This window comes from Rosa chinensis, chromosome 4 (assembly GCF_002994745.2).
Source record: "Rosa chinensis cultivar Old Blush chromosome 4, RchiOBHm-V2, whole genome shotgun sequence".
Lineage (NCBI taxonomy): Eukaryota > Viridiplantae > Streptophyta > Magnoliopsida > Rosales > Rosaceae > Rosa > Rosa chinensis.
Genome location: NC_037091.1, coordinates 35,542,358 through 35,669,561, shown reverse-complemented (window position 1 = coordinate 35,669,561; position 127,204 = coordinate 35,542,358). Strand labels below are relative to the sequence as shown.

At 37.5% G+C, this 127,204-nt stretch overlaps 9 protein-coding genes, 2 long non-coding RNA genes and 3 pseudogenes across 24 annotated transcripts; 5 read left to right on the top strand and 9 right to left on the bottom strand.

The window, feature by feature from the left end:
• The first annotated feature begins 5,148 nt into the window (after window positions 1-5,148).
• Window positions 5,149-7,365, top strand: LOC112199191. The gene has a single exon (XM_024340241.1). It carries the CDS (start codon window positions 5,149-5,151, stop codon window positions 7,363-7,365), a length of 2,217 nt encoding a protein of 738 aa, XP_024196009.1.
• Window positions 7,366-17,017: 9,652 nt separating this feature from the next.
• LOC112196878 (G-type lectin S-receptor-like serine/threonine-protein kinase RKS1) lies at window positions 17,018-20,574 on the top strand. Of its 4 annotated transcripts, none has more exons than XM_024337341.2 (8): window positions 17,018-17,194; window positions 17,338-18,492; window positions 18,580-18,708; window positions 18,861-19,045; window positions 19,240-19,450; window positions 19,540-19,777; window positions 19,908-20,061; window positions 20,145-20,574. In XM_024337341.2, the coding sequence occupies exons 1-8, from the start codon at window positions 17,104-17,106 to the stop codon at window positions 20,454-20,456; spliced, it is 2,475 nt and encodes an 824-aa protein (XP_024193109.1). In that variant the 5' UTR covers window positions 17,018-17,103; the 3' UTR covers window positions 20,457-20,574. The 4 variants fall into 4 exon arrangements, with proteins under 4 accessions (XP_024193109.1, XP_024193111.1, XP_040375249.1 ...); XM_024337343.2 differs by having other exon boundaries at window positions 17,018-17,198; window positions 17,480-18,492; XM_040519316.1 differs by having other exon boundaries at window positions 17,056-17,194; window positions 17,480-18,492.
• Window positions 20,575-24,954: 4,380 nt separating this feature from the next.
• On the bottom strand, window positions 24,955-26,888 carry LOC112196883. The gene is made up of 3 exons (XM_024337351.2): window positions 26,256-26,888; window positions 25,326-26,180; window positions 24,955-25,242 (listed from the first exon to the last, which is right to left on the bottom strand). Exons 1-2 carry the CDS (start codon window positions 26,825-26,827, stop codon window positions 25,430-25,432), a joined length of 1,323 nt encoding a protein of 440 aa, XP_024193119.1. The 5' UTR covers window positions 26,828-26,888; the 3' UTR covers window positions 24,955-25,242; window positions 25,326-25,429.
• Window positions 26,889-33,250: 6,362 nt separating this feature from the next.
• LOC112196887 lies at window positions 33,251-52,670 on the bottom strand (annotated as a pseudogene).
• A 216-nt stretch (window positions 52,671-52,886) lies between these two features.
• On the bottom strand, window positions 52,887-54,763 carry LOC112199189 (disease resistance protein RPV1). The gene is made up of 4 exons (XM_024340239.2): window positions 54,755-54,763; window positions 53,561-53,954; window positions 53,115-53,407; window positions 52,887-53,018 (listed from the first exon to the last, which is right to left on the bottom strand). Exons 1-4 carry the CDS (start codon window positions 54,761-54,763, stop codon window positions 52,971-52,973), a joined length of 744 nt encoding a protein of 247 aa, XP_024196007.1. The 3' UTR covers window positions 52,887-52,970.
• A 270-nt stretch (window positions 54,764-55,033) lies between these two features.
• On the bottom strand, window positions 55,034-59,252 carry LOC112196877 (annotated as a pseudogene).
• Window positions 59,253-60,866: 1,614 nt separating this feature from the next.
• Window positions 60,867-66,530, bottom strand: LOC112196888 (annotated as a pseudogene).
• Window positions 66,531-68,643: 2,113 nt separating this feature from the next.
• Window positions 68,644-69,906, bottom strand: LOC112199188 (protein ALP1-like). The gene has a single exon (XM_024340238.2). It carries the CDS (start codon window positions 69,904-69,906, stop codon window positions 68,644-68,646), a length of 1,263 nt encoding a protein of 420 aa, XP_024196006.2.
• A 2,381-nt stretch (window positions 69,907-72,287) lies between these two features.
• On the top strand, window positions 72,288-73,965 carry LOC112196884 (G-type lectin S-receptor-like serine/threonine-protein kinase RKS1). Its single transcript, XM_024340237.1, has 3 exons — window positions 72,288-72,292; window positions 72,760-73,773; window positions 73,941-73,965. Exons 1-3 carry the CDS (start codon window positions 72,288-72,290, stop codon window positions 73,963-73,965), a joined length of 1,044 nt encoding a protein of 347 aa, XP_024196005.1.
• LOC121048793 (G-type lectin S-receptor-like serine/threonine-protein kinase At1g11410) lies at window positions 73,714-75,936 on the top strand. The gene is made up of 7 exons (XM_024337352.2): window positions 73,714-73,853; window positions 73,941-74,070; window positions 74,223-74,407; window positions 74,602-74,812; window positions 74,902-75,139; window positions 75,270-75,423; window positions 75,507-75,936. Exons 2-7 carry the CDS (start codon window positions 74,058-74,060, stop codon window positions 75,816-75,818), a joined length of 1,113 nt encoding a protein of 370 aa, XP_024193120.1. The 5' UTR covers window positions 73,714-73,853; window positions 73,941-74,057; the 3' UTR covers window positions 75,819-75,936.
• Window positions 75,937-80,109: 4,173 nt separating this feature from the next.
• On the bottom strand, window positions 80,110-86,038 carry LOC112196875 (disease resistance protein RPV1). 3 transcript variants are annotated; one of them, XM_024337336.2, is made up of 6 exons: window positions 85,125-86,029; window positions 83,465-84,560; window positions 83,056-83,334; window positions 81,353-82,957; window positions 80,389-81,251; window positions 80,110-80,305 (listed from the first exon to the last, which is right to left on the bottom strand). In XM_024337336.2, exons 1-5 carry the CDS (start codon window positions 85,604-85,606, stop codon window positions 80,493-80,495), a joined length of 4,221 nt encoding a protein of 1,406 aa, XP_024193104.1. In that variant the 5' UTR covers window positions 85,607-86,029; the 3' UTR covers window positions 80,110-80,305; window positions 80,389-80,492. The 3 variants fall into 3 exon arrangements, with proteins under 3 accessions (XP_024193104.1, XP_040375245.1, XP_040375246.1); XM_040519311.1 differs by having other exon boundaries at window positions 80,110-80,302; XM_040519312.1 differs by lacking the exon at window positions 80,110-80,305 and having other exon boundaries at window positions 81,074-81,277; window positions 85,125-86,038.
• Window positions 86,039-87,127: 1,089 nt separating this feature from the next.
• Window positions 87,128-93,178, bottom strand: LOC112196881 (tRNA nucleotidyltransferase cca2). 8 transcript variants are annotated; one of them, XM_024337347.2, is made up of 18 exons: window positions 93,067-93,126; window positions 92,917-92,962; window positions 92,791-92,836; window positions 92,321-92,584; window positions 92,093-92,223; window positions 91,892-92,009; window positions 91,235-91,290; window positions 91,006-91,055; window positions 90,770-90,868; window positions 90,418-90,527; window positions 90,177-90,298; window positions 89,859-89,925; window positions 89,613-89,696; window positions 89,048-89,110; window positions 88,761-88,914; window positions 87,856-88,005; window positions 87,491-87,588; window positions 87,128-87,405 (listed from the first exon to the last, which is right to left on the bottom strand). In XM_024337347.2, exons 4-18 carry the CDS (start codon window positions 92,468-92,470, stop codon window positions 87,238-87,240), a joined length of 1,620 nt encoding a protein of 539 aa, XP_024193115.1. In that variant the 5' UTR covers window positions 92,471-92,584; window positions 92,791-92,836; window positions 92,917-92,962; window positions 93,067-93,126; the 3' UTR covers window positions 87,128-87,237. The 8 variants fall into 8 exon arrangements, with proteins under 8 accessions (XP_024193115.1, XP_024193117.1, XP_040375252.1 ...); XM_024337349.2 differs by having other exon boundaries at window positions 92,937-92,962; window positions 93,067-93,110; XM_040519318.1 differs by having other exon boundaries at window positions 92,791-92,820; window positions 93,067-93,092.
• A 24,415-nt stretch (window positions 93,179-117,593) lies between these two features.
• Window positions 117,594-120,239, top strand: LOC112195871. The gene is made up of 3 exons (XR_005810493.1): window positions 117,594-117,653; window positions 119,116-119,224; window positions 119,966-120,239. It is a non-coding gene; the product is annotated as an uncharacterized LOC112195871 (long non-coding RNA).
• A 416-nt stretch (window positions 120,240-120,655) lies between these two features.
• LOC112201116 lies at window positions 120,656-122,565 on the bottom strand. 2 transcript variants are annotated; one of them, XR_002936591.2, is made up of 4 exons: window positions 122,062-122,565; window positions 121,887-121,963; window positions 121,269-121,394; window positions 120,656-120,908 (listed from the first exon to the last, which is right to left on the bottom strand). It is a non-coding gene; the product is annotated as an uncharacterized LOC112201116 (long non-coding RNA). The 2 variants fall into 2 exon arrangements; XR_002936590.2 differs by having other exon boundaries at window positions 121,887-122,565.
• Between the last annotated feature and the right edge of the window lie 4,639 nt (window positions 122,566-127,204).

The following is a 127,204-nucleotide window of genomic DNA, read 5'->3' as shown; positions in this document are numbered from 1 at the left end:
CCATATTCAAAATGCCTTGATAAACTCCTGTAGAAAATGTGTTTTCTGTATTCTCAATCTGATTACAATGTACAATTATATAGCTAAGCTAATTGACTGTTATGCTACTGTTACAATCAGCTATATTGATTGTTATGCTACTGTTACAATCAGCTATAAACACTATTCAATTTTATAAATACAAAGATTCAAAACTGATGATCAGTTTTGATTGCAGAAATCTTCAGTTACACAAATCTCTCTAACACCCTCCCTCAAACTGGACGGGCCTGCACGAACAAGTTTGCTAGTAAGATAAGCATGACGACGCTTATGTAGAGGTTTGGTCAGAAGATCGGCTGGTTGATCAACGGATGGGATAAAGCAAACACGATGGCTGCCAAGGGCTACTTTCTCACGAACAAAGTGATAATCAAGTTCGATGTGCTTAGTGCGGGCATGAAAAACAGGATTAGAGGCCATGTATGTAGCACTAAGGTTATCACAATGCAGGAGAATGGGGAATTGAATGCGAGCACCAAGTTCATAGAGTAAGAAAGCTAACCACGTGGACTCAGCACTGGCATGGGAAAGGGAACGATACTCAGACTCGGCGCTGGAACGAGCAATAGTGGGTTGCTTTTTAGAACACCAAGAGACCAAGTTGGTGCCAAGAGTCTGTTACTTTTCCATTTCACATTATTCATAGTGATGTTTGGGCTTCATCTACTCTTTCTGTTAGTGGCTTCAGATATTATGTTCTTTTCACAGATGAATTCTCCCGTTACACTTGGATTTATCCCATGCGTCGTAAAAATGAAGTATTCACTCATTTTCAAACCTTGGGCAACTGATTTTTGGGGAAAATGGCGCTGAAGACAATCCCAAATGTCCTTGGAGGTTTCGAAACCAATTGTCAGTTGAGCAATATTTTCAGTGAGGGTGGTGGTGAGAGTGCTGACGATGATTTGGTCTTCTTTGAACCATTTGGTGTAGGCTGGGTTGGGGATAGGAACAGCAGGTTGGCCCTCAGAGGGGGTGGACATGATGGTAGATGGGGGAGCAGGTTTAGACCGTCAACATAGCACCAGAGATCATTGCCATTGAGGTAAGGTTTGATTTGCCGAAGCCAAACTAGATAGTTGGTGTCAGTGAGTTTGATAAAGCTGGAAGTGTTTGGAGAAGAGGAAGAAGCAGTGGGGTTGGCCATGAGGGAGGGAGGGGAGGCGCAGAGTAGGAAGAACGACTAAGGAAGAGATATTGGATCGAAAGGAGGTAAGCAACCTAAACTATGATACCATGTAGAAAATGTGTTTTCTGTATTCTCAATCTGATTACAATGTACAATTATATAGCTAAGCTAATTGACTGTTATGCTACTGTTACAATCAGCTATATTGATTGTTATGCTACTGTTACAATCAGCTATAAACACTATTCAATTTTATAAATACAAAGATTCAAAACTGATGATCAGTTTTGATTGCACAAATCTTCAGTTACACAAATCTCTCTAACAACTCCAACTATTGTTAATCTGTTTGAATGAAGTCCCAATTCCATGTAAAGAACAATGAAGAACATGCTTGTACAATTAAGTGCACATATTTGAAGAGAGATATGACAGAGTCAAGAAGGACTTACACCACTGGGAAACTTGTCCAAGGAAAAGCCAGCCATTCCAATTATGGCTTGCACTGGGGCACTGTAGTTGCTGTGATCATATGTGTCGATCCCAGCCTCATCTTTGCAAGGCAATTTCATGTATTGGCTCTTATAAATGGAGCAGGTTCGCTCGTAGTTATGGACATGACCAAACATCGCTAGATCAACCTAGTTCAAATTTCAAATAGCATGTACATGTCAGCAAAAAAAATTTAAAATCCCATGTTTAAACCTAGAGAATCCAATAGAAAACTAGATTAGAAAAGAAAATGGAATCCATTGAGAAATGAAAGAGAAAACATTAACTAGCTAGGGGAAGGTCTGGGATGTTACTTTGCTTGCCAGAAGTAATGGTTCAACTTTGTCAACGAATTTCTCATCAACACTCAGGAATCCAGGGGCAGATGTATACATTGGTCTATGCCTGCAATTTGAAAATATTAAAATATGCGTGAAAATCTGGTGACACTTTCAAGCAGTTATAAACTATTGATATTGATGAAATTATGCACAGTAGACAATTTCTGTGGTTCAAACTGTATGTCATGCACACGAACAGATCCGATGTGAATCAGAAACCAACGGTTGAAAGAACTGATTTATATTGTATGGTGTTCCTATAGAAAAATTACATAAACTTGAATAGTTTTGAAGCATTTAAGTACTTACCCCATAAATATCAACCAAGGAGTTTTAGATCGATCAACTGAAGCCATGTCCTTTTTCATCCATTGATACTGCAAGAGCATATAAAAAAACATCAAATGCAAATAGAAGTGCGGTGCACAGCTGTAGAATACTATAGACCAGTGCTTAATCATCTTTACCTGCTCAGAATTTTTGGTCCAGTCATGCTCTTTGAAATCATCATGATGTGGACGCTTCCTTGTTCTATGGAATACCATGGTTTATCCTTTGCTGGGGTTGGCATTGGAAAGTAAGTCTCATAGGGAACTCCAACTTCCCCACCTGAATCTGCAAGAATGTACACTGATCCAGAGTCTATATAGTCCCTGAAAAGTGTAGAAGCAAGCATATATAGAATTAAGTAAACAAGAAAATATGACATTATACTTGAAGTCGTCTGTTTGTACGTGTTAAACAACCACTAGATCCCAAAAATGAGCTGTTAGATAATGTACCAACAATGTACACCAAGATAGCTAGATATACTATAAAATGGTATCGAAGCCTCTCAGAGAACTTCAAATTAAGTTCCTAGAGCATGTCTTCTGAGCACACGTACCTCTCATGGTTCCCGATAGCTGTCATGTATGAAACTCGAGAAGCAATAGGGTTGATTTGGTGAAGGAAAAAATCCCATTCAACTAAAAACCCAGTGGCATAGCTTATATCTCCAATGTGGAAGACAGAGTCTACATTCCTGGAATTTATTTCATCCGTCATGGCCTCAATCACTGAGAGGGATCCTAGCTATTCATGCCGCAAGATTAAAATCAGCATATTCTTTTCCTTCGAGGTACGTAGAAGAAAAACAATGTACTGTATAGTTAGTTTCTTTTTCCCCCCCCTCATTTTACTAATTTTATCCATGTTGATTTACTAAATTAAACAAGACATGTTGTGCTGTGAGTTAGAACAATGCTCAATTACTATTGTTTGAGTCTAAATTTCTGCAGTACTAAAAAAGCATCACAATTCATATACCTGAATATAATGCTCGACAGAAGAATCACGAGGAGCCTTTCCCATGTCGCCAAATGCAAGAAATTTGAGTTCATCAGATCCTCCCACAGGGGAGTGTGGAATTGGATTCGATCACTCCAACCAACTGAATCACTGCATTTTTTTTTTTCAACCCCCAAATAAGAATCAATGTGTCTTCTTTTTCCAGTTATCAAACAAGCCTAATTCAATGTAAACTCACCACTCAAAACAATATCTCTGAGAACAGTGTTTCACATACATCAAAAGGGTGGTTCAAAATATTGAAACAAAAACTAAAAATGAATGAAGCTAAGTATATACGATTCAATCACCGAAACCTCATCCACATCTTAAACTGAAACACACCATACATACAGAAATAAGAAAAGATACCAAATAAAAATTGGTACTTCTAATCCACTTCACTAAAGAACCCTAGAAACCAACTTTCTGCCCAAAAATTTCAAAATCACGAATCAAAAACAAGCTCTAATCAACCAAAATGAAAGCTTTCCCAGTGAACTTCTATATATACATCAAATTCCAACTAATCCGAACACAACTGTACATTCAAAACCCAGATCCAAATCAAAATAAGCTTCAGAAAATATAGGCACTCACTGGAGTTGGAGTAACAGTCTTGCAAATGGGCATCGTGGCCTCCATTTCTCCAAAGCAAAGAGACCTAAGTAAACCCAGTCAATTCAAATCAAACAAAGAACAATATTAAAATCACTAACCATCACAAATAAGTGAATTCTTAGATCTTGAACAAAATCTTTCAGAGACTCTGAAAAGAAATAAAAATCAGAAGAGACGGAGAGAGAGCAGGAAGAACCGGGAATCTGCAAACCCAGAAACAAAGAACAAAGTGTGTATGAGTGAGTACCTGATGCTGGTTGCACCGTCGTAATTGCGGTTGTGTTCGATTCCTTCGTCGCTGGCATTTGGTGCTCGAAGTCGCACCAATTGAGAAGGATAAACTCCTTGGAGGCAGGTTGGACCAGTTGGGGTTCGGATCTCTGAGCAACGACGTGGTGGCGTTGGAAGAGAAGCACCGGCAGAGGCGATGGCGCCGGTGAGGGGACAGAGGCAGTAGTTCAATGAGGGAGAGACAGTAGCCGTGGAAAGAGAGCAGGAGAGGGAGGAGAGCGCTAGGGTTTCAGAGAAGAGCGAGAGAGAAAGAGTTGAACGCAGAGAACGAGCTCAGGTTGGAGAAGGAGCTGAGGTCGGGGACACGAAGGAGGCAGTCAGAGACTCCGAGTGAGAGTCTATCGATTAAGGTTCGAAAGTTTTTAGATAAAGTGACTAAGTGTGGGGGGAATGAAATTTTAAGTCCCGCGTTTCTCAAATTTTTCAACTTAGTACCTCCGCGTTTTTGTAAATTTTTCATACGAAACTTTTCTCATCGGTTTCTTTGGTGACTGATGTCCATAATAATAATAGAAATGTTTCTTCACAAACTGATGTTAACATAATTTTTAACATCAGGTGCAATCCTGACCGATTTAATAGTGGTGATGTCTAATAACATTATTCTAGTAGTGATAGATAGATGGGGAAGTACTAGATCAATAAATAAAAATATAATGGGTCGCGCTGGGCAGAAAAGTCTAGAACACTTTGACAATGACTGAATGAGGTAATTAATGCCCCCCTAACAAGACTCTTGGTCATTCTTTGAATGTGTAAAAGCTTATCTTGAAGTTGATGCTATTACGGCAAGAACAGAAAGTCAAATGAGAGAGGATAAGTCGCCTATGAGCAAAAAGAGGAGGAAAACTTCATCGAGTGGAGATGAAGAGGAAGTAGGAAGGTTCTGGATTCAGCCAACCAATGTGGGAGCCTGATCCATTTACCATGACCTACTCGGGCCCTTATAACGTCACTATGCATTCATTCCCTTCCACCACTGTTACACCAACCTTGCCATTTGCAGTTCCACATTTCACCCAAGCTAAGAGTTCGGCTCAGGATCACACTATATATCCTACATATGCCACTACCACTACAACCAACATCTCTTCACACAGCAACCAATTCCCAGTTATCACACCACATTTGTCATTTCCACACATGACTGGTCCGTACTCTCACAACTCATCAATCCCACTTGTGTTCCAGCAGCCTGGTCCCGTGCCTTATATTGACCCTACTTTGCCTACAATGAAACAAATGCGGCTGGAATTCAGTACCTTCGGTGGGGGAGATCCTGTTGAGTGGCTCAACAAGGCAGAACAATATTTTGAGTTTTATCAGATTCCCGAAGAAAGAAAACTCTCAATAGCAACCATGCATTTGACGGATAAGGCTTCCGACAGATGGTATATGTTTCGGCATGAATTTCCCCACACCTGGCAAGGGCTAGCTGATCTACTGATGAGAGAATTCAGTAGCTATAACAGGTCGGAATACCAAGCTGCATTGGCTAGGATGTCTCAAACGGGCAGTGTGGAGCACTACAAGGAACAATTCACAAAGTTATCTCGAAGAGCCCCGGGGTTTCCTCCTGAGGTGTTATTATCATGCTTCATTGGGGGATTGAAGGAAGACATCAGGGTTGATGTACAAGCACAGAAACCTAGAACTCTCTATGAGGCATGTGAACTAGCTAGAGTTTATGAAACTAGGAATGAAAGTCACAGAAGCTATGCAAGAAGTTCTAATCAACCTAGGCCACTTCTTGGCACTCATTCCACTTCTGCTCACAGGTTCACTCCTTCAAGTAATAACCCCAAACTGCAAGGCTCTTCAATGGCCAGAAATGCTCAGCTATCAAGTGGAAATACACCTCACACTGGAAATAGAAGGTTATCTCAAGCTGAGTATCAAGAACGGAGAGCAAAAAATCAATGTTTTTTTTGCGACGAGACATTTAAGCCAGGTCATAATTGTAGAAAGGGACAACTAATGGTGATGGAAATATCACAGGATGAAAGAGATCTTTTGAGTTCAACAGATTTGGTGGAGGAGGAGGTTCCACCAATCACTGACCTTGAGGAGCCACTCATCAGATTGCAGGTCATGAGTGATAACAAGTCCAGTCCAGCCACTATGCAACTAAAGGGCAATTTTAACAAGAAAGTAGTTCATGTGCTTATTGATTCAGGTGCTACTCATAATTTTATTCATCCACAGCTTCTCAGAGGCACCAAGGTACAGGTACACAACTTTTCTCCTTTACATGTTGTTTTAGCTAGTGGTGCAAAAATGAAGACTAGTGGGGAAGCTAAGATTGAGCTCCAACTCCAGCAATTCAGTTTCTCAGATGATTTTTACATACTTCCTGTAACTGGCTATGAAATAGTTTTAGGAGCTAGTTGGTTGAGGCCCCTCGGTGACATTCTGTGGAATTTTGACACCATGCGTATGAAATTTTGTGTGCACGGTTTTGAGTACCAATTGCAGGGGGACACTACTGCCACAGCGACTGTTATTGGTTGTAAAGCCATGACCAGGCTGCTTAAAAAAGAAAAAGAGGCCATGCTAGTCCAAGTGCAACCGGTTTTGGCGAATGAAAAGTTAGATACACCAAATGCACGAATTCAAGCCTTAATCAACAAGTATGAGGAGCTGTTCACAACGCCAACAACACTGCCACCAAGCAGGAAGCAAGATCACAAGATTGAGTTATTCCCTAATACACCACCAGTAAGTGTGAGACCTTATCGGTATCCTCATTTTCAAAAGGCTGAAATAGAAAAAATTGTGCAAGAATTATTGGCTAATGGGGTGATTAGACCTAGTGTTAGCCCTTTCTCTTCTCCTGTACTTTTGGTTAAGAAGAAAGATGGCACATGGAGAATGTGTGTGGACTACAGATCCTTGAATACAGCCACTGTCAAAGATAAGTATCCTATTCTTGTGGTTGATGAATTATTAGATGAGGTGCATGGTTCCACAATTTTTACAAAGCTTGACTTACGATCTGGTTATCATCAGATTAGGATGGATACTGCTGATATAAATAAGACTGCCTTCAGAACACATAATGGCCATTATGAATTCTTAGTCATGCCGTTTGGTCTAACAAATGCTCCATCTACATTTTAGTCAGTGATGAATGATGTGTTGAGGGAATATTTGAGGAAGTTCGCTTTGGTCTTCTTTGATGACATTTTGATCTACAGTTCATCACTTGAAGATCATTTGGACCATCTAGAAAAGGTTTTTTTGAAGCTGCAGATCCATTCCCTGAAAGTTAAAAAGAGCAAGTGTAGCTTTGGGGTTCCATCCGTTGAATACTTAGGGCATGTGATCAGTGCAGAGGGTGTGTCAGTTGACCCAGCTAAAATTGAATGCATTCGGAATTGGACTAAGCCTAATACTATTAAAGGTTTGAGAGGTTTTCTGGGGTTAGCGGGTTACTATAGAAAATATGTGAGGAACTTTGGTTTGATTGCTAAACCCTTGACTGATACGTTAAAGATTGGTGGATTTCACTGGACTTCGGAATCGGAAACAGCCTTTGAAACTCTTAAGCAGGCTCTTATGAACACTCCGGTGTTGGCACTTCCAAATTTTTCAAAGGAGTTTGTGGTGGAATGTGATGCCTCTGGGGTCGGCATTGGAGCGGTGTTATCACAAGAGGGCCACCCCATTGCATTTCTCAGCAAGGCATTAGCCCCTCACCATGCTGCATTGTCCGTCTATGACAAAGAAATGCTTGCTGTGGTGTTTGCTGTACAACATTGGAGGCCATACCTGCTCGGAAATCACTTCACCATTTACACCGATCACATAACCATTCAGTATTTCTTGGACCAGAGGATTACCACACCAACTCAACAAAAATGGTTGCTTAAACTAGCCGGTTATAACTATTCAATCCTTTACAAGGCTGGCAAGAATAACTCAGCACCTGATGCTCTTTCTAGAATGGCAGAATGGAAGAATCTTGAAACTCAAGTTGTTACAAAGTATGGAACTCTAAACACTAGCACTGGAATCTCCTCACCTGTTCATGGTTTCATACAAGATATTCAAGCAGCTTGTTTAGTTGACCCTGAAGCTAGTGTCATCTTGCAGCAGGTCCAACTCAACCCTTCTACTTATCCTCAGTACTCGGTGCTTAATTCGCAATTACTATACCGAAACAAGATATTTGTTCCAAAGCAAGATAGTTGGAGGGATAAAATCATGACTAAATTTCATAATGGCTTAAGTGGAGGTCATGCGGGTCGACACAGAACATTGAAGAGAATCACAAGGTCATTTGCATGGCCTGGAATGTAAAACCAAAATTACATGCTCACAATATATGCACACAATCATAAAAGGGATTAAGGCTTACCTTCAGCAATCACTGACATGGATTCCATCTTATGTTGCAAACGCGAACACTGAATATAGTCTTCTGTTACTTACCAACTTGCTTCTCAATGGACAGAACAATATGCAAAACGTCGGCAGTAATCAGGGACCAATTCATCTGTATATATAGGTGACTTAAACCTCAAGAAGCTTCCCATTAAAGCTATCCATATCGGTTTAGGTTTCCTAGTTAGATTCTTAATGTATCACAACTTGTAGCCTTCCTTGTAGACTAAGCAATAGATTACTATCCTTAATGAATTGATACACTATTCATTAAGTCACTAGTATTGATTTACTGTTTGTATCCATGTTAAACTAGGATTGATATTAAGCTAATCATCAATTACTTTATGATGATATGTGTTATGTCCATATTTGATCTTACAATCTCCCCCTTGGACTCACACATATCATGCTCGATGATTTGCACCAGAGAACATCAAAACCTACTTAACTTACTGAAGTGCGCGCCAGATAACAAACTTAAATCGAAAATCCATTCCAACATGGTCAGATCACAGTTACTTATGCAGAGCAAGAAACAGTATACATTTTAACAAAAATGCAGAGTTTCAAAACCACAAACACAAGCTCCTGCAATCCACATATGTCAAACCAGAAGTGATACAATATATGTTAATGTGTATCAACAAGTAAACATATATTAGGTCCTACTTTATGTTTCTAAAACCAAAAACTCAAGCAAATTTACTGAACACTGATGGCTTAAAGATATTGCTTGAACCTTAACATCATGCTTCACATGATTTAAGCCATCTGATAGCAAGTATAACTTTAAACACAAAATCGATAATTTTCAGAACATTCAACAAAAACTGCAGTAATAACCAAAATCTGAAAATACCTCAAAATTTATTAATAATAAAATCTGTCATTACAAACAAGTTGTGATAAACAAAATAAAAGATCACAACTAAAACACACAAGAACTCAAAAAACCTTAGAATTTTAAATGCTCCAACTGGACTAACTCTTTACTGAACCTAAGCATCTAAATTAGCTAAAATTCCAATGCTTGCTGTATGTTTCTGGAATGCTGCTACTGACAATGCCTTGGTGAAAGGATCTGCTAGCTGTGAATTTGTGTCAATACTCAAAACAGCTATTTCGCCATGCTTTACTCTTTCTCTAACACTGTAATACTTTAGATCAATATGCTTGGAATTATTTGACCTTTTACTGTTCTTGCTAAAGAAAACTGCAGCCTCATTGTCACAATAAATTACAAGTGTTCCAGCCACAATGTGACTCAAAACTTTGGTCTGCATGAGAAAATTCCTAATCCAAAGTCCTTCACACACAGTTTCATATACTGCAATAAATTCAGCTTGCATAGTAGAAGTTGAAACAAGTGTTTGTTTCATGGTTTTCCAAGCAATAGCACCTCCTGCAAGCAAGAACACATATCCACAAGTGGACTTCTTGGAGTCTGGATAATTCCCTGCAAAATCCGAGTCTGAGAATCCAATGAGTTTCAGATCCTCCACTTGCCTATAAACTAGCATGTGGTTTTTAGTTCTCTGCAGGTATCTCAACACTTTCTTCCCAGCTACCCAATGTTCATGGCCTGGATTAGATTGGAATCTTGACAAAATTCCTACTGCAAAAGACAAATCCGGCCTAGTGCAGACTTGTGCATACATGAGACTTCCTACAAGTCTGGCATAAGGCTTTGACTCCATATTTTCTTTCTCAACATCACTATTGGGACTTTGCTTCTTGGTTAACTTATCTCCTTTGGACATGGGAACTTCTCCAGCTGCACACTTCTCCATACCAAATCTCTTTAATATTTTGGTAACATAATTCTGTTGAGACAAACCAAGTAGTCTCTGTGCCCTATCTCTTTTAATCTCAATACCTAGTACATAGGATGCTTCTCCTAAGTCTTTCATGTCAAAATTCCTTGACAGAAAACTCTTGGTATCTTTAAGCAATTTAATGTTACTGCTAGCCAAAAGTATATCATCCACATAGAGTACCAGAAAAATAAAATTGTTCCCAACAGTCTTCAAATAAACACACTCATCAACAAGATTTTCTGTAAATCCAAAAGTAGAAATCACAGAATCAAATTTCTTGTACCACTGTCTAGAAGCTTGTTTTAGGCCATAAATTGATTTTCTTAATTTGCACACTAAGTTTTCACTTCCAGCTCGCACAAAACCTTCTGGTTGCCTCATATAAATCACTTCATCTAGTTCACCATTCAAGAAAGCTGTTTTAACATCCATCTGGTGCAGCTCCATATCAAAATGAGCCACTAAAGCCATGATTATCCTAAACGAGTCTTTTGTAGAAACTGGAGAAAAAGTCTCAGTAAAATCAATGCCCTCCTTCTGTGTAAAACCTTTGGCAACTAACCTTGCTTTATGTCTCTCTACGTTGCCATTTGCATCTCTTTTGGTTTTGAAAACCCATTTACAACCTATAGGCTTCTGGTTGGGGTCAGGTTCAACTAATTCCCAAACTGCATTTTGACTCATGGAATTAATTTCTGCTTCCATTGCTAGCTGCCATTGATGAGATTCACTACTTTCAATGGCCTGATTAAATGTAGTTGGATCATTGTCCTCTGCACAGTCCATTTCAATTTCTGCTTCTTGCAGATAAACAATGTAGTCACTCTCTTCCCCCCCATAAGTTGGTTTTCTTGCTCTCTGTGATCTTCTAGGCAGAGCCACTGGAGGATTTTGAGGTTCAGTTACATGGCCAATTACTTGACCGGATACAGTTACATGGTCAGTGACATGGGCAGTGACTTGACCAGGCACAGTGACTTGGTCAGTTACATGGGCAGTGACTTGGTCAGTGACTTGGTCAGTGACATGGTCAGTGACTTGGTCAGTGACTCGGTCAGTGACATGGTCAGTTACTTGGCCAGTTACTCGACCAGGGACAGTTACTTGGTCAGTGACATGGTCAGTGACATGACCAGTGACATGAACAGTTACATCTTGTTCTAAAGGCAATGCTACACTTATATTCTCATCTGACACAATTTCCTCAAAATCTGAGGTTAAATCCTCAAGGTTTGTATTGTGAACTTTTTCACTTAGAAACTTTACTTGATGTGTTTCAAAAATTCTAGGTGAATGATGAGCAGAATATAATTTATAGCCTTTAGATTTATCTGGATAACCTATAAAATAGCAACTAACAGTTTTGGGGTCAAGTTTATTCAAGCTTGGATTATAAATCCTAGCTTCTGCATGACATCCCCAAACATGACAGTGATGAAGACTAGGTTTCCTGCCACACCAAAGCTCAAAAGCAGTATTTTCTATGGCTTTGCTAGGTGTCCTATTGCAAATATAATTTGCAGTTTTTAAAGCCTCACCCCACAGAAATTTAGGCAAACCAGTTGTACACATCATACATCTAACCATGTTCAAAAGAGTCCTATTCTTTCTCTCTGCAACACCATTCTGTTGTGGATTATAGGGTGTTGTGTATTGAGCTTTAATTCCATTGTCTTGCAAAAACAAGGCAAATGGACCCTTTTGTTGGCCGGATTCAGTGTACTTTCCATAGAACTCTCCCCCTCTATCTGACCTCACTGTTTTGATTTTCTTTTCTAGTTGATTTTCTACCTCAGACTTAAAGATTTGAAAGGCTTTCAATGCTTGTGCCTTTTCTGAAAGTAGATAAATATAACTGTATCTAGAAAAGTCATCAATGAATGTGATAAAATACACATTCCCACAGATAGTTTGATGCCTAAATGGTCCACATATATCAGTGTGTATGAGTTCTAATAAATTTTGGCTTCTATATGCAGTCTTCTTTCTAGTATTAGTTATTTTTCCCTTAAAGCATTCAACACAGTCTGTTAGATCAGAAAAATCAAGTTCATTTAGGATGTTGTTTTGCACCAAAATTTTCAGTCTCTCTTTTGAAACATGGCCGAGTCTTCTATGCCATAAAAATGCAGACTTTTCATTTATTTTGGTTCTCTTAACACCTGTTAAAGTGCTAGTACTGTTTGTGTTATCTTCAACAAGTAAAATTTCTTGTTGAGCCATTGAACAACTTAACTTTAAATAATCATTCGAGATAACACCAGAACCAATTTGAACAGAATTTTTAGAAATAAGAATTCCATTACTATCAATAACAAGTCTACAACCAGATTTTACTAAAAGAGAAACCGAAACCAAATTCCTTCTCATGGAAGGTACATAAAAAACATTGTCCAAAACTAACAATTTTCCTAATCCTAAATCGAGCTTTAAGGTTCCAATAGCCTTGACTGCCACTCTCATGCCATTGCCTACACACAGGTTCACTTCATCACTTTTTGGGATTCTCCTCCTTATGAATCCCTGCAAAGAATTAGTAATATGAATAGGTGAGCCTGAATCTATCCACCAAGACTGTGGTTCAACATTTATAAGATTAATTTCTAAAGAAAAAACTGTATTAGAAAAAATCTTACCCTTTTTGGCTAACCAATTTTTATAGCCAGTGCAGTCCTTTTTCATGTGTCCTACTCTTTTGCAAAAGTAGCACTTGAACCTAAATGGCCTATTTTCCTTGGCCACTGCAGCTGTTGAACTCTTAGTTATGGCTTTGATAGGCTTGAGCTTATTTTGGGGCTTTTTCCTTTTAGGCTTCTCAATGAGGTTAATGGTTGTAGCAGGTTCCTTTTCTTCCTTGATCCTAGATTCTTCATCCACACAGATGGATATAAGTTCATCTAGAGTCCAGTTTCCCTTTTGAGAGTTGTAACTGGTCCTAAGATGACTAAAACTGTTAGGCAAGGAATGTAGTGCATAATGCACTACCTGCTCATCCCTAACCCCCATCAAGAGCTCCCTGAGTCTGCCATTTATATTGATCATCTTCATAATATGCTCTCTAACTCCCCCTGAACCCATGTACTTCAAATCATGAAACTCCTTGGTTAGCCTAGCAGTTTCTGCCTTTTCACTTTCTTTAAACTTAGCACCTATGAGTTCCAAAAAATCTGATGCTAGCTCAGGTTCTTCTATACTTCCTCTGACAGTCTTGGACATAGAGGTACGAATGAGGTTCTTAGCCATTCTATTGGATCTATGCCACTTCTTGTAAAGATCAGTTTCCTTCTTAGTGCTCTTTTCAGTTAACTCTTCAGGTTTGTCCTCAGTGAAGCAATAGTCTATGTTCTCATGCATTCCCATATAGTTCTCTACAGAATCTAGCCAAGCTCTATAGTTGGTTCCAGTTAGCATCAAGACACTGTTCAAGTTCATGTAAGAGTTACCTAAGGAGCAAAACAAAAATTCGTGTGAGTTCTCAATTTGTAAAGAAAATAACTTTAAGTTTTCTGTGTTTTATTTAGCTTTAAGCAACCAAAACAAGAACATACAGAAAACCTAAACAATCCATACTTGCATTCATATCAGTCCATAACCAAAAATAATGTTAAGCAACACTTTTGAGCAGAAGCATAACATCCTGGAGTTCTTTATCAATATACCATGTTCAATGAAAACAAGTTATCCAAAGAAATTTATCCACATCTTTAGACAGAAGAAAAATTTCTAAGTATCCGTATTTATTTTCATCAAGCACGCATATTGCTGTTTTGTATTCTAAAACCATACTTGACCACTTCTTTGGAAGATAAAACTGAAGCATAGTTTTAAAACACAAAACACAATTTCAGTTTTGTTATTCAATCAGGTACTTGATTAGTTAACTGACCAGTTACATGGTCAGTGACCTGGCCAGTTACATGGTCAGTGACCTGACCAGTTACATGGTCAGTGACCTGACCAGTTACTTGGTCAGTGACCTGACCAGTTACATGGTCAGTGACCTGACTAGTTGGTTGATCAGTTACCTGATCATTGTTTTCTGCCAACATCAATGAAGAATACTTTGTGCATCATAATCACTTATGCCAACAGAAAACCACAAAACCCATGAGCTTTTAACTTTATATTCTACCCAGATTCATCCTTGTAAGAAAATTAAGCTCTCGTATCTGTCAATTTTAATAATGTGTAAAAAATTCTGGGAGATTTTTTTTGTTCTTCATGCAATTTTTACACAATCACAGATACAATACCATATCATCAATCAATTCAACATGCATATTCAAGCATAACCAAAATTGATTTGATTCCAAGAAACCACAGAACAATCAAGAAATTGTAAATTTCATCCGGTCACCATCTACTCTAACCTAACGCACGCCGGGAATGCAACTAGTGTTCTTGAGCACAATCAAAAACTCAATTATCATGCTATGAATCGAAATCAATTTCACAGAAAAACCTGTTTTTGCTTTTTCCCCAATTTGCTGCTAAAAATCACAGCGGAAGCGTGAATTTGATAATTAACCAGATGCAGCAATCGACTTAAGTAACTTACTTTGATCAGTTACATGACCAGTTACATGGTCAGTGACTTGGTCAGTTACTTGACTCGTAAAGCAAAAACCCTATTTTTTTTTTTTTTTTGTATTTGTTTTGCAAAACCCTAAAACGATTTTGATATATGTGAGCCTATGCTTTGATACCAATTGTAAAACCAAAATTACATGCTCACAATATATGCACACAATCATAAAAGGGATTAAGGCTTACCTTCAGCAATCACTGACATGGATTCCATCTTATGTTGCAAACACGAACACTGAATATAGTCTTCTGTTACTTACCAACTTGCTTCTCAATGGACAGAACAATATGCAAAACGTCGGCAGTAATCAGGGACCAATTCATCTGTATATATAGGTGACTTAAACCTCAAGAAGCTTCCCATTAAAGCTATCCATATCGGTTTAGGTTTCCTAGTTAGATTCTTAATGTATCACAACTTGTAGCCTTCCTTGTAGACTAAGCAATAGATTACTATCCTTAATGAATTGATACACTATTCATTAAGTCACTAGTATTGATTTACTGTTTGTATCCATGTTAAACTAGGATTGATATTAAGCTAATCATCAATTACTTTATGATGATATGTGTTATGTCCATATTTGATCTTACATGGAATGCATCAGGATGTCAAGAGGTTTGTAGCTACTTGCCATATTTGTCAGCAAAACCACTATGAGACAATAAATCCTCCAGGTTTATTGCAGCCAAATGTAATTCCAGTCGAGGCATGGACTTGTATTTCAATGGACTTCATTGAGGGTTTACCAAGTTCTCATGGAAAGACAGTCATCATGGTCGTAGTGGACCGACTAACAAAGTATGGTCATTTTATGCCTTTAGCTCACCCTTATACAGCTTCCATGATTGTGCAACAATTAATCAGCAACATCTTCAAGCTTGGCATGCCGGAATCAATTATTTCTGATAGAGATCCCATCTTCTTGAGCAACTTTTGGAATGCATTTTTTAAAACTCAAGGTACTGCTCTCAATATGAGTTCTGCTTATCACCCTCAAACCGATGGGCAAACTGAGAACCTTAATAGGACTTTGGAACAATACCTTAGATGTGTCGTGGGAGAAAAGCCTCATACTTGGGTTGAAGCTATCCCTTGGGCTGAATGGTGGTACAACTCAGCTCATCATTCTGCTATCGGCATGACACCATTTCAGGCTTTGTATGGTTATGAACCACCATCTGTTGCTCCCTACATTCCAGGCTCTACGGCTGTAGATGCAGTAGATCAGCAGCTTCAATCAAGGGATGAGTTGTTAGCCATTCTCAAACGCAAATTACATATTGCTCAAGCTCGGATGAAGCAGTTTTATGACAAAAGGCATACGGAGAGGACTTTTGAAGTAGGAGACTGGGTATATTTGAAGTTACAACCATATCGGCAGCACTCCGTGGAGAAAAGACTTGAACACAAGCTGGCACCAAGATACTATGGCCCTTTTCAAGTTGAGAAGAAAGTTGGACCCGTAGCCTATAAGCTCAAGCTCCCATCTTCTGCTAAGGTACATCCGGTATTCCATGTGTCCCTTTTGAAAAAGAAAATTGGTGATGCTTCTGTGATTTCTGCCCACCTACCTCCTAATGTTGACCCTCATAATCCAAGATGGTATCCGGCAAAGGTATTAGAAAGGAGGATGTTTAAACAAAACAATGCAGCTGTGACTAGATGGCTTGTTCAGTGGTTAGGGTCATCAGTGGAGGAAGCCACCTGGGAGGAGGCCGAAGACCCACTGCAGCGCTTTCCTGACTTTCAAGCTTGAAGTCAAGCTTTGTTTAGGAGGGATGGAATGTTATGAAACTGATCCATAATAGCCCGACTCTTTTAAATTATCTGTTATGTCTGTTAATTAGTTGTTAGGGTTAATCAGGTATCATTAAGTTTAATTGCTTATCTCAGTTTCATGGCTGACACGTGTTGCCTTCTGTGTGAGCAGTATGAGATATATATATCAGGATGTAAACGATCAACAGCTATCTATGAAAATTCCTATCTGTTTTTGCTTATTTCCTCTTTCAATTTCATCTTTGTTCTGCTGTACTGGGGTTATACTCCTAACAGAAGGAGATGCAATTGTCTCAGCTGCACAAGAACAGAAAGTCAAATAAGGAGAGCCAACCACTCAAGAACAGAACAGTATTCCAAATAAGAAGATCTTGTATGTACGTTTGTTCTTTTATTGGGCAATCTCATTCCTCATAACCAAGAATTTTACTACCATGTGGTTTGACAAAATATTGCTTATCTCGTTTGTTCTTCTTCCCTCTTGCTTTTGCCTTGATACCTTTACTCTAAATCAAGCCATCAAAGACGGTGATGTGTTAGTCTCCGGCAGGGAAATCTTTGCACTTGGATTTTTCAGTGCAGGCAATTCTAGCAACCGTTACGTTGGAGTATGGTATAACCAAATTTCTAACCAAACTGTTGTGTGGGTTGCAAACAGAGATAACCCTGTCCCTGATACCTCTGGAGTGCTATCCATAAATGGAGATGGAGGCCTAGTCATCTATGGAAATAACCGAAGTTTCCCTCTTTGGTCTGCTAATGTCACTCTCTCTTCTCCAAACAATTCAATTGCCAAGCTTCTGGATACAGGAAATCTTGTCTTGCTCGAGAATGAGGATAGTCAAAAGGTTATATGGCAAGGGTTTGATTATCCCACTGATACAATGCTTCCACTTATGAAAATTGGTTTGGACAGGCGGTCTGGGCTGAACAGGTTCTTAACATCTTGGAAATCGAAAGATGACCCAGGAACTGGGAGCTGTTCATATCGGCTTGACCCTAGTGGATTTCCACAGATGATTTTGTACAAGGATGGAGCACCATGGTGGCGGGATGAAGTGGCATCTTGGGTTGGCCAGTCATGTTGTACTGTAACAATTTTAGTGAACAATGCAGATGAGGTATCCATTATGTCATCAGCTAAGAACAATCAGTCAAATTTCTCAAGGACTGTGTTAGATGAATCAGGAACATTTCGACGGTTCACGTGGAATGATCGAGCACAAAAATGGACAGAATTATGGTCTGCTCCGATAGAGCGTTGCGATTTTTATGGACAATGTGGTCCAAATGGTAACTGCGATCCCTATGTTACTAATACTATAGATTGCATCTGCCTTCCGGGGTTTGAACCCAAGTCGCCAACTGATTGGTACTCGAGAGATGGGACAGATGGGTGTGTAAAGAAAAAAGGAGTATCTACATGCCGAAATGGGGAAAAATTTGTGAATCTGGAAAGTATGAAAATACCAGACTTGTCTAGGGCACTTGTTAATATGAATATGAGTATGAAAGCGTGCAAGCAAGAATGCTTGAAAAATTGTTCTTGCGTTGCATACAGTAGCAGCGACAAAACTGGATGTGTGACATGGTATGGGGAATTGATGGACACGAGGGTGCAGCCCAGTAATGGTCAAAATTTATATGTACGAGTTGATGCAACCGTCTTTGGTATGTTCCTCGTTTTATTATTTAATTCACTAATCTTTCTTATTAAGTTCATAGTGTTCTTTATTTTTATTTTTATTTTCTTTGTAGCTCAATATGCAAAGAAGTCAAATGATTCTCTTAGCAAGAAGGAAAAGCTGGCAATTTCACTAGTATCTGTTTTAGCGCTATTTCTACTAGTTTTCCTTGTCTATTGGTTACTGAGGATGAAGAGAAAAGGTAATCATGTCACTCATTTTTGAGATGCATATTTTTCATGGTCCTATCCCTTTTTGATTTCATGAAAAGTGATTCATTATTCAGTTATTTACTGTTTGTTCTATATATAGCACAATTATATTTCACCCAGCTCTAAATGAAATATTTGATAGGTAAAAGAAGACGAGATGAATATTCATTTAGCTTCTTCAACGAATCTACTGGTGGAATGGAACCTGCTGAAAGTAGCATAAGCTCAGATTTGCCATTCTTTGACCTAACAACCATAGCAGCAGCCACAGACAACTTCTCTCTTGCAAACAAGCTTGGAACAGGCGGTTTTGGCTCCGTCTATAAGGTACTACATTTTTCGCTCAGATAATTTCTCAAATCATAAATCAGAATTTTGTGTTGATATACATCTATCTATATCATGTATTGTAGTACATTTTGATGAGGATATATGATATTTTTGTGTAAGCGAACTGAATGTGTAATACATTCATAATTTACTGAAGTATTCTATAAGTCAAACATGAATTATTATTGCAGGGTGTACTTTTTAATGGAAAGGAAATAGCAGTGAAAAGATTATCGAAGACCTCGGGTCAAGGAATTGAAGAGTTTAAAAATGAGGTTTTGTTGATTGCGAAACTCCAACATCGCAACCTTGTGAGGATATTAGGTTGTTGCGTTCAAGATGAAGAGAAGATGCTTATCTATGAGTACTTACCAAACAAAGGCCTCGACTTTTTTATTTTTAGTATGTGTTCTTTTTTGCTTTTTATTTCTTAAATTCTCACTTGAAACAAAGCAACCATGAATTTAATCTGAATTGCCTAATCTTTGCAGACGAAACCAACAAAGCACTTTTAGATTGGACAAAACGCTTTGAGATTATCCATGGAATCACTAGAGGAATTATATATCTTCACCAAGATTCAAGATTAAGAATTATCCACCGAGATCTAAAGGCCAGCAATGTTCTACTAGATGCTTCTATGAACCCCAAAATTGCAGATTTTGGTATGGCTAGAATTTTTAAGGGAGATCAAAATGAAGCAAATACAAAGCGTGTGGTTGGAACATAGTAAGTGAATTTCTTCAAGTGAGATGATATAAACTTGATAATGCTTGCCAGTATACTGCACAATCCAAATGCTAATTTCCTGTTTGGTGAAAGAAGCTTGATAATCAACTATTTGTTTACGTTTGTGCAGTGGTTATATGTCACCAGAGTATGCAATGCAAGGAAGGTTTTCGGTGAAGTCAGATGTATATAGCTATGGCGTTTTACTAATAGAAATCATTACCGGAAGAAAGAATAATGGCTTTTACCATGAGGAACATCCTTACTCAAATTTAGTTGGGCATGTGAGCATACTTTTCTGATAGCAAACAGGTTTATCCCCCTAATGATCGTCACTAATTAATTACTCAACGTAAATTATTTTTAGGTTTGGAACTTGTGGAGTGAAGGTAAAGTCTTGCAAATAGTTGATTCGTCCATTGGTGAATCATACCCCGTCAATGAAGTTCTGAAATGTATTCAGATTGCCTTCTTGTGCCTGCAAGAGTATCCAGCTGACCGGCCAACCATGTCTGAAGTTCTTTTCATGCTAGGTAACGATGCGGACGCTCTTCCTTCACCACGAAAACTTGCATTCTTATTGGAGAGAAGCAGCAGTTCTATGGGTGGCAAGTTGTCAACCCATGAAGGATATCATTCTCTAAATAATTTCACATGTAGTGTGGTAGAAGCTAGGTAGGAGCGTACGATCTTTTGTGAATTTTGGCCAGGCACGGAACCAAGAATTAAATTTGAGGTGTGCTAAATTTACTTTATGATGGGAAGAAAAATTATTGTCAAAAATTTGGCAGAGTTTACTTTGTTTTGATGGAATATCTCAATTGCATAACACTTGTCAAAATATCATCCACAAGATGTATTTTGTCACCCAAATCTAACAATAGAAAATTGAAACAAGAAGGTTCAGAACACAACCGAACTTGGAATATCACCCATAACAACATCATTTTTTTAGAAAATATGAATTTACTTTCTTCTGAACTTTTTGTGGTTTAGGATTTTGAGGTTGATCTATCATTAAAAACAAAACCTAGAAAAAAGAAAACATGAAAACAACCGATCTTAAGTTGCTGGCCATGTATAAATTACAAACTTAAGTCAAACTCAAATATACAAGGACCACACCCGAGCACCCCACCAGGCCACCACATCCCTCCCCACCACACCCCTCCCCACCACAAGGGAAAACAAATTTAACTTACTCAAAAGCTAAAAAACACCCAATCAAAAGTATAATAAACTCAACTCTCAAACAATCAACACAATAAAGAAATTGCCACTATCATGAGCAATTGGGTATTTGGGTATTATTAATATAAATTCAATATCTTTTTCTAGAAATCAATAGATTTGATTGCTTACATCAAGAAATCTAGAAATACCAAATTCTAACCTAAATTACATTCTAATTTCGTCAAAAAATTTCATTATAGAAGAGAAATTAAAGTGTAATACCTGAATAAGGTTGAGAGATGAGAGCAGATTATTGAGGAGAGGAGATAGAGTGACTTGGAGAGGATATATAGGTCTATTTAAACTCATTTCAAACCCCATGCTATGTTGTTATGCAGATGGTGTGGCGTTTGATTCTGTTAAATGCTATTTTTAAAACAATTAATTAGAAGTAAATAATGGGCAGATTGGGAGGTGTTGGGGTGACATCTTGTAGGAAGCGAAGAGCCTCAACTAAAGAGAGATCAATTTCATGATCTAAACTAGCGAAGTGATCCAATTTTTTTTTTTTGATCAAATAAGAACTTCATTAATAATGAACTGCTTACAACGAGTTTTGGGCGACATCTCTAACGCAGAAATGGCCACTAGACTTCCCACTGGGAACTCTAAATACTGACTCTAAACTGGCACTACAACTGTATGACAAAGACAAAAAGCGCAGGAGCAGTAAATCCCTGACATCACACCGCTCGTCCAGCCAGTAAGAACTCTAAAGCTAGACAACTCACTTGTGTCGACACTAACTCACCAACCAGAGTCCTCCTGACCAGCTTTTGATCCAATTTATGAGCTCTAATTTTTATTATCAGACAATACTTTTTTTATACAATAGCATTAACTTGTTTTGAGAATTATTGATTTATTATGGCCATCTACATGGTTTAAAAATGTCAAAAAATTTCCCATTCAATCCGTTACTATAATAAAGATCCAACACGATTCAAGATTAGAGCAACGCGCGCTCTCTAACCCTAGCTAGCCGTCTTCGTATGATATTCTTGCCTTCATTACTCATTTCTGTCATGTTTATTTGCAGTAATTATGAATTTCTTAATAATTTTTTGTGACAACTTCCCTAATCCTACCAAATATTGGAAAAGAAAATAAGGCTAATCACAAGTTCACAACATGAATCAACAGATCTTAAATCAATTGACACACTTTTGTTAAGCTTCGCAATAGATGCCAAGCTTGTCTTGTCACAAATACACAACAACGAAAACTGACTGGTATTTAATACCAAAAAGAATTCCATATGCAGTCTTAAGCTGAAATATATATGCAGTCAGTTCCATTTAATAATTAGGAAGAGACTAATATGGATCTTCGGTGAATCCTATAGAATTAATTCGAATTCTGCAAAGGATCAGAGTACTAGAATTATATCACTGATGAATACACTATCAAAACAGTTGATTAGGCTGCCACAACATTGCAGCTTTCTCCTCTGTCTGCAGAGACTGCCAAGAATATCTCCTTTCGTTAACATTACAACTGCAATGATAGCCACACAACTAAAAATCCTCAAAATTGAAGAGAGAGGCAGAAATTAGTATGGTGATGGCAACTTTTATAATAGAGGCACAATCGCTGATGATTCAGACAATGGCAGGACCCTATAATGGCAGCTTCAAGAATAAAAGTTGGTTTCAATAATCATGGTTCATTGGTTTTAATAACCATCGTCCATCCATTACCGTCTCATGTCAACTCTGTCTTAATCCTGGTTCATAACACAGTCATCTTTTTCAAAAGACTCAACCTAGCAATTATGCTTATTCAAGTACTGTTGAGTGCGAAACTATGCTGCGCGCGTGAATGTGTGTAAAGAGGCTAATCAGTATTACTTATGCAAACAAAGCCACAGAGGTTAAATTTTCAATAATCCTCATGTGCCTTGGGAGATCCAAGGAAAGAGATCCCCTTTCTACCACTCCAATTTCCTGATCTCTAGCTTCTCATAATCAGAATGAAAGCAGGCTATGCTTAAGTGCAGCACAAGGCACTTGGAAGCAGGTTAGAAATATCACAAAATGAGCTATAGAAATTAATTCCCATCTTTCCAGTGCAGAGCACCTTGCAGATGTCTTTACTAAGGGCTTGCCCTGCTCTGAGTTCCATTCTCTTATTGCCAACCAGGTTAGAAAGGGCGGGGGAGTTAAAGTATAGGACGCTTAACTATGACTAGACTTACTGTCTATAATTAGTTGTCAGTAACTATGGTTACACTACAAGTTGTAATAACTGATAAATCTATTAGGACTGTTAGCAAGTCAATTAGTGAGTAAGACAATTGAATTTGCACTCATAAACAAGTAAGTTGCAATTCTCAATCCATTCATACTCAAAAAAATTCATTCATTTTTGGTTCTCAATCTTCATATTTCAACATCTTCAATCCTATATTACCAGAGTTTTCCCAATCTTTATCAATACAACTCAGAAATATAAGCTACACTATGAATAAATCCACTAATAAGCAAAAAAGGACAGATATATGCGAGAAAAGTAAACCAAAAAAAAAATTATAAAAATGCAATTGGAAATCATGGTGACAAATTTGCGGCTTCCGTAAGAGCTTCCCCCCATTGCATGTTTCTACTTTTTTTCAAAGTCTAATGTATGAAATGTGCACACTTCAAACTGTCCTTAAGGAAAGAATCATGTTCCAAATCTGTTACTAATGTTAGCTGGACATTATTTTTTCATACGGGTGAAGTGCACATTCAAACATTCTAAAGTGCCTTTGCTGGACATTATTTTAAAGTGGTATTTTAGGCAGTTTGCCTACTTCAGTTAGTTATATTACTGTTGAGTGCAAAACTATGCTGCACGCGTGAGTGCGTGTAAAGAGGCTAATCAGTATTACCTAAGCAAACAAAGCCGCAGAGGTTAAATTTTCAATAATCCTCATGTGCCTTGGGAGATCAAAGGAAAGGGCTCCCCTTTCTACCACTCTAATTTCCTGATCTCTAAACTTCTCATAATCAGAATGAAAGCAGGCTATGCTTAAGTGCAGCACAAGGAACTTAGAAGCAGGTTAGAAATATCACAAACTGAGCTATAGAAATTAATTCCTATCTTTCTACTGCAGAGCACCTTGTAGATGTCTTTACTAAGGGCTTGCCCTGCTCTTAGTTTCATTCTCTTGTTGCCAACCTGCAGCTAGGTCCTCTATCTAAGGGCAGGTTGGGGTTTGGTGGGGAGTTACAGTATAGTACGCTTAACTATGACTAGGCTTAGTTGTCAGTAACTATGGTTACACTGCAAGTTGTAACAACTGATAAATCTGTTAGCAAGTCAATTAGTGAGTAAGACAATTGAATTTGCACTCATAAACAAGAAAGTTGCAATTGTCAATCCATTTCCAAAAAATTCATTCATTTTTGGTTTTCAATCTTCATTGAGTCTGAAACCCTAGAATATGCCCCGTACTACATATTTCAACATCTTCAATCCTATACTACCAGAGTTTTCCAATCCTTATCAATACAACTCAGAAATATAAGTAAATTATGAATAAATCCACTAATAAACAAAAAAGGACAGATATATGCGAGAAAAGTAAAGCAAAAAAAAAAAATTATATAAATGCAATTGGAAATCACAGCGACAAATTTGCTGCTTCAGTAAGAGATGCCCTCCATTGCATGGTTCTACTTTTTTTTCAAAGTCTAATGTATGAAATGTGCACACTTCAAACTGTCCTTAATAAAAGAATCATGTTCCAAATCTGTTACGAATGTTTGCTGGACATTATTTTTTCATACGGGTGAAGTGCCCATTCACACATTCTAAAGTGCCTTAGGAATTTCTAAAGTGCCTTTGCTGGACATTCTTTTGAAGTGGTATTTTAGGTAGTTTCCCTACTTTAGTTAGTGATATCAAAATTATATGTTATACAAATCATCTGAGTTTAATAATGTCAGATATGAGTCCAGTGTTTAAAGATATATATCATTATATCACTCTCACTTGTAACAAACAGAGCGCACTAAAAGCCAGCAAACAATACCAATTAAAAGCCCAGAGATAAAAATTAAAAATAAGTAAAACGCCAGACAACAAATGAGCAAACACAAATTGAAATTGAAGAACAAACCCAGCCTTGTTCGTGTGGATTGATCGAGATTTGACCATTACATGAGTACAGATTAATTGGTGCCTCTGCCCCTCTCACCATCAATTGCCATCTTTTGGGATCAACTTTGGCAAAAGAAAATCTTCTTCTAAATAAGAGAGTGCAGAAAAAGCAGGTCAGTGAAAAATTATCACAACAGATTACAAGTTTATGTGCATGGAATATTAATACCTGAAATCCAAGTATTAATGATCAATCATAGTGTACTTCAAGGCCTCAATCGGTACTTGATGGTGATTATACTAGAGCTAGCTGAACCTTGTGCGTGACCAAAATCACAAGCAGGTAATTCCAAAGCACCTCAAAAATCGTAACATTGCTCTGCCTTGCAAGTCTTCAAATCTTTCTGTTGGTAGATGAGGTTCCTGTTCTCGTTCTTGTTCTTGTTCCCCATTGTGATGATCATCGTGTACTTCCCCGTAATTGCTGTCATCTGATACTAATGATGCTACAGCTGCCCCTTCTGCGTGCAAAGCCACCTGATCAGAAATGCTAGCATTGCTCTGCCTATATCTTTCTCGTTCCAAGTCTTCACCACTTCCATGATCCTCTTTCATATTAGCCAGGTGGACCCCAAAACTCTTTAGGAGCAATCCATCACTGCCCTTAAAACATACTCGAACCACAGGATCCACCACCTCTAGCTCCTTGAAAGCAATACATGTCAGACACACACATACATTATCATGAGATGATGACTCTGTCGCTTTTAATTCAATGTAGTTGCGACTAGAGTAATAATTCTTTTTATCAATCACAACCGTCACTACACAACGATTATCATCATATAAAAAATCTTGGGGAAGTTCAAAAACAACACAGACAACCAATCCTATTCTCTCAGCCTTCAGATTCCTGGGGATTTTTATCAAAATTTCACATATATCATACTCAGGGTCATGAACAGGAAGCACACTTGTGTCCACCTCAACCCCATCAAACCAATTTGGAACTTCAATTTCCTGGAGGTTTGGAAGAATAAGATTCCAGAACTTCACATGCTGATCTAAGCCGGCACGCACCAGCTGCAAGATGCATATATATGGTTGTGTTAACTATCAGTAGTCAAACTTGTAAAAAAGAAAAGAAAGATTATGTGTGTGATACGGTAATGCTTTTGCCATCTTCGACACCACGTCCATGCCAAGATTATCCATCAGTCTATTGCAATTAGACAAGTTCATCCTTCGAAGAAATCCCGGAGTGTCTTTCTGTTCCAGTATATTTGACAATTTTGAAAATCTTTCCAACGATACGCAATCATCCAGGGTTATTCCTCGTATATTTGGTGGAAGTTCTGAAATGTCTCGAAGCCTCTTGCAACCAGCCAAATTAAGATATTCCAATTCGCGAAATTTGCTGATGCATGCCGGAAGACTATCAAAACTGCTTCCTGATAGATTAAGAGTCCGTAAGTTGGACACACAGTCAAGATTCGTTAGGAAATCAGAGATTGATAATTGGCATCCTTCAAATCGTAGATCCCCTAGCTGGGGAAACAATAATGAACCAGGATGATGATCATGCCCATTGTTTGAATTAGATGGAAGCATCAAAGGAAGAGATTCTGCACTTGATGAAACCAAAGCGCTCGCCCCTGCCCTACTTGGAAATGTCACCAGTTTTGGACACCAAGAGATGCTGGAGCCCTCCGTAAACACCGTGCGGCACATTTGTAAGGTTTGCACATCCTTGTAGTTTTAAAGACCGAAGGCGATTGAGATTTCCAATTGACAGAGGCAATTCTTCAATCAGAGGCCTTCAAGGACGTGAGATTCCCGATTGAAGAAGGCAGTTCTCTGATGGAAGTTTTATAAACGCACAAGCTCTCCAAGGACGTGAGATCCCCAATTGATGAAGGCAATTCTTCAATGGGAGTTTCAGACGCGTCCAATATCTTCAAGGAAGTCCCTGTAAAGGTTCCTCATTTTAGAAAAAGAACGCGCCTCACGCGCCTGCTTCTTTTTCTCCCGTAACCTAGTTGTTCCCAATTTCCGATTCCGATTGGCCTCCGCTGATCCCTTCTTCTTGGCAATCGTTGGGTTGTCTAAGGGGACTGGTGGCTACGCCGGCGTTTGTCTTCTCCGCCCTTCCACCGGGAAGCGGCGGAGATTGTGTTTCAACGGTGATGCAACGAAAACGTGTGAAGAATGGTGGTGATATCACTTCTGATTTGGAAGCTCTTCAGATGGAGGATCTTGATTCTAGTGTTCAGTCTGCTCCTACCCAGCAACCCCCGTTGAGCTATGCAAGTACGCTTAAGAATTTGGTGGATCGATATCGAAAAACCATGACGGAGGAGTTTGAATTCACGGATGAGGACTGCATCTATTCTCATGGTAAGCATGGTCAAAATGTTTCATTCTCTGAAAAAGTGCATAATAAATTGGACTATGATTGGAGATGTGCTGTGATTGTTAAGCTTATGGGAAGGCCAAACTCTACCAATTCTTTTGAGTTTATGTTGAGAGGTCTGAAAAGGAAGTGGCGGGTCAAGGGGGGTTGGCATCTCATTGACCTCCCCAATGATTTTTTCATTGTCAAATTCAACTTGGAAGAAGATATGAACACTGCTCTCTGTGGTGGACCTTGGATTTTGGCCGGGCAGACCCTAATTGTTAGAAAATGGAGGCCTGATTTTGACCCCATGACTGAATTCATTGGTAAAATGGCTCTGTGGGTTCGAATATTTGGGTTGCCTGTCAAATACTTTAAGGATTATACTGTGGCCAAAATTGGTAAAATTCTCGGTGATGTTGTTAAGGTTGATCAACTTACTCTTGGCCAGTCAAGAGGGAAATTTGCTCGTGTTTGCATTGAAGTGGACCTAAACAAACCTCTACGTCCATTTGTTGAAGTTGAATCTGTTGCTTATAATGTGGTTTATGAGGGAATCTCACTAATCTGTTTTGAATGTGGTTGTTTTGGTCACTCTAAGGATAAATGTCCCACTCTTCATTCTAGTCTCAGTGATTCAGCTCAACCCCAAGCTCCTATTGCTACTGTGATTGGTGACGTCAATGACTCCACCGAAAACAATATGATTGATGCCCAACAGGTGGTGGATGCTTCCCACAAGTCACCTTTGACTCCCCAATCTCAGAATGCTATAATCAAGGAGGATATGGGACCCTGGATGTTAATGAGTTACAAAAACAAAAAGAGAGTTGGAGAAAATGGAGGATCTAAGAAGAATGCTACAAATGGCTCTAGGTTTGCTATTCTGCAAGAGGAGGGTGGTATTGACTCTGTGGAGCTTGAGCCGACCATGAATGACACTCCTACTGACAATAACCCCCCTATTGTGAAATTATGGCAGAGTTTCCAAGAGAAGAAGAAGAATTCTACATTGGCTGCTAAGACCAAGAGTACTACTACCTCTACTACCACTTTGAAGAACTCCAATTCTCCGGGTAAACAATCTTCTTTTGGGCATGGTAATCATAAATCTGTGTTGAAAGAGAATTCTTCTTCTGCATTGCATGCTAAAAGTTCTTCTCGACTTCCTATGAAAGATGTCTCTAATATTGGGAGTAGTAGTGGTTCCAAAGCTGCTATGCAGTACCAGAGGAAGGCAAAAGGGTTGATTTCATCCGTTACCAAACAGCAGCCCCATGTTTTCAAAAAGCTCTCTTTTGAAAATGTGGATGCTAATGTCCTTGGTAATGGAATCTCAGCGATCTTTGGGCATTGTCCCCCAGAGGAGACTTTGGTGGATTCCGGAAAATATTTGTCTAAGTCAGAGGCATCTGAGAACTTTGTTGAACAAACATTTGCTGATATTAGCATGTTGACTAATAATGATAGTCTGCCTTCTCAAGTTGGGGAAGGTATGACTGATGCTTAATTGGGTGTCTGCCCTTTATTTCTTTGCCTTCTCAATGTTTAAACTACTATGTTGGAATGTGAGAGGTGCTGGAGGTAAGAAATTTCGATCAGCAATTTCTGATCTTATTAATTTACATAAGATGGATATTCTTGTTATATGTGAACCTCGTGTGCCCTATGCTCGTGTTAAAAGGTTTCTTAAAAGACATGGTTTCCCTGATGCCGAGGTTGAGGAAGCAAGGGGTTTCTCTGGTGGCATTTGGGTCTTATATGATAAGAATAAAGTTTATGTTTCTTTTGTTGATAGTAATTCTCAGTCTGTCACTGTTAAGGTGGTGGTGAATAGACAAGAATGGATCCTTACTGCTTTATATGCTAGTCCTACTCATTCGGTGAGGAATTCTCTTTGGAGTTACTTATCTACTTTTTCTTCTAATATTCAATTACCCTGGTTGATTATTGGAGATTTCAATGAACTTTATAGTAGTGCAGACAAAAATGGAGGATCCTTGATTGGTAAATTTGGTGGTATGAAAACTTGGGTTGATAGCTTTGGTTTGATTGATGTTGGTTTTCAGGGGCCAGATTTCACTTGGACTGATAAAAGAGTTAAAGAAAGGTTGGATAGGGGTTTTTGTACTGATGAGTGGAGGTTTGCTTTCCCTGAAGCTTTCATTCAACACCTTCCTTGTATGAAATCAGATCACTGCCCTTTACTGTTACAGTTCTCTTCTAATGTTGATTCTCATGGTACTAATAAACCGTTTCGCTTCCAAGCTATGTGGTTCCAGCAGGAGACTTACCCTGAGCTTGTTAAGAGAAAATGGCAGAGTTATAATGGAGATATTATCAATAAAGTGAATATGCTTGCTTCGGATCTTCAAGAGTGGAATACCAATGTTGTTGGTAATATCTTTAGAAAGAAAAGAAAACTCTTAGCTAGAATTACTGGTATTCAAAAGAGCCTTTGTAAAAAGCATAATCCTTTTCTTGTCAATCTGGAGGAAGATCTCATTAGGGAATATGAGCAAATTAGAGATCAAGAAGCTGTGTACTGGCAACAAAAATCCAGAGTTACTTGGCTTCAAATTGGAGACAGAAATACAAAGTTCTTTCACCTTTCCACTATGGTGAGAAGACGAAGAAATAAAATTGAAGGGTTGCTTAATCAATCTGGTGAGCTTTGCACTGATCTTCCTACTATGAAAAACATTGCTGCTGCTTTCTTTCAAGCTCTGTTCACTCATAATCCCTCTGAAGACATCAGGTTTGTCATTCCTTACCTTTTTCCTAGTTTGGATATTGATGCTCTCAATTGGATGAGTAGATCAATTTCTGTTGGGGAAGTGCAAAGTGCCTTATTTAGTATTGGAAGTCTAAAGGCTACTGGTGTCGACGGGTTCCCTGCCCTTTTCTACCAGAAGCATTGGAATCTTTTATCTGCTGAGATTGTTAGTTTGGTGACTGATGCCTTTACTCATGGGAAAATTCCTGACGGCCTCAATCACACCCTCATTACTCTTGTTCCTAAAGTGAGAAGCCCACAAGATATGTCGTTGTTTAGACCGATTAGCCTTTGTTGTACTCTTTATAAGACTATATCCAAAGTTTTGGTGGCTAGGATTCGCCCCTACCTTTCTAATCTCATAGGCCCCAATCAAGTTAGTTTTGTTCCAGGGAGGCAAATTTCTGATAATATTATCATTGCTCAAGAAGTCCTTTATAAGTTTCAACACTCTCATGGCTCCAAAGGTTTTATGGCCTGGAAAATTGATCTGTCCAAGGCCTATGACAGATTGCATTGGAGTTTTATTGAATCAGTTTTAGTTGAAGCCCAATTTCCTGATAAGCTTACCAAATTGATCATGAATTGTGTAACTACTACCAGCTTCCAGGTTTGTGTGAATGGTGAACTTTCTTCTTGTTTTAAAGCTAGTAGAGGAATAAGACAGGGAGATCCTCTCTCCCCCTATCTCTTTGTTCTTTGTATGGAGAAGTTGTCTCACCTAATTTGCTCAGCTGTTAATGTAGGGAAATGGAAACCTGTGAAAGCCTCTAGATCGGGACCTCTCATTTCACATCTATTTTTTGCAGATGATCTGATTCTTTTCTCTGAAGCAAGTTGTTCTCAAGCCAAAGTTATGAAGAGGTGTTTGGATATCTTTTGTAACCTATCTGGGCAGGAGGTAAGCTTCAATAAATCTCTTTTGTTCTGCTCTCCTAATACCCGCAAGAAGCTTACTCGGAAAATTAGCAAAATTTGTGGTTCTGTTCTTACTACCAACTTGGGTAATTATCTTGGGATGCCCCTTATTCACTCTTATGTGACGAAGCAAACGTATCGTCCTATTGTTGAAAAAGTTCAGAGTAAACTTACAGGGTGGAAGAGTAAAGCTCTTAGTTTTGCTGGGAGACTCACCTTGGTTCAAGCTGTATCATCTACCATGCCTATTTATGCAATGCAAACGGCTAAACTCCCTATTTCTGTGTGCAATTCCCTGGATAAACTGTCTAGAGATTTTTTATGGGGTGACTGTGATGAAAAAAAGAAAGTTCATATGATAAATTGGGACCTTGTTTGCAGGCCTAAATCTAATGGTGGTTTGGGTTTGAAGAAAGCTGTTCATATGAATCAGGCTATGTTAGCAAAGATTGGTTGGAGAATGTTTCAGAAAGATAACGGGCTTTGGTGCGATGTTCTCAACAAAAAGTATGTGAAATCTCAATCTCTTTTCCAGTCTAATTACTCTTGTCCTTCTAGCTGTTCTAGTACCTGGAGGGGAATAGTTTATGGGGCTAAATTGCTTACTCAAGGCCTTTGTTGGAGGGTTGGTGATGGTTCTCTCATTAATTTCTGGTATGACAATTGGTTAGGAATAGGACCCCTAATTCAGAAAATTTCAAATGCCTCTGCTATTGATGTTCATCTTAAGGTCAATGATTGCTGGAATGATGTGGGATGGGACATGAACTTCTTAAGTTCAGTTCTTGATGAAAATACCATCAATGAAATTGTTAGAATTCCTGTTAATTTTGATGGCGGCGGGGTTGATAAAATGATTTGGGGAGCTAATTCCAATGGGAAATTTTCAGTGAAATCTGCTTATCTCTGCTTAATTCAACATGAAAACTTTGCTTTATTTCCTTGGGAGTATATTTGGCGATTATCTATTCCTCCCAAATTACGGACTTTCTTTTGGTTGGTTTGTCATGGTAAGCTGCTATCTAATGTAGAAAGGGCTAAGAGACATCTTACTGTTGATCCAAGTTGTTCTTGCTGTCCTAATTGTCCAGAAACTTTGCTACATTTGCTTAGAGATTGCCCCATGGCTCAACGTATATGGAATAAGATTATGTGCTCTGACTCAATTGCTAGGACTTGGAACCTAGATTGGAATGGCTGGTTGCATGCTAACACTCATTGCAAACTTCGTTGTTATGGTGGTCTGATGTGGGTAAATATCTTTATTTTCACATGTTGGTTTATTTGGAAATGGAGATGCAAGAGAATTTTTGATAGTGAGTTCCGGTGCCCTTTTGACCCTGTTACTGTTATTTTGGATACTGTGACTGAATGGGGTCGTGCTCATACCTGTGACACTCGTGTCACTGAAAAAGTTGCTGTGACTGTTAAATGGACTAAGCCTCCTCCTGGATGGGTGAAATTGAATGTTGATGGTGCTAGAACTCAAAATGGAAGTATTGGAGCTGGGGGGGGGGGGTTATTAGAGATTGTGATGGTAATTGGATATCTGGTTTCTCTGCTTGCTTAGGGAGTGGTTCTGTTCTTGAGGCAGAAGCTTGGGGTCTCCTGCTGGGTTTAAGGCTCACCTGCTCCCTTAAGTGTGTTTATGTTCTCATTGAATCTGATTCTGAAATTTTAGTTCAAATGCTAAATCAAGGGGTGGATGATCTTCATCCTTTGCATAGTGTGATAAGTAGGTGTAAGTTTCTGCAGAATAAGCTCTCTTCGTGTGAAGTCTCACATGTGTTTAGAGAGATCAATATGGTGGCTGATATTCTCTCCAAGTCCAGATTGGGGTCTGAGTTTGGAGTGCAGTACTTTCAGCAACCTCCTCCACAAGTTGTGAATCTTGCTCTTGATGACTTGTGTGAAACTGTTAGAACTAGGAATGTAGTTGTTACTTCCTGATTGTTTTCTTTGTGTTTGTTCTTTGGGCCTTTTGGCCCCATATATCCAAAAAAAATATCTTCAAGGAAGTGCAATACCCAATCGATGACGGCAATTCCTTTAAGGAAGTTCTAATCAGGCCCAATTCTCTATAAAAAAAAAAGGACTTTCAATCCTTAAGGGCAGTTGGTTGATTGAAGTTCCATTCAACATCAAAATTTCCAAGTGCAGTTGGTTTATGCCACTTACCATTAGATCCAATGTTTTAATGGACTCCATCTTGTGCACAATTTTAATGAAATTATCAAGCCTTCCACACAAGGGAAGCAGAAGATTCCTCATGGATTTCCAAGTAAATTCCGTGGGAAAAGTCTCAAGCCTAGAGCACCGGCATAGACTCAAATACTCAAGATTATCGAGGAATCCAACGGAAGGATGCACTTCAACTAAATTTCTACATAAATCTAGATCCAAATGTCATAATTTTGGGATTCCCGATAAGTCTGACACTTTCGTTAGGTACTGACAATTACTTAGATTTATTGATGTCAGATTTATCATCTGTAAGACAGAGTAGAAAAATGTTAGATAAAAAAGATGGAGAGGAAGGAACAGATGATAAGCTAAAGATCTCTGCATGTGTATCCAAAGGAACATACCTTGTATCCATCTCCCAATACTGTGATGCGACTCCTAGACATATTGATTAGAGCAAGTTCTCTTGGAATTAAATTGGATGGCAAAAATTGTAAGGGATATTTAAGCCAATCAACTACCCTCAAGCTATTTGGCAGATTATCAACAGCGCCAGAATAGCGTCCAGCACGGTGTATGAAAAGTCTAAGATTTCGCATGTTGGAGAAAGTGGTCCCTCTTAAACATATCACATCTGAATCTTTGGGCAGCTCCACCTTGATGCCTATAACATTGGTTGTTCCCTAGTATGAAAATGCAATAGTATTAACACACCAAACTCTTTCTCAAATAATTAAATTTCATATTCTACTTAGGTTTTAGAATTTTAACAAAAAATAATTAAAGTTGAGGTGAATTAAGATATGTACTTACAATATTCTCGGTTAGAACACGGTAAACATCTTCATGAAACCACAACCTGCTTCGGTTTCCAGGGTCATTGGGTGACAATTCATGAACTATATCTCTACCCATTTTTTCTACCAAGTCATGCATCCAAATGGAATCATGGTATGTAATTCTAATGAGGGCCTTTTCTACGAGCACATTGATAACAATCTTAGCATGTTTGCAACCACAAGCTTCTAATATTTCTATCACGTAAGCTCTACGTTCACCTTTAAAGAAACATGCAATGTCAAGAAAAGCTTCCTTCACTATGTGATCCAATCCGTTGTAACTTATTTTTAAAACATCTTGAATTTTGCTGCTTTTGAAACCATCTAATGCAGCTCCCCACAGCTCTGCAGTTTCATTGCATAGAGAAGAACCTAAAACAGTCAAAGCTAACGGAAGGCCTTGAGCATAGCGTATTGCACGTTCTGTGAGTTCTGCATAAGCATCCAAAGGTCGACTTCTTTTAAAGGCATTCATACTTAATAGCTTGAGAGCTTCATGATGATCCAATTTCTGGACCTCGTATATTAAGTTATTAACATTATGATGCCTCAGCAATTGCTTATCCCTTGTTGTTATGATGATTCTACTACCCATTCCAAACCAACTACATTGACCAGCTAAGTTATCTATCTGATCCATGCCATTCACATCATCAAGAACTAAGAGAACACTTTTGTATTGCAACCTTTCCCTAATCATAGTGATTCCTCTTGCTACATTGGTCACCTTCAATTTTGTTACCTTTAGAATCTCACAAAGAAGTTTCTTTTGTAGTTTGACAAAGCCTTTGGCACCCATTGAATTTTCCCTAACATTTTCCAAAAAACAACTCCCATCAAATTTATGAGCAATTGAGTTATAGACAGCTTTAGCAATTGTTGTCTTGCCTATTCCACCAGCCCCCCATATCCCTACCATATGAACATCTCTTCCCTCGACACCTAAAAGCTTATGGATCTCTTGCACACGAGGTTCTATTCCTACCGGGTACGCGGCCACATCCAACTTTGTACTGTTTATGACTTGCTTTGAAATCTCTTTAACAATTTCATGAATAACACTGGGTTCATTACAATGCCTGGACATGTAGAATAAACAACATTCAATCGAGAATACAAAAACACATTCACATTTACAGTCAGATAAATAAAATAAAATATAAATTACGTTGTAGAAGTTCAATTACTGTAAATATAGTAATTGTGTACTTCATTGATCTGTCATTTGTATAACTTGATAATATATCAGGATTAATTCATCTTTCGTCAAAACAATAAAGAAATTGAAAAGAACAAGACTGGAGCTGATAGGGAAGTTTAAAGCCAGTGGATAGAAAATTACTCTGAGAGATGCCACCCTGATAAATTTGCCGCTACTGTAAGAGCTGCCTTCCATTCCTGGACCTTGTCCGGGTTATCTTTGAATTTGCATTCATGATTAGCAAGTGCCTTCCCAAAGCTACCTTCGTGATTTCGTATATCCGAGGGATCGACTTTGTAGAAAACTGGTCGAACCATTTGTTGAATTGATTTCCTGCACTCGAGAATCTTGACAAGTTCATCCAAGCACCACTTGGAGGATGCATAGTTTTCAGAGAACACAATGATATTTCTTCTCCTCGTTTGAGCTGATCATCCATGAAGGTGTCGATTCCCTCCCGAAGTAATGCGCTGCATAGATGGCCTGTGAAATTGTTGCGTGTATCCTCACCTCGAAAACTCAGAAAGACATGGTATGTCCATGGATGAGAGGCTTCTTCAATGATCACCATTGAAAGCTATGCGACAACAAGAGAGACTGTGAAAGAGTTTCTGGAGTTTGGAGAAGAAAGAGGCAGAGTACATTGGATTCTCCAGTCACTGATACAGCAAAGGTGCTGAGGAGGAAGTTTCCTTGTTATGTTTCCCACGCGTTTTCACGATCATAAATGATGTCCACACATCTGTAAAGAAGAAAAGCAAATGAGCCCACACTGTCCAGTCTCCACTGTTAAATCCAGTCCCACACTCACACCAGTCTTGAGTCTTGACCAATTGGTGTAACAAAAAGATGTATGGTAATAAATAAACAAAAGCTAAAAAGGCGGTTAGATCACATCCAGACATCATGCATGCAAAAGTGAGTGATCAGAATTTCATAGTTCACGCAAAAATCCTAATTCAATAGAATTTTCAAGTTCCTAAATAACATGTTATCTCTTGATTAGCATTTGATCTAGAGGTAAGATAAGTTTCACACTAATTAAGTGTGAGTTAAGGTTTCAAATTCACCATCTCTGCCCTTTTTGACAAAAAGAAGAAAAAAGAAAAGAAACATCAAGATTTTTCACCCACATTTCAAATTGTAAAAAGTAATATTACTGGACTTTCATTCCAACAATTGTACACAAATTCTGCATTCCCACTGAACAAGAGAGAATATGAGTACCAGTTATTTTTTTTCTCATACAGTAAAGACCCCATGTGGCCAAGGAGAAAAGGAGAAAACTGAAATACATCATCTTTTAGTTTCTTAGCTTCCTTGCTTATCACCTTAAATGCCGAAAGTATCGTGTATCAAATTACCCTTCATTTGACCCAAGCTACATTCTCTTGTTCCAAAAGGATAGAACGAAACATGGTTATAAGTAGCAAGAAACAATTATCAAAAAACTATTTCAGTAGAACTAGTGCCATTCATCTAGGCTAAAGGCTTAGCTGGGATTTGGATTTGTCACATTTTTATGCAAATTTAGGCCAAAAACAAACTAAATCCATCATACTATCTTTTGAAACCATCTGCCAAGAGAAAATCATTCTGGGCCATAAATACTTGTTCATTTGAAGCACAGAAGGACGTGTGTTCTACGCATAAATAACAAAAAAAAGAAAAAACTACGAAGTAATTTTCCTTATGGCATACTAAGAGCCATAGTGAATTCTGTCGGGGAGGTTGAATTCTTTGAACAGCTAGGGCCATGCTTTTTACTACAGAAAAGTATTTTACCGAAATACTAAAAATGTCAAACAATTCAGATGGAAGCGGTATTTTTGCCAATGATTGTTCCTCTTGACTTAGATACTTGTAGAAAAACTAATACAACACAAAGGAGAGCATTAACTAAGCTAATTTATATTGAATCGGGTCAAACCCAGCAAAAAAGAGCTCCACATAAAACGAGAAATCACAGTGCCATATCAAAACACATTAATATACACTAAATAAACGTTATCTATAACTGTATAAGATATGGAAATATGGAGCCTTAGGATCATTGAAATATAAAAGCCATACAAAATTAGAAATAGGATAAGAGGATATCCTTCTTAGCTGTGTGATTTTGAATATTTCCTTCTTTAATGTGTTCAGCTATTCCATCATCACTGACATTAGACTGCTGTTGATCAGTAATATAAAACAAAAAATAGAGCATTCAAGGTAGGAAACTCAGTGACAAAAGACATTGCATGCTACTTTCTGTATTCTTTCTTATTTACCAATTTCTTATTTACCAAGAAACCAAACAATGCTATATGTTAAGCTTGTTGTGCGGAAGCGTAACAAACACAATATTGATATGGAACTAGATGAGCAACCGAACAACGAAAAAAAAGCAAACACAAGAACACAAGAATTTATAGTGGTTCACTCAATCAATGTGATTGAGCTACGTCCACTTCGGAGCCGGCGAGAAATTCCACTATAATCAATTGGAGAGAATACAATTAGAGTTTGAGAATAAACTCTACCCAACAACCCAATACACCAATAACCTAGTTAACTCTCTCTCTCTTTGCAATACTGGCGGCATATATGTATGTTATCTAATTAATCTAGACATACATATATATATATATATATATATATATATATATATATATATATATATATACAGCGCTTCTCCGGTGCGGACGTCCGCACTTTTTGCTTAGGTGCGGATTTCCGGTTTTGACCCACTTTCCGATCACATTTTCACATCTTAGCCGTTCAGTTTTTAGGTCATAATGTATAGATCACCTCTACAAAATTTCAGCCAATTTGGTGATCGTTAAGGCATCAAAAACTGCAATTTACCATTATAAATACGAACGGTTCCGGTTAGACAGATTCTGTCCGTTCGTGTAAATTGCAATTTTGGATGCCTTAACGATCATCAAATTGGCTGAAATTTTGCAGAGATGATCTATACATTAGGATCTAAAAACTGAACGGCTAAGATGTAAAAATGTGATCGGAAAGTGGGTCAAAACTGGAAATCCGCACCTTTTTCTTCGGTGCGGATATCCGCACCTGAGCAAACTTTTATATATATATATATATATATTTATATATATATATATATATATATATATATAGATTTTATTCAGAGTGAGGCCTCGCTTTGAAATTTCAGAGCAAGGTTAGGGTTTAGAGTCACTTTTTGGTCTCATATCCACATCTCAACCGTTCCGTTTTTAGGTATTAATGTATAGATCATCTATGCAAAATTTCAGCTAAATTGATGATCTTTAAGGTATCTAACTCACTTAAACCAGTGGATGAACTGAATCTGTCCAACATAAACCGTACTAGCTTTAAGGCAGTTATCAATGCCTTAACGACCACCAATTTGGTCGAAATTTTGCACAGATGATCTATACATTAGTAGCTAAAAACTGAACGATCGAGATGTGGAAATGCGACCGAAAAGTGACCATAAACCCTAACCTCGCTCTGGATAGGATCTGTATATATATATATATATATATATATATATATATATATATATATATATCCTATCCTAATTAACCTAGGGGCCTTGCCCACGTGATCACCATGGGCCATTCAATTGGATTTTGCCCACCAATTAAATAAAGCCAATATTCAATAATCTCCACCTTGGCTTTATTTTGATGTCAATTCTCCAAAGCAGAACTTAAAAAAACAATCGCCGCTCCGACATCCTTGCTCAATGGAATCGACTTTGTCAACATATCAGCAGGATTATCTGCAGTTCCAATTTTGAGGAGTTGAACATCACCGTCCTCCACCATCTGACCAATCTTGTGAAATTTGACATTGATATGTTTAGTACGAGCATGAATAACTTGGTTCTCTGCTAAATGAATAGCACTTTGACTGTCACAAAAAATATCTACATATTCTTGAATAATTCCCAAGTCCTCAAGTAAACCACGAAACCAAACTGCTTCTTTTGCACCCTCTGTTACTGCCATATATTCAGCTTTTGTAGTCGACAAAGCAATTGTAGATTGCAAATTCGACTTCCAACTCACCGGTCCACTAGCAAGAGTAAACACATAAGTTATAGTAGATTGGCGCTTATCCAAATCACCTGCGAAATCAGAGTCCACATATCCAACAACACACTGACTCATCTTTTTCTGCTGAAAAACCAATCCAACATCCACAGTACCAAGAATATACCGTAGAATCCACTTTACTGCTTGCCAATAACCTTTACCTGGGTTATGCATATATCTACTCACCACACTTAAGGCCTGTGAAATATCCGGTCTAGTACACACCATACAATACATCAAGCTACCAACAGTACTAGCATAAGGAACTTTGACCATATATTTCATATCATCATCTGTGCTAGGAGACATAGTAGATTTAAGCTTACAGTGAGAAGCAAGAGGTGTACTTACAGGTTTAGATTATCATTCATGCCAAACCGATGTAGTACCTTCTTCAAATATTGCTTCTGTGACAAACAAACTTTGCCTTTTGATTTATCTCTTTCAATTTCCATGCCCAAAATCTTTTTAGCTTCTCCCAAGTCCTTCATCTCAAATTTACCACTCAATTGTGATTTCAATTTATTTATCTCCACCTTGCTCTTAGATGCAATTAACATATCATCAACATATAAGAGCAAATAAATGAAGGTCCCATCTTGTAGCTTGCGAAAATAAACACATGGATCATAAAGACTCCGAGTGTACTTCTGACCGAACATAAATTTATCAAACCACTTGTACCACTGCCTTGGAGATTGTTTCAAACCATATAATGATTTATGCAGTTTGCAGACCCAATTTCCTTTACCAGCAATTTTAAACCCTTCTGGCTGAGTCATATATATCTCTTCTTTTAATTCACCATGTAAGAAAGCAGTTTTTACATCAAGCTGTGCTAACTCAAGATCAAACTGTGCAACCAAGGCCAATAAAATATGAATAGAAGAATGCTTAACAACAGGAGAAAATACCTCATTGTAGTCAATTCCTTCTTTTTGTGCGTAGCCTTTAGTTACCAATCTAGCCTTATACCGTGATCCTTCCTTTTTAGCAAACACCCACTTGCAACCAATTGCTCTCTTCCCATGCGGTAACTGAACCAACTCCCATGTTTTATTCTTGTGAAGAGACTTCATCTCCTCACCCATAACTTTTTCCCATTCTACACAATCTGCATGTATGACAGCTTCTTCATAAGTAGTAGGAATTTCTTCTTCAGTAACTGGAAGTGCATAAGTCACCATATCATTAAGCCAAGCTGGCTTTTGAGCATTCCTTTTTCCCTTTGTAGTTGCAATTGGGCCATCTTGCTGTGTAGGCTCTTGGGTTGGAGCCTCTACTTCAATACTCATGTCCTCAATGTTTAAATCATCTGAATCAACATTAGGACTTACTGGATCAATTGGAGTTTCAACAATTTTTTTTCTTTAACTCCACCTGCTGCAAACTCTCTACGGTCATTCTCTGCTCTTCAGAATTTTTCTGCTTGTTCTGATCAACCATAATAGCCTCATCAAAAGTCACATCTCTGCTTACAACAACTTTCTTCACATCTGAACACCAAAGCTTAAATCCCTTAACACCCTCATTAAATCCCAAGAATATAGCTTTCTTGGCCCTTGGATCAAGCTTGCTTTCCGTGACATGAAAATAAGCAGGACAACCAAAAATATGTAAATAATGATAATCAGTAGCAGGTTTACCAGACCATACCTCCATGGGAGTTTTTCCCTCAAGTGCAACAGTAGGTAACCTATTAATGAGATGACTTGCATACACAACTGCCTCAGCCCAAAATTCTTTGCCTAATCCAGCATTAGACAACATACACCGAATTTTCTCCAATAAATTCTGATTCATGCGCTCTGCCACCCCATTCTGTTGTGGTGTCTCTCTAACTGTGAAGTGTTTCACAATGCCCTCATCTTGACATAGTTTCAAGAACGGATCAGATTTGTATTCACCACTATTATCTGACCTGAGCCTCTTAATTTTTCGAACGGTCTGAGTCTCAATCATCTTCTTCCACTTGACAAATATATCTAAGACTTCATCTTTATGCTTCATGGTGTACACCCATACTCTTCTAGAGAAGTCATCAACAAAAGAGACATAATAATGCTAACCTCCCAAAGATGCAGTTTTGGTAGGTCCCCATACATCAGTGTGAACATAATCTAGAGTACCTTTAGTCTGATGAACTGCGGTGCCAAATTTAACTCTAGTCTGTTTTCCCAAGACACAATGTTCACAAAATTCTAATTTTCCTATCTTTGCACCTTTCAATAGACCTTGCTTCACTAATCCCTGCATTGCTTTCTCACCAGCATGTCCAAGACGCATATGCCATAATTTTGTATTGTCTGCATCATCATCTGTAGTCTCAGATATTGCTGTTTCACCTGTCACTGTGCTCCCTTGTAGAAAATACAAATTTCCAAAACCTTTCACCTCTCATCATCACAAGTGAACCAGAGACAACTATAGCAACTCCACTTTTCAATGTAATTGTGTGCCCTTTTGATTCTAAAGTTCCTAAAGAGATAAGATTTTTCTTCAAATTTGGAACATACCAGACATTTGTTAATTCTCTGACTACTCCATCATGCATCTTGAGACGAATTGTACCAATCCCTCTTGTTCTACAAGGACTGTTGTCTCCCATCAAAACTATTCCACCATTCAACTCCTTGAAAGTAGAGAACCACTCCCTATTAGGGCACATATGATGTGAACAACCTGAATCCATAATCCACTTGTCAGAATAACCAACTGCAGATGAACTAGCCAAAGCAAACTCAATCTCTTCTTCTTCAAAATCTTCAAAAGCTGATGAACAACTCAAAGCAAAATCAAAGTCATCATCTTCATCATCTCTTACAACATTCACTTCAGAATCCTTCTTGTCTCTATTCTTCAACTTAGGACAATCTTTCTTCCAATGACCTTTGTTGCGACAAAAAGCACACTCATCTTTTGCAGGAAATTTACTTCTTGACTTGGAACGAGATTCACCTATTTTTCCAGTAGGTTTTCTCTCATCAGATCTGCCCCTTACTACAAGTGCTTCACCTGAAACATTCTGAAGTTGCTTCTCTTTCTTTCTGCACTCATTATTTATCAATGAATTACACACATCATCAAATTTCACATCATTCTTTCCATGCAACAAAGTTGTAATCAAATGCTCATACTCGTCAGGAAGATAATTTAGCAAACACAACGCTTTATCCTCATCACTAATTTTCACATCCAAATTAGCCAAATCTGCAAGTATCTTATTGAAATCACTGATGTGTTCAGACACAGAAACACCATGTCGATAATTAAATCGAAAAAGCCGCCTCTTCAGGTGAAACCGATTTTCAGCACTCTTGATCATATATTGGTCTTCTAATTTCTTCCACAACGCTTTTGCAGAAGTTTCTTTCATGACAAAGAATTTCTGATCTTTAGCAAGACACATTCTGATAGAACCACAAGCCCACTTGTTAATTCTCGCCCACTCTACATCATCTATGTCTGCAGGTTTATCCAATTCTTGTTGACACAAGACATCCATCATCTCACACTACCACATGCCAAAATTGTTGGTGTCATTAAACTTTTCAACTTCAAATTTGGCATTACCAATTGATGGCCTGGAAGTCGACCAACGCGAAGAACCTGAAGACTCAGTCCCTTTCTTTTTCTCGTCAACCATGATTTCCAATCAATGAATCAACTCCCAATTCAGAACTACGCTCTGATGCCAGTTTGTTGTGCGGAAGCGTAACAAACACAATATTGATATGGAACTAGATGAACAACCGAACAACGAAAAAAAGCAAACACAAGAACACAAGAATTTATAGTGGTTCACTCAATCAATGTGATTGAACTACGTCCACTTCGGAGCCGGCGAGAAATTCCACTATAATCAATTGGAGAAAATACTATTAGAGTTTGAGAATAAACTCTACCCAACAACCCAATACACCAATAACCTAGTTAACTCTCTCTCTTTGCAATACTGGCAGCATATATGTATGTTATCTAATTAATCTATATATATATATATATATATATATATATATCCTATCCTAATTAACCTAGGGGCCTTGCCCACGTGATCACCATGGGCCATTCAATTGGATTTTGCCCACCAATTAAATAAAGCCAATATTCAATAAAGCTATGAATTTACCTAAGCAGAGGAAACAAATCTGAAAATTAAGTAACCGAATAGAAAACAGTCTCATGCTTTCAGTGTATCGGATTGGAAGCCATAAATTTGACCATTTACTATCACGTTGTTTCATAAAGAGAAACATATGGTTTTGAAGTTAAATTCAGACTATAATAACATCAATGGCATCACTGGAAGTTACAAAATATACTTTATCAACATTGTAATTAAATCACCAAGGGTTTCAGTAAAAATGTTTCAAGCCCCCCTCTTCTTCTTCAAGTCTCCTACCCTTCCCTGTTTTCTACAGAGGCAAAAGAAACTGATAAAAAACATATCAGAAAAGCAATAGCATAATTGCATTGTTTCATTCACAGATCAGCAACACAAACATGCTCTTATCAACTGCCATCAAAACCTAAATATCAAGGTTTCTGGGAGAGTTATTCAGTCGGCCTGATTTCAATTACAAACATGATTAGGAAACGCATGAAATATTCCACTTACAGTAGAATCATCTGAAACTCTGTGGCTAAGGTCTTTGCTCAACATATGATCCTGACATGTACAGTCAAGAAGTTCCAAGAACACTCACCTGCAACCAATACACAAAATTATATTAGTTAGTAAATATATATGCACTGATTCACAGGCCACATGTGAATGTGGCACACAGCAAACATATATATCAAATAGTAGAAGAGATAAAAAAAACAAACTTTTATAAAACTAAAAATGTGAAAGTGCAGAGGCAAGAATAGAAAAAACCTAAGCCTTACCACGCTCATGGGGAACAACGCGGAAACGACGACGCACAGCAGGTAAGCTTTTCACCTTGCTACCTGTCAATAGTTATAATTGTTAGATAAAAAGGAAAGGCAAGCCAAAAAAAAAAAGTGATACTAAATAACCACATGAACAGAAAAAATGAAAGTTTGATGAAGCATGAGGAGCTGCAATGCAAAATGATCTATAATCCTCTCAAAATTGGATTTAGTAGATCAAATGTATCAGCTAATGCATCATAAAAGACCAAAATGACTTGGTCAGAGGAGTTATCCCCAAAGACCAAATTAATTATCTGATCTCCTAAATCAACGCTATTTTCCCTTGAAAAATCAAAACACGGTGAAGATTCATGATAACCGAAAATCAAATGCAATGTTGAAAATATTCCAGTTAGATTCCAAATCAAATGAAACCAAGACGATTCATACAGAAACTATAAACAAAAACGAAATGCATATCATCTAAAACCAAAAAAAGAAAAGCAATCACCAACTGTAGTAATGCATTGCTTGCCAAAATCCATTCACCAACCATAGACTAACAAACTGACAGATCACAGCAGGTAAGCTTTTCAGAATATCAAAAGCCACAGCTCATAGGTAAGTGTAATTCAAAAAAAAAAAAAAGTTTCAATCTTTTGAATAATGAAAAACCAAAAACAACTATAGTCATCAATAACATCCAAAAGAAGAAAGAACTCACACCTGGTCTTGCAATTTAGCGAAGACCAGTAGACTACCTATACCTGGTCTTGCAATTTAAAACGTCCCCGAGAATGCGAGTATACCTGTAGTTAAAAGGCCTCCAAACTGAAAAACAATGACAGAATTAGCGAAGACCAGTAGACTACCTAATATTCACCAACATAACAAAGTATGAACCGTGCCTGATCTGCATTGCATAAAACATTTGTACTTACAAAAGCAAAGACTGCTCAATTTTACACCTCCAAAATGTTAAAAGAGTCTCAGACCTTTTCTATCATTACTTGAATTTACTTTATAGCAGCAAGAAAGACAGGAGCTATAAAAATATGCTTCTGAAATGCTAAACAACCAAAAAAAAGTAGCTGAGAATCGATAAAGGTATCAACTTTGAACTCACAATATTGGGGTTTGTTGTGAGGGCCGCAGCAAGCAGAGCTGCTGTGTGAACCAAATGGTACAGAGAAGCCGTTTGCCAAACCTACCCATGATCAATCAAATGCATAAACTTTGAGAACTCAGATACCAAACAATCAAACATAATGACTCAAATGAACAAAAATCAAATAAGACATCCATAAATTAACGTTGGTCAATACATATGACAGTAAATTTATGCATTTGATTGATCATTAAGTGGTGAAGTTAAGTTTACTGATTATATAACTAACAGAATCCAACATTCTAATTCCCAAAACAACTACTTCAGAAACCATCAAATTTTTATAGACCACTTTTGCTGCAAATCCTATGAAACAAAAACTAGAAATTGTACACGATCAGATTAAAAAAAAAAAAAAAAAATCTCATATGCAGAGGGCAGCACTATCAAGATCAAGATCCTAACCATGGCAAGGTTGAAATTAATCAGGTAACCTTTGCTTAGCTTCTGAGAGAAGAGGAAGTTTCCGGGCTTAATATCTCTGTGCACGTGCCCTGCAATCACAGGTTAAAAATTAAAGCAGATTCTACAAAGATTACATGAGAATTCAATTGATGTATCACAACTGTAGTAAGATAGTACCTGTTTATGCAAGCATGCTAGAGCTCTAAACATGCAATAGCCATATCACTGGAGTTAAGAAGAAACTATACTAAGACCTGCAAAAAAATTGATAGTTGTACCATTCACTTCTGCTAAAAAGAGGTTTTATTTCCGTTACAACATAGCAATATTAGCGTCCATTGACAATTCCAATTTCTTTATACGTGCACAAAATGAGATGGCTCGTTAGCTCAAACAGCCTTGAGCATTGTCAGTATCACCAAAAATGAATTCCTGATAAAACCATGCAAATTTGACCCAAAAAAAAAAAACCATCCAAAGGAAATCTAGCATCACATGTTTTTCATATCTAATTCATAAACAAACTAAAGAATATCTAATTCATATGCCAGTAGTGTGAGGGAGGCTATCAATGATTTCGAGCTCACAATTCACAGAGCAGAAATGCCTGGTCATAAGTGAAAAAAAGAAAAAGGAAAAGCAACATCTTTCACAACGATTTGAATTTAGAAATTTCAGTCTTTCCATTGTGTCCAGTTGGGCAAAAAAATGTCCTTGTGTCTAAGACTGTTTAACTTTAGCCTATTTCATCAATCATACATCAAGGACTGCATAGAAAAAGTCTGAATAAAGGGAAAAGAATAACAAACATCCCGAACATCAAACACGAAGGGAAAACCAATTGGTGACCAACCCTCTCAATTTTTTCTTTTTCTTTTTTCATTGCTTGATCACGATTTAGGATTTCAGGTCAATACTTTTATGCTTGATTAGCTTATGGATGTGAAATCTGGTATTTTTTGGCGCACAACATGGCCTAGCATAGATCATGATGCCTTGCCAAGCTTGAACCAAACCATTACTAGCAAGCTTAAGTTTAAGCATATGTGATGGTAGATAAAACATGACTAGGGCTTAACCAACTAAATATAGATGCATCAAATCTGCAAGATGAGATTTGAAAAGAGAAGAGCAGATGATTCATGATTACCTTTTATCGAAAGATCGAAGATTGGAACGAGCCAAATCCACTCCCTTCTATTGCATGAAAACAACGGCAAAAGTAGAATAGAATAACAACTGCAATGATAGCCACACAACTTAACATCCTCAAAATTGAAGAGAAAGAGGCAGAAATTAGTATGGTGATGGCAACTTTTATAACAGAGGCACAATCGCTGATGATTCAGACAATGGCAGGACACTATAATGGCAGCTTGAAGAATAAAAGGTGGCTTCAATAATCATGGCTCATTGGTTTTAATAAGCACCGTTCATCCATTACTGTCTCATGTCAACTCTATCTTAATCATGGTTCATAACACGTCACCTTTTTCAAAAGACTCAACCTAGCAATTATGCTTATTCAAGTACTGTTGAGTGCAAAACTATGCTGCATGGGTGAGTGCATGTAAAGAGGCTAATCAGTATTACCTAAGCAAACAAAGCCGTGGAGGTTAAATTTTCAATGATCCTCATGTGCCAAGAGATCCAAGGAAAGGGATCCCCTTTCTACCACTCTAATTTGCTGATAAGCTTCTCATAATCAGAATGAAAGCAGGCTATTCTTAAGGGCAGCACAAGGAACTTGGAAGCAGGTTAGAAATATCACAAACTGAGCTACAGAAATTAATTCCCATCTTTCCACTGCAGAGCACCTTGTAGATGTCTTTACTGAGGGCTTGCCCTACTCTGAGTTTCAACAACCTGCAGCTAGGTCCTCTACCTAAAGGTTAGAAAGGGCGGAGGAGTTACAGTATAGGACGCTTAACTATGACCGGACTTACTGTCTATAATTAGTTGTCAGTAACCATGGTTACACTGCAAGTTGTAATAACTGATAAATCTGTTCGGACTGTTAGCAAGTCAATTAGTGAGTCAGACAACTGAATTTGCACTCATAAACAAGTTGCAATTCTCAATCCATTTATTCTCAAAAAAGTTCATTCATTTTTGGTTCTCAATCTTCATATTTCAACATCTTCAATCTTATATTACCAGAGTTTTCCCAGTCTTTATCAATACAGCTTAGAAATATAAGCTCCACTATGAATAAATCCACTAATAAACAAAAAAGGACAGACATATGCGAGAAAAGTAAAGCAAAAAAAAAAAAAAAATTATAAAAATGCAATTGGAAATCACGGCGACAAATTTGCTGCTTCCATAAGAGCTGCCCCCCATTGCATGTTTCTACTTTTTTGCTCAGTGTAATGTATGAAATGTGCACACTTCAAACTGTCCTTAATAAAAGAATCATGTTCCAAATCTGTTACGAATGTTTGCTGGACATTATTTTTTCAACGGGTGAAGTGCACATTCACACATTCTAAAGTGCCTTTCTGAGGTTAAATTTAAAGCGCTGTACATGAGAATTTCTAAATGGCCATTTCTGAGAATGGCATGTGAAATTATTGTGGGTATCCTCACCTCTAAAACTCGAAAAGACATGGTATTTCCATGGATGGGTGGAAGAAGAAGAAGAAGAAGAAGAAGAAGAAGAAGAAGAAGAAGAGGAGGCTTTTTGAATGATCACCATTGAAAGCTGTGAGATACCAAGAGAGACTGTGAAAGAGTTTCTGGACTTTGAAGAAGAAAGAGGCAGAGTTCATTGGATTCTCAAATCACTAATAAAGCAAAGGTGCCGAGGAAGTTTCTCCTTGTAATGTTACCCACGCACCATTGGATTAAACAGTGTCCACCCCGCACTGTCAAGTCTCCATTGTTTAATCCAGTCCCACACTCACACCAGTTTTGACCATTTGGTTTTGACAAAGGTATTTAAATCATATCCAGACATCAACCAATTTTCAAGCTTGTTATCTATCTAGATGTAAATTAACATGCTTGTTAAGTGTTGGTTAAGGTCTCAAATTCACCATATCGCCACTCTTTTTGACAAAGACGCTTCATCATCGCACCGACGTTAATACCACTTCATTTCAAATTGTAAAGTAACATTAGTGGGACTTTACACCGAACAATATGCACAAATGCTGCAATCCCACTGAACAAGAGAGAATTAGTTTACCAAATAAAATTAACAAGCTAACAAGCTTATTCAAGTACTGTTGAGTGCGAAACTATGCTGCGCGCGTGAATGCGTGTAAAGAGGCTAATCAGTATTACTTATGCAAACAAAGCCACAGAGGTTAAATTTTCAATAATCCTCATGTGCCTTGGGAGATCGAAGGAAAGAGATCCCCTTTCTACCACTCCAATTTCCTGATCTCTAGCTTCTCATAATCAGAATGAAAGCAGGCTATGCTTAAGTGCAGCACAAGGCACTTGGAAGCAGGTTAGAAATATCACAAAATGAGCTATAGAAATTAATTCACATCTTTCCAGTGCAGAGCACCTTGCAGATGTCTTTACTAAGGGCTTGCCCTGCTCTGAGTTTCATTCTCTTATTGCCAACCTGCAGCTACGTCCTCTACCTAAAGGTTAGAAAGTATAGAACGCTTAACTATGACTAGACTTACTGTCTATAATTAGTTGTCAGTAACTATGGTTACACTGCAAGTTGTAATAACTGATAAATCTGTTAGGACTGTTAGCAAGTCAATTAGTGAGTAAGACAATTGAATTTGCACTCATAAACAAGTAAGTTGCAATTCTCAATCCATTCATAGTCAAAAAAATTCATTCATGTTTGGTTCTCAGTCTTCATATTTCAACATCTTCAATCCTATATTACCAGAGTTTTCCCAATCTTTATCAATACAACTCAGAAATATAAGCTACACTATAAATAAATCCACTAATAAGCAAAAAAGGACAGATATATGCAAGAAAAGAAAAGCAAAAAAAAAAAATTATAAAAATGCAATTGGAAATCACGGCGACAAATTTGCTGCTTCCGTAAGAGCTTCTCCCCATTGCATGTTTCTACTTTTTTTCAAAGTCTAATGTATGAAATGTGCACACTTCAAACTATCCTTAATAAAAGAATCATGTTCCAAATCTGTTACTAATGTTAGCTGGACATTATTTTTTCATACGGGTGAAGTGCACATTCAAACATTCTAAAGTGCCTTAGGTATTTCTAAAGTGCCTTTGCTGGACATTATTTTAAAGTGGAATTTTAGGCAGTTTGCCTACTTTAGTTAGTGATATTACTGTTGAGTGCGAAACTATGCTGCACACGTGAGTGCGTGTAAAGAGGCTAATCAGTATTACCTAAGCAACCAAAGCCGCAGAGGTTAAATTTTCAATAATCCTCATGTGCCTTGGGAGATCCAAGGAAAGGGCTCCCCTTTCTACCACTCTAATTTCCTTATCTCTAAGCTTCTCATAATCAGAATGAAAGCAGGCTATGCTTAAGTGCAGCACAAGGCACTTAGAAGCAGGTTAGAAATATCACAAACTGAGCTATAGAAATCAATTCCTAACTTTCCACTGCAGAGCACCTTGTAGATGTCTTTACTAAGGGCTTGCCCTCCTCTGAGTTTCATTCTCTTGTTGCCAACCTGCAGCTAGGTCCTCTACCTAAGGGGAGGTTGGGGTTTGGTGGGGAGTTACAGTATAGTACGCTTAACTATGACTAGGCTTAGTTGTCACTTGTCAGTAACTATGGTTACACTGCAAGTTGTAATAACTGATAAATCTGTTAGCAAGTCAATTAGTGAGTAAGACAATTGAATTTGCACTCATAAACAAGTAAGTTGCAATTCTCAATCCATTTCCAAAAAATTCATTCATTTTTGGTTTCAATCTTCATTGAGTCTGAAACCCTAGAATATGCCCCGTACTACATATTTCAACATCTTCAATCCTATACTACCAGAGTTTTCCAATTTTTATCAATACAACTCAGAAATATAAGTAAATTATGAATAAATCCACTAATAAACAAAAAAGGACAGATATATGTGAGAAAAGTAAAGCAAAAAAAAAAAAATTATATAAATGCAATTGGAAATCACAGCGACAAATTTGCAGCTTCCGTAAGAGCTGCCCTCCATTGCATGTTTCTACTTTTTTTCAAAGTCTAATGTATGAAATGTGCACACTTCAAACTGTCCTTAATAAAAGAATCATGTTCCAAATCTGTTACAAATGTTTGCTGGACATTATTTTTTCATACGGGTGAAGGCCTTAGGAATTTCTAAAGTGCCTTTGCTGGACATTCTTTTGAAGTGGTATTTTAGGTAGTTTCCCTACTTTAGTTAGTGATATCAAAATTATATGTTATACAAATCATCTGAGTTTAATAATGTCAGATATGAGTCCAGTGTTTAAAGATATATAGCATTATATCACTCTCACTTGTAACAAACAGAGCGCACTAAAAGCCAGCAAACAATACCAATTAAAAGCCCAGAGATAAAAATTAAAAATAAGTAAAACGCCAGACAACCAATGAGCAAACACAAATTGAAATTGAAGAACAAACCCAGCCCTGTTCGTGTGGATTGATTGAGATTTGACCATTCCATGAGTCCAGATTAATTGGTGCCTCTGCCCCTCTCACCATCAATTGCCATCTTTCGGGATCAACTTTGGCAAATAAAAATCTTCTTCTACATAAGAGAGTGCAGAAAAAGCAGGTCAGTGAAAAATTATCACAACAGATTACAAGTTTATGTGCATGGAATATTAATACCTGAAATCCAAGTATTAACGATCGATCATAGTGTACTTCAAGGCCTCAATCGGTACTTGATGATGATTATACTAGAGCTAGCTGAACCTTGTGCGTGACCAAAATCACAAGCAGGTAATTCCAAAGCACCTCAAAAATGCTAAAATTGCTCTGCCTATGTTTTTTGTCTTGCCAAGTCTTCAAATCTTTTTGTTTGGAAGATGAGGTTCCTGTTCTCGTTCTTGTTCCTCATCATGATGATCATCGTGTACTTCCCCGTAATTGCTGTCATCTGATACTAATGATGCTACAGCTGCCCCTTCTGCGTGCAAAGCCACCTGATCAGAAATGCTAGCATTGCTCTGCCTATATCTTTCTCATGCCAGGTCTTCACCACTTACATGATCCTCTTTCATATTAGCCAAGTGGACCCCGAAACTTTTTAGGAGCAACCCTCTGGCAGGGCGGGAACGCCCAAAAGGTGACACTCGAACCACAAGATCCACCACCTCTAGCTCCTTGAAAGCAATACATGTCAGATGCACTAATGCATGATCTTGAGCTGATGACTTTGTCGCTTTTGATTTAAAGAAGTGGCTAGTAGAGTCATAATACACTTTTTTATCAATCACAACCGTCACTAAACAACCACTAGAATGATCTAAAAAAACTTGGGTAAGTTCAAAAACAAGACAGACAACCAATCCTATTCTCTCAGCCTTCAGATTCCTGGGGATTTTTATCAAAATATCATCCCGAGGGTCATGACCAGGAAGCCTCCAGCTCACCCCCATCAAACCAATTTGGAACTTCAATTTCCTGGAGGCTTGGAAGAATAAGATTCCAGAACATCCTCGTGTGATAACTTGCACACCTTTCTTCTTGCACACATCTAGCATCGATTTCATTATCTTCACAACATCATAGTCTTTCGACACATGCACCCACATCCTTAACACATTGAAGTTTCAGCATCCCGTATCCCGTTGTTGTGGAATGTTGGTAGAGAAGGTGCGGCATAGCCTTCTGGATGCTGATGACTTGTTTAGTTACATTGAAGCGACAGTGGGCAAGAGGTAACTCATATGCTTCAATGTAACTAAACAAGTCATCAGCATCCAGAAGGCTATGCCGCACCTTCTCTACCAACATTCCACAACAACGGGATACGGGATGCTGAAACTTCAATGTGTTAAGGATGTGGGTGCATGTGTCGAAAGACTATGATGTTGTGAAGATAATGAAATCGATGCTAGAGTGTGCAAGAAGAAAGGTGTGCAAGTTATCACACGAGGATGTTATTAGGAATCAATTCAAAGCCGGCACGCACCAGCTGCAAGATGTATATATATGGTTGTGTTAACTATTAGTAGTCAAACTTGTAAAAAAGAAAAGAAAGATTATGTGTGTGGAGAGAGAGATGGAAAACCTGATTAAGCAATGCTTTTGCCATCTTCGACACCACGTCCATGCCAAGATTATCCATCAGTCTATTGCAATTAGACAAGTTCATACTTCGAAGATGTCCCGGAGTGTCTTTCTGTTCCAGTATATTTGACAATTTTGAAAACCTTTCCAACGATACGCAATCATCCAGGTTTATTCCTCGTATATTTGGTGGAAGTTCTGAAATGTCTCGAAGCCTCTTGCAACCACTTAAATCAAGAGATTCCAACCTGCTGAATTTGCTGATGCATGCCGGAAGACTATCAAAACTGCTTCCTGATAGATTAAGTATCCATAATGTGGACGCACAGGCAAGATTCGTTAGGAAATCAGAGACCACTGATAATTGGCATCCTTGAAAATAAAGCCGCTGTAGCTGGGGAAACAATAATGAATTAGATGGAAGCATCAAAGGAAGAGATTCTGCACTTGGAAATGTCACCAGTTTTGGGCACCAAGAGAGGTTGAGATATTCCAGATGCTGGAGCCCTCCGTAAACACCGTGCGGCACATTTGTAATTGATGAAGGCAATTCTCTGATGGGAGTTTTAGAAAGGTTCAATCGTTTCAAGAAAGTCAGATCCCCAATTGATGAAGGCAATTCTTCGATGAGAGTTTCAGACACGTCCAATTCGTCCAAGGAAGTGAGATCCCCAATTGATGAAGGCAATTCTCTGATGGGAGTTTTAGAAACGTTCAATTCCACCAAGGACGTGAGATCCCCAATTGATAGAGGCAATTCTTTGATGTGAGTCTCAGGCAGAATCAATTCTCTTAAAGAAGTGAAATACGTAATTGATGAAGGCAATTCTTTGATGTGAGTCTAAGGGGGTGTATTGTATATGGAATTAGTGGAACTTTTAAAGAAATTTATGGAATTTAAAAGTCTGGGTGTATTCAATATAGACTTTTAACAGTTCATGAAAGTCTTGAGGTATTCAATTAAGATTTTTAAAGACTTCATGAATTCCACCAAAATCTAGGGGTATTCAATTAGGACTTTTAAAAATGAATAAAAGTACAGAGGTATTCAAAATATCATTCATACTTATGGAATTAGAAAATCATGGATAATCATGGACTTTGTAGTGTTAACTATACATACCAAACTCTAATAATTTTCCAGCCTCCAGACCAAAGATTTCAAAAAGTCTATCAAAGTTCCCTCTTAAAAAAAAAAAAAAAAAAAAAAAAAAAGGTCTATCAAAGTTCTTCTCTCTACGCACGAACAAGTTTGTCCTTCATCATCTCTCTTTCTTAATTTTTAATCTTTTATGATATCAACCTTTTTTGATGTCCAACATGTTCATTGTAGTTGTTGAATGTGATTTTTATTTTTTTTTTGTTTTTTTGTTTTTCAATTGTGATACTTTGAACCCTAATAGCAATAAAAATGATTTATGAAACCCTAAAACTCAAATATTGTGGTCTAACCCTGAGAGCTTGAACCATACTAAATTTTATCTTATTAATTAATTATTCTCATTAATTTGAATTTATATTATGGTTCAAAAAAAAGTTGAACAATTGAATTTCAATTGATTGATTATAGATAAAGACATTGACCAATATTGCTACAATATATGTTAATCGGTGAAAACAAAATTGATGAGAATGATTAACCATAAACATCAAATAGATCACATTGTATATTTATGTTGTTGGGAGATTAGGAATGAGAACAAACTCGCTAGACAGATTAACAATCATTTATTTGAGTCAATTTCTATTAGAAGATATTGGAGCATTGAAGAGACAACAAGTTATTATTTTGTTTTGTGTTTGGGCTGCATTTGTTTTTTTTAGTTTTTTTTTTTTTATACATCCTAGGAAATCTATAGAAGTCATTCATAATAAAGTATATAGATTTTCATGAATCAATAAAAATCTGTTACTAAAATCAATGGTTTTAAGAAATCCATAACAGTCTATCAATTTTTTAAAGAGTCTGTGGACTTTTCAAAAAGTCTGTCATTTAAAAAAAGTCTGCACAAATCCAAATACAATACACACCCCTTAGACAACTTCAATTCTCTTAAAGAAGTGAGATACCCAATTGATGAAGGCAATTCTGTGATGGAAGTTTCATAAACGTCCAATTCCTCCAAGGACGTGAGATTCCCAATTGAAGAAGGCAGCTCTTTAATGGGAGTCCCGGACAGATTCAATTCTCTTAAAGAAGTGAGATACCCAATTGATGAAGGCAATTCTTCAATGTCAGTTCCAGACGCGTCCAATATCTCCAAGGAAGTGCAAAACCCAATCGATGAAGGCAGTTGTTTGATTGAAGTTCCACTCAACTTCAAAACTTCCAAGGAAATGCAACATCCAATCCATGACTGCAATTCTTTTATGCCACTGTCCATTAGATCCAATGTTTTAATGGACTCCATCTTGTGCCCAATTTTTATGAAATTTTCAAGCCTTCTACATCGGGGAATCTGAAGTGTCCTCATGGATTTCCAACTAACTTCCGTGGGAAAGGTCTCAAGCCTAGAGCAGTCTAATAGACTCAAATACTCAAGTTCATTGAGGAATCCAACGGAAGAATGCACTTCAACTAAACTTCTACAGAAATCTAGATCCAAACGTCGTAAGTTTGGGCTTCCCGATAAGTCTGACACTTTCGTTAGGTACTGACAATCCCTTAGATTTATTGATGTTAGATGCTGTGAGACAGAGTAGAAAAATGTTAGATAAAAAAGATGGAGAGGAAGGAAACAGATGATAAGCTAAAGATTTCTGCATGTGTATCTAAAGGAACATACCTTGTATCCATCTCCCAATACTGTGATGTGACTCCTAGGCATATTGATTACAGCAAGTTCTCTTTGAATTAAATTGGATGGCAAAAATTGTAAGGGATATTCAGGCATTGGCCTCAAGCTATTTGGCAGACTATCAATAGCTCCAGAATAGCGTCCAGCACGGTATATGAAAAGTCTAAGATTTCGCATGCTGGAGAAAGTGGTCTCACTTAAACATATCACATCTGAATCTTTGAGCAGCTCCACCTTGATGCCTATAACTTTGGTCGTTCCCTATTATGAAAATGCAATAGTATTAACAAACCAAACTCTTTCTCATATAATTAAATTTTATATTCTACATAGGTTTTAGGATTTTAAACAAAAATAATTAAAGTTGAGGTGAATTTAGATATGCACTTACAGTATTCGCTGTTAGAACATGGTAAACATCTTCATGAAACCACAACCTGCTACGCTCTCCAGGGTCATTGGGCTACTCTTTGTGAACTATATCTCTACCCAGTGCTTCTAGCAAGTCATGCATCCAAATGCGACCCATAGATGTATTGATGAGGGCCTTGTCTATGAGCACGTTGATACCATCCTTAGCAGGTTTGCGGCGACAAGCTTCTAGTGCCTGTGTCACATGGTCTATACATTCACCTTTGAAGAAACACGCAATGTCGAGAAAAATTTCTTTCACAGTGTCATCCAGTCCTTCATAACTTATAGGGAGAACTTTTCTAATTGTTGTGCTTCAGCTTGCCATTTGTCTACATTTCCACCACATAGATAAGAACCTAGAACACACAAAACTAATGGAAGGCCTTGAGCATAGTGTATTGCACGTTCTATGAGTTCCGCAAAACCATCCAAAGGCCCGTTTCTTTTGAAGGCATTCCAACTAAAAAGCTCGAGAGCTTCATGATGATCAAATTTTTGGACCTCGTATATTAAATTAACACCGTGACTGGTCAACAATTGCCTATCCCTTGTTGTTATGATGATTTTACTACCCTTAACAAACCAACTACAGTCACCGGCTAAATTGTTTAACTGATCAATATCATTCACATCATCAAGCACTAAGAGAACACTTTTGTATTGCAACATTTCCTTGATCATAGTGATTCCTCTAGCTTCATTGGCCACCTTCAAATTTGTTCCCTTTAGAATCTCACAAAGAAGTTTCTTTTGTAGTTTGACAAAGCCTTTAGCACCCATTGAATTTTCTCTAACTTTTTCCAAAAAACAACTCCCATCAAATTTATGAGCAATTGAGTTATAGACAGCTCTGGCAATTGTTGTCTTACCTATTCCACCAACCCCCCATATCCCTACCATATGAACGTCTCTTCCCTCAACACCTAAAAGCTTATGGATCTTGTGCACCCGAGGTTTTATTCCTACTGGGTACTTGGCCACATCCATAAATGTACTGTTTATAACTTGCTCTGAAATCTCTTTAACAATTTCATGAATAACACTGGATTTAGAGCAATGCCTGGACATTTAGAATAAACTGCATTTAATCAAGAATACAAACACATACACATTTACAGAATTACAGTCACAAGTAAAATAAAATATATTTTATGTTGTAGAAGTTCAATTAGTGTATCAGTTTACCCAGAACCATAATATGCAATATCTTTTGTTTATCTAATTTACATAAGTTCCATTACCCCTGTCAATGATCATGTCAAAACTTTCTGTTTTCTTTGGAACATGGGTGATCAGATTCCAACTCTTCCTAAACCTATATGGTATTATGTTTCTCTGATATTGTTATTCATATGAAGAGGAAAGCATCGAGAATCAAACTCGTCAGGCAGGTTTTGGAATTTGCTCTTAAAGTCTTACCATCAAGAATCAAACATGCTTGAAATTAATTGTGTACTTCATTGATTATATATACTATAGTAATTGGTAACTTGGTGGTATATAAAGGGATTAGTATGGCTCTTGAATCCTAAAGTTTTTATCATTTTAATTAGGGCTGCCACTTGGTTTGGTAATTACCAAACTGACCGAATACCAACCGATGTTTTAGGTTTGGTAAACCGACTTTTTGGTAACCGAGACCGATAAAACCGAAATCAAAATTTACCCAAAAAGTTGGTTTGGTTTTGGTAAATACCGAATCTATCGATTATCTAAATATTAGATTTATATACTACAGTTTTCAATACACATACATGTATATTAAGAAATAAACATAAGAACTTTTATAATAATATGAACATTACTACATATACTACATTAATAGTATATGTATTTTAAGTAAGCTAGTCAACGGTGGTTAAATAACCTAGGGTTATTGAAAATTGCTAAAACTTGAAGTCATATATACAAAGAAAGCTATAATTAGTAGATGAATACAAAGTTTATGACTATAAAATTCAAAAATCTAGTTTGTTCATTCTAATTTATATTATAAAGAATTAGTTGTTTTAAAGTTGGTAATACCGAAAACCGAAATACCGAATTTGGTAGATATAATTAACAACCGAAAATTTTGGTTGGTAATTGGTAGCTCAGTTTTGAAACCGAAAGTTTTAGTTTTGAAGTTGGTAATACCTATAACCGATTCGAACCGACAGAGTGACAGCCCTAATTTTAATCAAAACAACAAAGAAATTGAAAAGAAGAAGACTGATAGCTGAAACAGGAATTTAAAGCCGGTGGATAGAAACGTACTCATCCAAAAGATGCCACCCTAACAAATGTGCTGCTTCTGAGAGAGCATCCTTCCATTTCTGAACCTTGAATCTGCATTCATGATTAGCAAGTGCCTTACCAAAGCTACCTCTGTGATTTCGTATATCCGAGGGATCAACTTTGTAGAAAACTGGTCGAACCAATCGTTGATTTGAATTCTTGCACTCGAGGATCTTGACAAGTTCATCCAAGCACCACTTGGAGGATGCATAGTTTCTAGAGAACACCATGATTGAAATCCTCGACTGTTCAATTGCTTGGAGAAGTGCTGTTGATATTTCTTCTCCTCTTCTGAGCTGATCATCCATGAAGGTGGTGATTCTATTCTGACGCAAAGCGCTGCACAAATGGCCTGTGAAATTATTGCGGGTATCCTCACCTCTAAAACTCAAAAAGACATGGTATTTCCATGGATGGCTGGAAAACGAAGAAGAAGAAGAAGAAGAGCCATAGTGAATGATCACCATTGAAAGTTGTGAGATAACAAGATCGAGAGACTGTGAAAGCGTTTCTGGACTTTGAAGAAGAAAGAGGCAGAGTTCATTGGATTCTCAAGTCACTAATAAAGCAAAGGTGCCGAGGACGTTTCCTCGTAATGTTTCCGACGCGTTTCCACAATCATAAAGCAAAAGTACAACCATTGGATTAAACAATGTCCACCCAACCGTAAAGTATAATAGCCAATGAGCCCACACTGTCCAGTCTCCATTGTCCCACACTCACACCAGTTCAGTTTTGACCATTTGGTGTAACAAAAGGAAGGATAAAGGCATTTAAATCTTATCCAAACATCAAGCAATTTTCAAGCTTTCTACTATCCAGAGGTAAATTAAGATGCTTGTTGAGTGTTGGTTAAGGTCTCAAATTCACCATCGCCACCCTTTTTGAGAGAGAGAGATAGATTGAAACGCATCATCATTGCTTAATACCCAACAATAGTGGACTTTACACCCAACAATATATATGCACAAATGCTGCAATCTCACTGAACAAGAGAGAATTAGTTACCAAATAAAATTAACAAGCTAATATGAGTATCAATTTTGTATGAAAGCAAAAGTGTTCTGAACCCAACTGATAAAATGTCTTATGCAGAAATCAAATGATCCCACTCATACCAACCACTACAGAACATGATAAGGCTTGCAAGACCTTCGTCTCAAATTAGTAAAGAAGAGTATATAAATTATAGTGATAATTAACATTACCATCAGATTCAAGAGTCAAGACTACTACATAAATGACTGAGAACAAGCAGCGTCAAGACTAGTATAAATAAATGACTTGTCTGATAAGCATAAAATTAACAGGATAGTATGAAACATGGTTATAACTAGCAAGAAACAATTATCGAAAAACTATTTCAGTAGGAGTAATGGCATTCATCTAGGCTTCAGGCTTAGTTGGGATTGGAATTGTTGTGATTTATGCGAATTTAAGCCAAAAACAAACTAAATCCATCATACTATCTTTTGGAACCAACTCTGCCAAGAGATAATCATTTTGGGCCATCAATATATATACATTTGAAGCACAGAAGGATGTCTGTCGCACATATAACAAAAAGAACTATTGAAGTAATTTTCCTTATGGCTACTAAGAGCCATAGTGAATTCTATCAGAAGGTTGAATTCTTTGAACAGCTAGGGCCATGCTTTTTAATACAGAAAAGTATTTTACGGAAATACTAGACATGTCTAAAACAATTCAGATGGAAGCGGTATTTTTGCAAATGCTTGTTCACTTGTTCCTCTTGACTCAGATACTCGTAGAAAAACTAATACCACATAAAGGAGAATTATAACTAAGTTAATTTTATTGAATCGGGTCAAACCCAGCCAAACAGACCTTCACTAAAAGTAGAGTTCTGCCATCCCTTCACATGACTCATGATTGTAGTGCTCTACCCTAACCACATTTATGGATTGCAAATGCTTGACTCAAAGAAGTGTATGACTCACATTTCATTAATTAATCCTATCAACAGATGTTAAAGCAACAGACACGCTTTTGTTAAGCTTTGCAATAGATGCCAAGCTTGTCTTGTCACGTACAAATACACAGACGAAAACTGATTAGTATTTAATACCTAAAAGAATTCCATATGCAGTCTTAATCTGAAACATATATGCAGCCAGCTCCATTTAATAAGAACTTTGATTGATGAAGGAGTATACTAGCAATTATTTATCGTTTATTTCGATCGTAATTACCTGTGGACGGGGGTGAGGATAATCAGTTGTATAATGTACACAAACCGTTGGGAGCCAGATTAGATTACTAATATATAGCAGCAGCAAAGGTTAAGGATCGAATGTCAAGTAGTGAAGTACACTTCCATTAAACTTGAACTTGTACATTTCAGTGTCAACCAACTTTCCCTCAGATATTAACATGCTGATCAAAAATTTTGATTGTAGTTACTAATTAGTCACGATCTTCAGTTTTACTTTTCTTGTTGTTAGTTCCATTCAGTTCCTCCATATCTCCAGCAGATCTAGTACTTGAAGAGTGTGCTTCCTTCAGCCACTTGAGGCATTCCTCTGCAGTCCCCAAAGGATGAGCAAGCTGCCATGCAGGTAGCTTCCTTTGCTGCCAGTAAAAGAATACATTTGCATGTTAAAGTTTGAGCTCCTACAGCAATCTTTTACAGTGTGCTGGAATTAGAATAGCTTACCCATTTACTGACAAGTGGTCCTCCAGGTTTAAGCTGCAAAGCATCCATGATCTCCTTTCCATTAAGTAATGGCTTTACATCCCGGACTTTATCTAGACCTGCTCCACCAAGACAAAAATCAGGATAGGCTGGACAGCCACACTCACCCATCCATGTACACAGAGAGCATTTAAAAGTTAAAGACATGGGACGATTTTCTTGTCTCAAAGCTGCTACATGAGAAAACCCACTGTCTCAGGTTATCTGAGTTACCAGTATAATATATAAGACATTCTAGCAAACATCTCCAACTGAAACTAAGAAATACCACATGTATATCATCTGAAACATGTGGTTAAAAGAGTCTGTTGATACCTAGATTATTTATGGACCTTTCAGCTTCTACAAACAAAGCTCTGCAATTTTCTGGTTTGAGATTCTTGTTTAAGACGTGGGATATAAAAGTGTAGACATCAGCAAAGCAACTCGCCAAAAATCTTTAATTTTTCATAAAAGTAACCCTCAACAGTTGAAAGTGCAAGGTTGACAATAAGAAGTTCAGTGGCTCAGAAAAAGAGTTCAAGGTAATTCCATGTTGAGGTGTAAACAACGCTGTTAATCATTAACCCAATCAGGAAGAGACATTTAGAAGATACAATACACAGAAAAAAATAAAATAAAAAACTGCAAGCTTGTACAACTCTAAACTCCTGAAGCATTTCCCAACACTTAATCATGACACACCACCAAAGATGCATGCCAAACGAAGGAACATAATATCCATTCAGAGAACAAAGGTTACTAAGATTACAAACTACACTGCTATCTGTTGTGGAAGATTTTGATTCTCAGAAGGCTTATTTTCCTAGATAACTAATCCAAAAGTTTTCCTTTATTTACCATACTGAGGATACTGACAATGTAACCAAATGAACTATACATGATGACATCATTCTTGGACTTTGATATAATGAAAAGGCTTTTTTTTTTTTTTTTTCCCTCAAAAGGATAACAAGTCCAAGGGTTTTCCTTTAAGAACTATAGTAAGGATATTGAGGACAGTAATTATAACATATGTGATGATATCAGTCAGGGGCTTAGATGCAGATATGGAGCTTCATACTAGTAACAGGATTATCACTGCTCAATTCAGACTAGTAAAAGGCATGTCTCTTTGCATATTATGGATTCCAAAAGTATGCAATACTGTAAACTTGGCTCAGCAAAACAATTATGACTCGGGAACTTATACCTGTTAACACTCGGAGATTTGATTCTTTCGATGTAAGAGGGAGATCAACATATTCTCTTCCCATATCAACTTCGGCGAGTTTTACATCCCCATTTTGTACAAAGTGAGGAAGCAAAGACAAAAACTTCTCCAATGCATCGTGTAAATTAATAACCTGTTACAAAGATAATTTTGTGATGACATGTATCATTACTGCAAATTCAAGAAGTAACGCTATAACCATCACAAGAGCTTAGCATGTCGGCAAAGTATATTAATTGGTAGAGAGAAACAAACTCAAACTCACAGTTTCAGCATTGCTGACTCTTTGTTTAAGGGAGTCTGTGAAAATATAATTCCCGACAGGAACCTATAGTGAAAGAACAGAAGTTAAATGCTAAACTACAAACTGTTCAAAAAAAAAAATAGACGTGCTAAAATAAAAGCTTGATATCAACCATTCACATAATACCTACATGCTCCAAAATGAGTACAATAAACTATGAACTAGTTAACTCTTAGCCCCTTCTCACTATAACAACAGCAAAAGAATTCTTGCTTCTATTTAACAATATGACATTAGTTTTTACTTTGTCGATTCCATTTTACTGATGGTTCACAAATGAAGAAAAAAATGTTAAATACATATTTAATAACATTTTTTGGTAATATGATGGCTTAACCAAAAAATATTATTGTTGGCTTAATATTCAATTCTACAGGCTATATGATGGTTCACAAATGAAGAAAAAAAGAGGTTTCTAGCTTTCCATTGTTTGGTTCTTCATGAAATTGAAACAGAAACTAAAACAAAGAGAAATAACTCTCAAATATTGTTTTCAAAAGAGGTGAAGAAAGCCTTACATCTTTTGCTTTCCTATCTTTATACATTGTCTTCCTAAGTGGAAGGAACATTGCAGCATAAACGGAAAGCCTTCTTTGTTCGTCCTGAAAACCAAAAACACAGGAATAGAATTTGAAGAGTTGTAAAAACTAACAAATAACCATTGAATAACTACTACTTTAAGATGACAATAAATAAATAAATAACAAAAACTGCTACAAGGATAGAAAAGAACATTATTGTATTAAAAACCAGGCTATCACTCACATTGAAAGTAGAGTGCCCCACTAATTGAATAAGAATCCATGTACAATCCAAGTATGCAACACAATGCTGGATTAGGTAAGAAAAATAATCAATTAGCATTATACCTAAGAAAGAAACAGGGGACGAAGAAGGCAAAGGCAGAATTAGAATGTATTTTACATGTTGAATCAAGAATGATGCTTTGATAATAGTCCTAGAACACTAGTCAGGAAATACATTGAAGCAACAATTCTGATGAACTAATATTTCTAATATGTCTACAAATATATGATATCATAGCTATACTTGTTGAATGCCATGTTCTTAAGTAACCATACCTGTCGCATCCTTCTGATGGCTCACACTGCGGATGAAGACTGAAGACAACCCAAAATAACTTCAAGTCACATATATAGGTCATAGCTTGGACGTACAGGCTGGTTTCCAGAGATCATCAGATCAATCTGATTAAGGAGAAGAAAGAAAATAATGAGTAGATAGTTCCTATATACGTACCTCTGGAAGCTTAAATTCCCAGTAAACTGCAGAACAATCATCAGTTAAAGGTATGCTAGACAGGAACTTACCTCAGCTCCAATTTGCTCTCTGCTAATTTTAGCTGATAGAGCAGCTTTCACTTCATCACAGGCAGAAGCTTCCTTTAGTTTTTCATCGAGTATGAATCTGAACCTTGCGCCTAAACCAAATGACCAAAATATGGTATGACTGAGTGTTACATTTTAAAAGTTGTGTATAAAAGTGAGAATCTGTTAAAATTTGTCGGGAAAAAAAAAAAGAATCTTTACAATAAACTCAAGTGTTGCCAACTGAATAAAAAGGAAGCAAACTAAGGAGAGGAATATATTTGTTTTGTACTTTTATTTCTTAAAGAGTAGCCTAATAAAACTGACTTTTCAAGGATAAGATGGCAAAGTACCAAAACGGATAGCTTGAAGAACTCGCGCATAGCGGATCCTCCATAAATGTATCGTTTGGTGGTAAAGGAGCAACAATTTTCCCACATTTTAGATCTTCAATTCCTGCAAAGCAGAAAAAATAAATAACTTCATAAACAAAAATAACAATAAAAATAATGATAATGATAATAATATTTTAAAACCAAAGTGGCAGATCCATTTGTGGGTTAAGAAAATCTGGAAAAATAAAGACACACAGACTAACCTCTATTAGTCCAATCTTCAATGGATTTGGCATTTGATATTGTAAAATAAGCTGTACACTGAAATGAAACAACCGTTAAAAGCATAATTTATTCCAATCAAGTATAGATAAGGTTTAAAGTGTGGTTACTGTAGAGAAGAGGCAGGTGTATTGATTGCAGAATACATATCAACAAGCACTATCTAAAATACTAGTCACATTTGCCTAACATGGTTTCATTTGCGGCAAATTCTTGGAGAAGACATATACCTGTTGATAGATAGATCCCTTCTCAGTGCATCCTGTTCTGGTGTGCCATACTTTTGCTATAAGACAAAAGAAAAATATAATCATACATTAAACTTGAGTAGCTTAAAATTTCATTCAACATGTATAATTCACTATTTGCAGCTAGCAGACTCAAAATTTGATAAAAATTGAAGAAAAAAAAATCCAGAAGATAAGAAAGTTATTCTTGATTCATGGTGTCTAAAAGTTCGGCACGGTTATGTATATTAACCTAAACCTTATTCCAACCCAGATGGGTAGAGAGAACAGCTCTACATAAAATTCCACAATTTGTCTTCATGGATAATTTAGTTTCCTTTTCCTCACCCATCATAACTCCACATCTTGGTGTTATTGTGTTTGTGACACAGAACACACACGAAGATGGCAAATCTCCGATAGCCTTTGAATTGTCCAAAATAATGGAGCTTATACACACAAAAGACACTGTCTATCTCAGAACTTTAAGAGCTAAATCTGGTTCCATCCTTCCTTAGACAAAAGTAAGAGGATGTGGCTATCTTCAGTGTACGCTCTACCCTTATTCCAAAGTAAGGTAATGTTACTAATGTCCTAAAGCTCAGATCAGTAACAAGCAAAACTCTAGAAGATCCATACATCCCAGAGCAAGAATTTACCATAGTAGGAATCCGGCTATCATCACTGTACTCTTCACAAACTATGAGTTCATCAAACCGGGTTCAGTTTTATTTGAATTTTCCACATAACCCACATAGAATTACTATAAAAGTTGAAGACTTTGGATTGATACTAAAGAAAACGGTAAAATGGTTTACCTGAGGAAATGCGTGGAGGAAAAGCACTTTCTGTAGTAGCAGAGCCCTGTGTGAAAACAAAAACCCCAAGGACGGCGAAACTTGAGAAACCCAAAAGCAGAATTGAGAAATGAAAGAGTGAAATTGGAGTTGTGAAATTGAACTCAATTACTTGCTGTTTATGTCATTCAATCAATCTACATAAAATAAAAAAATGAAAATGAAAAGCAATGCATTTGGTTAATGATAGGATTCAACAAATATAAGCGTGTAACTGACTTTTAGTTGATTTGCTGCCTCTCTCATGAATCATGATTCTCACAATCCCACAATTTCTGGGTTTTACACTTTTCAGTCCAAGGCTCGAATTCTTCACTCTTGGTTTGCTCTCTTCGGCTCTTCCTCAAGCTGTGATTCTGTGAAGCTCGGTGACTCAAGCTTGGAGAAATTTTGGGTTCGATTTCTGGGTTCGAATTTCTTGAATCTCTTGTTGTTGCTCGGTTCGATTAAGTTTCTCATTCTTAAGTTTTCGATTTTGGGCTGTGGTGTTTCTGGGTTCGATTAAGTTGCTGGGTTCAAGCTGTTTTGGACGACTTTGCTTACTGTACCTGTTTTCAAATATCAATATTTGGCCTCTGTATCTATTTTGGATGGGAATTGAATCAATTGATTAACTAATAGTTGAATTGCATCTGTTTTGGCCTCTATGAATGGAAATTGAATTGATTGATTAATTGAATTGCATTTGCATCTGTTTTGACCGTACACTTGATTACTTGTATGCTCAGTTTTTAATTATGCTATGTTAAGGGCAACTCCAACCATGGGGTGCCAAACCAAAATTTTCCCAAATATAAGACTTTTGTTCTCCAACCTTGTGTTTTGGGTGGATCTGGTCCTATAATTATGGGACTCGGCCTCATTTCTAGTCTCATATTTGAGACAAATCCAAGTCCAAGACTCAGCACTGTTGGCCGGGACCACACATTCTGATAACCCAGCCCAATAGGCGGCTTGACTCGCTGGAAGACACGGGTAGAAAGCACGCGCGGAAGGGAGCACATGGGATGATGGGAGGACGAAGACGCGCCAACTTGCGCTGGAGAGAGGAAAAGTCACATGCAAGTCGTCTGCTGCAGTGGGCCCCGCACCTGGATTGTGTCTGCTGCCGACCGTTGGCACACTCAACGGTCCATTTCTGCACGGCTGAGATCGTTCCATTTTTAAAATGGACGGTCTGATGTTGGTTTTTTTTTTTTTTTTTTTTTTACACTGAACTGATCTATTTAGATCTGATGGGTCAGATTTGGGGGGAAAAACCTTATCAACGGCTCTTATTAAATGAATGGTTATTATTTCATTTTTGTTCCAGAAAAATAAAATAAAAAACCAGAAAATTATGGGAAAAAAATATATCCGTTGGAACAGTAAAATATAGGAAATTCTATAAATACCAACCCATTCTTTTCTATTTTCTCACACCAAATATCCTCCATCTCCTTCACAATTTCTCATTCATTAACCCATTTTCTTGTTCTTAAATATATCTTCCTTTTTTTTGTCTTGGAAAAAATGGCTCCAAGAGGGGATTCTTGGAGGCACAATGAAGAAGTTATTCTTTGCCAAGCTTGGATCACCGTTGGGGGTGATGGTTGCGTTGGAAAAGATCAAAAGTCGGACTTATTGTGGAGTCGTGTGGCGGAGGAGTACAATGCTCACAAACCGGCCGGTTGCATGGATAGAACACATTCTAGTTGCCACGCTCGTTGGAAGAAAATAAGTCCGGCATGTATGAAGTGACGCCAAGCTCTTAACAAGGTCGAACACTTTCAACGAAGAAGCGGCGAAAATATGGAGGACGAGGTAATTATATTGAAATATGTTTAATAATGATTATATGTAGTTGTTTAATAATGTTTAATATGTTTAATAATGATTATATTTTATTGATCGATTTATACTAAGCCAAGGTCATTTTTTAATATTTTATTTACTTAATATTATATGTAGCTCATGAATGTTAAATCAACGTACTACGACTCCGAAGGTTGTGATTTTTGTTTGACCATTGTTGGCAATACTTGAAAAATACGGAAAAGTTTGGGAAAACGCCATCAATGGATAACACCTACTTTAGTGTTCCTAATCATGTCAACTTGGATGACGATGGAACACCCACTACTGAGGATGAGCTTCCGTCATCAAGAAAGGCACGTCCTCAAGGACAGAAAGCACAGAAGCTAGCTAAGAAAAAAAGCAATAAGCAGGATGCGGATGGCCTTCGAGTTCAAATGCAGAAATGTTATGAACAAACAGAACGCGAGTACCAACAAAGGCAAAGACAGTTTGAGGAAGGTCAACTAATTGAGCAACGCGCTGAGGATGCTCGCACGATGCAGGTGGATCCATCAATTTTCACCCCAAGAAAGAGGAGTTATTGGGAGAGGAAGCAACAACAAATAATTGATAAGGAGGCACAAACTTCAAGCATCCCGGAACAATCTCAAGATCCTACACCCCCTGAAGGAGACAACACAAGCTTGACCACTTATGATCCACTTGGCCAGACATCTTGGATGTAATGAATATTGTTAGTTGCTTTGAATGGTTTGTGTTTTAAATTATGATAATAAAAATTATTTTGTTGAGTAGATCTCATCTTTGAAAAAAGCATTGAACTTTTATTTCCATAATAAAGCACACCACACAAATTAAAAGCATACAATACAAAGTAAAAGCACACAACACAAATTAAAAGCACACAACTAAAGTAAGCCATGACCACTTATCATGACAACATGACTACTTATTGAAAGCACAAAAAAAAAAAAAAAACTCCTCACTGCTGGTTCTGATCAGCTTGTAACTTCATGGACCATAGGTGATCGACTAGATCGTCTTGGAGGTTTTTATTCATCACTGGACATCTAACCTCCCTATAACGACGCAAGAATTGATTTAGTTGTTGCGGATTGCGATGAACATCGGTGTCCATTTCTGGTCTCTTATATATCTCTGCTTTCCTTGGTCTGGTTGGGATATCATTTGGATCAAATGGCTGTGCTGCATCTTCATCACGCTCATCTTCAACAATCATATTGTGCAAGATAATGCACGTCATCATGATGTATTGAAGGTTCTCCTTACTCCACCCACGAGCTGGTCCTCTTATGATTGCCCAACGAGCTTGGAGAATACCAAATGCTCTCTCCACGTCTTTTCTGTATGCTTCCTGCATCCTTGTGAAATGTTGTGTCTGCGGCGACCTCGGGTTTCGGATTGCTTGTACAAATGACCCCCACTTAGGGTATATGCCATCAACTAGGTAATAACATTGATGATAATGCCTATTACGTACCTGGTACCTCACTTCAGGGGTTTCACCAACGCATTGGGCATTGAACAACGGTGAACATCCAAGGACGTTAATATCATTCAGGGAACCTGGAAGTCCGAAGAAGGCATGCCAAATCCAAGTATCGTAGGAGGCCACCGCCTCTAAGATGATTGTCGGTTTCCCTTTGTAGCCAGTATACTGCCCTGCCCATCCCGTGGGACAATTTTTCCACTGCCAGTGCATACAATCAAGACTACCGACCATCCCCGAGAATCCCCTTTCTTCAGCTTTGTCAAGCAGCCTTCGTAAATCTGCCGGTGTTGGTCGGCGGAGGTAAGTCTCATGGTACACATTCCAGATTGCTTTTGTGAAGTGCTCAAAAATCTCAATGGCAGTGGTCTTCGCAATATCTAGGTAATCATCGCAGAAATCAGCTGTGATGCCATACGCGAGCATTCTCATGGCGCATGTCAGCTTTTGTTCAGTGGATAAGCTTAGTCTCCCACAAGCATCTCTTGTTTGAACAAAATATGGGTCGTAGTTGGCCACATCGCGCATCATCCTGTCAAAGACCCAAGGTTGCATTCTATATCGCCTACGAAATATGTTTGGTTCATACCTGCACGGATCCGTGAAGTATTGAGCTTTGAGTCGAAGATCCATCAACTCTCGATCCCTCGCCTTATAGGTACGACCTTCTGAAGAACCACCCCATTGTGAATCCTCATCTTCCAAAGTTTGGATTTGCAAGGCAGCGGCAGACATCATCAAGGCTCATCGACGACTTCTCGTGACGGCCTCTTCTTGATCTTTCTGCAACCATTTCGTCAAACGATTCATTGCAGAAATGGTTTGACAAAATCAAAACGGAAAAGAAAGAAAGATTTGTGTGATTTGGGTATGAGAAGTGTTTGTGAATTTGTGAGAGATGAGGATGACAATGACCCCATATTTATGGACGGTTTGAGTTCATATAATTAGATAAGATATGACACGTGGCGGAGAAAGAATCAACCGTAATTTGGACAACCAATTACAGATTGACACGTGGCGCTGAAATCACATCGAAATTCGGCTGTTTGGCATATATGCCGACACAAAACATCAAAATATCTTCTAAATAGTTAGATTCTTTGTCGTATGTGCCGACACTTTTGTTGTATATGCCGACACAAAATAAAAAATTAAAATTTTTAAATAATAAGAATATTTTTTAACTATTATGATATAAATAGTTAGATTTTTATTCGTATGTGCCGACACTTTTGTCGTATATGCCGACAAAAAAAAAATTTAAAATTTTTAAATAATAAGAATAATTTTTAACTATTATGATCTAAATAGTTAGATTTTTATTCGTATGTGCCGACACTTTTGTCGTATATGCCGACAAAAAAAAAATTAAAATATTTTTTTAAATTCATTAAATAATAAGAATAATTTTTAAATATTATGATGAAATGTTAAATTATTTTTTTAACCTTATTTAATTAAATTAACATATTTTTAATATAATATTCATCAAAATTATACTCATATTATATTTTAGTCAAGAATAGTGAAAATAGCACCCCCAAATGGTGCCTATGGTTGGAGATGAGAATTTAGTCCTATATGAATAGTGCAACAAGGGGGTGCTAAAATGAGAATAGCACCCCCAAATGGTGCCTATGGTTGGAGTTGCCCTTAATGTTATGGACTTTTTGAATTTTTGGTAATTCATTTAACATTTGAATTAGACTCTGTTTTAGTAAACTGAATCGCATAATTTGTAAATATAGAAATGGTTGTTGAACGTTGAATACTCTTTTTATTTAAAATAATTGTATGTTATAAAAATATAAAAAAATTAAAGAAAAAAAAAAAAACCGCCTAGTTCCTGACTTAAGCTCTTCCTGAACACTAGTCCTCGGGCTTCCACCCGACTAGTGCCTAGCGCTTTTTAGAACCTTGAGTAAAACTAACCATGAGCTTTAGAGCGAAGCGTTTATCCAGATATTGCTCATCTTCCTCCTCCTCCCCTTAGCATTTGCCAACTTCCCCTTGACGCCCTTACGCCAAACCAATCCCTTAGAGCAAGTTCACCCGTTGGGTCACCAGGTCACCAACTATTCACTGCTTTTTAGTGTTAATTTCACCCTCTGGGTCACGAGCACAGTGTATTTCATGCCCTGGGTCACCCTGCAGTACAGTGTTATGGGTCACCATGGTGACCTGCACAATGTATTTTGTGCTCTGGGTCACCAGGTCACCCACTATTCACTGCTTTTTAGTGTTAATTTCACCCTCTGGGTCACGAGCACAGTGTATTTCATGCCCTGGGTCACCCTGCAGTACAGTGTTCTGGGTCACCATGGTGACCTGCACAATGTATTTTGTGCTCTGGGTCACGGGCACAGTGTATTTCGTGACCCAGAGAATGAAAATATATACTAAAAAGCAGTGAATAGTAGGTGACCCGATGACCTAACGGGTGAACTTGCTCTTAGAGACGGCGACGTTTTAGTCTCTAGCAGGAAAAACTTTGCACTAGGGAAGTTATAGTTACACCTACACAACATCAATCATCGATGCGACATGAATACTTGAAAAAGTCTCAAATGAACGAAACACTTTCCATACGTTAAGGCCTGAGGCCATAAGACGCATTAAAATTAGTACCTAGCTAAGCTTGCTGGCTTCTGTCTTTGTCACTGTCACTTTTGACATGAGTCCCCTGTTGACCGTTGGCTTTAAAAAATTAGACTAGAACATTATATACAAACTCTTTGAGACTGGTGTCTTTGTCATCGTTTCTAGATCCCCACCAATCCATCAATGGCAACCTCAATAGCTCATTGACAAATTTTCCATGAGTTCTACAAGATGGTTTATCAGTTTCCTTGTTCTTCTCCCTGACACCATTACTCCAAATTAAGCTGCAATATACACAAATCAAAATATATACATCCTTGGTTGCCTGTTGCATCACTAGAACTTTGTACTTTACACTTAGAAATTAGTTTCCATTATTGCATGACTTACGAGTAAATCTACGATCCAGTTTATGACGATGGATAGATGGCTATGGAAGTACTAGATCAATAAATAAAAATATAATGGGTCGGGCAGGGCAGAAAAGTCTAGAACACTTTGACAATGACTGAATGAGGTAATGCCCCCTAACAAGACTCTTGGTCATTCTTTGAATGTGTAAAAGCTTATCTTGAAGTTGATGCTATTACGGCAAGAACAGAAAGTCAAATGAGAGAGGATAAGTCGCCTATGAGCAAAAAAAGAGGAGGAAGCTTCATCGAGTGGAGATGAAGAGGAAGTAGGAAGGAGATGCAATTGTCTCAGCTGCACAAGAACAGAAAGTCAAATAAGGAGAGCCAACCACTCAAGAACAGAACAGTATTCCAAATAAGAAGATCTTGTATGTAGGTTTGTTCTTTTATTGGGCAATCTCATTCCTCATGACCAAGAATTTTACTACCATGTGGTTTGACAAAATATTGCTTATCTCGTTTGTTCTTCTTCCCTCTTGCGTTTGCCTTCATACCTTTACTCTAAATCAAGCCATCAAAGACGGTGATGTGTTAGTCTCCGGCAGGGAAATCTTTGCACTTGGATTTTCAGGGCAGGCAATTCTAGCAACCGTTACGTTGGAGTATGGTATAACCAAATTTCTACCCAAACAGTTGTGTGGGTTGCAAATAGAGACAACCCTGTCCCTGATACCTCTGGAGTGCTATCCATAAATGGAGATGGAGGCCTAGTCATCTATGGAAATAACCGAAGTTTTCCTCTTTGGTCTGCTAATGTTACTCTCTCTTCTCCAAACAATTCAATTGCCAAGCTTCTGGATACAGGAAATCTTGTCTTGCTCGAGAATGAGGATAGTCAAAAGGTTCTATGGCAAGGGTTTGATTATCCCGCTGATACAATGCTTCCACTTATGAAAATTGGTTTGGACAGGCGGTCTGGGCTAAACAGGTTCTTAACATCTTGGAAATCGAAAGATGACCCAGGAACTGGAAGCTGTTCATATCGGCTTGACCCTAGTGGATTTCCACAGATAATTTTGTACAAGGATGGAGCTCCATGGTGGCGGGATGAAGTGGCATCTTGGGTTGACCAGACATGTTGTACTGCAACAATTTTAGTGAACAATGCAGATGAGGTATCCCTTATGTCATCAGCTAAGAACAATCAGTCAAATTTCTCAAGGACGGTGTTAGATGAATCAGGAACATTTCGACGGTTCACGTGGAATGATCGAGCACAAAAATGGACAGAATTATGGTCTGCTCCGATAGAGCGTTGCGATTTTTATGGACAATGTGGTCCAAATGGTAACTGCGATCCCTATGTTACTAATACTATAGATTGCATCTGCCTTCCGGGGTTTGAACCCAAGTCGCCAACTGATTGGTACTCGAGAGATGGGATAGATGGGTGTGTAAAGAAAAAAGGAGTATCTACATGCCGAAATGGGGAAAAATTTGTGAATCTGGAAAGTATGAAAATACCAGACTTGTCTAGGGCACTTGTTAATATGAATATGAGTATGAAAGCGTGCAAGCAAGAATGCTTGAAAAATTGTTCTTGTGTTGCATACAGTAGCAGCGACAAAACTGGATGTGTGACATGGTATGGGGAATTGATGGACACGAGGGTGCAGCCCAGTAATGGTCAAAATTTATATGTACGAGTTGATGCAATCGTCTTTGGTACGTTCCTCGTTTTATTATTTAATTCCCTAATCTTTCTTATTAAGTTCATAGTGTTCTTTATTTTTATTTTTCTTTTCTTTGTAGCTCAATATGCAAAGAAGTCAAATGATTCTCTTAGCAAGAAGGAAAAGCTGGCAATTTCACTAGTATCTGTTTTAGCGCTATTTCTACTAGTTTTCCTTTGTCTATTGGTTACTGAGGATGAAGAGAAAAGGTAATCATGTCACTCATTTTTGAGATGCATATTTTTCATGGTCCTATCCCTTTTTGATTTCATGAAAAGTGATTCATTATTCAGTTATTTACTGTTTGTTCTATATATAGCACAATTATATTTCACCCAGCTCTAAATGAAATATTTGATAGGTAAAAGAAGACGAGATGAATATTCATTTAGCTTCTTCAACGAATCTACTGGTGGAATGGAACCTGCTGAAAGTAGCATAAGCTCAGATTTGCCATTCTTTGACCTAACAACCATAGCAGCAGCCACAGACAACTTCTCTCTTGCAAACAAGCTTGGAACAGGCGGTTTTGGCTCCGTCTATAAGGTACTACATTTTTCGCCCAGATAATTTCTCAAATCATAAATCAGAATTTTGTGTTGATATACATCTATCTATATCATGTATTGTAGTACATTTTGATGAGGATATATGATATTTTTGTGTAAGCGAACTGAATGTGTAATACATTCATAATTTACTGAAGTATTCTATAAGTCAAACATGAATTATTATTGCAGGGTGTACTTTTTAATGGAAAGGAAATAGCAGTGAAAAGATTATCGAAGACCTCGGGTCAAGGAATTGAAGAGTTTAAAAATGAGGTTTTGTTGATTGCGAAACTCCAACATCGCAACCTTGTGAGGATATTAGGTTGTTGCGTTCAAGATGAAGAGAAGATGCTAATCTATGAGTACTTACCAAACAAAGGCCTCGACTTTTTTATTTTTAGTATGTGTTCTTTTTTGCTTTTTATTTCTTAAATTCTCACTTGAAACAAAGCAACCATGAATTTAATCTGAATTGCCTAATCTTTGCAGACGAAACCAACAAAGCACTTTTAGATTGGACAAAACGCTTTGAGATTATCCATGGAATCACTAGAGGAATTATATATCTTCACCAAGATTCAAGATTAAGAATTATCCACCGAGATCTAAAGGCCAGCAATGTTCTACTAGATGCTTCTATGAACCCCAAAATTGCAGATTTTGGTATGGCTAGAATTTTTAAGGGAGATCAAAATGAAGCAAATACAAAGCGTGTGGTTGGAACATAGTAAGTGAATTTCTTCAAGTGAGATGATATAAACTTGATAATGCTTGCCAGTATACTGCACAATCCAAATGCTAATTTCCTGTTTGGTGAAAGAAGCTTGATAATCAACTATTTGTTTACGTTTGTGCAGTGGTTATATGTCACCAGAGTATGCAATGCAAGGAAGGTTTTCGGTGAAGTCAGATGTATATAGCTATGGCGTTTTACTAATAGAAATCATTACCGGAAGAAAGAATAATGGCTTTTACCATGAGGAACATCCTTACTCAAATTTAGTTGGGCATGTGAGCATACTTTTCTGATAGCAAACAGGTTTATCCCCCTAATGATCGTCACTAATTAATTACTCAACGTAAATTATTTTTAGGTTTGGAACTTGTGGAGTGAAGGTAAAGTCTTGCAAATAGTTGATTCGTCCATTGGTGAATCATACCCCGTCAATGAAGTTCTGAAATGTATTCAGATTGCCTTCTTGTGCCTGCAAGAGTATCCAGCTGACCGGCCAACCATGTCTGAAGTTCTTTTCATGCTAGGTAACGATGCGGACGCTCTTCCTTTACCACGAAAACTTGCATTCTTATTGGAGAGAAGCAGCAGTTCTATGGGTGGCAAGTTGTCAACCCATGAAGGATATCATTCTCTAAATAATTTCACATGTAGTGTGGTAGAAGCTAGGTAGGAGCGTACGATCTTTTGTGAATTTTGGCCAGGCACGGAACCAAGAATTAAATTTGAGGTGTGCTAAATTTACTTTATGCTGGGAAGAAAAATTATTGTCAAAAATTTGGCAGAGTTTACTTTGTTTTGATGGAATATCTCAATTGCATAACACTTGTCAAAATATCATCCACAAGATGCATTTTGTCACCCAAATCTAACAATAGAAAATTGAAACAAGAAGGTTCAGAACACAACCGAACTTGGAATATCACCCATAACAACATCATTTTTTTAGAAAATATGAATTTACTTTCTTCTGAACTTTTTGTGGTTTAGGATTTTGAGGTTGATCTATCATTAAAAACAAAACCTAGAAAAAAGAAAACATGAAAACAACCAATCTTAAGTTGCTGGCCATGTATAAATTACAAACTTAAGTCAAACTCAAATATACAAGGACCACACCCGAGCACCCCACCAGGCCACCACATCCCTCCCCACCACAAGGGAAAACAAATTTAACTTACTCAAAAGCTAAAAAACACCCAATCAAAAGTATAATAAACTCAACTCTCAAACAATCAACACAATAAAGAAATTGCCACTATCATGAGCAATTGGGTATTTGGGTATTATTAATATAAATTCAATATCTTTTTCTAGAAATCAATAGATTTGATTGCTTACATCAAGAAATCTAGAAATACCAAATTCTAACCTAAATTACATTCTAATTTCGTCAAAAAATTTCATTATAGAAGAGAAATTAAAGTGTAATACCTGAATAAGGTTGAGAGATGAGAGCAGATTATTGAGGAGAGGAGATAGAGTGACTTGGAGAGGAGATATAGGTCTATTTAAACTCATTTCAAACCCCATGCTATGTTGTTATGCAGATGGTGTGGCGTTTGATTCTGTTAAATGCTATTTTTAAAACAATTAATTAGAAGTAAATAATGGGCAGATTGGGAGGTGTTGGGGTGACATCTTGTAGGAAGCGAAGAGCCTCAACTAAAGAGAGATCAATTTCATGATCTAAACTAGCGAAGTGATCCAATTTATGAGCTCTAATTTTTATTATCAGACAATACTTTTTTTATACAATAGCATTAACTTGTTTTGAGAATTATTGATTTATTATGGCCATCTACATGGTTTAAAAATGTCAAAAAATTTCCCATTCAATCCGTTACTATAATAAAGATCCAACACGATTCAAGATTAGAGCAACGCGCGCTCTCTAACCCTAGCTAGCCGTCTTCGTATGATATTCTTGCCTTCATTACTCATTTCTGTCATGTTTATTTGCAGTAATTATGAATTTCTTAATAATTTTTTGTGACAACTTCCCTAATCCTACCTAATATTGGAAAAGAAAATAAGGCTAATCACAAGTTCACAACATGAATCAACAGATCTTAAATCAATTGACACACTTTTGTTAAGCTTCGCAATAGATGCCAAGCTTGTCTTGTCACAAATACACGACAACGAAAACTGACTGGTATTTAATACCAAAAAGAATTCCATATGCAGTCTTAAGCTGAAATATATATGCAGTCAGTTCCATTTAATAATTAGGAAGAGACTAATATGGATCTTCGGTGAATCCTATAGAATTAATTCGAATTCTGCAAAGGATCAGAGTACTAGAATTATATCACTGATGAATACACTATCAAAACAGTTGATTAGGCTGCCACAACATTGCAGCTTTCTCCTCTGTCTGCAGAGACTGCCAAGAATATCTCCTTTCGTTAACATTACAACTGCAATGATAGCCACACAACTAAAAATCCTCAAAATTGAAGAGAGAGGCAGAAATTAGTATGGTGATGGCAACTTTTATAATAGAGGCACAATCGCTGATGATTCAGACAATGGCAGGACCCTATAATGGCAGCTTCAAGAATAAAAGTTGGTTTCAATAATCATGGTTCATTGGTTTTAATAACCATCGTCCATCCATTACCGTCTCATGTCAACTCTGTCTTAATCCTGGTTCATAACACAGTCATCTTTTTCAAAAGACTCAACCTAGCAATTATGCTTATTCAAGTACTGTTGAGTGCGAAACTATGCTGCGCGCGTGAATGCGTGTAAAGAGGCTAATCAGTATTACTTATGCAAACAAAGCCACAGAGGTTAAATTTTCAATAATCCTCATGTGCCTTGGGAGATCCAAGGAAAGAGATCCCCTTTCTACCACTCCAATTTCCTGATCTCTAGCTTCTCATAATCAGAATGAAAGCAGGCTATGCTTAAGTGCAGCACAAGGCACTTGGAAGCAGGTTAGAAATATCACAAAATGAGCTATAGAAATTAATTCCCATCTTTCCAGTGCAGAGCACCTTGCAGATGTCTTTACTAAGGGCTTGCCCTGCTTTGAGAGTTCCATTCTCTTATTGCCAACCAGGTTAGAAAGGGCGGGGGAGTTAAAGTATAGGACGCTTAACTATGACTAGACTTACTGTCTATAATTAGTTGTCAGTAACTATGGTTACACTACAAGTTGTAATAACTGATAAATCTATTAGGACTGTTAGCAAGTCAATTAGTGAGTAAGACAATTGAATTTGCACTCATAAACAAGTAAGTTGCAATTCTCAATCCATTCATACTCAAAAAAATTCATTCATTTTTGGTTCTCAATCTTCATATTTCAACATCTTCAATCCTATATTACCAGAGTTTTCCCAATCTTTATCAATACAACTCAGAAATATAAGCTACACTATGAATAAATCCACTAATAAGCAAAAAAGGACAGATATATGCGAGAAAAGTAAAGCAAAAAAAAAATTATAAAAATGCAATTGGAAATCATGGTGACAAATTTGCTGCTTCCGTAAGAGCTTCCCCCCATTGCATGTTTCTACTTTTTTTCAAAGTCTAATGTATGAAATGTGCACACTTCAAACTGTCCTTAAGGAAAGAATCATGTTCCAAATCTGTTACTAATGTTAGCTGGACATTATTTTTTCATACGGGTGAAGTGCACATTCAAACATTCTAAAGTGCCTTTGCTGGACATTATTTTAAAGTGGTATTTTAGGCAGTTTGCCTACTTTAGTTAGTTATATTACTGTTGAGTGCAAAACTATGCTGCACGCGTGAGTGCGTGTAAAGAGGCTAATCAGTATTACCTAAGCAAACAAAGCCGCAGAGGTTAAATTTTCAATAATCCTCATGTGCCTTGGGAGATCCAAGGAAAGGGCTCCCCTTTCTACCACTCTAATTTCCTGATCTCTAAACTTCTCATAATCAGAATGAAAGCAGGCTATGCTTAAGTGCAGCACAAGGAACTTAGAAGCAGGTTAGAAATATCACAAACTGAGCTATAGAAATTAATTCCTATCTTTCTACTGCAGAGCACCTTGTAGATGTCTTTACTAAGGGCTTGCCCTGCTCTTAGTTTCATTCTCTTGTTGCCAACCTGCAGCTAGGTCCTCTATCTAAGGGGAGGTTGGGGTTTGGTGGGGAGTTACAGTATAGTACGCTTAACTATGACTAGGCTTAGTTGTCAGTAACTATGGTTACACTGCAAGTTGTAACAACTGATAAATCTGTTAGCAAGTCAATTAGTGAGTAAGACAATTGAATTTGCACTCATAAACAAGAAAGTTGCAATTGTCAATCCATTTCCAAAAAATTCATTCATTTTTGGTTTTCAATCTTCATTGAGTCTGAAACCCTAGAATATGCCCCGTACTACATATTTCAACATCTTCAATCCTATACTACCAGAGTTTTCCAATCCTTATCAATACAACTCAGAAATATAAGTAAATTATGAATAAATCCACTAATAAACAAAAAAGGACAGATATATGCGAGAAAAGTAAAGCAAACAAAAAAAATTATATAAATGCAATTGGAAATCACAGCGACAAATTTGCTGCTTCAGTAAGAGCTGCCCTCCATTGCATGGTTCTACTTTTTTTTCAAAGTCTAATGTATGAAATGTGCACACTTCAAACTGTCCTTAATAAAAGAATCATGTTCCAAATCTGTTACGAATGTTTGCGGGACATTATTTTTTCATACGGGTGAAGTGCCCATTCACACATTCTAAAGTGCCTTAGGAATTTCTAAAGTGCCTTTGCTGGACATTATTTTGAAGTGGTATTTTAGGTAGTTTCCCTACTTTAGTTAGTGATATCAAAATTATATGTTATACAAATCATCTGAGTTTAATAATGTCAGATATGAGTCCAGTGTTTAAAGATATATATCATTATATCACTCTCACTTGTAACAAACAGAGCGCACTAAAAGCCAGCAAACAATACCAATTAAAAGGCCAGAGATAAAAATTAAAAATAAGTAAAACGCCAGACAACCAATGAGCAAACACAAATTGAAATTGAAGAACAAACCCAGCCTTGTTCGTGTGGATTGATCGAGATTTGACCATTACATGAGTCCAGATTAATTGGTGCCTCTGCCCCTCTCACCATCAATTGCCATCTTTCGGGATAAACTTTGGCAAATAAAAATCTTCTTCTACATAAGAGAGTGCAGAAAAAGCAGGTCAGTGAAAAATTATCACAACAGATTACAAGTTTGTGTGCATGGAATATTAATACCTGAAATCCAAGTATTAATGATCGATCATAGTGTACTTCAAGGCCTCAATCGGTACTTGATGATGATTATACTAGAGCTAGCTGAAGCTTGTGCGTGACCAAAATCACAAGCAGGTAATTCCAAAGCACCTCAAAAATGCTAACATTGCTCTGCCTATGTTTTTTTGTCTTGCCAAGTCTTCAAATCTTTTTGTTGGAAGATGAGGTTCCTGTTCTCGTTCTTGTTCCTCATCATGATGATCATCGTGTACTTCCCCGTAATTGCTGTCATCTGATACTAATGATGCTACAGCTGCCCCTTCTGCGTGCAAAGCCACCTGATCAGAAATGCTAGCATTGCTCTGCCTATATCTTTCTCGTGCCAGGTCTTCACCACTTACATGATCCTCTTTCATATTAGGCAGGTGGACCCCGAAACTTTTTAGGAGCAACCCTCTGGCAGGGCGGGACACTCGAACCACAGGATCCAACACCTCTAGCTCCTTGAAAGCAATACATGTCAGATGCACTAATACAGGATCATGAGCTGATGACTCTGTCGCTTTTAATTCAATATAGTGGCCATTATCGTAATAATGCTTTTTATCAATCCACACAGAACAACCATAATCATATGGAAAATCATCGAAAAACTCATGGGTAAGATCAAAAACAAGACAGACAACCAATCCTATTCTCTCAGCCTTCAGATTCCTGGGGATTTTTATCAAAATTTCACATATACCATCCTCAGTTTCATGACGAGGAAGCACACTTGTGTCCAGCTCACCCCCATCAAACCAATTTGGAACTTCAATTTCCTGGAGGCTTGGAAGAATAAGATTCCAGCACTTCACATGCTGATGTAAGCCGGCATGCACCAGCTGCAAGATGCATATGGTTGTGTTATCTATTATTAGTAGTCAAACTTGTAAAAAAGAAAAGAAAGATTATGTGTGTGGAGAGAGAGAGAGAGATGGAAAACCTGATACGGTAATGCTTTTGCCATCTTCGACACCACGTCCATGCCAAGATTATCCATCAGTCTATTGCAATTAGACAAGTGGATCCCGCGAAGACGTCCCGGAGTGTCTTTCTGTTCCAGTATATTTGACAATTTTGAAAATCTTTCCAACGATACGCAATCATCCACCTTTATTTCTCGTATAGTTGGTGGAAGTTCTGAAACGTCTCGAAGCCTCTTGCAACCACTTAAATCAAGATAATACAACCTCTGAAATTTGCTGATGCATGCCGGAAGACTATCAAAACTGCTTCCTGATAGAACAAGAGTCCCTAATGTGGACGCCCAGTCAAGATTCGTTAGGAAATCAGAGACCACTGATAATTGGCATCCATCAAATCCTAGATCCTGTAGCTGGGGAAACAATAATGAACCAGGATGATCATGCCCATTGTTGGAATTAGATGGAAGCATCGAAGGAAGAGATTCTGCAGTTGATGAAACCAAAGCGCTCGCCCTACCTGGAAATGTAACCAGCTTTGGGCACCAAGAGAGTTCTAGCCATTCTAGATGTTGCAGCCCTCCGTAAACACTGTGCGGCACATTTGTAAGGTTTGCACATCCTCTTAGAAATAAACGGCAAAGGCGATTGAGATTTCCAATTGACAGAGGCAATTCTTCAATCAGAGTTTCAGAAGCGTCCAATTCCACCAAGGACGTGAGATCCCCAATTGAAGAAGGCAGTTCTCTGATGGAAGTTCCAGAAACGTACAATTCCACCAAGGACGTGAGATTCCCAATTGAAGAGGGCAGTTCTCTGATGGAAGTTTCAGAAACGTTCAATCTCACCAAGGACGTGAGATCCCCAATTGATAGAGGCAATTCTTTGATGTGAGTCGACAGCTCCAATTCTCTTAAAGAAGTGAGCTTCCCAATTGACAAAGGCAATACTTCGATGAGAGTTTCAGAAACGTCCAATTCCACCAAGGACGTGAGATTCCCAATTGAAGAGGGCAGTTCTCTGATGGAAGTTTCAGAAACGTTCAAACTCACCAAGGACGTGAGATCCCCAATTGATAGAGGCAATTCTTTGATGTGAGTCTCAGACAGATTCAATTCTCTTAAAGAAGTGAGATACCCAATCGATGGAGGCAATTCCTTAAGGGGAGTTCTACACAGGTCCAATTTTCTTAAAGAAGTAAGATTTCCAATCGTTAAGGGCAGTTGTTTGATTGAAGTTCCACTCAACTTCAAAACTTCCAAGGAAATGCAACATCCAATCCATGACTGCAGTTCTTTTATGCCACTATCTATTAGATTCAATGTTTTAATGGACTCCATCTTGTGCACAATTTTTATGAAATTCTCAAGCCTTTCACACCCGAAAAGCTGAAGCTTCCTCGTGGATTTCCAGCTAACTTCCGTGGGAAAAGTCTCAAGCCTAGAGCAGTGGAGTAGACTCAAATACTCAAGGTTATCGAGGAATCCAACGGAATGATGCACTTCAACTAAACTTCCACAGAAATCTAGATTCAAACGTTGTAAGTTTGGGCTTCCCGATAAGTCTGACACTTTCGTTAGGTACTGACAACCAGTTAGATTTATTGATGTCAGATTTATCAGATGCTGTGAGACAGAGTAGAAAAATATTAGATAAACAAGATGGAGAGGAATGAACAGATGATAGGCTAAAGATCTCTGCATGTGTATCCAAACAAACATACCATGTATCTATCTCCCATTACTTTGATGCGACTGCCAGGCATATTGATTAGAGCAAGTTCTCTTGGAATTAAATTGGATGGCCAAAATTGTAAGGGATATTTAGGCCAATCAACTACCCTCAAGCTATTTGGCAGACTATCAACAGCGCCAGAATAGCATCCAGCACGGTGTATGAAAAGTCTAAGATTTCGCATGTTGGAGAAAGTGGTCCCACTTAAACATATCACATCTGGATCTTTGGCCAGCTCCACCTTGATGCCTATAACATTGGCTGTTCCCTATTATGAAAATGCAATAGTATTAACAAACCAAGCTCTTTCTCATATAATTAAATTTCATATTCTACATAGGTTTTAGGATTTTAAATAAAAATAATTAAAGTTGAGGTGAATTTAGATATGCACTTACAGTATTCTCTGTTAGAACATGGTAAACATCTTTATGAAACCACAACCTGCTACGCTTTCCAGGGTCATTGGGCGACTCTTTGTGAACTATATCTCTACCCAGTTCTTCTAGCAAGTCATGCATCCAAATGCAATCCATGTCTCTAATATTGATGAGGGCCTTGTCTATGAGCACATCAATATCATGCTTTTTGCTGCCACAAGCTTCTATTATTTTTATCACGTGTTCCCTATTTTCACCTTTAAAGAAACATGCAATGTCAAGAAAAGCTTCCTTCACTCTCTGATCCAATCCATTGTAGCTTATTTTTAAAACATCTTGAATTTTGCTGCTTTTGAAACCATCTAATGCAGCTTCCCATTGCTCTACACTTTCATTGCATAGAGAAGAACCTAAAATAGTCAAAGCTAATGGAAGACCTTTAGCATGGCATATTGCACGTTCTGTGAGTTTTGCATAACCATCCAAAGGTCGACTTCTTTGAAAGGCATTCATACTAAAAAGCTCTAGAGCTTCATCATGATTCAATTCCTTGACCTCGTATATTAAATTAACACTATGACCTCTCAGCAATTTCTTATCCCTTGTTGTTATGATGATTTTACTACCCTTACCAAACCAACTAGGTTTACCAGCTAAATTGTTCAACTGATCCATGTCATTCACATCATCAAGAACCAAAAGAACCCTTTTGTACTGCAATCTTTCCTTGATCATAGTAATTCCTCTAGCTACACTGGTCACCTTCAATTCTGTTTCCTTTAGAATCTCACAAAGAAGTGTTTCTTGTAATTTGATGAAGCCTCTATCAAGCATTGAATTTTCTCGAACACTTTCCAAAAAACAACTCCCCTCAAACTCATGAGCAATCGAGTTATAGACATCTTTGGCAATTGTTGTCTTACCTATTCCACCAGCACCCCATATCCCTACCACATGAACGTCTTTTCCCTCAACACCTAAAAGCTTATGGATCTTGTGCACCCGAGGTTTTATTCCTACTGGGTACTTGGCCACATCCATAAATGTACTGTGTATAACTTGCTCTGAAATCTCTTTAACAATTTCATGAATAACACTGGATTCAGAGCAATGCCTGGACATTTAGAATAAACTGCATTTAATCAAGAATACAAACACATACACATTTACAGAATTACAGAATTACAGTCACAAGTAAAATAAAATATATTTTATGTTGTAGAAGTTCAATTAGTGTATCAGTGTACCCAGAACCATAATATGCAATATCTTTTGTTTATCTAATTTACATAAGTTCCATTACGCCTGTCAATGATCTTGCCAAAACTCTCTGTTTTCTGAGGAACATAAGCGAGCAGATTCCAACTCTTCCTAAACCTATATGGTATTATGTTTCTCTGATATTGTTATTCCTCTGAAGAGAAAAGCATCTAGAATCAAACTCGTCAGGCAGGTTTTGGAATTTGCTCTTACCATCAAGAAACAAACATGCTTGAAATTAATTGTGTACTTCATTGATTACATTATAGTAATTAGTATAACTTGGTGATATATAAAGGGATTAGTATGGCTCTTGAATCCTAAAGTTTTTATCTTTCTAATCAAAACAACAGAGAAATTGAAAAGAAGAAGACTGATAGCTGAAACAGGAATTTAAAGCTGGTGGACAGAAACGTACTCATCCCTAACAGGCCACCCTGACAAATGTGCTGCTTCTGAGAGAGCATCCTTCCATTTCTGAACCTTGTCCGGGTTATCTTTGAATCTGCATTCATGAATAGCAAGTGCCTCCGCAAAGCTACCTCTGTGATTTCGTATATCCGAGGGATTGACTTTGTAGAAAACTGGTCGTACCAATTGTTGATTTGATTTCTTGCACTCGAGGATCTTGACTAGTTCATCCAAGCACCACTTGGAGGATGCATAGTTTCTAGAGAACACAATGATTGAAATCCTCGACTGTTCAATTGCTTGGAGAAGTGCTGTTGATATTTCTTCTCCTCTTCTGAGCTGATCATCCATGAAGGTGGTGATTCCATTCTGACGCAAAGCGCTGCACAAATGGCCTGTGAAATTATTGCGGGTATCCTCACCTCTAAAACTCAAAAAGACATGGTATTTCCATGGATAAGAAGAAGAGGCTTCTTGAATGATCACCATTGAAAGCTGTGAGATAACAAGAGAGACAGTGAAAGAGTTTCTGGGCTTCGAAGAAGAAAGAGGCAGAATTCATTGGATTCTCAAATCACTAATAAAGCAAAGCAAAGGGGCCGAGGAAGTTTCCTCGTAATGTTTCCCACGCGTAGAACGATTGGATTAAACAATGTCCACCCATCCGTAAAGTAGAATAGCCAATGAGGCCACACTGTCCAGTCTCCATTGTTTAATCCAGTCCCACACTCACACCAGTTTTGACCATTTGGTGTAACAAAATGAAGGATAATTGGATAAAGGTATTTAAATCATAGCCAGACATCAAACAATTTTCAAGCTTGTTATCTAGTTGATTAGCATTTGATCTAGAGGTAAATTAACATGCATCTAGAGGTAAATTAACATGCCTGTTAAGTGTTGGTTCAGGTCTCAAATTCACCATCGCCACCCTTTTTGAGAGAGTGAGAGAGAGAGAGAGATAGAGAGATAGAAACGCATCACCATTGCTTAATACCACTTCATTTCAAATTAGAAAGTAACATTAGTGGACTTTACACCCAACAATATATATGCACAAATGCTGCAATCTCACTGAACAAGAGAGAATTAGTTACCAAATAAAATTAACAAGCTAATATGAGTATCAATCCTGTATGAAAGCAAAAGTGTATAATTCAATATATGCAGGAGTTTCCCTCTCAGTTTATCAGGAAAACAACAAACAAAACAAAAAAATTCCGACCAAGTCACCTGATGTCTTAGGGCTGTGTTGCAATAAAATGCAAAAACAATCATATATTGCTCAAACTATGTCATTAAGAAACAAAAACAGATCTACATTTGTGTGCTGCTGTTCATCACCAACAGATAAAAACTTGTTCTACAGATAAAAATGCCTTCCCAGACGAAAACCTCTCAAAGTTTTCCACATTTCCGGATCTTACCTTGGTGCTTCATCAATTTTTTGATGAAGATTTCATAGCAATATCAAGGAAATAACCCTTAACTATCAGTAAAATAAAGACCTCATTTGCTTTGTCCACTTTCTCATTCAGACAACATTTATCAATCGGCATACTGTAAGATGTGCTCACCAACTCCATAGTACATGACTCATGATTGTAGTGCTCTACCCTAACCACATTATGGATTGCAAATGCTTGACTCAAAGAAGTGAATGATTCACATTTCACTAATTAATCCTATCGACAAATGTTAAAGCAGCCGACACGCTTTTGTTAAGCTTTGCAATAGATGCCATGCTTGTCTTGGCGCAGACAAATACACAAAGACGAAAACTGACTAGTATTTAATAACTAAAAGAATTCCATATGCAGTCTCAATCTGAAACATATATGCAGTCAGTTCCATTTAATAAGAACTTTGATTGATGAAGGAGTATACTGGCAATTATTTATCGTAATTACCTGTGGACATGGGTGAAGATAATCAGTTGTATAATGCACACAAACCGTCGGGAGCCAGATTAGATTACTAATATATAACAGCAGCAAAGGTTAAGGGTCGAATGTGAAGTAGTCAAGTACGCTTCCATTAAACTTGAACTTGTACATTTCAGTGTCAACCAACTTTCCCTCAAATATTAACATGCTGATCAAAAATTTTGATTGTAGTTACTAATTAGTCACAATCTTCAGTTTTACTTTCTTGTTGTTGGGTCCATTCAGTTCCTCCATATCTCCAGCAGATCTAGTACATGAAGAGTGTGTTTCCTTCAGCCACTTGAGGCATTCCTCTGCAGTCCCCAAAGGATGAGCAAGCTGCCATGCAAGTAGCTTCCTTTGCTGCCAGTAAAAGAATACATTTGCATGTTAAAGTTTTAGCTCCTACAGCAATCTTTTACAGTGTGCTGGAATTAGAATAGCTTACCCATTTACTGACGAGTGGTCCTCCAGATTTAAGCTGCAAAGCATCCATGATTTCCTTTCCATTAAGTAATGGCTTTACATCCCAGACTTTATCTAGACCTGCTCCACGAAGACAAAAATCAGGATAGGCTGGACAGCCACACTCACCCATCCATGTACACAGAGAGTGAGACGAACACAGAGAGCATTTAAAGCTAAAGACATGGGACGATTTTCTTGTCTCAAAGCTGCTACAAGATTTCTAACTGTCTCAGGTTCTCTGAGTCACCAGTATAATAAGACATTCTAGCAATCTTCTCTAACTGAAACTAACATATACCACATATATATCATCTGAAACATGTGGTTAAAAGAGTCTGTTGATACCTAGATTATTTATGGCCCTTTCAGCTTCTACAAACAATGCTCTGCGATCTTCTGGTTTGAGATTCTTGTCTAAGACGTTGGTGGGATATAAAAGTGTAGACATCAGCAAAGCAACTTGCCAAAAATCTTTAATTTCTCGTAAAAGAAACCCTGGACAGTTGAAAGTGCAAGGTTGACAATAAGAAGTTCAGTGGCTCAAAAAAAGAGTTCAAGGTAATTGCATGTTGAGGTGTAAACAACGCTGTTAATCAATAACCCAATCAGGAAGAGTCATTTAGAAGATGCAATACACAGAAAAAAATAAAAAATAAAAAAAATAAAAAACAGCAAGCTTGATTTTAATTGAATACTACTCTAAACTCCTGAAGCATTTCCCAATGATTCATCATGATACACCACCAAAGATGCATGCCAAACTAAGGGACATAATATCCATTCAGAGACACAAAACTAAGACAATGAGTGAATTATCACAGACTACGCTGCTACCTGTTGTGGTAGATTTTGATTCTTAGAAGACTTATTTTCCTAGATGACTAATCCAAAAGTTTTCCTTTATTTAGACAATGTCACCAAATTAACTATACATGATGACATCATTCTTGGATTTTGATATAATGAAAAGGCTTTTCTTTTCTTTTCTTTTTTAACAAGTCCAAGGGTTTTCCTTTAAGACCTATAGTAAGGATATTGATGAGAATAATCATAACAAACATATGTGATGATATCAGTCAGGGACTTAGATGCAGATATGGAGCTTCTAACTATGACAAATGCACTAACAGGATTATCACTGCTCAATTCAGATTAGTAAAAGGCATGTCTCTTTGCATATTATGGATTCCAAAAGTATGCAATACTGAAAACTTGGCTCAGCAAAACAATTATGACTCAGGAACTTATACCTGTTAACACTCGGAGTTTTGATTCTTTCGATGTAAGAGGCACATCAACATATTCTCTTCCCAAATCAACTTCGGCGAGTTTTACATCCCCATTTGGTACAAAGTGAGGAAGCAAAGACAAAAACTTCTCCAATGCATTGTGTAAATTAATAACCTGTTACAAAGATAATTTAGTGACGACATGTATAATAACTGCACATTCAAGAAGTAATGCTATAACTATCACAAGAGCTTAGCATGTCTGCAAAGTATATTAATCGGGCAGAGAGAAACAAACTCAAACTCACAGTTTCAGCATCGCTGACTCTTTGTTTAAGGGAGTCTCTGAAAATATAATTCACGACAGGAACCTATAGTGAAAGAACAGAAGTTAAATGCTAAAATACAAATTGTTCAAAAAAAAAAAAAAAAAGGACGTGCTAAAATAAAAGCTTGATATCAACCATTCACATAATACCTGCATGCTCCAAAATGAGTACACTAAACTATGAACTAATTAACTCTTAGCCCCTTCTCACTATAACAACAGCAAAAGAATTCTTGCTTCTATTTAACAATTATGACATTAGTTTTTACTTTGTCCATTCCATTTAACTGATGGTTCACAAATGAAGAAAAAAAAATGTTAAATACATATTTAATAACATTTTCTGGTAATATGATGGCTTAACCAAAAAATGTTATTGTTGGCTTAATATTCAATTCTACAGGCTATATGATGGTTCACAAATGAAGAGAAAAAGAGGTTTCTAGCTTTCCATTGTTTGGTTATTCATGAAATTGAAACAGAAACTAAAATAAAGAGAAATAACTCTCAAATATTGTTTTCAAAAGAGGTGAAGAAAGCCTTACATCTTTTGCTTTCCTATCATTATACATGGTCTTCCTAAGTGGAAGGAACATTGCAGCATAAAAGGAGAGCCTTCTTTGTTCGTCCTGAAAAACAAAAACACAGGAATAGAATTTGAAGAGTTGTAAAAACTAACAAATAAGCATTGAATAACTACTACTTTAAGATGATAATAAATAAATAAATAACAAAAACTGCTAAAGGGATAGAAAAGAACATTATTGTATTAAAACCAGGCAATCACTCACATTGAAGGTAGAGTGCCCCACTAATTGAATAAGATTCCAAGTACAATCCAAGTACGCAACACAATCGCTGGATTAGGTAAGAAAAATAATCAATTAGCATTGTACCTTCGAAAGAAGCAAGAGACGAAGAAGGCAAAGGCAGAATTAGAATGTATTTTACATGTTGAATCAAGAATGATGCTTTGATAATAGTCCTCGAACACTAGTCGGGAAATACATTGAAGCAACAATTCTTATGAACTAATATTTCTAATATGTCTACAAATATATGATATCATAGCTATACTTGTTGAATGCCGTTTTCTTAAGTAACCATACCTGTCGCATCCTTCTGATGGCTCACACTGTGGATGAAGACTGAAGACAACCCAAAATAACTTCAAGTCACATATATAGGTCATAGCTTGGGCAGGTTGGTTTCCAGACATCATCAGATCAATCTGATTAAGGAGAAGAAAGAAAATAATGAGTAGATAGTTCCTATGTACCTCTAGAAGCTTAAATTCCCAGTAAACTGCAGAACAACTATCAGTGAAAGGTATGCTAGACAGGAACTTACTTCAGCTCCAATTCGCTCTCTGCTAATTTTAGCTGATAGAGCAGCTTTCACTTCATCACAGGCAGCAGCTTCCTTTAGTTGTTCATCGAGTATGAATCCGAACCTTGCACCTAAACCAAATGACCAAAGTATGGTATGAGTGTTACATTTTAAAAGGTGTGTATAAAAGTGAGAATCTGTTAAAATTTGTCAGGAAAAAAAAAAAAACCTTTGGTCCTTTACTATATACTCAAGTGTTGCTAACTGAATAAAAAGGAAGCAAACTAAGGAGATAAATATATTTGTCTTATACTTTTATTTCTTAAAAAGTAGCCTAATAAAACTGAATTTTCAGGGATAAGATGGCAAGTACCAAAACGGATAGCTCGAAGAACTCGTAGCGGATCCTCCATAAATGTATCCTTTGGTGGTAAAGGACTAGCAATTTTCCCACATTTTAGATCTTCAACTCCTGCAAAGCAGAAAAAATGAATAACTTCATAAACAAAAATAAAAATAAAAATAATGATAATGATAATTTGAAACCAAAGTGGCAGATCCATTTGTGGGTTAAGAAAAACTGGAAAAATAAACACACTGGAAACTAACCTCTATTAGTCCAATCTTCAATGGATTTGGTATTGATATTGTAAAATAAGCTGTACAACGAAATGAAACAACCATTAAAAGCACAATTTATTCCAATCAAGTACAGATAAGATTAAAAGTGTGGTTACTGTAGAGAAAGGGCAGGTGTATTAATTGCAGAATACATATCAACAAGCACTATCTAAAATATTGATCTCATTTGCAGCAAATTCTTAGAGAAGACATATACCTGTTAATAGTTAGATCCCTTCTCAGTGCATCCTGTTCTGGTGTGCCATACTTTTGCTATAAGACAAAAGAAAAATATAAACATACATTCAACTTGAGTAGCTGAGAATTTCATTCAACATGTTTAACTCACTATTTGCAGCTAGCTGACTCAAAATTTGATAAAAATTAAAAAAAAAAAAATCCAGAAGATATTAAAGTTATTCTTGATTCATGGTGTCTAATGGTTTGGCACAGTTATACATATTAACCTTAACCTTATTCCAACCCAGATGGGTAGATAGAACAGCCCTACATAAAATTCCACAATACTTGGCTTCATGGATAATCTAGTTTCCTTTTCCTCACCCATCATAACTCCACATCTTGGTGTTATTGTGTTTGTGACACAGAACACACATGAAGATGTCAAATCTTCCATAAGCTTTGAATTGTCCAAAATAATGGAGCTTATACACACAAAAGACACTGTCTATCTCAGAACTTTAAGAGCTAAATCTGGTTCCATCCTTCCTTAGACAAAAGTAACAGGATGTGGCTATTTTCAGTGTACTCTCTACCCTTATTCCAAATAAGATAATGTGACTAATGTCCTAAAGCTCAAATCAGTAACAAACAAAACTCTAGAAGATCCATACATCCCAGAGCAAGAATTTACCATAGTGGGAATGCGGCTATCATCACTGTACTCTTCACAACGTAAGTTCACAAAATCAACCCATACATTTAAGATGCGCATCCTCGCCGTTTCCAAATGTTTTGATTGATCGGGATTACTGCAAGATAACAGAAGATATTAAGTCATGGGAGCATACTTACAACTTAAATATGCATCAATACATATATCAAAGCCCCTTACCTTGGAATGATAGCGATTCCTTGAACCTCTTCCCCCACAGACAACAAGTAGTCTCTCACCTTCTCAACAAACTTGCTGCCCATCATATCTTTCAAAGCAATGTCAATGTCCTTGCACTCTTTTCCCAGAAGCTGCATATTCAAAACAGACAATGTTCAAAGCCAAATTCTTTGTGTTCCCTGGAAATCAAACTCTTTTCTCTTCAACCACCAATTCACCAATACAAACCTTATCACGGACCCATCCACCTGCGACACGAAGCTCAGTCTTAAGTCCATAATGGTCAAGCGTCCCAAGCAGCCTTTCAAAGATCTTCTCTTCAGTTTCATCAAGTTCAATGGTGTCTCTCACATGTAAAGTTGGCGTAGACATCACCATCGTTGCTCCTTCTGAGCCTGATAATCGGGTCCCTTGCAGAGTCCCCTTCTGCCTCGATTTCGGAGAGAGTCCAAAAGGAACTCCCACAGAAAATGTGGCTTTCAACCTTGCTCCCTTGATTACAGTACATACATCAATTATAAGTTTTCTTTTTCGTTTTACTTGACAGGTTCAAAGTATGAACAAACTATGAGTTCATCATACTGGGTTAAGTTTTATTTGATTTTTCCTCATAACCCACATAGAATTGCTATAAAAATTGAAGACTTTGGACTGATATGGTTACGAAACCAAGTAAAGAAAACCGTAAAATGGTTTACCTGAGGAAATGGGTGGAAGGGAAGCGCTTTCTGAAGTAGCAGAGCCCTGTGTGAAAACAAAAAGGCCATGGACGGCGAAACTTGAGAAAGCCAAAAGCAGAATTGAGAAATGAAATTGACCCATACCTGAAATTGAACTCAATTACTTGGTTGTTTATGTCATTCAATCAATCTACATAAAAGAAAATGAAATTGAAAAGCAATGTATTGGGTTAGTGATAGGATTCAAGAAATATATAGAAGTGTGGAAGAGGCCTCGAATTGAAAAGTGCTTACAATGCTCCCAAGGTGATAAAAAAGGAGACTCAGCAATTCCAGGGTTTTGGAATTGGATAGGAGCCTAGGAGAAGAGTTTTAGACTTTCAACGCGGCTCAATTTCGCCCCGACCCATGACCCGAGTCCCGGTTAGCTTTGGTTTTAGCCTTTTAGTTGTTTTTTTTTTTTTTTTAAGAGGTTTTAGGTTTTGTGTGATGATGTTGTTTATGATGATCATATATAGTTAATAATTGTTTGTATTATATATATTTTTTTTAAATATTTTGTCGATATATTAATAACTCAGGCCAGAAAGCACCATTACATATCCTCCTTTTACCGTCTTTGGGTAGATAAAGAGTTTGTGGTAAATCTGTCAAAATCAAGTTGAACAAAAAAAAACAAAAAACAAAAAAAAAAAACGCGCTCCACGCGCTTGAAACCTAGAGAACGCCATCTTCTGCCTTTGTCCCTGTCCGGCTGCGCCTCGGCGCTGGTGCTGGCTTCTGGCCTAGTCGGCGCACGATGTGTGTGGTCGGACGGGTGTCCTGTTTCATGGGCGGGTCTCAATCTCGAGAGCTAGGTTCGGGAGGTGGGGTTTTGCTCTGTCTCTTTCGGTCGAAGGACGAGGCTGTGTTGTGGAGGTGGGCTGGGATCAGAGTGGGATCGGTGGGGGAGCGAGCCGGTGCGGCGATTTGTGGCTGTCCGTGGTCGGCAAGATGGGTTCAAGGGCTGGCTGGAGAAGATCGAAGGCTGGTTAGTAGGGATAGATGGTTTGGTGGACAGTTTGATTGCTATGCTTCGACGCCAGATGTCGGGTTTCCCTTTTCCGGTTGGTGTCAGGTGGAGATCGTGGAGGTTGGCGCGGCCCTCAGATTGTCGGTGGACGACGGTGAGGCGATGATGGCCAGGCTCCGGTGCAGGGGAGGCACGATCAGTGGCGGGGCAACGCAACAGCTGACTTGGGCCAAGAGAGTTGGTCACGACCCACTTGCAGATCTGGTTTCTTGTGCTGGGATTCTGCATATGGGCCCGATCTGGGCTGGAGATGGGGTTGGGTTCACTTCGTGGGCCTTGCCTCAGGTTTTATTTTATTCATAGTTGTTATTTATTTACGTTGTTTAGTTTATTTGCGCTTATTGCGAGTAATAAGTCCCTACACAATATGTGTAGGGTTAGTCGGGTTTTGTGCCTGTGTGTGCACTCAAAGTGCCTTGTCCGCTCTAGGTAGGCGGCGAGTTCCTTGCTTTGTCAAATGGTCACTACCTCCTAGTGGCAGGGTGAAGCTACATGTCGTCGGATTTATCTTCCGGCGGCAACATAGTAGGAAAGCTATGAGTATAGTAACTATGCTACGTTGTAATCGAGTTATCTTTCCGTTATGTCACTGCTATGTCGAAGCAAATAGAGTCGCCAGTAGAGCGCTCTTTGCTAGTTGGTGCCTTGTTGAATACAGTTATTTGGTAGAGACTCATGATAGGATTTCAGGATGTTCTCTATATGCTTATTGTAATCAAGGGTTTAGGCTTAATGTCCCCCCCCCTTGTATTCAACAGTTTCATTACTCAAGGCTTAAGGGCAGCCGCACCAGCCCTTTATTCAAAAAAAAAAGAGTTTGTGGTATACTATATCGATACATAGATTAGATCCGATCATTTGACAGTACCCATGCTCACTTATTCAAGAAAGCCTATAAACTATGTAACAATGACAAGTAAATAGGCAAGTTCAAATGAACAAAAAAAAACTAAATTTTCTCCTTGCCCTTAACACTAGGGCTCAGAGGTTTACCAGGACAAATAACACTTAACACATCTTCAGCAGTCACCTTCTTTGTCTTGGAGGGATTCTTATTCTTTGATCCCAAAGGTCATCCCTGCTTCTTCTTGGTTGGCATTGAGCTTGCCTTAGGAATCAGAATGCCCTCAGGAGCTTCGACCAAGCCAAGAGATTTAGCAGAAAATTTAGTATGAAACTCTGGGACTTTCAGCTTCTTAGGGAGCTCAGAGTTGCTCTCTGATGCTTTACCGAGCAAAAACTTGAGTTTCTTTGGGGAAGAGAAAGGGGAAGCTAGCCTGCCACGTTTCAAGTCATGCGGCATCCCTTCAAAAGGAACTAGCGCTAAAGCATCTGCACTAGTGCCTTCAGTACAAGCCTCTGCAATTCTAGTCTCCAAACCTGTTTGCCGAATAACAATTGGTTTTCGAGGCTTATTGCCATCAAAGGATCCAAACAAATTACTTGCTACAGGAGGTAGTAATGGGGTTTTTATACCCTGAAATTGAAAAGCGCCATTGACAAACCTGTTATCAGCAAAGCCGAGGAAAGGTTTCGACAATGGGAGGCGCAAATGCTCATTCTGCCCATAAGACTGGTTCGGTGAAACCATCTGACAAACTCCCCTGTCATGGTATATCAGATTGCATCTTTTGCATTTACCAATCAAGTTTTCGAAGAAAAAATCAATCTCAGCCACAACTCCAAGAGCAAGCTTTAGGGTTTTTTTTTTTTTTTTTTCTAGAAGTGTCAAAAATCTTCCGGTCGATCTCCTGATACTTCCAAGCAATGGAGGCGACATTCATGATCATCTGCAACTCTTCCAGCGCCAGTGGAATATTGTTGATTCTCACCCAAAAGTATAGGGTTTCAAGTGGTACAGATTGAGGAGCAATAAAACCATCATAGACTTAGATGACCACTGGAGCTTTGTTGAAATATCAAGGTCCCCCCTCTGAGTACCTTGTTTCGATCCTAACGATGATCAAAAGAGAACACATACCGATTTGGAAGCCAATCTTGTACCTTGAACTATCCATCTAATACCTAGATGCGTCGAAAGTGACGCTGCAGATCCATGTTACTGCATGCTTTCCTCGTTAATAGATGATCCAGTAAGAAAGCCTGAGACCCTCCCTTGGTGGTTCCACTCCCCATGTGGGAGATATCAATAACATCTCCCCTAGAAAGAGCAAGAGAGGCAGCAAACGTGGCCTTGACATCTTCAATGGAGATCTTTTTCCCAGAGGAGGATGAGGAGGTCGCCATGAGCAAGCGACAATAGGGTTTTGGTATTAGAGCTCGGCAGCAGGCAGTGCTAGGGTTTTTTGGATATGATTATTCTTTCGTATAACTGTTCATATTATATGCATATAAAACGCGTATTTAAGTATTCTTTTAAAAAACTTCATACTTTGTATATTTAAAAGGAACTAGTTAGATTTTCTATACTTTTAAAGTAAAAAATATTATACACGTACTATAGACAATTTTTACTTTTATTTCCATATTGTACACAGATTAATATTTTAAAAATAACTCATTGTTCAAGTAAATCCAGAATGTGTGTCTGGCCCAAACTCGAGGTTACTTGCTCTAATTGAAATAGGGTTTATATTAGAGATATTCTCAGAGAATCTTAAGAGATATCCAATCAATGTATGATTATGTTTCCATGTATAACTCTATCTCTGTGCTTGTAATCCTCTATATAAAGAGGCCCCTATTATCAATGAAAGCACGACTCAATTCTCTCCCAATTTCAATTTTCCTTAAACACGTTATCGGCACGACGTCCTAACCCTAAAACCTAATGGCCAAAACCCTAAATCCGAATACAAAACCTTGAAACCCTTTTGGCCCCCTCCGCACATCTTGAAGCCCTCCATCCCAGGAGTCCAGGACCTGCGGTGCCACCCCAAGAACTGGCCAGAAACCTATCGAACTGGCCACTTGAAGATCCAAACCACTCGCAGCAAATATTCCACTGATTCACCACCTTTCAAACCTCCAATTGCTATCAAACTTTTCTACAGGCAGCCCCATAATCCTAGAATCCGGGAACAGGAAAAATATTTCCTTGAACGGCCAAAACGTAGGTGAACCGGCCACCTTCTTGCTATTGCATCTTGAACCGGCAAAACAAGAAAAAAGAAAAAAAAGGAAGTCAAAGCCCAGAAGAACTCAAAGCCCATAGGTCAACGGCCCAGAAGGAGTCAAAGCCCACTGCTACAGGCCCACTAACATGCCATGTCAGCAGCTCTACCACATCATCTGACACGTCAGCAACCTGACCCCAATGCCATGTCAGCAGCGGACCCTAGCACCACGTCAACGCCGGTTGACCTTTTCCGGTCAACTTTCCTGCCACTTTCCAGCTACTTTTTCAGGTCAAATTTCCAGCGACCTATTTCGAAGTATTTTTTCCTAAAAGTTCCCTTTTTTTTTTAGAGTTTTTAATTCAATTTCTCTTATTTTTCTCGGGGACTTGCAAACTCCCTTCTTCTACCCCTCTTTCTTCATCATAGGGGAGACCTAATTAAGCCGAACTGTGGGGGTTCGTGTTCACTCCAAGCTTGGAGCTTGTTGAGATCTCTAAATTTAGAGTTTTTAGAGAATTTATGGATCGACCAATTACGTCATTGTTTCGATCTAATTCAATACCTCTTGGAATTGAATTTCTTGGAAGCGATTATGCTAAGAAATTCCTAATTTCTTAGAAGCAATTATGCTCAGGAATTTTATATGTTTTCGTGGTAGTTTTTTCCGCTCCGAAACTAACCTTTTTTCTTGTTCTCTTTCAGGATGAGCAACCTGAACAAATTGAACTTTGCTCCATTGGGAACAACTGGCTCTGGATATCACAGGTGGGTTCGTGATGTCCGCCAACATCTGAAGGCCGATGGAATCCTGGATATGATTCTTGAGCATAGCCAAGACATGCTAACTGTTGAGCAAGCTCAAGCTTTGGAAGCAAATAGATTAGCTAGCTTAGAGGCAAATAAGGCGAAAGCCATCATCATAATGACTCGTCATATGGATGATTCACTGTAGTACGAGTGTATGAATGAAGAAGACCCCAGAAGACTGTGGGTCTCACTCGAAGAAAGATTTGGCAACGTCCGTGACTCCCTGCTTCCTGACCTAGAAGTGAGATGGCATAGATTTGTCCTTTTATTTAATTCTAGACTTGATGAATTGTACTTCAGCTTTGAAGTTGCTTCCATCTGTAACTTCTTTACCTAGAATAAAACTGAACTGAAGGGTTATTTATTTCTTTCCTTTATTTGTTGTAAACCTATGATAATTCAGCATGTGATTATTAATTATTTAGCCACAAACTAAATTAATTAAAGGAAAGCAAATGTGTTGGAAAATATGGATTGATCCAGTTATTACCAGATTGCCTACGTACCCTACTAAGGGATCAAGCCAAACGTAGTTCTCCTGACTGATTTAAGAAGATTGTTTTAAAATTTTGTAGCTGCACCTACTTTAAGCTAGGTTGCCTAAGTACCCTATCAAAGGATCAAGCTACACGTAGTTCACCTGATAGATTCAGGAGTGTTTAAAATGGGTGGCTGCATCTAGCTTTGAGACTAGACTGCCTACGTACCTCTTTTGAGGGATCCAGCCATCGTAGTTCTTGCTTTGGGATTTAAATGGGTAGATGAACCATTTATTTTGGATTTTTGTGCTTGACAAATTTGTGAGGGTTTAGAGCCCTTAAATTTGAGATGAGTAAGACAAACATTCTATACGACCAAAGACGACCTAAAGGCACACTATTTTCAAACGATACAAGTTAGTCATGTTATTTTCATAAGACAAGCAAGAATGATGGTCCAGTGAAATTGGGTTAGATACAAAACACCAAGAATTAATCAGCAGTTAATCATTACAAGTCATTCTACCAACAATTAATTCAGCAGCACTTCATCAGATATGATACCCAAAAAAAAAAAAAAAAATCCAATTTAAAAAGGTATTTGATTTGATATTTTTTTCTTTTTCTTTTTGGATCCCTTTATACCTACCTTTGGTTTTTGGATATGTTCCTCCCAAATGGTCAGCTGATTATCCGGGTAAGAGACCACTTCTGTCAAATGGCGCCAGCATTCCCTTGCTGCTTTTCATGTGGACCATATCTGCACTAAAATATAGTAACATTGACAGGAAAGCATGAAAGCAGGCAGGAACTTACAAAAAGAACAAAATAGGAAGAGTTAAGCACACACTACCATTTGCAGTCAGGACAATACCAGCTGAATCTTAGTACCAATAAGTACTATAACTGGTACCACAACTTAAACCTTGCACTCAAATATCATCGTTGGTAATATAGTGATCAAGTAAAGGTCATTACCCGCTGAAGATTTCCTAAACTGCTAATCAAATGTCACAAAATACTCTATACTTTGCTGCTGAACAGTTAACAAAAATAAATTATTTAACAAACCTAGGGTCGATGGAATTTTCTGAAATTTTTTCAGGACACTATAGACACATTTGATAACACGCACACAAAATTTCAAAATATTCGGAGTTTATTTGCTATATGAAATAATTCACGCAATACTGAACACAGAAAAGTTAACAAAACTGAAACAGATTTTATAACTTCAAAACTATTGATAGAAACAAAACTAAGGACTCATTCTCTACCACCAAACACACTCAATCATATCAAAACTCAGTTATGGAATCCTAATTCTCAATTGAATTTATCCCAAGTTAACTCACAAGCTCGAATTAACCCATTACCCTTTCTTAGTTCCTCTTTAAGCGAATACAAGCTCACCACTTGATCTATTTCCGATTATGCAACCTACACACAAGCTCGCTAAGTTTAACATATCAAAATCATTAAGCAAGAAAAAGGTTTGGATAAATCTAGGGTCACAAGTATGTTGGTAGTCTTGCTAAACATAGGGTTTGAGTCACATGTAATTCAAGAAAACATTTTGCTACTGAACTGGAATGAACACCTGACATCTACAAATCCAATGTTACTCCTAGCATTAGAACCCTAGTTGCAACTTAAACAAACAAGCAAAGATTCATCTTGTAGACACAGTGAAACAAACACTCAATTGATAATATAGAAAACTAAAAATTGAATTGTCATCGATATGAACTGAACATGTTTGGGGCTTTCAAATCGCCCCTAAGAGTATTAGCTAGACATAGATGAAGAAAACAAAAACTAAAAGAAAGGAAGAGGAAGAGATGATGGCTAGATGATGGCAGAAAGGATGTCGTCCTTTTCCTGCTCTTGTGCGGCAGAATGTACGTCTAGACTAGATGTACCCTTAACCGATTTGCACTTCTTTTCCTTTTAGGATTCACATAACTTCTCTTCTAAGACTTCTAATAATTTCCACACCACCCATTAAAAATATGTCATTTATCTCTAATAAAGAGAGATTATTCTCGTTGTTGGGCTTCTAAAAGGAATTTGGGCCTCAAAACATGGATTTCTGTCAAAAGTGTCAGATTCTCGGACAGCCCGACCTTGCTGTACTAAATCGGCCATAACTTCTTGTCGAAAATGATATGCACAAACTCTTAAAAGTTCTGGAAACTAGACATCCAAGACTTTCCAACCATATAAAGCTCACTGTCTGATTCGTTTCATGTCGAAGTTGACTGATCTGCACAGACAGATTCACTGATTTAGCTTCCTTTCTTCTACTTTGCTACAAAACATAAAAGTAAATGACTCAAATAAATGGAAAACTAGCAAAGAAACATGAAGAAATCAATATAAAAAAGTGTACATTGCTGAGCTTATCAATAACCCAGCACAATCAAGATCAAAGCAAGCAAAGTAATTAAGAAGCTCGAATAATTGCTGAAACCAATATATGAATTACACATTATCGCCAGATATCAAAAAGGAATCAACCAAACTTTTTTGAAAAAAAAAAAACAGTGCAATACGGCGATTCTAAAGCCCAAAAAGATGAAACCGCCTCTTGAAGAGAAACATAATCCTTAATAGATACATACTCCTCTCACAAGTAAAAACCTGAAAAACACAGAACAAGTACCTCAAATATACTCCTTTAACAGTTAAATGTGCAAAAGGAACCTGAAAAAGACACAGAATCCAACAGCCATTACTAAATGGGAAATTTTGACTAAAAAAGACAAATTTATTTGCTGCCTCCAAATTTTGTAATTAAAAATCATATCATCGCCCATGATATTTGTTTAACAATGACAACTCTAAACTGACCTCTAAATTAATCAATTCAGAAATGTATATTTTCATTCACATGAGGGAGTAGGATAGTCAACTTAAGATCCTCTTATATTTTCAATCACTTGTTTTGGTTTCCACCCGTCATGTTTGAGCCCTGACCTGAAGCAGAAGCACCATTTTGAGCATATCTGCTTGCCCCTGCAGAGGGCTCAGGAGGCTTAATCCCAGAATGGTGCTGCAGCAATCGAAGGATGAGAACCATGGAAGGGCTAGTAAGGTCACATTTGAGCATGTGTTTGCTCAGATTGTTGATGAAAGGGTGGAATTCCAGGGTCATGTGATGTGGATTCTACCCTTTGTGACATTGTGCAGCATTCTGTTCATATTGCCATTGCAGCTGCTGATGCTTCTTTTTCATTCTCTGAAACTTGTGTGAGGGTTCATACTTGGGTAGACTTTTGGCTTCACAAGGTAATGGGTAAGTCCAGAAGTTATCAAAATCAAGAGCATCCATATTCTCTGAGAAGGATCAAGCGTAAGCATTCTTTCTAACAACTCCAAAGCATGGTGGTCAAAACCTCAGCCATGTTGTTTGCTTGAAGTTGATGCTGTTTCACATATGAAGCTTGAAACTTCAGGCCAGTTTGACCTCATCTGGAACTGCACACAGCTCGAAAATTGTATTTAATTGCTCTTGCCCTCACTGACCGTAGAAGCTCATAAAAGATAAAAACCAGACCATATATCAAAAGCTAGACCATAATTGGAGACCCCAAGAAGCAACTCTGCAGCCCTGGAGGTCTAAACCAAATAATGACACGATTTGTGAGAGTTGCATTGTGATAATCTTTTGGTGAGAAGGTACGGGCAAGACGAAATTCCAAGCTTCGGATTACCTTCATTGTCTATAAGAAGATAGAGATTTTAATCTCACGCTGAAGTACTTGATGCACATGACAGAAGTGAAAACCTTCAGCAATCGTCTCATGTAGCACTTAAGCTGGAGGACTGAAAATATCACCCCAGGTCAATGAGCTAGACTTGTCAAATCATGGTCAATGTATTCAAAGACGATAATAGATTCCAGTATCATCTTTCTGCTGTGGACTTGGATATGTAACAATCACTTGATGATATTGTCATGTAGCAGCTTGTTTAAAATCTTGAGAGAACCCCTTTCTCATTGTCTTCCATTCCGACTCCTATTTTTCTTCCACAGCAACAATTTCTTCAGTCTTTGCGTCTTACCTGTGACTTAGAAGGCTAAAATTCATTTCCTTACAAGCATACATTCTCTGATAGTCCAAGTTACCATTACAGAGGGTCTTGATTGATATATCTTCATCACAAGGGGTCACAAAGTCTGGACTTTCAATTAGGGTCTATGATCAGTTAGCTATATGTTAAGTCAAAGAGAAAATAACGCAACTTCTAAAGTACGAACAAGAAGACACTCAGATGAGTAAGGCAACATCATAGCTGACCATAAAGACCACCAACAGCTATAAGCTGGGCAGTCAATCAGGCACAGCATCTGCCACTCTATTTCTTCATGGTTGTCATTTCACATGATATTGGGAAAGCAAAAATTATGAAAAATACTAAACACACACCATGACTCCAGGCACCAGGCGACTGCGTCATTCTTTCAATTATTTAGTATCTTTTAACTAATTATTAGTATATTTTCATCAATGCACAAAACAAATATCCAATCTTTTTTCATCGAAACACAATACAATACACTCATAACTTAGAAACCAAGGTTTAATCTTTAAATACCATCTTCTGCCAAGGAACAAAAGTAAACTTGGCCCCATTCAGAGTTCCAGATAGACCCATAAGAGAAAATTTGTGTAAAACAACATCCTATATCGCAAGATATCATAGTATCATACTTTTCCAAGAAACCACATTTGGGTCAGGCAATTCTTCAAACACCTGGTGGGCATTACCCAAGCTCCGTAAAAGTTATGCACAACCATGAAAACAAACTCCATTATTCTGAACTACATCTTAAGTGTAATAGTACTACTGCCATACATCACATTACATTGCTTTTGATTTAGTGAGTACTATAACCAACACAAAGCAGTGTTGTTTGACTGAGATTGATTGCGGTTTATAAATAAAAAAGGGTCAAAATGATAATTACGAACAGGGTAAAGTGCAATTACCACACAAGTTACCGTGTTTCCCCCGCGATCACCATATAAATACAGAGCGATTTTCGATATTGGGGTTTCAATCTGAATCTGGGAGGCTTCGTGTGAAGAATTGATCGTAGATAATCCTGATATGATGATCCGAAACAAAATGCTACTTATGACGCTATTGCAGGTATATGGTATCCAATAATCATATTTGATAAATCTAATCAAGCAATAATCAATTAAATACATGATATAAACACAAATAATATGAAATATATAGAAGAGAATTTGAGAGTTAAGCCTGTGAGTACAAGAGAGGCACAACATTCGTTGTCTTAAAGCCGTAGACGCGTCCCTACATGCAGGTTATAAAGGTCGTTTACAAGCTTTCGGTTATCTTATTGAGAGTCAATAATGAATTTGTTTGTTTTATTGAATGTCATTAATAAATTTGGCTGTGTTATTGAGGGTTAGTAACGAACATTTTCAAAAAATTAAGGGGAAAACTTAAACATACAACAATAAGGAGAAAGTTTTATTGAAGAAACTAGTGACGATGAGTACAATCGTAAATGAGTGCATTCGAGATTATATCTGGAGCATGAGGATACCACTCTAATGTTACATCATGTTCAAACTCATGACTAGCTAATCTATAGGCAACCGTATTAGCAGCTCAAAGAATATGATGGATTCCAGATTCAGGAAGCTAGAGAACACAATCCCATTTTGATATCTTCAATACACTTTCATAGAAAGAGATATCAGGCGAGCTATTTTTCGTAATTTCCTTGTATAATAAGTAAATGTTATAACATAGTCAACAAAGATGTACAAGTAAATCGAATTCAGAGGGTGCTGATTACCCTATTGACTTCTTCATTTGGGACCATAGCTTGATTAACTTGATGATTCTCTGTCTCTATCAGCAACCATATTTGATATGGTTAGAAGAACTTTTCTCTTTCTCTTCATCGAATAGTACTTACAATACTGAAGGTTAAATATTTGGAGAGCCTTGATACGCCCAAAATAGGCGCTCAATTTAACCCTGCAAAATGTAGTTGTTAGCAATATAGAGTAAGTAAGGATCGTTCGATGCCAGAGATTGAGGGTAACTAATTATTCACACAAAATAAAAACAAACTAATTTAAACTAACTAAAACACAAATCAAACAAATAAAATCTGAAACTAAACAAAACGAAAAACGTCAAATACTAGAAAAGAGAGAAAAAGATGGCAGGAAACAGAAGGGGATAGAAAGGTGCTCTGCAATCCTAAACAAGAACAATATTTTGGGGTTTTTGGTTTTTAACAAAAATAAAAGAGAAAACAAAAAGAGAACAATTTTGATTTTTGGTTTTGAGAAAATAAGATGGAGAACATGTTAGAGACTTGGAAATCCACCACCAATTACTTTCGAACAATGTTAAGTTAACTTAGTTTCAATTACTAAGGTGTGAACAGAAACCAACCAAGAAACAAGTCGGAGCAGATCATGTTGCTTATTAATGTTTCCCTAATTACTTAGTCTACGTGAACGCACAATAGCTAAGCCTATCAAACATGCAATCAAGGTATAGAACGCTATCCTATCAACAACACATATAGTGTCAATACATTTGAAGCATTAAGATCTCATGGAAACGATTGGTTATAGAGTTGCAGTCTAGTGTGGAAAGCCTACCTAGCATGCTCTTCTAGTTGTTTAAAACATCAGCTTTTGTCCAAAGCCTTGCATACTTGTGGATTAGAAAATAAGACGATTAGGTGAATTATTTTCTAAACCTAGCTCCAATTACATGCATAAATCCTATATTGGCCACCATAAAACAAACACATGCGAAAGTTTTCAATCAATCAAAATTAAACAATCAATTCACACCAAAGATCAAGAAACTAAATTTAAACAAACATATGTTCTACATAATTGGGGCTTCAAACCTTGCCCATAACAAAAAGTAACTAGCCACACATCGTCTTAAATTCAATAAATAAAAACATGAGTACTAGATTAGAAGAGGATAAAAACCGTAAAAGGGTATGAGAGCCACGAATTCACTTTTAGATAGCCTTGGATGCAAGAACTCCTTCAAGATGGTTCACGGCTAAGCTTGATGGAAGATGGATGATGGTGTGCACGGTTTTTGCTCTTGGAGGACTTGGGAATTTCAAGACTTTGTGTACTAGTGTTTGGGGGCAGAAAATGGAGTTGTAGGGTGGTTGTTTGCAATGTTTTCAGAGCCACTATATGTATGGATACACAGCCCAAGTTTCCTTTTCCAATTCTGCTTTGAAAGCCTCCCCTAGTTGCTTGAGGGTTCCTCTAATTGGTGCACAATTAAATGATTTTCAAGCCTTAGTAATCTTCCCAAAATATTGAGGAATCATTCTAGGACTCTCCTTGTAATTTTCAGCATCAACAACCTTCCAAAAATGCACCCAAAATCCGTCCATAGAAGATTTCTGCCAAACTGCCTTGTTTTGACTAGGATTCAATTTCTGTCTCTGAAGCTTCCTTCTTGGACAAGGAATGACTTCATTTTGCCAAGTTTATGGATTTTTCTAGACTCCCATGTGTTCTATGACATCACATATTCTAGATTGATCAATAAGATTCTGGAAAAACTCCAAGAACCGGAAAAGATCTCCCAAAAAGCTTCGTGAAAAGCTGACAGTTTCTGCCTTATCAGGAAGCTTGTTTTGACTTTGATTTTCTACTGCCTCGTCGACGATTTTTACCAGTTATTTGGCTCTTGTTAAAGTATAACATCATTTATTGAAGGATCACTGGCCCTTTCTGCAAATTTGCAGCTGGAAGAATGCAAGAATTGGTCCTCAAAACCGTTCCCAGAAAGCTGATTCTGAAACTGCAGTTTTCTTCTTTACAGCAACTGTTTTGCACAACTTTTTCCGTGGACTTCCCTTGTAATTTCCGGCTAAAAGGTTTATCAATCTTAGTCCTCTGCATTAGTACTTCATGAACCATGGCTTCGTTACTCCTTTTAAGATCCTATTTCTCTTCAATTACTTCACGAACTACCTAAAAAGAAAACAGAGTTAAAACTGACTTTTTAAAGGAAATAGCTAAGAAAAGTGTAAAGTATTGCACATTATATTTGTCGCATTTTATGCTCCTATCAAGCCTGTAGCTTTTTGCTACATGATACACCATTATCTTGATAAACTGAGGAAAATTTTTTATTTTATCAGTATGTATTTAAACTTTGGAAAATAATTTGGTTAACTATTCCCCATTCAATGGCTGCCAAGTCATCATGGTTTATGACGAAACTGAGCATTTGGAATGCCAAAATCTTTAATATTCAGTGATTCTGAATATTCCATATACATGTCTTGAATTAACTGTTCATGATCATGAATTTTGCTATAAATGTCAGAGAAAATATGTCCAGGAAGATGACTTTTTGTTTTTTCAAAAAGACAGATCCTTTTAATTTGTTCAAATGTTGGAACAAAGATATCATCCGACAATTCTGACAACTAGAGAAAACTAGTTATCTTCTCTAGTGTAAAATCCTCACTCCAATTTATTTGTTTTAATACTTAGAGGCTGGCATGTTTAAATTTGAAATTTTTTACCTTCTCAGCGTCTAGTTGTGCGACTAGACCTGAGACTTAAGTTGACAGCAGCGTTAGCTGCACTTTAAAATCTTTTTTAATTCCTGAAATATGGGCTTTCCATACTCCATTCAGAGAATTATAAATTTATCCAGGCCTGTATTGTAAAAATCCTTCACCTCTGATTGAGATGATTGAGCTGAGATATCTTGTGTTTTTTGCACTTGACATCTTATCTTCGCTGCAACATACTTTTGGTATTCTAATGCAGCAATATCAACATTAGTACGTAAACCCTTCCAGAATGCTCCATGATATCTGTTTATTGAAGCACAACATTCTGTCCAACTATGAAAGATACCTGTTTGGAATCCTTCAAATACAACATAATAGACATAAGCTAGTTTAGCTTTATTTTGAAAATAAGGTTGAATTGGCCTTTGCTGAGGCTGGGTTGGCCTTTATGAGGAGGAACTAGAAGAACTTTGAGATGGTGCCTTTTTAGCAATAGTTACCCATTCTGTGTTAGATGGATCTACTATTTCTTTGCCTTTATCCATACCTGCTCAAATAATCAGCAAGAAAATTATTAGAACTCTAGCTTGAGATGTTCTACCTCAAAAGTATCCATTGCAATTTGATTATACCATTTTAATCTTCTTCCTTCTAAAATATTTCTTTTATTAATAAGAAAATCACGAACTGCTTGATTATCAGTTCTGATAATAAAATTCTCAGGAGCCAAGTAAATATGAAATCTTTTTAAAGCAAGTTTTATTGCTAAGAACTCCTTTTCAAAGGTTATGTATTTAATCTCATTTGGTTTTAATTTTCCAGAATTATAATTTTCACGCCCCGAATTTTGAATAAACTTATACAAATCCGAAACGCGATAACTAAACAAAACTCTCAAATGCTTAGAAAATTTTTCAATTAAACTAAGCAACAAACATAAACTGAAACCACAAATATTAATACAAACTCAATCACTAGAGTCAAATATTACATCACCAAGTGTTCACAAAACTTGATGTATCAAAATACAATGTAAGAGCTCACTAGGAGCCTACTACGAATAGCAGTACGACAACAAAAATAGGTTATGAACCTAACATTGCTGCACTACATTCCTTGATCTTAGCCCTGGTGGTCCTAACCTGCAGGAATAACCCCTACACCATGGAATAGTGCACCAGGTTGCAAATAACAAACTCGGTAATCTTTTTAAGCTCATATGAGTAAACTCAATTAAAATGACTCAAACCCGCATGCTTGATAATTTCACAACACAAGAATAATTTAAAGCAATCCGAAACAATTGCACAATTCAATAATAACCCGAGTCTCTCATGGACAATACAAGAAGGAAACACCCAAAACTCTCTTTCACAAACATGTACTCATGGCCTCAAGTAACACATGTGTTACTTTCATGCAGTACAAAGACAGGCAGACTAGAACTCTAACTGGATCATACCCTGTCACCCAGCCAAGGTTATGGCATTTGATATACTCGCCTCAATCGTAGCCTGTCACCCATCAAGGTTATGGCATCCGATACACCTGCCTCAATCGTAGCCGGTCACAAGTCAAGGTTATGGCATCTAATATCCTTGCCTCATCACCAATGGGATAAACGATCTTTAAACCAAAAACCATTTATGAAGTCCACATGCCTCAAAAGTTACACTCAACCCAAGATACTCTTCACACAAACCAATTAACAAGTACATGATTTATTGCATTCCCAAAAAGAGTAAATGCACAAAACAATAATCCGAATAAATCACAATTCATACGCATATCACAATGTCACGCCATCAACATATATATTTCATGTAAATATATATATATATATATATATATATCTCTGTGTGTGTGTGTGTGTGTGGTCATCCACTCATGAATGTCACTAATACCAACTATAGTTCACAATTGCAAAACTCGAGAAAATCATTTTTACACTTAAAATCTCATTTTCCATACCTGTGAACCGCAGTCCTATGAGCCGTTGTCTATCGAGTTTATATCATTTAAAACAAATATTCATTTTCGAAAACGATTTCACAATTTAACAATTAATTCCAAATAATAAGTAAATCTGTTTGTAAATGAACCATGTGAGATTTACTCACCTCTAAATCCCGTTGCATCTTCTCTTACAGTAGAGATAAGGTATCAAATAAGCTCCGACATCAATCACCTAAGTAATATACGTCACAACTTAGTACATGTATTAACAACGGTTAAGTTTCGAACCCCCGTTTGAACTAAAACCTTCAAAGTAATGCCGATTGAGGAACTTCACCCAAGACCATCCAAGTCTCCGGAATCCTTATACGATCAATAAATCAAAACTACAAGTCCATTGAAGTATTGAACAGCTAAATTCTCACTGATTGAAAATCGATCAAATCAAAAACCTTAAAACCCTAAAATGCACATAAGATATCCAAAAATTAAGTGTTGTATATCGAAATGCTAGTATTGACGAGTAGATCAAAATCATAACAGAAACTATCCCTGAGGTGGCCGGAAGTAGCCGCCACAGACGACGGTGTTGAGCAAAAATTGCACAAAGTGTAAAATGTCACCCAACGTAATTTCACTCGTATTCATTAACAGAATAGAGTTTTAATTATTTCAGGTTCGACCCATTCAAGACAGAATGTGTCTCTCAATTACAATCCCTTGTTAAAGGGAAATACCCTTTGATTTCATTTATAAAGAAACCAGTGTGTGGTTGTTTATTTTTGCAGCTGCACCTGAATTTTGGAATGGGTTGCCTACGTACCCTGGAGGGGATCAAGCCACTCGTAGTTCAAGAGTTCCAATAAGTGAATGACCCATTGGAAGGCTTGGATTTTGGAATAGGAATAGTGTTTAGGATGCGGTTGCATCTAGATTATTTGATTCCAGATTGCCTACATACCTTTGCGGGATCAAACCACATGTAGTTCTAGCATTTGGGATTTAAATGGGTAGATGACCCTTTTATTTTTGGATTTGTGTTTGAGATATTTGTGAGGGTTTAGAGCCCTTGCATTTGCTTTTGGATAATTTGGAAATTATTTTATTTTTCTGGTGTTTGGGTGAATTTGACTGGTGCAGTCAGGGATTCGATTTGAATTTGTGGTTGCATCTAGTGGGTCACTAGATTGCCTATATACCCTGTGAAGGGATCAAAACATTGTAGTTCAAAGTTTGTGGATTTTGGGATTTTTCTTGGTTTTGTACCAAAAGGATATTTTTAGGTTCTGAAGTATTTTTCACGAAACCAAAGCCTGGGTATTTGGAAATGGAAACCCATAGCGTCATGCTTTGCCGAATTCTTCCAACGGACCCAAAATTTGAAATGCGCTTCTTTTGTATCCTTGCGAATCATGTTCCTCGCTCCATGAAGCTTTCTCGGCCCCAAATTTAATACGGGGACTTTCAATGTAACGAGTGGACTCCGAGCCTCAATTTTCCTTGTATAGAATTTGGAGCATGCTTCAAACTTCTATTTCAGGCATCAGAAAGACTTTTCAAAGGCCTAGACACCCATCAAACTTTCCAAAGGCCCAATCTTCCCAGAGTCCCAAATGTGATGAGGACACCCATCCATAATTTTATTCTTATTTTTTATTTCTTTTTTCCTTCAATCGTCCTTTTCTTCTTCTTTTTTTCCATGCTTCGTCAGTTCGTCTTATCCCAAACCGAGTAGAACATGAGCTCGATACTGATCTCCTGCGAGTCCGAACTGGAGATGGATTTGTCGACACAATCTGACTGGAAGGAATTGAAATTGGGGACTGGAATACAACCCATGTGGAAGAGGAGGTCGTGGCTGGCTTCACAGGAGCAGAATTCCACCGTCCTACTGCAATTGGCTTCTGGGAGAATCTCGTGTAAGGCCCCTCTCGCTTTAGCTCTTACTTGGCTCATTTAGAGACTTCTTTAATATGTGGGTAAGGCCAAATTTACTTCAATCGCCCAATTAAATTGAGAATTGATGAGTGTTGCGATGTGATCAGCTTTGTCTGCATTTTGAATATTTAGATTGCCTTCGTGTTCTTCCTCCGTGTTCACAAGCTCACTTATTGAAAGAGCCTTGCTTCTATCAATGTCTTCAGCACTTTGTTAATTAAGCTTTTTGTCTTATTCAAAGCTTAATTAATATAATCTTTTGGTCTGCAACACCACCAGAGGTCCAGAGCATTCATTCTTCTTCTTTTTCTTTATACACACACACACACATATATATATATATATATTGCTTTATGCTTTGTCAATTTCTGGAATGGTTTTGAAGACATTGACCACACTTAGATTAAAGCTTCATGCCCAGATAAAAGGGCAACCGCCAAGACTTTTCTCATTTGGCTTTTATATTGGCACCGCTTCGAGACTTTTTTGGAAAGCAAATACTCCAAAGCTGCTGCACAAAATTGAACTTTGGAATTTGCTTAGTTAATTCCACCACGAATTCTCATCTTTCTTTCTTCCCTTGACACGCTGCACCCACGAACACATACTTGTCGCCTCTTGAGATCAAGTCTAGACTGTTTCGTTTGATTGTCTTGACCTGTTGCAAATATAAGAACCTGTGCATTAGATTTGTTTTGGAATTGGCTGCTACCAAGTGTGTGTGCTTAATTTTGAAAACTTGAGGCTCTTGTTGCAATTCCATATATTGCCCAGCTTCTTTCTTGCTTGTCATCTTTTAGTGTTAAAAGCCTCAGACCGTCTCTGACTATTTTGGTTTTCTGCAAACATAAAGACTTGTGCACCAAATTTGTTCTTATTGGATGCTTCAAAGCTTGTCTTCAATTTTAACAAATTTGCTTGCTGTGCAGGTTCAAGAAGGACCAAGTGAATTCTAGAGTGTGCTGCAGAACTGTATTTATTTTGATAGCCTTTCTCCGTCTCCTTCCTTTGAATCAGAAGGTCGGGACTGGCTTATTTTTGGCTATGGTGTTTTGAAAGAATGCAGGGGATCACATATAGTGTTTAAGTGAAATTGACAGAGTTTCCTTCTTTTTATCATCATTTTTAATTTGAACCAAGACCCCTTATGAAAGCATGGCCTGGATGGTGATTCACACGGGGTCCTCTGCGAGTTTCGGGCTGTATTAACCGAAACTTGTGATGTGAGAATGATATCGGCACCCGAAGGCACGCTGTGTCAGAGCTCTAACAGCGTTGATACCGTAAGGCACCACCACCGGAGCTTTGATAATAGTTTCAGCACCCTAAGGCACGCCGTGTCGGAGCATGATATTGATACCCTACGGTATCGCTTGAGGCCTGCATCATTTTGAGAACAACAAAGGAAAAGGTGCAGATTGGTGAAAGTCTCACCCTTTTCTCTTGCTTTCTTCCTCTCCTCCGCTGCTCTCCCTCTACTTCTTCCCGGTCTCGTGATGCTGCTATGTGCTATTGTCCTTCGGCCCCCCTTTTTTCTTTGGCTACGAGGGCCTTTTTATATTCAGCATGCTTGGGTTGTCGAGATTGAATGGATCTCACCAATTTTAGTTTGAATGGGAATCATCCTCTCTGTAAAGACCGCGCCAGCTTGTATTTATCTTCTACTTGATTTCTTTATTGTGTGGAGTCTAGGAGTGTTTTTGCAGATAAACTTGATGGAATCATACTTTCCTTCTATTATATATTTTGTTTGGAATTTGAACACATAGTCCTACACTCTGTACCTTTTGTTTTAGTCTTCTAATAATCAAAGCAAAACTATAACTAGCTTTATGAAGAAACCCAACAGTAGAAAGACTTCTGGAAGAAGCGTGCCACTTTCACACTTTCTCCTTCACCGAAAATGTTTTTTTTTTTAATTTGTTTTTTATGGGCTTTTGAATTTATTTTTTTTCGGTTTCAACAGACAGCGCCGCCGCCATCAACCATCGAGTTGGGTGGTGAAAGCTATATGCAACTCTTCCTCTCAACAAGACAAATAACTTTCCTAACTAGCATCAACTCAAAATCAAAGTGAAAACTACCTCGAAAGCCACTAAGATCAGAAATTTTCCAATTTTTTTATCTGTCTCCGATCTCCTTCCTCTCTTCGATTATGTTAAAGCCGCTTGGGGAGCATGATCAGCATCATCAGGGGATTCCAAAAAGCCAAGTGGCTCGAGCTATGGTCGCCGGATGATGAAGATATTAGTGTTGACCTTAAACTGCCCTAAGATCGGGCTTTGTTTGCTATGCTGTGTAGCGGAGGAGATAGGCCTCAAGGCCATCACAGATAGTTGCGCAAGGAAGAGGCGAAGCCAACACTGCTGGTGGCACGTCCAGAGGTGGCCGGAGGAGGAAGATATCACCGGTGGAAGAAATCGGGCAATTTCTTGTGGGAGGAGAGAGAAGAGAGCTCGGGTTTCCTGTTTTGGAAACCTGGGTATTTTTGTAATTTCTGAAAACTTTCGCCCTTTTATCAAAAATGGAAATTTTTCCCGAATGCGATAACTTCTTCATACGAACTCCAATTTTTGCGTTCCACATATGCACAAACTCGTATCGCCGCGCTCTACGACTTTCGTGCAGGAAGTTTCCGCATAATTCTAACGTATAAAAAGTCAACCTTGAATCGGAACATTCTGAGCGAATAATTGTCCGAAACACTTCCACTCCACCCTCGAACCACGAAATCGTACTAACGAACACTTTATTAATTTCAAGAAACCATTAGAAATTAATAACGAATTCCAAGGTATTACATATCAGCATATTAATTCTTCTTTTTGAAGTTTCTTGGGAATAGGTTGTTTCCTAATCCTTATTTTATTTTCAGACATGGGAGGATTCTTTTCTTCTCATTTTTCTTTAGGGATTGCTTTTAACACACATCCCCAACCGTTACCTGAAGCATCTGTTTCTAAGATTAGTTTATCTCTTGATTTTGGAAAATAAACTTCAGAGATTTGGTTTAAATCCTATTTAATTTGTTGTAATATTCTTTTATCTTTTTCTGTCCAACAGAATTCCTTATTTTTCTTTAATTTTCTATTGAAGGGATCTCTTTTTGAGATAAACTTTTAATAAAACTTCTTCCATAGTTTAAAATTCCTAATAGACTCTGTAACTGTTTTTTATCAGTTAATTTTTCAGGAAAGTCTCTTACTTTAGAGACTATATGCTCTTGAAGCTTTATTCCTGAATGGTTTAGAGTTATTCCAAGAAAATCTATAGATTCTTGCTCTATGTCAATTTTCTTGGGTGATAGTATAATCCCATGTTTTTGGAATTTACGACAGAGTATTTGAAGATGTTTCTTATGATCTTCTATGGTTTTAGGGAAAATTAAGATATCGTCTATGTAGACAACACAGAAATCTTTACGATCTTCAAAGATACTGTCCATCCATCTTTGAAATACCTGAGGGGCTATGTTTAACCCAAGAGGCATAACATTCCAGTGGTAGAGTCCACATGGAGTACTAAAGGCAGTCAATGGTTTTGAGTCCTCTGTAAGTTTTAGTTGCCAAAATCTTGATTTACAATTAAATTTACTAAAGATTTTAGCACCTTTAGTTTGATTGATTAAGACGTCTTTTCGAGGGATGAAGTATCCATTATTCTAATTGTTCATTTAAATACTTATAGTTGATTAGCATACACACCTTTTGTCTCGCCTCGAATTTCGAATAAAGGAATTTCCAATCCGAAACTCGATAAATTAAGAATCACAAGAAAACACTTAGAAAATTTTTCGTTGAAATTAAGCAACTAACAAACTGAGTTCACAATGTCAATACTGACTCGTTCTTTAGAGTCACATATTACATTACCGAGAGTTTACAAATTAAACTGAATAACAATTCAATAAGTAAACGCACTCACCACACTCACTACACAACGGAAGACTAAAACCAAAGTACCCCACTACGTCCAAGCTATGACAGCAATAAAACCTCAGCTTCGACGACTGTTACTCTGACCTGCACAATAACCCCTACACTATGGAATAGTGCACCGGGTTGAAACAACAAACACGGTAAGCTTTTGCAAGCTCGTGTGGGTTTTTGAAATAACAAAAACCACATTTCCGACTCAAGGACAACAAATTAACACAATGATTATTTTCCAAAAGCAAAATCTTTTTCTTTCTAAGGAAAACACAAGTCACCACCGTGACAAACCAAACCATTTGAAAGCTCAACAACAAATCAAAGAAATCACTCCTTTCTTCTCGACAGGAAGCATTTATCACCACAATGACGTGATAAAACATTTCTTGACTCAATACGAGTCTCATCCATTAAACTAAATAAAACCAGTAATCCATGCTTAGAAAATTAGTTCAGGAGATCACCAAAAGCACACAATCTAAAATCATAGTAATCCATGCATATAGTTTAGTTCAGGAGATTACATTAAAATCAAACAATAGAAATCATAGTAATCCCTGCATATAGTTTAGTTCAGGAGCTTACATTAAAGCCAATCAATTCAGAAAACAGTAATCCCTACATATAATTTAGTTCAGGAGATTTCGAAAGAAACAAACAATTCAATAATAGAAATAAACTAGAAACAATACACACTCAATGGTTGATAATACCAATCACTCAACAACCACAACCCACATCATTTAATCAAAATCGTCATGCATATCATCTCACAGATCACCACACTGGTTATCATTATCCAATATTAATTACTCAACTCAAAACCGTCGCCAAAATCATATCAAAACTCAAAGCTGACAAAACCGTCTTTTCTTTCCAAATTCATTTATTTTCCTCAACATCACATTGCACAACAATTATAAACTGAAGACACAATTCCACCAAGATATATATACAGATTTGCTCACCTAAGGGACAATTTTAAGGGATTGTGCTGTGAGGGACAAATGCATCTCGACCACCTGTATTAAATATAAAAGCAGAAAGTATAACAACTTTAAACTGTGCATTTATTTTCAGCGGTCAGATTCACTTATCCCTCACAGTCCCTTAAAAATTGTCCCTTAGGTGAGCATGCCACACACACACACACACATATATATATATATATATATATACATACAGCAAGGTTCCAAAGAGGACGTCCTTGCTATACATAATCTGCGGATGGGTCAATCTCTGCCGTCCGTTTCTTTAAATGAAAAGCAACGGCTTGGATCGATCTCTTCCCAAAAACCCATCGTTCGTCGAAGTAGAAAACCGAAGTTGGACTGTAGACTCTCCACTTTGGTTGCATCGAAGGCTCTAGTTCTCTTTCTCCACCCAAAATCCAAAACTTCTCAACTCCAAATACCAGAAACTCATCTCAGGTTGCAACAATCGTGCAACCGAAGCTTTCTTTTTTCCTTTCTCTCATGAAAATTGTAGCTCTCTTATGGTCCCGACATCCCTTGGAGTTTTCGCGCCAAAAGTTAGAGACTTGGAAGCAGAGAAACACATCTAGAGTATGGATTCTCTCTCTTTTCTGATTTTTTTGATTTCCAATTACAAAATTTAGGGTTTTTTTTTTCCATATTTGGGACTTTTCTTCTTTCTGTTTCTGGGTTTTTTTTTTTTTTTTTTCGATTGTTGATCTTATGTGTGCTTTTCAGTTTCAAATAAATGGAGTCAAAGGATGATCAAGTTTATATTCCTCAAGTAAAGGCTGAGTTGTTCATCATCTCATTTGGCAGAATAATGTCTCAAATATATCAGTTCACGACCAGAAAACATGCTCTCTAAGGTAAGCTTTGAGTTTTCTGTATTTGGTATTTTTTAGATTTTGCATCTGATTTGGTCAGTTTAAGGGATATGGATTTTGTGGTGTGTTTGATTTGTTGCGAAATTGATAGGAGCATTTTAATGCGACGTTTTAACTGTTATTTCCCTATATTTTCTGCGTTATTTCCTTAATAAAACTCTGTTTAGGAAAGTTTCCATTCTTTGATTGGGAAAGTTCCTAATTGTAGAAAGTTTCCGTTTTGTAGTTTCTATTTTCCATTTTTAGAAAGTTTCCATTTTAGTTTAGGAAAGTTTCCATTTCTTATTTTAGAAATCTTCTATTTTCAGGTATTTAGAATAAATAAGCTGAATTGAGTTCATAAATGGAAAGAGAAGCTTCCTGAAGATGACATGGCAAGGAGAGATTCAAGGAAGAGTTTTTAAAAAGGAAAATATATTTTCCTTGGGGATTAAATTTGCCGTGTAATACTTAAGGAAAAACAAGGTGACAACGTGGGAATTAAAGATGATTGATTGAGGATTTCAAGGAGAGATTTTCTTGGGAGACTTTTATGGAAAGAAATATTGTTGGAGGAATAATTTGGTGTGATTGCCAACATGAAAATCAGAAATAATCAAGGAGATGACGCCAAGAGAGAGTCAAGGGAGATTTTTATGGAAGGAAAATATGTGTGCACCAAGGAAAAGCTCAAAAGGCGTCTAGATTCATCCCTAAAATCCCTAAAGGAATGTTGGCCGAAATTCATGAAGAAAATCAGAATAATTTCAAGGAAATTCAGCAATTAAATATTAGGGAGGTATTTTAGAGAATTTTGATTGGTTGGACCACATCACAAGGCTTACTTGGCATTCTATGATTGGTTGGACCACATCACAAGCTTACTTGGTGAATTGTCATTGGTTGAAGCTATGTGGAAAATTCTGATTGCTTTGTGAACCCTAGCCGTGCTCCTATATATACCCACCTCTTTGACGTTGAGAATGGTTCCACACACCTTAGAAAAATTCAGAAAAATTATATTGTAGCCGTGAGCTTTTCTCTTCCTCTCTCCATCCTCTAGTCATCTCCACGGGTTCAAGCAAGGCCAAAGAAAGAAGAAGAAGAAGCCGTGAGCACCACCATCCATCCCCATCCTTGAAGCTTTCTTTCGAGTTTCAAGAGACCACAACGTTAATCATCCATCTTCATCTTCCATCCACGGTGTAATTCGACCTCTCCTTTGTAAACCTTGTTTTGAATTCGTTGGTTTTGCTTTAGTTGACATTTATGTTTGAACAAGATTTTCAATTCTGAAATTTTATATGATTGAATGAAATTTTCAGATTCTATTATTGTAATTCGAGAGTTGCTTATGTGAGTCTGTTTAATTAAATTTGCTTTATAGATATCTTTTGTATTTTAATCTTATGTGGTTCTAAACACTTAGGGTTTTGATATGAATGGTGCTAGATTTAAGAACATGAAATCAACTTTTTGTTTTGTGTAACTTGAATCGAAGTAGTAAAGGTTTTGGACAAAAACCGAATTTAATTAAAGAGGATTGCAATTAGGTGGACTTTTTCATACTAAGTTGCACACTTGAGTTGATAGCATTTCTATGTGTTTCATGCGTTAACATGTCATGATTGACTAGCTTTCTAGGGCTTGATTACATGTTTGATAGGATTAATCTTTGTGCTTTCACTTAGGTTAATTAGCACTAAAAAGTAAAAAATGGGAAATTATTTGCTTTCGAATATTTCACATGATCAACTCCTTTCTCATGACTTAGATGAACAATATTAGGGTTTAATCGAATTTGATCATAGTTTCGGTTTTGATCTTTGTTCTCTCATTCCATTCGTGTAATTATGTTTTTAGTTTTCTTTGTTTTCTTTACTTAGTTTATTTCCGAAAACCAAAATCTAAAACCCCCTAATTGTGTTTACTTGTATATATTTCTTTCTTTGTTTTATTTTTGTAAATAATACTTTTTACTTTTATTAATTTATTTTTACAATGACAGGTGTACCCTCAATCCCCGGAATAGAACGATCCCTATTTACTATATACTAACGATGACATTTCAGGGTTAAATTATGCGCTTGCTTTGAGCTGCATCAGAAATAGCTATTGTGATTGGTTTTGAGTTTGTTGAGAAATAGCTACTGTGCTTGTGATTGATTTGTTGAGAAATAGCTAACGTGCTAAGCTTTGTATTGGGTTTGTACTTTTAGTGGTGATATATACATGTATATATCATGCTTTCTGTTTATGTTAGAGATGCAAGATATTGTACTTTTAATGGTATAATAACTCATTTCACAATTGATTCATCATGTTTTCTGGATGAAGTGATAGGTTTTATTCTTATGCAATCTTTACTGCAGTGGTATAAACTCCTTGCTTTAGACGATATTCGTATTCCCATGGTTCATCTTTCAGAATCTATATAAAGATCTGATTAATCTTTATGAAATGGAGCAAAAGAAATGTAGCTCCCAATAGATTTGCAAGATGGCCATTGCCTTTTCAAGGCACTCTGTTCAATTATCTAGTTTCAGTTTCCAGCTGAAATTTAATGAGCTCCTTTTGTTATGGTTTGTGTATCGACCTTTTTGGATTTCTACTACAAGATAGGTATAACCATGTGATTTTATTAATGTATATCTTATCTTGATGCAGGGGGCTCAGCTGAGAAAGCACATTGACGCAACACTAGGCAGTGGGAACCTAAGAGAATCAGTAAAGCTTCCAACTGGAGAAGATTTAAATGAGTGGCTTGCTGTCAACAGTAAATCTCTTTTTCATCATAATTTGAATTGTCTTTTAATTTGTTAGTTTGTTTGGTTTGATGAACTAGTATTTAGAGGGGAAATATGTTGGAGTCATAAGCAAGAGATGGCGACCCTTATACTAGCTATTTTCATACAGCAGCAAATGGGAAGAGAAACTGATGTTTGAGTGGGAGGAGAGTAGTAATCAAGATCTGATTAAGCAGGAGATTATTGTTTGTTTAAAGAAGTTATACCTCCAGCAGAAGTGTTGCCTTCATGATGCATTTTTAATGGCTAGATATATTTCAAACAATTTTATAGACGTTTAGTGGTCAATAAGTAGTGGAAAAGGTCAGAGGTGAGTAGGAAAACTATGGAAAGTTGACTGACTTGATGTCAATGCTGACGTGTTTGTTTATACAATTATTCATAACTACTGCGAAAGGCAAAAGGTGCTCAATTGTAATACATAAGATGCAGCAAAATGAAGCATCAAGGTCCTCCCATTTGCCTACTCAAAATCCATTTGATATTTGTCAGCAAATCTTCATGCTTTTTTTTCAGTGAAATTGTGAAATAGTAATTTTTTCTTCCAAAGTTCTTTTTATCTATTGGCTTAGAGACTACTTTGTTGATTGATCAATATACCTTCTATGCCTGACTATGCACTTAAGTCCAACTTCTGGTTTTATCAACTTTCTTTGTTTTTATTTGTACCATGACAGCTTCTGGATTTTGTGGTCTGTTTGATTATGCAGGTTTTGGATGCACCGATCAGTTTATGGCAAGACGATTTTGTGGTCTCTTTGATTCTGCAGGTTTTGGATGCACCGATCAGTTTATGGCAAGACGATTTTGTGGTCTCTTTGATTCTGCAGGTTTTGGAAGACATTTTGGATCATTTCAAGATTATATGGTAGAGTGAGGATCATAGTCAATTCATTATGTAATGGTTTCAATTGTGGATACTCAATTGTTGTTGATTTGTAATGATTCCAGAAAATGAGGAGTGGAATGACTTAATATGCAATGTTAGACTCAAAATGTTCCAATTTGGAGCAAAATGACTTAATATATTGTGTTAGACTCAAAATGTAGAGCAAAATTACTTAATATGCAATGTTAGACTCAAAACCATGGCATCAGAAGTTCAAATCTGGAGCAAAATGACTTAAAATGCAATAAATCACAAGAAGTTCAAATCAGAAGTTCAATAAATCTCAAAATGTTCCAATCTGGAGCAAAATGACTTAATATGTTCCAATAAATCACAAGAAGTTCAATTCTGTTGCCAAAGTAGACAACAACCACAACCAACAAAACAAAATGCTTCCAAAGCAAAGCCGATACAACCAACATTTCTAAATAAGATACAATATACAAAGACTAAAGCCATTTCATTCCTTCTATAATACTGTAAAGTACAACAAATGACACCTTCTCCAGCATAGCAAGAGCAAAGCTCTGTGATTCCAGAAAATGCACATTACATTCACATGTTCTATACACTGTGATTCCAGAAAATGCACATTACATTCACATTACATTTAGTGTTTACTACTACAAACATTCCACAAACATTCATCGAGTCATCTATTTCTTGCCTATCCCATTGCTTTTCATGCACCAACTCTTTAATTATAGTCTGAGAATGATATGTTTGTTCCTGCTCAGCTCCTCAAGTATATCCTCATAGAAATCCTGCACACAAAAATCACATCAAAAAATTTAACAATTTCAGTTAAAATCAAGAAGCAAAGCATCTTGCACAAAGCAGCCTACAGTTGCAACTCAGGAGAGTTCTGAATGGGATATCTAATTCTCATTTGTATGTGAAGTGATAAAACTTAATGATTACTGGCAAACTAGCAACTGAACAGTCCAAATTAATGCCCAATGAATGTCAAACATGCATTGTGGACAATGAATACTTGAAAACTAAACTAAAATCTAAGTGCCTATCAATGAAGAAAAGAAAATCAAAGTCAAATACCGATTTTCTTTGCAAAGACTTAAATGGAAGATAACATGAACAGATCTTTAAAGATGACAACGTACTACCTTCATGGACAATGACATGATCTTCTTGTAACAGACATCCACCGTCCCTGCTGTTCCAGAAAGACGAATAAGGGCAACTACTCCTTTTGGACCAAAATCATAGTATCTCCACTACTTTGTTCCAATCTGCAGATAAACAGTATTTCAATACAAACCAACAAATCAAGTCACCACCAAAATTGAACACACCTATAATTTAATAAGCAAAAAGCTATAAGATTAAAATAAGGAAAACTATCCACTTCAAAACCCAACAATTAGACAGAAATAAAAGCCTTCAAAGTTGATGCTAACCAATGATATATGCAGTTGACAATTCCAAGCCTTAGCAGCGAAAACATAAACTTGATTCCAGAAAGTGTGACAAACATAGTAATAGCAAAACCCAATATCAAAATGAAGCTAAAGGCTCAATCTTTACATAAAAATGTGGGAACAGTTATATTCGCACTGATGAGGTGGGGAAAAATAAAAAGCTTCAGTTTGGCGGTGAGGTGGATCAAATTGCAAACCAAACCCAGATAGATAAACCGCATACCCACATTCATAGGCACCACCCATAATTGCATGCACCGAAATTCAAAACAGGATCAATCACACCGAAAATTCAAGCTTTACCTTCTCTTTTCTGTCTTCTCCCGAATGTCTTCTTCTTCCCCTTCTTCCTTTGCTCTCTTCGCTCTCGCTATCTGTCTCTATGGAGCGAAAAAACCCAGAAGCGAAAGATGAAAGCGGTGTAATCGATCAGAAGAAATTATTAAAAAAAGAAAAATAAAAAAAGAAATAGATATACCCAGATTTGTGTTCTTCTCAGATGAACCCAAGAACCGAGATTCGCATTGTTCGTTCTCTTCCTGTCCCCATGTTCTTCCTCAAATCAAAACCCAAGAACCGCCTTGATTCGCCATGTTCTTCCCTCTCGCTCGAATCAGTCGTCTCTTTCAGTGTCAGATTGGAAATCGCATATATTTGTTGTTGGGTCTTCCGCTCCCATCGCCTCACTCTTCCCCCTCTCTTTATCTCTCTATCTCTGTATATAAATGAAATCATCTGAGGCTCTGAGCTTCTCTCTATCTCTGTATCCAAACAGTAACGCTCTCGATCCAAGCCGTTGCTTTTCATTTAAAGAAACGGACGACAGAGATTGACCCATCCGCAGATTATGTATAGCAAGGACGTCCTCTTTGGAACCTTGCTGTATATATATATATATACACACACACACACACACACACACACACATACAGATCCTATCTAGAGCGGAGCTCCGCTTTGAAAATTAACATGTGAAGTTCGAGTTTTGGGTCACTTTTCGGCCGCACATCCACATCTCGACCGTTCAGTTTTTAGGTACTAGTGTATAGATCGTCTCTGCAAATTTTCAGCCAAAATGATGATCGTTAAGGCATTGATAATTTCCTTAAAACTAGTACGGTTCAGGTTGACAGATTCAGTCATTCCAATGGTTTAAGCGAGTGAGATACCTTAACGATCATCAATTTCGCTGAAAATTTGCAGAGATGATCTATACACTAGTACCTAAAAACTGAACGGTCGAGATGTGGATATGCGACCGAAAAATGATCCAAAACTCGAACTTCACACGTTAATTTCAAAGTGGAGCTCCGCTATGGATAAAATCTGTATATATATATATATATATATATATATATATATATATATATATATATATATATATATATATATATATATATATAGGTAATCATCCACTCAGGGATGCCACTAGTACTAACTATAGTTCACAATTACAAAATTAGTGAAAACTCATTTTATAATAAAACTTCATTTTACTTACCTATGAACCGTAGACGATCAAGTTCATATAATTTAAAACAAATATTTATTTCCGAAAATGATTTAAAAATTAAACAAATAATTCTGTTAATAAATGAACCTCGTGAGATTTACTCACCTCTAAATCCCGCAACCTATTCTCTAACAGCCCAAAATCACAAAAACGTTCACCAACAAAATTCCGTCAAGCACCTAATCACCGATGATCTCAACTTAGCACACAATTCAAAAAACATAATTATACAACGATCCAACGGTTGGATCCTCACGGATGGCCTTTTTGAATAGTCTTTTCATAGTTATCAGAAGATCCAATGGTCAGATCATCATCCCTGATCAAACAAAGTCATCGGAATAATTCTACGATCATTATATCAGAACTACAAGTTGATCGAACGGTCTGATCCTCGCGGATTGAAAACCGAAGCAATTGAAACTGTAAAATTCCTAACAAATTCATGCAATCTCCAAAAATTACGTATTGTACATCGAAATGTTCGTATCAATGTGTAGATTGAAAAATTCTCTATCCCAAGGGTGGCTAGAAGTTGCCGGAAATAGCCGCCACAGACAGCGGCGGTGCCGTCATCAACCTCCGAGTTAGGCGGTGAAACATACCTACAACTCTTCCTCTCAACATGCACAACAACTTTCCCAACTAGCATAAAGTCTAAATCAAAGCATAAGGGCTCGAAAAATACCTCCACAATTGCTAGATCGGAAAATTGCTTAGTTTTCCAATTTGGCTTGGTTCTCCGTCCATGTTTCATTTCTATTAAAGCCACTTATGGAGTATGATCAGCATCTTCTAGGGATTCTAGAATGCTAGGTGGCTCGAGTTATGATGGCCGAAGGAAGAAGAAATCGGCGTTGACTTAAAACTGTCCTAAGATAGGGCCTTGCTTGCTGCGCCGTGTAGCGGCGGAGATAGGCCACAAAGACTCTACAGATATGTGCGGAAGAAAGAGACGAAGCTAATGTTGGTGCTGGCACGTTCAGAGGTGGCCGGAAGGTGAAGTTATGGCCAAAAGAAGGAAAGCAGCGATTTCCGGTGAGAGGAGAGATAAGAGAGCTCGGGTTTCCAATTTTGCAAATCTAGGCTTTTTTTTTTTTCTCAATTTTTGCAAATATTCGTCCTTATACATGTTTGGCTCCAATTTTGTTGCAGCTGGTCAACAGTCTCTTTTCTTGCGCAGGCGTGCCAGCACCTTCTATTAAAGCCACTTATGGAGTATGATCAGCATCTTCTAGGGATTCTAGAATGCTAGGTGGCTCGAGTTATGATGGCCGAAGGAAGAAGAAATCGGCGTTGACTTAAAACTGTCCTAAGATAGGGCCTTGCTTGCTGCGCCGTGTAGCGGCGGAGATAGGCCGCAAAGACTCTACAGATATGTGCAGAAGAAAGAGACGAAGCTAATGTTGGTGCTGGCACGTTCAGAGGTGGCCGGAAGGTGAAGTTATGGCCAAAAGAAGGAAAGCAGCGATTTCCGGTGAGAGGAGAGATAAGAGAGCTCGGGTTTCCAATTTGGCAAATCTAGGCTTTTTTTTTTCTCAATTTTTGCAAATATTCGTCCTTATACATGTTTGGCTCCAATTTTGTTGCCGCTGATCAACAATCTCTTTTCTTGCGCGGGCGTGCCAGCACAGTCGGGTGCGGTCGTCGGGGGTGTCCCTTGACCTGACTTCTTTCAAGCGATTGTAGACGAGGAGAGGACCAACCTCGTCGCGGGATTCTTTGTGCCTTGTGGTAAGGACTTTGCTGTAGTTTCTTCTTGTTCACACAATCGATACTCAATATTGTAGATTGAGCAGAGCGAAATCACCGGGAAGTGTTGAGATCTTGCTAAAGCGTGACTTTAGCATGGCTGGGTTGCTAGGGCGTTACCCTTGCTTGGCTGGTTATGTAACCGTTGTGGTCTCGGCACTACCGTCGGCTCCCGAGGAGACTAGGACCGAAGTACGTTGACAGAGGGTTTGGTGGCACTGAAAGTCGGCTTCTGAGAAGACTAGGACTAGGAGTGTGATCACCGATAAGAGAAAGAGAAGGAGAGGAGTTGCTCTTAGAGAGGTTGCTCTAGAGAGAACTTAGATCATCTTAGAGATGTTTTGATGTTGTGAATGTGTTTGTGTCGGTGTTGGTGTTTGGTCGTGGTACTACAATCGGCTCTCGAGGAGACTAGGACCGAAGTACGTTGACAGAGGGTTTGGTGGCACTGAAAGTCGGCTTCTGAGAAGACTAGGACTAGGAGTGTGATCACCGGTAAGAGAAAGAGAAGGAGAGGAGTTGCTCTTAGAGAGGTTGCTCTAGAGAGAACTTAGATCATCTTAGAGATGTTTTTATGTTGTGAATGTGTGTTTTAGAATGAGAGGAGAAGGTGTTTATATAGGGAAGAAAAAGAAGAGTGAAATGATGAGTGGAAGAAAAATAATGAAAGTGGAGTATGAAAGTGATTTGTAAAATATGGAAAAGATAGAGAAATGATGAAATGAAAGCAAAGCATGAAGGTGTAGAAACATGGAAGTGATGATGATCTATTAAAGAGATTGTAGTAGAAAAATATATCCAAGGAAAAAAAGAAAAGCATCTAGCTTTCTTCATGTGGGTAGGAAACATGAACATGTGAATATTGAGGTGGTTTTAGGTCAGTTTCTGCCCCTTTATTCCTTCAATTATTTCTCCAACAAGACTTCAGAATAAGCCTTCGACTTCTTCATAAAAAATGTTCCACTATGAGTGTAGATCATCCTGACGAATTTTCAGAGCTTTATTCCATACGGTTGGGCCGAAAATGCTGCTGGACCTCTTACAGGTCCAGTTTTCCAGTTTTGCTTCTGTAGAAAATTAGACTGATTGTTTGAAGGCCTTCCACTCAAAAATAGCTCTGGAACTCTTCATAAGAAATTATCCTTGGGATGTCTAGTATTAATTTGGAAATTTTTAGCTCATTTAGATTTCATTTGGTTAGTCTGCCTCCCCTCCTTCCTTGTTTAGCTCGGTTTCTCCTAGCCGAAGTAGGAAAAATGTGCTAAAGTTGACTTTCCATGCTTCCATGCTTCCATAGTAGGCTTTATTTAGCCTCTAAATATATATTTCGAGCTTGTCGACAATATATATCTTGAGCCACTGATATTGGATCAATTTCTCCAATACGTGCCTTGTCAGGCCAAAATGTTCATTTTGGGTCCAAACAATACAAATGGAAACTTTTCCCGAATGCGATAACTTCTTCATACGAACTCCTATTTTCGCGTTTTGCATGTCCAGAAACTCGTATCGACGCGCTCTACAACTTTTGTGAATGAAGTTTTTGGCGAAATCCAACAAATAAAAAGTCAACTACTTTGACCCCTTGAAAATAAAACATTTCGAGTAATTATTCGTCCGAAACTCTTTTGCTCCACCCTCGAACCACTAAATCGTACTAATGAACACTTTATTAAATCTAGGAAATTTCAGAAAATTAATAACGAATTTCTAGGGTATTACACTTTTCCTCTTTTTATTTCTGCATGGTTTCTTACCATAAATGCAGGACTAGAGTGTGGACTCATAGTTTCTGCTATGAGATGCTTTTCTTTTAACTCTTTTATTTGAAAATCAAATTCATTTATATCCTGTCTAGTATAGATCATTGGTTTGACTCTTATTATTACTTCACAATTTATAAGTCTAAGTGCACAATACCTTGGACTTTTGTCCAAAGTTTTAATGGATCCTCACTAAAAATTTCTTCAAAAAACTTTATATACCCAGTGTTTTTCATTGAGTACTTGAAACTTTGTCTCACCAAGTTTGGTAGGTTTGGTAGGGTCTATTTTGGTGAGTTCAGTTATTTCATCTTGGTCACCACGTTGGCTTAGCGCGAAACCTTTGTGATATTATATTTATGTTGTGGTAGGAATGGAATTTTATGGATTTCACCATTAATGTTGTTGACATTAAGGGCTAACTACCCTATGTCTAGATTAATAGGATAGTAGGCAAAAGTGAAGTTGTTACCTGATATCACATCTCCATTCATTTCCGGAAAAGCTATGATTTTTGGTATTATGTATTTAACACCATTTAACCATATTGCTACTTTTTTTAGCTTTATGCTCAATCTTTATATCTTTTCCTT

What these genes read in the sequence shown, in the direction of transcription:
- LOC112196881 (XM_024337344.2), bottom strand. Translation starts at nt 92,859, where the DNA reads ATGGCCTTTTTGTTTTCACACAGGGCTCTGCTACTTCAGAAAGCGCTT. An exon ending in GAGAGCGAATTGGAGCTGAA is followed by an intron (nt 90,299 to 90,417) that starts GTAAGTTCCTGT and finishes CTCCTTAATCAG; the next exon opens with ATTGATCTGATGATGTCTGG. An exon ending in TGGGGCACTCTACCTTCAAT is followed by an intron (nt 89,697 to 89,858) that starts GTGAGTGATTGC and finishes TTTGTTTTTCAG; the next exon opens with GACGAACAAAGAAGGCTCTC.
- LOC112199189 (XM_024340239.2), bottom strand. An exon ending in AAAACTGGTGACATTTCCAA is followed by an intron (nt 53,408 to 53,560) that starts GTGCAGAATCTC and finishes TTAATCTATCAG; the next exon opens with GAAGCAGTTTTGATAGTCTT. An exon ending in CAAAAGCATTGCTTAATCAG is followed by an intron (nt 53,019 to 53,114) that starts GTTTTCCATCTC and finishes TACATCTTGCAG; the next exon opens with CTGGTGCGTGCCGGCTTTGA.
- LOC121048793 (XM_024337352.2), top strand. An exon ending in GTTTTGGCTCCGTCTATAAG is followed by an intron (nt 74,408 to 74,601) that starts GTACTACATTTT and finishes TTATTATTGCAG; the next exon opens with GGTGTACTTTTTAATGGAAA. An exon ending in CCTCGACTTTTTTATTTTTA is followed by an intron (nt 74,813 to 74,901) that starts GTATGTGTTCTT and finishes TAATCTTTGCAG; the next exon opens with ACGAAACCAACAAAGCACTT.
- LOC112196875 (XM_024337336.2), bottom strand. Translation starts at nt 85,606, where the DNA reads ATGGTGATCATTCAAGAAGCCTCTTCTTCTTATCCATGGAAATACCAT. An exon ending in GGGTGGCCTGTTAGGGATGA is followed by an intron (nt 84,561 to 85,124) that starts GTACGTTTCTGT and finishes CTAAATGTCCAG; the next exon opens with GCATTGCTCTGAATCCAGTG. An exon ending in ATGTTCTAACAGAGAATACT is followed by an intron (nt 83,335 to 83,464) that starts GTAAGTGCATAT and finishes TTTTCATAATAG; the next exon opens with GGAACAGCCAATGTTATAGG.
- LOC112196884 (XM_024340237.1), top strand. An exon ending in AAAACTGGATGTGTGACATG is followed by an intron (nt 73,774 to 73,940) that starts GTATGGGGAATT and finishes TTTTCTTTGTAG; the next exon opens with CTCAATATGCAAAGAAGTCA.
- LOC112199188 (XM_024340238.2), bottom strand. Translation starts at nt 69,906, where the DNA reads ATGTCTGCCGCTGCCTTGCAAATCCAAACTTTGGAAGATGAGGATTCA.
- LOC112196878 (XM_024337341.2), top strand. Translation starts at nt 17,104, where the DNA reads ATGCAATTGTCTCAGCTGCACAAGAACAGAAAGTCAAATAAGGAGAGC. An exon ending in AGTTGATGCAACCGTCTTTG is followed by an intron (nt 18,493 to 18,579) that starts GTATGTTCCTCG and finishes TTTTCTTTGTAG; the next exon opens with CTCAATATGCAAAGAAGTCA. An exon ending in GTTTTGGCTCCGTCTATAAG is followed by an intron (nt 19,046 to 19,239) that starts GTACTACATTTT and finishes TTATTATTGCAG; the next exon opens with GGTGTACTTTTTAATGGAAA.
- LOC112196883 (XM_024337351.2), bottom strand. Translation starts at nt 26,827, where the DNA reads ATGTGCCGCACGGTGTTTACGGAGGGCTCCAGCATCTCTTGGTGTCCA. An exon ending in GCAAAAGCATTACCGTATCA is followed by an intron (nt 26,181 to 26,255) that starts CACACATAATCT and finishes ATGCATCTTGCA; the next exon opens with GCTGGTGCGTGCCGGCTTAG.
- LOC112199191 (XM_024340241.1), top strand. Translation starts at nt 5,149, where the DNA reads ATGTGGGAGCCTGATCCATTTACCATGACCTACTCGGGCCCTTATAAC.